The sequence below is a fragment of the Pseudophryne corroboree genome, chromosome 8 (genome assembly GCF_028390025.1).
Source record: "Pseudophryne corroboree isolate aPseCor3 chromosome 8, aPseCor3.hap2, whole genome shotgun sequence".
NCBI lineage: Eukaryota > Metazoa > Chordata > Amphibia > Anura > Myobatrachidae > Pseudophryne > Pseudophryne corroboree.
This window is the reverse complement of record NC_086451.1, coordinates 54398178-54542356: the sequence shown is the minus strand read 5'-3', so window position 1 is coordinate 54542356 and position 144179 is coordinate 54398178. Positions and strand designations below refer to the sequence as shown.

The 144179-nt window shown below is 47.2% G+C and overlaps 1 protein-coding gene and 1 pseudogene across 6 annotated transcripts; both read right to left on the bottom strand.

Moving 5' to 3' along the window:
• Positions 1-26674: 26674 nt before the first annotated feature.
• HCFC1 (host cell factor C1) lies at positions 26675-121182 on the bottom strand. 6 transcript variants are annotated; one of them, XM_063936394.1, is made up of 26 exons: positions 121119-121182; positions 111577-111725; positions 111119-111279; positions 110492-110700; positions 107176-107260; positions 106988-107094; positions 106698-106877; positions 105438-105791; positions 105191-105348; positions 103952-104149; positions 103348-103590; positions 103111-103215; positions 102708-102927; positions 102214-102347; positions 101988-102126; positions 77233-77450; positions 75102-77016; positions 60721-60941; positions 60114-60549; positions 59591-59977; positions 59366-59475; positions 59138-59272; positions 58511-58696; positions 37148-37445; positions 36958-37021; positions 26675-29607 (listed from the first exon to the last, which is right to left on the bottom strand). In XM_063936394.1, exons 1-26 carry the CDS (start codon positions 121165-121167, stop codon positions 29568-29570), a joined length of 6501 nt encoding a protein of 2166 aa, XP_063792464.1. In that variant the 5' UTR covers positions 121168-121182; the 3' UTR covers positions 26675-29567. The 6 variants fall into 6 exon arrangements, with proteins under 6 accessions (XP_063792464.1, XP_063792463.1, XP_063792462.1 ...); XM_063936393.1 differs by lacking the exon at positions 121119-121182 and adding an exon at positions 118491-119644 and having other exon boundaries at positions 77323-77450; XM_063936392.1 differs by lacking the exon at positions 121119-121182 and adding an exon at positions 118491-119644 and having other exon boundaries at positions 103348-103572.
• LOC134953817 (U5 spliceosomal RNA) lies at positions 33993-34095 on the bottom strand (annotated as a pseudogene).
• Positions 121183-144179: the final 22997 nt, after the last annotated feature.

The following is a 144179-nucleotide window of genomic DNA, read 5'->3' as shown; positions in this document are numbered from 1 at the left end:
AGTCTGCATTGGTGTATGGGCTGCGGGCCCATCCACAACCGGGAGGGAATTCGTAGTTAGGATTACTCCATCCGCACAGAATGTGCGAAAACGGTACGGAGACCCCTCCCTAGCCTACAGTAGAAGTGGGACGTGGAGGTGGCTCTTATAGAAAGAAAGTGAACCGTTGGAAGCATTAATTGAAACAGTAAAGTCTTCCAAATTCCCAAGTACAGTTTGCCTAGCTGTGCATATACCGAGAAGAGCATCCCGACCTCAGCCATATCACTCAAATGGTTTTCTGTGGCTAACAGATGGGGAAAAGATCTCACACCATTGGGAACTCACCCCTGCTTAGTCTGGCAACAGGCAAGGTGTCGTAGGTATGTTGGTTTAACATTGAAATCCATCTTTATGAGTGTAAGACCACCACAACAGAGAAGTACTTATCACAGAAGACGGTTCGTGCTTCGGTAAAACGGTTATAGTTACAGCGATTTCCCTGTGAGGCTACGTTTTCCTTGGTCCACGAATCAAACAAGTGGATTTCACAGCAGAAGAATCAATCATTCTGCCTACCGGGTATCATGGCGATATTCCAATGGGCAGTAGTCTGAGTCAACTGGATTATTTCCCAGGGCTACAAGATTGACTTTCATCAACGCCCTCAGTCGTTTCTTTACAACTGAATTACCTCAGTATCCGCTGAAGCAGGAACACTACAAACTGCTATTCAAAAGCTACGGCACACACATTTAATTTTTCCAATTCCGGATTCTCAATAAGAGACAGGATGTTATTCATATCTTCTTGAGGTGCCACGAATCAGTCAGGCCAATACTCATATAAAACTTGTAAACCTAATTTCTAACGGTTCACAGATTTAGGAAGTGGTGTCCGTGGACATGGAGGCTGCATACCTTCATGTACAAAGTTGGACTTCTCACCAAGCGTATTTATGATTCGCGTTGGAAAAAAGAGTCATTTCCAGTTCAGAGCTTCGCCTTTTGGCCTATCATCAGCCCGAGAATTGGCACAGGGATTATTACGAGCCATGGCTCCGTGGACCAATGCTAGGGTGTACTTGGCATAAGTCCTAGGTTCGAGTCCAACTACAGACCGTATATATATATATAATTTTTTATATATATATATATATATATATATATATATATATATATATATTAGTAGTCGCAAGATTAAAAGCATGAAGAATTACGATCATACCTTCCTTGGCCGATCGGCTAATCCAGTCCCATTTTCAGGAACACCTGATCAGGGATACTCAGACAACACATCAATTTTTCATTCAACACGGCTGGATTGTGAACTAAATGAAAGCCAACCTGATACCAGTGCAGAGGTTTCAATTCCTAGGTCTAAGACTAGACACAAGGCTCTTGAGGGGGTTTTATCCCAGAGAACGTGATCCAAGATAAAAAGGGATCAGGCAATTAAGAAAAAAAAATAAAAATGTTTCCTTCCACTGTAGCTTCACGAAGGATTCGTTTGTTGACACAGGTCAGGACCTCGTTACTTTGGTGGTCGTTATACAAGTATCTCGCTGCAGGCAAGAGATTCGAGGTTTGGAATTAGAGGATCCTCACAACGGAGGCCAGTCTCTGAGTTTTGGGGTGCCATCCTGGAAGGTATCGTTTTTAGGCCAGTTGCACATCACAGGAAGGCAGTCTACCCGTAAGCATTCTAGAACTGAGAGCACTTTACAATGATCTTCTCTTTGCAGAGGACCTGGTGAAGGAGTAACATTTGATGACAATGTCACAACAGCGGCACCATAAGCAGTCAGGGAGAAACCCAAAAAAATAAAATAATGCGTGATAACATGGAAGGAAGCTGCAAGGATCCTGCTGTGGTCAGAAAGGCGCAACATCATCCTCTTGGTGGTGTTCATTCCAGGAGTGGGAAACTGGAAAGCAGGTTCTCTCAGTCGCCAGGACATGCATCTGGGAGAGTGCTGCCTACATCCACAGATTTGCGACATGGTGGTGAGGAGATGGGGGTCTACCTCAAGTCGACCTAATGGCGTCTCGGCAAAACCATCAGCTGCCCAGATAGGTGTCCAGGACAAGAGATCTAGCAGCAGAAGAGGTGGACGCATTAACACTTCCTTGGTGTTACAGGAGGGTTTACATTTTTCCACCTTTTCCCACTCATACCCAGGGTTCTGAAAAGGTTGAAACGAGAACGAGTGTGGGCGATTTTAATCGCACCAGATTGGCCCGCAGGAGTTGGTACTCAGTCCTGCAAGGGTTACTAGCGGAAGATCCTTGGTGGTCACCTCAGAGAGAGGACCTGCTATCTCTGGACCGTTCCTACACCCAGACCTGAACAGGCTGCGTTTAACAGCGTGGTTATTGAAACCCAGATCTTAAAAAGCAGAGGGATACCAAGAACGGCGATTCCTACGATGATTACCGCTAGGAAGCCGGTCACTGCCATGCACTACTACAGGATTTGGAAGAGGTACATGGACGGAATTCAACGAACTTCCACTTATCCAGACTTCACCTTTTCCTTCAGGCCGGTCTAGATGTAGGACTGAGGCTGGGCTTTCTGACCGCTCAACTTTCGGCTCTCTCCATCCTATTTCACAGTGGTTAGCATCCTTGCCAGAGGTTCAAACCTTTTTACAAGGAGTTTCTGAGGATACTTACCCCCTTTTCATCCTCCCACTGCGCCATGGGACTTGCATTTGGTGTTGAAATTTTTGAGATCACCAACTTTTGAGCCATTAGCAAGACCAATATCTCTCTTGGAAGGTCACATTTTTGCTTGCCTTGACTTCGACCAGGCGGGTTTCTGTTTTGGGAGCCTTATCGTGTAAAAGTCCCTTTTTAATTTTTCATGAGGATAGGGCAGAACTCCGTACAAAAGCAGATTTCCTTCCTAGGGTGGTTTTTGGGTTTCACGTTAACCAGCCAGTTGTGGTCCCATCTTTCCAGGGTTTCGCAGATGGGGACGTGTCCTTGGATGTTGTCCGAGCTTTACGAGTATGCATACAAGTTATGTCGTCCTTCAGAAAGTCGGACCATTTGTTTGTTCTATCTGATGAGCCAAAGAAGGGTTGGCCAACATATAAGCAGTCTTTGTCTAGATGGATTAGCCTTGCCATTCGGCAGGCTTATCTTTCCTGTGGTAAACAGGTTCTGGTTCAGACGGGTGCTCATACCACCCGATCAGTGGGTGCCTCATGGGCGGCTGCCAGAGGTGCTTCCACTACTCAACTTTGCAGAGCGACGGCGTGGTCCTCAGCCCACACGTTCGCGAAATTTTACAAGTTTGATACCTTTTGCGTCCGGAGACTCTAAGTTCGGACGTTTAGTTTTGCAAGCCACCGACAGCGCTCCCTCCCTGGGGGATAACTTTGGGACGTCCCCTACTGTATAAGACTGTTCCAGTGTCCCCTAGTGGATGAAAGAGAAAAGAGGATTTTGGTACTTACCGATAAATCCATTTTTCTGAATCCTCTAGGGCAGGGGTTCTCAAACGCGGTCCTCAGGACCCCACACAGTGCATGTTTTGCAGATAACCCAGCAAGCGCACAGGTGTATTAATTACTCACTGACACATTTTAAAAGGTCCACAGGTGGAGCTAATTATTTCACTTCTGATTCTGTGAGGAGACCTGCAAAACATGCACTGTGTGGGGTCCTGAGGACCGAGTTTGAGAACCTGTGCTCTAGGGGACACTGGACGCCCGCCTCGGTGCTGTCAACCTGCTGTGTTTAAAGTTCTTGTTAAGACAGTTCGTGCAAACAGCGTTAGTTTTTGGTTAAGAGTTCTTGGACGCTGTTCGATATGTTGTACGGTTCGGTTCCTCGCCAGGTGCTATAGTATCATGTCCTATTCTCTCAGTCAAATTTTTCAAACGGAGGGAGGAGGGATGTGAAGGGGGAGGAGCCGACTGTGCAGACAATGCTAATTTTAGATTGTGCCACACCTCCGGTTTCAAGCTTCACACCCCTACTGTATAAGACTGTTCCAGTGTCCCCTAGAGGATTCAGAGAAATGGATTTAATCGGTAAGTACCAAAAATAGGATTTTGGTACTTACCAGGTAAATCCTTTTCTTTGAATCCATAGGGGGCACTGGAGTACTCTTGGGATATGGACGGGCTTCCGTAGGAACAGCACTGAATATTTAAATTTCTCTAACGTCCTAAGTGGATGCTGGGGACTCCGTCAGGACCATGGGGAATAGCGGCTCCGCAGGAGACAGGGCACAAAAATAAAGCTTTAGGATCAGGTGGTGTGTACTGGCTCCTCCCCCTATGACCCTCCTCCAAGCCTCAGTTAGGTTTTTGTGCCCGTCCGAGCAGGGTGCAATCTAGGTGGCTCTACTAAAGAGCTGCTTAGAAAAAGTTTTTTAGGTTTTTTATTTTCAGTGAGTCCTGCTGGCAACAGGCTCACTGCATCGAGGGACTTAGGGGAGAGAATTTCAACTCACCTGCGTGCAGGATGGATTGGATTCTTAGGCTACTGGACACCATTAGCTCCAGAGGGAGTCGGAACACAGGTCTCACCCTGGGGTTCGTCCCGGAGCCGCGCCGCCGACCCCCCTTACAGATGCTGAAGATTGAAGGTCCGGAAACAGGCGGCAGAAGGCTCTTCAGTCTTCATGAAGGTAGCGCACAGCACTGCAGCTGTGCGCCATTGTTGTCACACACTTCACACCAGACGGTCACGGAGGGTGCAGGGCGCTGCTGGGGGCGCCCTGGGCAGCAATATATAATACCTTTTATGGCAAAAGAATACATCACATATAGCCATTGAGGCTATATGTATGTATTTAACCCATGCCAAATGTCTAAAACTCCGGGAGGAAAGCCCGCCGGAATAGGGGGCGGGGCTTATTCTCCTCAGCACACAGCGCCATTTTCCTGCTCAGCTCCGCTGTGAGGAAGGCTCCCAGGACTCTCCCCTGCACTGCACTACAGAAACAGGGTAAAACAGAGAGGGGGGGCATATTTTGGCGATATTTTTATATATTTAAGCGGCTATAAGGAACAACACTTATATAGGGTTGTTCCCATATATATTATAGCGCTTGGGTGTGTGCTGGCAAACTCTCCCTCTGTCTCCCCAAAGGGCTAGTGGGGTTCTGTCTTCGATAAGAGCATTCCCTGTGTGTCTGCTGTGTGTCGGTACGTGTGTGTCGACATGTATGAGGACGATGTTGGCGTGGAGGCAGAGCAATTGCCGATAATGGTGATGTCACCCCCCAGGGAGTCGACACCGGAATGGATGGCTTTGTTTATGGAATTACGTGATAATGTCAGCACATTACAAAAATCAGTTGACGACATGAGACGGCCGGCAAACCAGTTAGTACCTGCCCAGGCGTCTCAGACACCGTCAGGGGCTGTAAAGCGCCCTTTACCTCAGTCGGTCGACACAGACCCAGACACAGACACTGAATCTAGTGTCGACGGTGATGAAACAAACGTATTTTCAAGTAGGGCCACACGTTATATGATCACGGCAATGAAGGAGGCTTTGCATATCTCTGATACTACAAGTACCACAAAAAGGGGTATTATGTGGGGGGTGAAAAAACTACCTGTAGTTTTTCCTGAATCAGAGGAATTAAATGATGTATGTGATGAAGCGTGGGTTAACCCAGATAGAAAAATGCTAATTTCAAAAAAGTTATTAGCATTATACCCTTTCCCGCCAGAGGTTAGGGCGCGCTGGGAAACACCCCCTAGGGTGGATAAGGCGCTCACACGCTTATCAAAACAAGTGGCGTTACCGTCTCCTGATACGGCCGCCCTCAAGGATCCAGCAGATAGGAGGCTTGAAACTACCTTAAAAAGTATATACACACATACTTGTGTTATACTGCGACCAGCCATCGCCTCAGCCTGGATGTGCAGTGCTGGGGTCGTCTGGTTGGATTCCCTGACTGAAAATATTGATACCCTGGATAGGGACAGTATTTTATTGACTATAGAGCAATTAAAGGATGCTTTCCTTTATATGCGAGATGCGCAGAGAGATATTTGCACTCTGGCATCGAGAGTAAATGCGATGTCCATATCTGCCAGAAGGAGTTTATGGACGCGACAGTGGTCAGGTGATGCGGATTCCAAACAACATATGGAAGTATTGCCGTATAAAGGGGAGGAATTATTTGGCGTCGGTCTATCGGATCTGGTGGCTACGGCAACTGCCGGAAAATCCACTTTTTTACCTCAGACCCCCTCCCAACAGAAAAAGACACCGTCTTTTCAGCCGCAGTCCTTTCGTTCCTATAAGAACAAGCGGACAAAAGGACAGTCATATCTGCCTCGGGGCAGAGGAAGGGGTAAGAGAGGGCAGCAAGCAGCCCCTGCCCAGGAACAGAAGCCCTCCCAGGGTTCTGCAAAGCCCTCAGCATGACGCTGGGGCCTTACAAGCGGACTCAGGAACGGTGGGGGGTCGACTCAAGAATTTCAGCGCACAGTGGGCTTGCTCACAGGTGGACCCCTGGATTCTGCAGGTAGTATCTCAGGGTTACAGGTTGGAATTCGAGAAGTCTCCCCCTCGCCGGTTCCTAAAGTCTGCTTTGCCAACGTCTCCCTCAGACAGGGCGACGGTATTGGAAGCCATTCACAAGCTGTTTGCTCAGCAGGTGATAGTCAAGGTACCCCTCCTACAACAGGGAAAGGGGTATTACTCCACGCTATTTGTGGTACCGAAGCCGGACGGCTCGGTAAGACCTATTCTAAATCTCAAATCTTTGAACCTGTACATACAAAAATTCAAGTTCAAGATGGAGTCACTCAGAGCAGTGATAGCGAATCTGGAAGAAGGGGACTTTATGGTGTCCCTGGACATAAAGGACGCTTACCTGCATGTCCCAATTTGCCCTTCACATCAAGGGTACCTCAGGTTCGTGGTGCAAAACTGTCATTATCAGTTTCAGACGCTGCCGTTTGGATTGTCCACGGCACCTCGGGTCTTTACCAAGGTAATGGCCGAAATGATGATCCTTCTACGAAGAAGAGGCGTATTAATTATCCCTTACTTGGACGATCTCCTGATAAGGGCAAGATCCAGAGAACAGCTGGAAGACGGAGTAGCACTAACCCAACTAGTGCTGCAACAACACGGGTGGATTCTGAATTTTCCAAAATCTCAGTTGACCCCGACGACACGTCTGCTGTTCCTGGGAATGATTCTGGACACGGTTCAGAAAAAGGTGTTTCTTCCGGAGGAGAAAGCCAGGGAGTTATCCGAACTTGTCAGGAACCTCCTAAAACCAGGGACAGCGTCTGTGCATCAATGCACAAGAGTCCTGGGAAAGATGGTGGCTTCTTACGAAGCGATTCCATTCGGCAGATTCCACGCACGAACTTTTCAGTGGGATCTGCTGGACAAATGGTCCGGATCGCATCTGCAGATGCATCAGCGGATAACCTTATCGCCACGGACAAGGGTGTCTCTTCTGTGGTGGTTGCAGAGTGCTCATCTGTTAGAGGGCCGCAGATTCGGCATACAGGACTGGGTCCTGGTGACCACGGATGCCAGTCTGAGAGGCTGGGGAGCGGTCACACAAGGAAGAAACTTCCAGGGAGTATGGTCAAGCCTGGAGATGTCTCTTCACATAAATATACTGGAGCTAAGAGCGATTTACAATGCTCTAAGTCTGGCAAAACCCCTGCTTCAGGGTCAGCCGGTGTTGATCCAGTCGGACAACATCACGGCAGTCGCCCACGTAAACAGACAGGGCGGCACAAGAAGCAGGACAGCAATGGCAGAAGCTGCAAGGATTCTTCGCTGGGCGGAAGATCATGTGATAGCACTGTCAGCAGTATTCATTCCGGGAGTGGACAACTGGGAAGCAGACTTCCTCAGCAGACACGATTTACACCCGGGAGAGTGGGGACTTCATCCAGAAGTCTTCCACATGATTGTGAACCGTTGGGAAAAACCAATGGTGGATATGATGGCGTCCCGCCTCAACAAAAAACTGGACAGGTATTGCGCCAGGTCAAGAGATCCTCAGGCAATAGCTGTGGACGCTCTGGTAACACCGTGGGTGTTCCAGTCAGTGTATGTGTTCCCTCCTCTGCCTCTCATACCAAAAGTACTGAGAATTATACGGCAAAAGGGAGTAAGAACGATACTAGTGGCTCCGGATTGGCCAAGAAGAACTTGGTACCCGGAACTTCAAGAGATGCTCACGGAGGATCCGTGGCCTCTACCTCTGAGACGGGACCTGCTTCAGCAGGGACCGTGTCTATTCCAAGACTTACCGCGGCTGCGTTTGACGGCATGGCGGTTGAACGCCGAATTCTAAAGGAAAAAGGCATTCCGGAAGAGGTCATTCCTACACTGGTAAAGGCCAGGAAGGAGGTGACTGCACAACATTATCACCGCATTTGGAGGAAATATGTTGCGTGGTGTGAGGCCAGGAAGGCCCCCACGGAGGAATTTCAACTGGGTCGATTCCTACATTTCCTGCAAACAGGATTGTATATGGGCCTCAAATTGGGGTCCATTAAGGTTCAAATTTCGGCCCTGTCGATTTTCTTCCAAAAAGAATTGGCTTCAGTTCCTGAAGTCCAGACTTTTGTAAAAGGAGTACTACATATACAGCCCCCGGTTGTGCCACCAGTGGCACCGTGGGATCTTAATGTAGTCTTGGATTTTCTCAAATTCCATTGGTTTGAGCCGCTAAAATCGGTGGAGCTGAAGTATCTTACATGGAAAGTAACCATGCTACTGGCCCTAGCTTCAGCCAGGAGAGTATCAGAATTGGCGGCTTTATCATATAAGAGCCCATATCTGATTTTCCATACGGACAGGGCAGAACTGCGGACGCGTCCTCATTTTCTGCCTAAGGTGGTGTCAGCGTTTCACCTGAACCAGCCTATTGTGGTGCCTGCGGCTACTAACGAGTTGGAGGATTCCAAGTTGTTGGACGTGGTCCGGGCATTGAAAATATATATATTTCAAGAACGGCGGGAGTCAGAAAGTCTGACTCATTGCTTATATTGTATGCACCCAACAAGATGGGTGCTCCTGCTTCTAAGCAGACGATTGCTCGTTGGATTTGTAGCACAATTCAACTTGCACATTCTGTGGCAGGCTTGCCACAACCTAAATCTGTCAAGGCCCATTCCACAAGGAAAGTGGGCTCATCCTGGGCGGCTGCCCGGGGAGTCTCGGCATTACAACTCTGCCGAGCTGCTACTTGGTCAGGGGCAAACACGTTTGCAAAATTCTACAAATTTGATACCCTGGCTGAGGAGGACCTTGAGTTCTCTCATTCGGTGCTGCAGAGTCATCCGCACTCTCCCGCCCGTTTGGGAGCTTTGGTATAATCCCCATGGTCCTGACGGAGTCCCCAGCATCCACTTAGGACGTTAGAGAAAATAGGGATTTTTGTTTACTTACCGTAAAATCTCTTTCTCTGATTCCATCTGGGGGACGCTGCGCCGTTACTTGTGGGTTAGAGGTGTGTGGTTGTGGAGTTTGGCACAGAACTATTAAGAACTGACCCCTCCCCCCTCTAACCCCTCCCATCTCCTTCCTGCCCAGCCAGCACCTCAGTTAACGTTTAGCCAAGCCAAAGGAGATAGACCGCAAAAATTTACTGGTTAAACCAGACAACCATATGGGAGGGATCGCAGCGTCCCCCAGATGGAATCAGAGAAAGAGATTTTACGGTAAGTAAACAAAAATCCCTATTTCTCTTTCATCCATCTGGGGACGCTGCGCCGTTACTTGTGGGATTTCCCAAAGCAAGCTAATGAGAGGAGGGAGAAGTAGACGGCATAGCCGTCCGTAAAATTTTGACGCCCAACAGAGGCAGTTTCCAAATTGAAAATATGAAAAAAACGGTAAACCCTTTTTGAACCGTATGCACAGACGACCAAGTCGCCGCCCTACATAGCTGCTCAATAGATGCATTCCCGCGAGCAGCCCAAGAAGCTCCAACTCGAATGAGCTGGAATCGATTCAGAAACTGAAATATCAGAAAACTGTTTTTATGGCGAAATCACCCAACGAGCCACTGTGTTCTTGGAAGCCGGCCAATCTCGTTTTGGGCGCATCAATTAAAAACTAACAATGCAGCCGTACGACAGACAGGATTTGGACAAGATAAATAAATCCGTAAGGCCCTAAGCATATCTAAGAGAGCCAAATGGGAATCCTCCCCGGAAGGAGAAGGAGTAAACGCTGGAAGGACAATGTCCTAATTTAGATGAAACGCTGACACAACTTTCGTAAGGAAGGAAGGTTTTTGTTCGCAGAATCACCCGGCTATCATGAAACCTCAACAAGGGTGGTCTGCAAGAAAGAGCTGTCCATGCAGACACTCGTCCTGCGGAGGCAATTGTCAATAGGAAGACAACTTTTGAACGTTAGATACCGCAATTTTACAGATTCCAAATAGTTCAAATGGAGAATACTGAAGAGCCGTAAAGACTAAGTTACAGTCCCAAGCAGGAACCAGAGGAACAAAAGGTGGCTGAATCCGAAGAACTCCCTGAAGGAACGTCTGAACTTCTGGAAAGATAGCCAGTCTCTTTAGAAAGAAAGAACCGATAAGTCAGAAACTTGACCTTCAGTGAAGAAGTCTTAGCCCCTTATTGAGACCCTCCTGAAGGAAGTATAACCGACGAGGAATACGAAACAAATCCGGTGTTAAACCACGCTTTTCACACCAATCAAAGTAAATACGCTACACTCGGTGGTATACTCTAGAAGTCACCGGTTTTTTAGCCTGAGTCATCGTTTACACAACAAGACGAGAAAAAAACCCTTTTCCCTTAAAAGGTTGGGTTCAAGAACCAAATCGTCAAAGCCAGCCGACCCAACCTGGGTGGTGACCTGGTCCTTGAATCAGAAGATCCGGACACAGAGGGAGTCGGAAAGGTTCCTCGACGACCATATTGTGACGAAGAATGTACCACTGTCATCGTGGCCAAGCTGAGGCTACCCAAATGATTGGGAGACCTTCTTACTGAATGTGTTTAAGCAGACGTGGAATCAGTGGAAATGGTGGAAACACATATCCCAGTTGAAAGTGCCACGGTGCTGTCAGTGCATCGATTAGAATTGCTTGAGGGTCCTGAGTACGCGACCCGTAGAGAGGAAGATTATTATTGAGACGAGACGCCATCAGATCTACATCGGGCAACCCCCACCGGGCTACTAGAGTCAGAAACACCTCCTGGTGAAACTCCCACTCTCCCGGATGCATCGTGTGACGGCTTAAGAAATCCGCTTCCCAGTTCTCGATTTCTGGAATATGAATCGCGAATATGGCCAGGAACCAATGTTCCGCCCATGTGAGAGTCTGAGCGACTTCGTTCATTGCGGATCAGCTTCGAGTACCTCCTTCCTTGTTTATGTAAGCAACTGCTGATGCGCTGTGGGACTGAATCCGCACTGGATGACCTTGAACCATGGTTTGAATCCGAAGTAGTGCATACCGGATTGTCCTTAACTCCAAGATGCTGATCTGCAACTTTAACTCTTGACTGGTCCAGAGTCCCTGAAAGTGATGAGTCTGAAACACCGCCCCCCAACCTCTGAGGCCGGTGTTTGTGGTGACCATCACCCAAGACCAAATTGTGAACGGAACTACTTTGGTCAAATTGTATCTGTGAAACCCCCAGCGAAGCGACTGACGAGTCTGTACAGACACGCGGACCAACAGTAATTCGAGATGAGGCCCTGTCCGAGTCCAACAGTTGAGAATCTGAGTCTGAAAAGGGTCGAGTCTGAAACGTGGCATATGGAACTGCCTTGAAGGTTGCCACCATCTTGTCTCACTTGCATGCAACGGAGAACCGAAACCACCGGTAAATGTAGCCGTGTTCGAATTCTGGACTGTATGTCCAGAATCTTGTCCTGAGGAAGAACCACTGTTCTGGTTGTTGGTGTCGAATAAAAGTCCCAGAAACATCATCTTCCGGGAAGGAAGCAAAGATGACTTCAGACAATAAATTATTCATCCGAATGACCGCAGAGACTCCATAGCGAGACGCAAGTTCTGATGAAGAATCCACCCTGCCTTGATCAACAGATTACCCAAATACAGAATAATGTTGATTCCCTGCCTGAAACTGAAAATGTCAAGGCCGACCGCGAATCTCAGAAGAGATTGATGACCCGTCCAAATAGAAACAAGCAGATAGGCGTCTTACGTCCAATTAGGCCAAATATCCCCGTTTCCTTGGCGACAATAACCGAGAGGATGGATTCCATTTTGAACTTCTGGGTTGCAATGAACCCTCCAGTTTGTCCACGAGTAAAATCCCGACCTCTCTGCCGAGCGGGACCTAGAAGAATAACTTCATTTCGTAAGCAAAATGGCTGTTGCATGATGAAGAGCTCGACGTCCGAAGGAACCATATGAAAGAGGTGTGATGAACACCCGATATGGGACTGGTTCCTCGTGATCTAACAAATATTCTCTGGATATGACCTCCGTCACCCACCGATCTGGTCTCGATAGGAACCACCCTTCTTTGAACTGTAGTAACCGAGTCTCAACCGTCACTGACTCCTCCGAGGATCGTGAACCGTCGTGCAGTAGGTTTGTTGGCAGGTTTACGTCTACCTCTGAATGCCTCCCTTCGTGGGTATCCCCTGTATATGAAAGTACCGAAACCTTGTAGAATTCGGTTTCGGAGGAGCAACTGGAAGAAAGGGGTTCCTTCTGTAGAATGTGAGATAATCTTCTTTGATTCCGACCTAAAGAGTACTCACCTTCAAAGGGTACCGCCGACAAGGTCTGTTTGGAGTCAAAATCGTCATTCCAAACCCGAGACCAAAGAGACCGTCTTGTTGTCACGGTCAAGGCAGAAATACGGGATTGTAGTGCAGCAGGATCAACCAAGGCCTCACCCACATAAGTAAGAACCTTCTGAAATCTGTTCTGTTAACTGAATGGCTTCCGATGGATCGTTAGACTACCTTCCAGAGATGACCTGTGCTAGTCAGTCATCCGCGGCCTTGAGGACCCAAGCGCCAGCTAAAAGTGGGTGAAGAGAAACACCTGATAAAGAAAACAGATTTAGGCATTGCTTCAATCTTCCTATCTGTAGGATCTTTCAACGTCACAGACTGTACAGAAGGAATAACCGTAGTTCCTGCTAAATTTGAAATGGGAACGTCTACCTTTTGGCCTGTTTCCCAAAATCTGATATCCTCCCTCTGTAAAAGGATATAGAAATTTTTATGCCGTAGGGGCTTGGAAACGAGAATCCGGCTTAAGTCAGGCTCCTTTAAAATATCCCTGTTATTAAGGTGACGGATGGAGTCTATCAGCAATCTAACAGCTGAGCTAGTAGAAAAGTCATCTTCCCAGACCGAAATCTCGCCCCACTCTGGGTCTACTTCCCCTTTTTATAAAAACTACACCTGAACATTGTTCTAGGTGCATGCAGACAGCACATGCGCTGTGTCAATCAGAACCTCCAATGGGAATTACTCCAACTCCTCCCCCAGAAAGTTATAGCGGTAACGGCTATGGCCGTTTTGTAGCAGAAGAACTGCCGGCAGAGTTTACAAACTTGTTTTGGGATTGAATTAAATCAGCAAGACATCTGCCCACATTTTAAGCCCACACCAGATGTGTCTGGCCCAAGCAGACATAGACTGATCCGCGGAACCTCCCTGTTGGATCACCACAGATGCACCAGAGCATGAAGCACAGAGGGTATCAGCATCCGCTTTACCCTTAGCTAGTCTTGACTCACATTGTAAGCAGAAAAATAACCACCGAAGATGTCTTTCCTCTTTGTAGATCCTTCTGACGTATTGACATAATTAAACTTTATTTATTCTTTATTTTATTTTATTTATTTATTTTTTTATTTATTTTTTAAAACAAGTGCACTACAAACGAACTATAAGCTCAGTAGAGTAATTTGTGCAAAAATTAAATCTGTTAACTCTCATTACAAGTGTAGAGTAACACTATGCCCCCAAAGTATACTTGCTGTTAGGTGTGTGCTGCACAGCGCCCCTCGTACTGTCTCCGTAGAAGATGGCGCCCGGTGCTTTGCAGACGCTGGCCGGGAGGGCGCGCAAGGCAGTGCAGGGCGGGAATCCGTCCTTTTGAAGTAAGCGCCGCGTCCCCCTGCTATAGCCGGAAGCCTGCGTCTCCTGCTCACTGCTACATCCAGCGGCTCCCCAGCGGCTCTGATCGGGCAGTGGCTCCCGCACACCGCTATATACAGCGGCTCTGTGCGGGCAGCCTCTAGCGATCCCCCGGAGAGTGACTCACCACTCTCTTCCCCTTTCCTTCAGTCAAAACACAGTGGAATATGTTACTGCACTCCAACGCTCACCTCCAGAGAGAGAGCGGAGGGGGGGGGAGAGGCACACAAGTATAAATATAAATATGAAGGACATAGTAATAAATATATATTCTATATTATATATTCTATATTATATAGGAAGGATAGACCAATACTGTCAGAGACAGATTGTGTCTATCCTGTACCTCCTCACTGCCGACTTCTTAGGAACAGGAATCCAGCCCCAGTGACCGAAGTGTGGTGGCTTCCAGCGGCAGAACAGAGTGGGAATCTCTAGCTAACCCCACTCTAGTAGCACCTGTCACCTGTATACAGGGACTAGGCACTCCAAGTGATAAAATAATAAAATACCTAACTAAAATCTTCAGAGAGAAAAATCTGTGTCTGTACTCCACAGGCACAAAACTAAAACTGAGGTGCTGGCTGGGCAGGAAGGAGATGGGAGGGGTTAGAGGGGGGAGGGGTCAGTTCTTAATAGTTCTGTGCCAAACTCCACAACCACACACCTCTAACCCACAAGTAACGGCGCAGCGTCCCCCAGATGGATGAAAGAGAAATAAGAATTTACTTACCGATAATTCTATTTCTCGTAGTCCGTAGTGGATGCTGGGCGCCCATCCCAAGTGCGGATTGTCTGCAATACTTGTACATAGTTATTGTTACAAACAAATTCGGGTTGTTATTGTTGTGAGCCGTCTGTTCAGAGGCTCCTACGTTTGTCATACTGTTAACTGGGTTCAGATCACAAGTTATACGGTGTGATTGGTGTGGCTGGTATGAGTCTTACCCGGGATTCAATATCCTTCCTTATTGTGTACGCTCGTCCGGGCACAGTATCCTAACTGAGGCTTGGAGGAGGGTCATAGGGGGAGGAGCCAGTACACACCACCTGATCCTAAAGCTTTATTTTTGTGCCCTGTCTCCTGCGGAGCCGCTATTCCCCATGGTCCTGACGGAGTCCCCAGCATCCACTACGGACTACGAGAAATAGAATTATCGGTAAGTAAATTCTTATTTTAGAACACTCCACCCCTCCATATCCCCGAGTACCTCAGTGTTTTTTACTGAGCCGAACAGGAACTATAGAGAGGTTTGGAGTATTACATATAACATAACGGACAATAACGAAGTTGACACATAACATTACTGACAACTAAACAGTTGACACCCTAACCAGCACTTGTAATTTGAACCAGTCGGTGAAAGTGTGTTACCATAAGATCCTCAGAACTCACCACAACTAGGTAAAACTGCTCTGGGTGGGCGTCCAGTGCCCCCTATGGATTCAAAGAAAAGGATTTACCTGGTAAGTACCAAAATCCTATTTTCTTTATCATCCACTAGGGGTCACTGGAGTACTCTTGGGATGTACCAAAGCTTCCCCCGTGGGCGGGAGAGCTGTTTGGCACTTGTAACACTAGGCGGCCAAAGCTAGATGCTGATGCCGCAAACGTATCAAATTTGTAAAAGCGCACAAACGTGTGCACTGAAGACCATGTAGCCGCACGGCAAAGCTGCGTCGTAGAAGCTCCTCGACCAGCTGCCCATGAAGTTCCCACAGAACGTGTGGAATGAGCGGTTACTGATGTAGGCGGTTGTAACCTAGCATGAAGGTAAGCCTGACGTATGGTCAGTTTTATCCATCTGGATAAGGTTTGTTTAGACGCTGGCCAACCCATCTTGGCAGCATCATAGAGAACAAACAACGTATCCGTCTTACGAACTGAAGACGTTCGGGATACATAAATGCGTAATGCGCGTACCACATCCAAAGTTCCAGAATGTGCCGTCAACACAGGAACTACTATTGGTTGATTGATGTGAAAAGATGACACTACCGTTGGTAAGAAAGCGGGATTCGTCCGAAGTTCCGCTCTGTCATCATGAAACACCAAATACGGTGACTTGCATGACAAGGCACCCAAATCCGAAACACGCCTTGCCGAAGCTAAGCTAGAAGAAAAATAGTTTTCCAAGTGAGAAACTTTATATCCACTTGCTGTAAGGGTTCAAAATATGAAGACTGTAAGAACTCTAAAACCAGATTCAAGTCCCATGGCGCTGTAGGTGGAATGAATGGAGGCTGTACTCTGAGGACACCTTGGAGAAAAGTGCGTATAGACGGCAATAGAGCCAATCGTCTTTGAAAGTAAATTGACAAAGCAGATACCTGCACCTTTAGTGTAGATAAACGCAGTCCTCCATCTAACCCTGTTTGTAGAAACAACAAAAGGCGGGATAACTTGAAAGATGATGTCGGAAACTTCCGAGCTTCACACCAACCTATATAGGCACGCCATATTCTGTAATAATGAGCTGCCGTAACCGGCTTCCTAGCTCGTAACATGGTTGGTATAACCGAATCTGGAATGCCCTCTCTTCTTAAGAGGGCGGTCTCAACAGCCACCCCGTCAAACGCAGCCGCGCTAAATCGGGGTAAAGGAACGGACCCTGTTGTAACAGGTCTGGACGTAGTGGGAGCGGCCAAGGATCGTCTGCGAGTAGTCCTCGGAGATCCGAGAACCAAGCTCTCCGAGGCCAATGAGGCGCCACTAGTATGACTGTGACAGACTCTCTTTTGATCTGTTTTAGCACCAGAGGGAGCAACGGAAACGGTGGAAACAGATACACAAGACTGTACGGCCGCGCGACAGTGAGAGCATCCACCGCCACTGCCTTTGGATCTCTTGTTCTGGACACATACTGGAACGTTTGGTGATTGTGTCGAGATGCCATCAGGTCCACCTGATGATAACCCCATCTCTGAACCAACATGTGAAACACTTCTGGATTTAATGCCCATTCGCCTGGATGAAAATCCCGACGATTGAGATAATCCGCTTCCCAGTTGTCCACTCCCGGAATGAACACGGCCGACAACATCACCTGGTGGCATTCCGCCCAATTGAGGATACGAGCTACTTCCCGCATTGCCATGCGGCTTCTCGTTCCTCCTTGTTTGTTGATGTATGCGACCGCCGTCGCATTGTCTGACTGCACTTGGACAGGCTGAGAGCGAAGCATGTGCACTGCTTGTCGTAGCGCATTGTAAATTGCGCGGAGTTCCAGGACATTTATAGACAGCAATTTTTCGTGATCCGCCCAGAGACCCTGGAGCTGACAATTTTGAATTACCGCTCCCCAACCTCTGAGACTGGCGTCCGTAGTTAGAATTATCCAATTCCAGCCTCCGAACCGTCTTCCTGCGGTTAAATTGTGTTCCTTGAGCCACCAGAGCAGAGATACTCTTGCCCTTGGCGACAACCTCACCCTGTGGTGAATCTGCAGATGCGAGCCCGACCACTGGGCGAGCACATTCAGTTGAAATGGACGCGAGTGAAATCTTCCGAACTGAAGCGCTTCGAAAGCTGCCACCATTGTGCCTAAGAGGCGAATGCACAAGTGTACCGACACTGTGCGTGGCTTGAGCACTAATTGTACTAGATGGCGTAGAATTTGTACTTTCTGCTGTGGTAGGTAAATTCTTTGATTGACCGTATCGAGAATCATACCTAGGAATTGAAGGCGTTGAGACGGAATTAGATGTGATTTCTTGAAGTTGACAATCCAACCGTGGTGAACCAGTACATCGTATGTTAGCAGCGCATGTTGGAGAAGTATCTGTTGAGACGGAGCTTTGATGAGCAAATCGTCTAAATACGGAACTATTGTCACTCCCAGGGATCTGAGATGAGCTATCATCACAGACATCACTTTGGTGAATACCCGAGGCGCTGATGACAGGCCAAACGGTAGAGCCTGAAACTGGTAATGGTTCTGGCGTATTGCAAACCGTAAGAATCTCTGATGAGGCTGCCAAATTGGAATGTGTAAGTACGCATCCTTGAGATCTAGCGCAATCATAAATTCCTTTGGCTCTAAACCCGCAATCACCGAACGCAGAGACTCCATTTTGAATCTGTAGTAAGTTACGTACTGATTGAGACCCTTTAAGTTCAATATTGGTCTGACTGAGCCATCCGGCTTCGGTACTACAAACAGACTTGAATAGTAACCCTGACCCTGTTGGTGTACAGGGACCGGAATCAAAACTGCTGAATCCAGTAGGGACTGAATGGCAATTTGCAGAACCGTCCTCTTGTCGTCCGACAGAGGCAATCCTGTCTTGAAAAACCGCAGAGGCGGAAGACAGTCGAACTCTATTTTGTAACCTTTTAACACTAAATTGCGGATCCACCCATCCGCGGATGTGTGGAACCACGCCAAATGGAACGTCTGAAGGCGTGCTCCCACAATCGGAGAACCGAGATGGGCTGGTAGCCCGTCATGCCACTGGCTTGTCGGTAACCTTAGCGTCCTGGCGAGTTGTGTTGGTTTGTTGGAAACCACGTCCGCGACCACGTCTAGCAGGCGTGGCTGTTCCTCTGCCACGTCCTCGAAAAGACTGAGGTCTAAAGGATTTGAACGAAGGTCCAGCGTACCTCCTTCTTGATACCGGTGGAGGAAATGGTAAGAAAACAGACTTACCTCCCGTAGCCTCAGCAATCCATGCGTCCAATTCAGGACCAAACAGCTTCTTGCCATCGTAAGGCAACGCCTCTATACCTCGTTTGACCTCTGCCTCCGCATGATAAGCACGCAGCCAGATGGCTCTTCGTGCCGTAACTAGCGACGATGAAATACGAGAAGTGAGCTGACAGACGTCAGTAGACGCTGTACAGAGATACTCTACAGCTTCACTCATTTGATTTACAAGAAGTATCAGGTTTTCGTCATGTAAAGCAGATTTGAGTTCTGTAAGCCATATTATGAGCGCCTTAGTGACCCAAATGCCAACCAATCCAGCTCTCAGCATCACACCTGCTGCTACATACATGGATTTTAGCATAGTTTCTATCTTGCGATCTGAAGGATCTTTAAGCGTAGTAGCTGCTGGCACTGGTATGGTTAATTTCTTGGTAAGCTTGGACACTGAAGAATCAACTATTGGTGGATTCTCCCATGTACACGTTACCGAGTCTGGAAACGGGTAACTAGACTTAAATCTGCGAGGTATAGAAAACCGTTTATCTGGATTCTGTCGACTAACATCTGATTAAGAGATTCCGACACAGGAAAACTTATTGGAGTTTTTTGTCGTTTAGTAAATACGACCTGATCATTTGTGAGAGGCTCCTCAGTTTCAGTAAACTTCAGAGACTGACGTACCGCTCTGATGAGATCATCAATGCCGGAACTGTTAAAATCCTCGCCATCTGACTCCACTTCGCCCTCCTCACCCTCATCTTGTTCCGTGAGGTCTGGCATGGAATCGTCAGAATGCAACATAGCAGAAACTGGAAAATCATAAGACATATGAAATTTATCCCGTTTACCCAAAATGGATTTGGACCTTACGCAAGGCTGAGACGCCTCCGGTAGTTCTGGCGGTCTCACCCTAGACTCAGATCTTGCCGTTTCCCGCTCCTGACGAGCGGCGGTCAATTCTGATTGTAACCTATCCAGTACATTTACTAACATACCCCACGGAGGGTCCGGTGAGGACATTGGTTGTAAAACTGGAGCAGAAATGGTATTCTGAACCGAATCCACAAAACATACTGTACATGTGGTAGATCCATCCGGTAACACACTGCTAAAGACTTTGCAATTACGCTTTTTAGTTTTTGCTGGTGCCTTACTCATTATGGCGACAGACAATACAATACACAAAAAACAGACACTTGCACGACTCAGTAAAATAGTAGTAAGGTGTCTCTGTATATATATATATATCTGGCCAAGTGCAGTACACGTGGCCAGTACTATGAAATGTGATCCCAAATTCCCACTAACACCCCTGCGCCTCCGGTGGAGTAGAGATGTAGTACTGGAACGTTCTGGAATCACAGCAGGAAGACACAGGAAGCATGTTAAAATGGCTGCCATGCTTATACATATAATCACAGTGAAGTTTCATACTGATCTTATAAACAGCCTCCCTGCCAGTATAAACATCATTATATATCTATATAAAATGTGTGCCATACTATCAACAGCCTGAAGTTGCTGCTGTCCCTTCTCCCCCCCCCCCCCCCCCTCGCATCTGCTCCATTGCGTGCAGTGCGGGCACCCCTGCGCCGGGACCTGGAAGACTGGGAGCACGTGTTAGCGCTATGATTACCGGCAGCAGCGGAGTTTGTACAAGCGGCGGCCGGAGCAGCGGGAGAAGCGGCGGGCGGACCAGCGGCGATCCGAGACACGGGGCCGGAGCAGGTGGGGCTGTAAGAAGCGGCGGCCGGAGCAGCGCGTTATGAGACCCGGCGGCCGGATCAGCGGGCAGCTATGATACCCGGCGGCCGGAGTAGCTGCGGCGGCGTCAGTCAGCCGAAAGAACCCAGCGCTTTCCCCACACCTCGGGCGGCAGCGGAAGCTGACCGCCCTGTTCTCCCCTCACATACCTGCACTTTGCTGTACTGTGATGAGGCTCCGACGGGGCTTCTCAGTAAGCGCCGGCCAGCCTGCAGGATGTGTGTGTGTGGCTGTGAGGGAGCTCTTTCAGAGAGGCCCGACACGCCCCTGCTGCTATCAGCATCTGCACTATCCCTGACCCTGCCTTTTGGAAGGGGAAAAGGGATGTATAGAATAGAAAAATATAAAAATAAAAAATCAAAGTAATTGTGACTCAGCCACAGAGCTGTTACTACTTCGAGCACAGAAAAAACACTGAGGTACTCGGGGATATGGAGGGGTGGAGTGTTCTAAATTTAAATATTCAGTGCTGTTCCTACGGAAGCCCGTCCATATCCCAAGAGTACTCCAGTGACCCCTAGTGGATGATAAAGAAGTCCTCTTCTCTCTCCCTCACTCCCTGTCAGCGTTTGGGCGCCATTACACAGAGCTGCACCGATTCTGGGACCGCTAGGCACAGTCTACTCTGTTATGCCACCTGCCTCATCAGCGCTGTGCTTTTACAGGACACTTAAGTATTCTACATGTCGTTCAGACAGTATTTGTCAAGAACAAGGGCATAACTATATGAATATTTAGTACAAGTATTCTGTGATATAACATCCAGTGTTTACTGTGCATTGTTATATCTGTACACATACACTGCTCTATGTAGTATTACGAGTGCAGTTTTATTGTTGTATGTAATAATTTCTGCATTGTACATGTGAATGTATGCGGCAATAGCTGCTCTGTGGTTCCTATTCCGTGTATCTCACATACATTGTTATCCCTATATTCTGTACCCCGAGGGAGGTGGTGGAGGTGGGTGATTGAGTCAGGGTCATATATATATACAGTTTCACAGGATATACCATTTGGTATTTTTCTCTGTGTATTTTCAGTCACCCTATACCACTTAAATCCTCTGTTTGTGTTCTGCATTTGCAGTCACCTTACACAGCGTTTTTTTTGTCCGGTACTGTGTCTGTCTGGCTATACTGTACTACTAGACCCTAAGACTGCGTTTCCAAGTAATGTCTGCTACACAGGGCGGGAATTCCGTGGATGCTCTTGACTCATGCAGTGCTGACGCCACGGTTTTACCTGAGGAAAATATATCAGCTGAGGGTCGAGGTACTGGGTGTTCTGCACCCCCTAGTCAGCCTGCAGCACCGGTGGCACACCAAAACCCACCTTGGGCTGCTTTCTCTAATATGCTGACTACGCTGGTAACAAGACTTACGCCCCCCTGTGGGACCTCCTGTGCCATTACAGCCGCATATTGTCCCTGTATTTAATCCGCCATGGGCGGATACTCTCAACTCTGTTACAGCAATTAAATCAGTCCTTGGTTAAACAAACACCCAACCCTCACCCTCTTAGGACCAAAGGGTCATCTAAACGGGCAATTTCTTCCTCACAATCCACTCATGGTTCGGATACTTCGTCCGATGAAGATGGGGAATATACTGATCCATCAGACACTGATGCAGCTGCTTCTGATGAGGAGGAATCTATAACACAGGTTTATGTACCTGACCTAGTGGAGGCTATCGCACCGATTCTTCAGATTGATGACCCTCCAGATACGTCTAAGAAACCTGATAAATTCAAATGTCAGAAGATTACTAAATTGGTATTACCACTTTCTGAATATTTAGTTGACATACATCAGGAATCCTGGGAATCTCCAGGAAAGAAATTCTCCCTGTATAAATAGATGCTATCTCGGTATTCCCTCGCTGCAGAGTTAAATAAAAATTGGGAAACACCACCTCCGGTGGACTCACATGTCGCACGTCTTGTGGTGTCTTCTACTCAATCGGTCACCTCTCTGAACCGACGGATAAGCATGTGGAGGGTTGTTTGAAGTCTATTTACACTCTTGCAGGTGTTGGAAATAGACCTACTATAGCAGCTTCTTGGGCTGCAAAAGCTATTGAAGCCTGGGTTCAAGAAGTTGAGGCGGAGTTACATTTGTATTTTTCTGATAATGCCAGGCCGTGTCTTTCATATATTACCACAGCCTCTCATTACATTCAGGAGGCGGCTTCTGAGGCTAGCGTGCTGGCAGCCAAAGCGTCTACTACGTCCATTCTGGCTCGCCGGATTCTGTGGTTGCAGTTCTGGCCTGTGGATCTGGACTCCAAAAATACCTTGGAGGTGATCCCTTTTAAAGGGAAACATCCTTTTTGGGGAAGAAGATCTGAACAAAATTGTTGCTAACTTAGCATCTGCGAAAACTGCATGTCTGCAGAGTACTAATCCTTCAGCTCCGAATGTTAAGAGTACCACCTTTTGTTCCTTTAACCCTCCAAGTAAAGCAAAGGGTCAGGCGTAGCCAAAACAGGCTTGAACTTCCAAAACCGCTATGCCCAAAACTAAACGTTCCTGGGCTGCCAGTCAGCCTTCTCCCAAACCAGACAATCCTGTCCCCAGGGTGGAAGGCAGACTTCTGCCGTTTGCCCAGGTATGGTTACAGACCACTTCGGACGCCTGGGTGAGGGAAGTCGTTGCTCACGGATACGCCATCTCTTTCAAGAAACACCCCCTCGCCAGTTTTGCTCAACAAATATCCCTTCGAATCCGTTGAAAGCAAAAACTCTACATTTGGTGGTACAACCCCTCCTGGACACAGGAGTGATAGTGCCGGTGGCTCTAGCTCAGAGAGGCAGGGGGTACTATTCAACGCAGTTCCTAGTTCCGAAACCGAATGGATCCTCCCCGCCCATTCTCAACCTCAAGTCTTAAAACAAATTTGTGAAGGTATCCAAATTCTGTATGGAAACTCTGCGCTCTATTGTTCTGGCCTTGGAACCCAAGGACTATATGGTATCCCTGGACATACAGGATGCTTACCTACATATACCTATTGCCATGTTGCATCGGCAATATGTGCGGTTTGCTATTGGCAACCTCCACTATCAATTCCAGGCCTCGCTTTTGGACTGACCACGGCTCCGCGAATCTACACCAAGGTCATGGCGGTCATAACGGCCCTTCTCCGCCGTCAGGGTATCAGGATCCTGACGTATCTGGATGACTTGTTGATCCTGGTGAACTCCCCAGAGGTTCTCCTCAGTCATCTGGAACGGACGGTCCAATTCCTGCAAGCCCACGGGTGGCTCATCAACTGGAAGAAATCCTCACTGGTCCCTGCTCAGAGCATGGTCACCTGGGGGGCATTACTGGTCACACACAACCAACGGTTGTTCTGGTCTCCGGTGAAGGTCCTGAAAATTCCAGACAAGATAAGATGCTTCCTATCTCGCCCACGTGCGTCGATATACTCAGCTATGCAAGCACTAGGCCTCATGGTGTCGGCTTTTGACATAGTGGAGTACGCTCAATTTCATTCTCGCCCTCTGCAGCAGTTAATAGTTTCCAAGTGGGACGGCCTGCCTCAACAGATCAGGTCTCACATGATTTCCTTGACTCCGGAAGTTCATCTGGCTCTGAGCTGGTGGCTTCAGGACCAACGATTGAGCAGGGGTCGTCCCTTCTAGATCTCCAACTGGGTCCTCCTAACGACGGTTGCCAGTCTGCGGGGTTGGGGCGCGGTGTTGGAGCAACACTCTTCAGGGTCGGTGGACCAGGGAGGAATATCACCTTCCTTCTAGAACTGGCCCTGCCTTTAATACAGAACAGGACTGTTCCAAGTACAGTCTGACAACGCCACCACAGTGGCGTACATAAATCATCAAGGCAGCACTCGAAGCCGCATGGCAATGATGGAAGTGTCAAAGATTCTTCTATGGGAGGAACGCCATCTGCCAGTCATATCAGCAGCGTTCATTCCGGGGGTCCTCAACTGGGAAGCGGACTTCCTCAGTGGTCAGGATGTACACGCCGGAGAGTGGAGCATTCATCTGGAGGTCTTTCAACTCCTAGTAGACAAGTGGGGCCTACCAGATGTAGACCTGATGGCATCTCGACACAATCACAAGGTTCCGGTCTTCGGAGCAAGGACAAGGGATCCTCATGCAGCATTCGCGGACGCGCTGGCAATTCCATGGAACTTTCGGCTGCCGTATGAGTTTCCTTTCAGTGTCACTCCTGCCCAGGGTAATAAGGAAATTCAAGCAAGGTGGAGGATTACTACTTCTAATCGCTCCAGCGTGGCCCAGACGGCATTGGTTCTGACCTGCAGGGTATCTCAATAGAGCGTCCTCTTCTACTTCAGAAACGCCCAGACCTCCTCATTCAGGGCCCTTGTGTCTACCAGGATCTGGTCCAACTAGCTTTGACGCTGTGGCTCTTGAAGCTTCAGTTCTGAGGGCCAAAGGATTTTCTTAGGCGGTCTTTCAAACTATGTTGAAAGCCCATAAACCGGCTTCAGCTCGGATTTATTATAGGGTCTGGAATTCTTACTTCACCTGGTGTGTGGCTAAGAATTATGATGCATACAAGTTCAGTACTGCCAAACTTTTGGCTTTTCTGCAACAGGGCATGGACTTAAGTCTTCGTTTGGCCTCCCTCAAGGTTCATATTTCAGCCTTGTCGGTATGGTTTCAGAGAAAAATTGCAACTCTGCCGGACGTTCATACTTTCACTCGGGTAATTTTTTTCCCCACAGATTCAACCTCTGTGTTCCTCCTGTGGCTACTTGGGATTTGTCGGTTCTGCATGCCCTACAAGAGTCTCCGTTTGAACTTCGAGTCTGTGGACCTTAAATAGCTTACACTTAGGGTCTTGTGTTTGCTGGCTATTGCCTCTGCTAGAAGGGTTTCAGACTTGGGTGCCTTATCCTGTCGGTCACCCTTTCTGATTTTTCACCATGACCGTGCGGTTCTTAGAACTCAACCTGGTTATCTGCCTAAGGTGGCGTCGTCTTTCCACCTTCACCAAGAGATTGTGTTTCCGGCCTTTATCTCTCCTGGACTGTCCGCCAAAGAACGGTCTTTGGATGTGGAACGGGCTCTCCCTATATATGTGAAGAGAACCGCCTCTCTTAGGAGATCTGATTCTCTCTTTGTCCTTTTTGGTTTTCACAAACGTGGCTGGCCTGCGAATAAGCAGACCTTGGCCGGATGGATTAGAATGGTGATTGCACAAGCTTATGTTGGACTTTCAGCTCCTGCTACTATCAAGGCCCATTCTACGCGGCCTGTTGAACCTTCTTTTTGGGCAGACTGCTGTGGCGCATCCCTAGACCAATTGTGCAAGGCGGCTACATGGTCCTCAGTGAGCACGTTCATCAGGTTCTATGCCTTTGATACTTCCACCTCCAGGATGCTTCCTTTGGATGCCGGGTTCTTGCGTCCGCTACAGTACGCCCCCCTCCCATGAGAAACTGCTTTAGGACATCACCGATGTTATTCCCTGTGGAATACCATTGTACCCCACTGCAGAAAAGGAGATTTATGGTAAGACTTACCATTGTTAAATCTCTTTCTGCGAGGTACACTGGTTTCCGCAGGGCGCCCACCCTGACGCACTTAGCTGCTTTGTGTTTGTATGGCATTAGACGCTGGTACCTTCTCCTGTCGTGAGAACGTGGTGTACGTGGCTACTAACTACTGTCGTCTTTTACCTATTACTGCATTGGACTGGTTAACAAAACTGAGCTCCAGTGCCTGGAGGCGGAGATATAGAGGCAGCGGTGCTGTGCATCTTGGGAACAGTCAAAGCTTTAGCCTGTTGGTGCCTCGGAGCAAGATCCAACTCTACACCTAGATGTTATTCCCTGTGGAAACCAGTGTACCTCGCAGAAAGATAACAATGGTAAGTCTTACCATAAATGACCTGCAATTTTTTGAGAAAAGGAGAAACACCAACCCCCCCCAGACTGAATTTTTTAAAAAGTAACTGCATACTCAGCCCCCACCCCAAGTAGCAGAACCATTAGATCAGCACTCATCACAATGTCTGCGTGGGAGACCCCAAAATATCATGGGAGCAGTGCTCAATGAACCCATAGGAGGTTGTTAGACAAAGTCCCACCCTACTGTTGTAAAACAGAATGTAAAATGTGCACAATGAACAATGGTAAAACGTAAAAGAACAAGACAACACTTCAAAAAAGGTTTTTAATTGTTCAAAATAGCACAAAAACGACAGATAGCACTATAGTAATATTGGATCACTTCGAGAACTCCTCTACAATGGAAGTAATAGCTTTTCTTCTCAAAGAAAAAAAGGCAGGTGAGGTTTTAGCAGGAGATTCTAGGCGGTAACACATAGTAACACTATAATACAAAAACGAGAAGTGGCCACGGCCATTTTCTGTGGGATCTGCATATTTCATCTCCACTTTTGCCGTACTCTCTTCCATCAAGCTGGCAGAAAGTATTTTAAACAAAGCTGCAATTGCTTCATGAGGCTGAAAAACTAGGTTAAGATAATCTCACGTTTAAAAGGGAGGGGGGGGGGGGGGGGGGGGGGCTGGGGCATTAGTAAGAAAAGGCTACATTATCCTCAAGATATTTCTCCCATCATAAAAATACTTCCATCTGTCACCGCTGCTTGTGTCCTCATTTTAGGATGCAGATTGCTTTTATTGACAAAACATTCAAGTCTGGGAACAATTAAACTGACAATTCATAGAATTGTCAGAAACTTCTCAACAGCATACATCTCCTTTATAGCCCAACCAACCATGCAGCTCTCCTGATCTGTCATATCAGTCCATACTCTTAAAGATGTAAGGATATTAACCTAGATACTCATTAAATCATAAAAGTCACAATAGACAAAGGTATGTTCCTGGTTACAAATCAAGGGGGTAAAAAAAACAAAAAAAAACACACCTAAATGAAAATATGAGTAGACCTCATTCCTTCGCACATCTCTTTACAAGAAGCCAATGTTGTGCCATGAGTGAGAACCAAAAATTTTTGCACATTTGGAACCAGCTAGATTAAAAATACAAAGCAAAAAAGAATGTGTGTGTAAAATATAAATATATATATTATATATATATATATATATTTATTTTCTACACACATTAACACAAAGATGGTAGTAGTATTAAAATGAAACCCTACTGAGATAACGTAAATTCTAGGTGATCTATACAATTTTTTTTTTAATGGTTTTACTTTTGTACAAAAAAAATTAATTCCCCATGCTTTAAGCTACGTCAGATTTTTTTTAATGTTTTTTTTTCCTTTCTTGTTTCTTATAAATTTGTTTTTACAAAAAGAAAAAACAAATCCTAAACAGTTTGCGAAACCTGTTTTGAAACGGTTCCAACTGTTTGTATATATTTATATATGTATATTTATACTTTATGTATATGAAATAGAAATTGCTAACGCTTGGCCTTTCCTGCACCATGGGCCAACAACGATCGGTGCTGGTTATTTCTGTCAGGAAAATGAAAGTGTGGTGAACACAGTTACAGGATTCGCTGGCGGGCATGCCTGTTTGGATAGGAAGCAGTTTCTGTAGGTCGAGCGTCTTAAGAACACTGAAGTCAGCTGCTACATGAGATCAAAGACAGCACAGAAAAGGGAAGGACTACTGTATTATATAGCCGAGCCTTGGAAGAAAGTATTGAGTCAGAGTTCTGTCGGGGAAAATGCAAACTTTATGCAGAAAGTTAAAAGAAAGGGAAGGGATGTCAATAAGATGAGAAAAGAAAAAGAAAACCCGCTAACAGATTTCGGTTATAAAAGCAAACAATTGCAACCTGTTCACTGCTAGGTGCCAGGAAGGTCTGTCATGCAATTTTATGCCACCTTTCCTAGTCCTGAAGGGGTTAACCTAAGTAGTGATTACCTAGTGAAGTACACTCTAGATCACCCCGCTCAGCCACCCAGCGTGCGAAGGGGTTAGACATTATGTTGTACAGATAGGTTGGTATGCAGTTAGTTCCTCTTGACCTTGAAAAGTTCATCTCAAAACCAGTGGGACAAAAGAAATATAAAATGGACTGCACAAAATGAAAATGGTAACAGAAATTGAAAACAGTCAAAATAATAATAATAATAATAATAAAAAAAAACCTGTTGCAATATATATATATATAAAAATGTGAAATTTTGATGGTGCTTTTAAACTTTGAGTAACTTCCTTTAAATACATTTCAAGATGTGTTGTTCACAAGCTGAAATGGAATTCACCTAGCAGAGCTCTGACTGAACCAAGCAGAAAATGCGCACTCCAATGCCAAGCTTTGTTACAGACTGAGAAGTCTTGCTTTCATCCCAACAGTACGGACATGTCTGCACCATTTTACAAAAGAAAAGTCACAATAAAGTTCCGGGAATCATGCCCACTCCTTATTTTGTGCAGCTTTGCCGTCCAAGAGAGAGTGGCTTAAAACTAGCATCAGTGTGGGCCTGTGGCAACCCTATTGCTCATGTCTTTAAAACCATTACACCACGGATGTTGCTGAAATAAAGTCCCAAGTGCTTCTGTTGTCAAAACGAGAGGGGAGCGCCCCCCCAAACTCCCTTGTTGTAGTCTTGTAAGAGAAAAAAATGCCAAACAAGCAAAAAGACCTGGACGAATCATCTCCATAAGAAGCTTGTGTGGTTTTTTTGGGCCTGTCTGCTTGTGCACAGTTAACAACCTCAGTAAGTTCACAAAGTTCCAATGCAATCCTCCTGCTCCTCCTCGCTCCATAGAAAAATACAGAGGCAAAAAAATAAAAAAATAAAAATAAAAATAAATGGTAATCTGATGGAGTTTCTCCCCCCTGTCCACAAAGGAGACAAACAAAAAGAAAGAAAAAGATGTGCTTTTTCCAAAGTTATTGATAACCGGGGGGAGAACAAAAAAGAAAAGAAAAAAAAAAAGTTAGAAATAGCTTGTTGTCGGTACTTCCTACCAGCCCCATGTGACCGGTATGGTGGTAGGGACAAAAAAAACCCAAAGAGGGGTAGTAGACGTCTAGGAACAGCAAAGGAGGTCGCTGCTGTATGAGCATCATTTAGGAGACTGGGAGGTACTTCAACCTTGATCACGGATGATCAGGCTTTGCTTTCTTTGGAGCAGATTTCCTGGGTAAGAAAATACAAAGAACATTTTGTATTACTGAAACAGCACTATAAATATACATATATGTGCAAACATTACAAGCCCTACTTCACAATGGGTGAAAAAAAAAAAAAAAAAAAAAAAACACACAAAAAACCCAACACGACTCCAAAAAGGTCCATCAAAGTTTAGCAATCATACCACAACATTCTCAGCCAAGTTCTTAATGCATTAACTTTGTAATCTACTACAGTATACTCCAAATTGTCTCAACCATAATTCTAACACATGCCCTAGATGCATTCACAGTCTTCAACCCACAAAAGGTACTCTACCTTAACCGGGTGGGATAGCTAACAAAAAAACTAATCGTGTACAATATGAACCTGAAGTCCAACCAAAGTTATGAGGACTGGACGGAGAAGTATCTACATCCATCACTACAGTGAATTTAATATACAACAGCTCACCAAAGTCTGTGCCTATCAAAAACATTTTCAATGTTCTATCAAAAATAGGATTTTGGTACTTACCAGGTAAATCCTTTTCTTTGAATCCATAGGGGGCACTGGAGTACTCTTGGGATATGGACGGGCGTAGCCGAACAAAGGCACTGAATATTCAAATTTAGGACTCTCCCCCCCTCCATATCCCCGAGTACCTCAGTGTACTTTGTCAGTGTTTTTTTTACTGAGCGAACAGGATATAGAGAGGTTGACAATGGAGAATACCTATAACATAACGGACAACAACAAAGTTGACCCTTAACCTTATTGTCAACTAAACAGTTGACACCTTAACCGATAGAACTTTATAATTTGAACCAATCGGTGAAAATGTGTTACCACAAGCTCCTCTGAGCTTAATCCAAACCAAGTAAAACTTGTGACCCTAAGCTCCCTTGAGCTTAAAACAACCCAGGTAAAACTGCTCTGGGTGGGCGTCCAGTGCCCCCTATGGATTCAAAGAAAAGGATTTACCTGGTAAGTACCAAAATCCTATTTTCTTTATCATCCACTAGGGGTCACTGGAGTACTCTTGGGACGTACCAAAGCTTCCCTCGTGGGCGGGAGAGCTGTTTGATACTTGTAACAGTAGGCAGCCCAAAGCTAGATGCTGATGGCGCCACCATTATATGCAAACGTGCACAAACGTGGTGCACTGAAGGCTATGTAGCCGCGTCGTAGACGCTCCCCGACCCGCTGGGTCTGACATTCCCACAGAACCTGTGGGATGAGCTATTACTGACGTAGGCGATTGTAACTTAGCCTTAAAGGAACCCTGACTTGTAGTCATTATTATTATTCAACTGGATAATGTCTGCTGAGAAACTGGTTAACCCCAGTTGGCAGTATCATAGAGAACAAACTACTTATTCATATCACGTACTGTAGACGTTCGGGACATATATAAACGCGTAATGCGTGTACCACATTCAGAATTCTAGAATGTGCTGTCCACACAGGAACCACTATTGGTATATAGATGTGAAGGATACGAAAGCGGAATTCGTCGGAATATCTGCTTTGTAATGAGAAAACTCAAATACGGTGGCTTGGAATACAAGGCAACCAAATATGAAAACAAACCCCTTGCCGAAGCCAAGGCTAGAAGAAAAATGTTTTCCAAAGTGAGAAACTTAATCCCCATTTGTTGTAAGAGTTCAAAAATATGAAACTGTAAGAAATCTGAACCCAACCTCCAGTCGCCTGGCGCTGTAGGTGAGATAAATAGAGTCTGAACTTTGGTGACACCTTGTATAACGGTGTGTACAGACGCAATAAAGACAAACGTCTTTGAAGATAAGTTTACTACACAGATACCTGCACCCTCCGTGCAAGTAAACGCAGTTTTCCATACCACCCCGTTTAACAGAATACGGGTAACTTGAAGGATGATGTTGGAAACTTCCGAGGTTTACGACTTCTGTAAGCACACGAAATTTTGTAATAATGAGCTGCCTTAAGCGGTCTACTAGCTCGTAACATGGTTGGTATAACCGACACTGTAATGCTCTATTTCTTAAGAGGGCGTTTGAACCCTCACCCCATCCACCGCAACTGCGGTACATAGGTAATAGGTACATAGGTAACTATGGGTAAAAGAACGTTCCCTGATGTAACAGGTTGGACGTATTATGAGCGCCCCAAGATCGTGTGCAAGTATTCCTTGGAAATTCGAGAAGCAACTTCTCCGACACACATGAGATACCATCAGTATGACTGTGACGAACTGTCTTATGATCCGTTTTGACAACGGAGAGAGCAGCGGAAAATGGTGGAGCCAGATACACGATGCTGAATGACCACATGAATGTGAGAGACTCCACCGCCACTGCCCTTGTGATCTGTTGTTTTGTACACATACTGAGCTTTTGTAATTGTGGCGAGATGCCATCATGTATACCTGAGGGTAACCCCAAGAAACACCTCTGGATTTAATGTCCAGTTTTCAGGATCCAAATTCTGACGGGTGAGATCATCTGTCTAACAGATGTCCACTCACGGAATAATCTCTTGACATTTTCACATAATAGTATTCTGAGCCATTGAGAATTGGAGTTACCTGCCGCATTGCCATGCGGCTTTTTTTGTCTCTGTATGCAACTGCCGTTGCGTTGTCTGACTGCCCGTGGTCAGACTGAAAGCGAAGCATATAGTGCATTGTAAAATTCACGTAGTTCCAGAACATTTATCGACAGCAATCTATCGTGTTTTAGAACCTCTGTCGCTGATCTTTTGTAAACTACAACTCCTGAACCTCTGCGACTCTCGTCCAGAGTATTATACACCCTCGCCCCTCTGTGGGAAGGGCGAGTGAAGGGCGGCGAAATAAATCGCTTTAAAACGCATTATTATCTTAACTAGGTGAATACACCAATGTACCGTTAGTGTGCGTGATTTGCACTAATTACTAGATGTACATTTGTTCTTGCTGGTGTAGTAGGTAAATGCTTTGATTTACCGTATTTATAATATTACCTAGGAATTGACATCGTTTAGACGGAATTGTATTATGAACGTGATCTGCTACCGCAGTATACATTAGTAGCGCAAGTTAGAGGAACTTTGTTGAGACAGAGTTCTTATGAGCAGATCATCTAAGATAGAGAAACTCTGTTGCGACAGAGTTCTTATGTGAGATGAACTATCATCTTCCAACATCACTTTGGTAAATACCAGAGTATAATAAACGGTAGACCTGAAATGGTTAATGGTTGTGGCGATTTGCAAACGCTAAAACCTGTGATGAGCAGTATATGCATTGTGAAAATCAAGTGCAAGTATGCAATTTTGTGGCTCCAATATGCCAATACCAACCGCAGCAAATCCATTTTCAAACTGCAGTAAGTGACTTGCTGATTGAAACTGCGACAGCGCTGTATGGTTTTGTTACCCCAAACAGAGGGGAATAAACAACCCTGACTCTGTTGTTGTACTACAGCCTGTATTATAAAGACAGCTGAAACCCAGCAGAGGCCAAATGGCCACCTGCCAAACCGTTCGACTGAGGCAGTCATGTCCTTTAACTGTAACTAGCTGAAACCTCCATGAGTTGAAGTTTGGAAACCCCTCAAAAGTAACATTTAAAGACACGCTTCCACAATTGGAAAAGAGGTCATCAAACTACTGGCTTGCTGACCGTAGCGTCCTGTCGTTACAAGGCGTGAGTGTTTTGTACCAACGCCTTGAAAACTGAAGTCTAAAGGGATTAAATGCCGGGCCAAGTATTCCGTTTTGATACTGGATGCGGTAATGGCTGAATATCCAATTTAGGACCAACAAGCTGTGGCCTTGTCGTGCTGAACTAGCGACAATGAAAAGTGAGATTCGAAGTACCGTCGTTAGAAGAAGCTTTACAGATATACTCTGCAGCTTCTTTTAACAGTAATCTCATTGTTTCCATACATAGTCTAGTGACCCAAATGTTTCTTGGGTCTTTATAATGTTTGACACAGACGCATTTAGCAATGGCGGATGGCGTCATCTTGGAAACGATTAAATAGTGGTCAAAGTGTAAAAATGGAGACCTTGACTCACTGTAATTTAGCAATGTATGTTGGCAACAACCCTGCACTATCTGAGTGCTGGTCTAATGTAGCCTTCTCACTCGTAGTTATCGGTGTGAGATTTGACATAGAATCGTGCATTAAATTATAAAACCAGTTAAATAAACACTGTGATACCCAAAGGGAAAATTGGCCCTTTGGAAAGACTGTCTTTTGTTAGAGCTGGCGGAATAACTTCCGAGACTCCTATGTTTATTTGTATTGCCAATGCTTAAAATAGGACTTTAAAATTATTTTTGGTCTGCGCTAGAGCCTTACTCGCTATGCAGACAGACACCACAATAGGCAACGGACAGACATTGCACGCCTATGACGTTATTATGTCATATATATATTTTATTGCTGAACAGCATATTTATATTAAACTCATGGTTGTTTCTCTCTACGGAAATCGTAAGTAAAAAACGAAAGATTTATTCGCTGTGAAGAGAAAACAGAGTAATCTTTATGAAAAGCAGTTGACATGGCATATGAAACCCGAACCAAATTCCTACTAAGACCCCTGCGCCTCTGGTGGCTTAGAGATGTAGGGCAGGAATGTTCTAGAATTATGTAGAAATACAGTTTACATGGCTAACTTATGCTGACCAAAAATTCCCACCAACACCCCTGCGCCTCCTTGTGGAGTAGAGGTGTATGGCCGGAATGTTCTGGAATTATAAACTGGAAAAACAGCAACGATTAAAATGGCCGTCATGCCATGCTTTCACAGACAATCACAGTACAGGTTACCTGCTGCAGTGTTAATATAGGCTTAATAGCCTAGTATACATAATTATCCTATTATACAGTGATAACAGGTGTAGGATACAGTAAAATACATGCATTTAGTTAGCCTCCATTACTATGAACACTGGCTGCCGTGAATGTTATTATCTTGCAGCCTTAACAGAAAATAACAGAAAACATGGTTAAACCTGCAATAGGTTATGCCACTGATAGCCTATTGGCAGCCAAAGCCTCATATATATATTATATATATATAAAATGTGCTTAAACATATAATCACAGTTCATACTGATATTATACACAGTGTCCCTGGCAGCAAAAAGCTTCATTATATATTATATATATATAAAATGTGCTGAAACCTATAATCACAGTTCCCACTGATATTATACACAGTCTACAGTTTTATACTGATGTTATAGCCCATGACACTGTTTAAAACGCTGCGCTGCTTGTGAGGTAGTTTGAGCAGCCTATTTTTAACCCATGCAGCCTTTGCTGCTGCTATGGGCATTACTCCCCCTCCCCCCCCCTGCATCCCCATGTTACCTGCAGCGTACGGGGATCGGGTGCAGGGAGAGCAGGAGAGCGCTGTATATAGGGCCGGGGAGCCGTCCGGAAGAGCGGCCGGCACCTTCCTACAGCAGTACACAGTCTCCCTGTGTCCGGCATCAGCGGCGTGCGGTGTCTCACTGGAAGAGCGGCCGGCGTCCGTGAGTGACGTGCGGCCGCTCTTTAGCACACGGAGAGTCTCGGCGGCGCCTCTGTAGTGTTGCCGGGCAATCAGCACAGTGAGAGCGGCCGGCGTCTGAGTGACGTGCGGCCGCTCTGCGCGTAGTTCAGCGGGACCCCTTCAGCGGCGTGCTCAGCGGCGGTTACAGTATTACACTTTCACACAGCAGGGCGGCAGCGTGAGCTGACCGCCCTGACACCCATACCTTGTGCCGCTTTCATCCTGGCTGTGACGAGCTTCTCTCTGTAAGCTCCGTTTCAGCCTCCAGCTTCTCATCTTGTGACGGGGCTTCCTGTAAGCTCCTTGCAGCTGTAGCTCCTTCCAGCTCTTTGTCTCATCCTGGCTGTGACGGAGCTTCTTTCTGTAAGCTCCGTTCAGCTTGCAGGAGACAGTGGCTGCCTGTGGCTGTGAGGGTGCTCTTTGTGAGGACCGACACGCCATGCGCTGCCTTATAGCGCCTGTGGCTGTGAGGGTGCTCTTTGTGAGGACCGACACGCCATACGCTGCCTTGCAGCGGCACCATCCCGGACCCATGTTTTTCCAGAAACTGGGACGGGAAGTGTAAAAATTAAAAATAAAAAGTAAAATGAAAAAATTAATAAAATCTTCTGAAATGTGGGCATTCCCACAAGCCGATGTTCATGCTGTGAGCACCGAAAAAACACTGACAAAGTACACTGAGGTACTCGGGGATATGGAGGGGGGGAGAGTCCTAAATTTGAATATTCAGTGCCTTTGTTCGGCTACGCCCGTCCATATCCCAAGAGTACTCCAGTGACCCCTAGTGGATGATAAAGAAATTACTAATACAATGTGTCATTAATAACCAATACTAAAACACTGCCTGCAACACAAAAAGCACTCTTCGCACATTTTTCCTCGACACCTCGGAAGGATGCAAGCAGAACTGTCGGCGCCTGCTGCATTCACGCCTGAACTGCAGAACTGAATTGCTGCCAGCAGGCGCCCTCTAGTGGCTAAATAACCCAAACCGTTAAATCACTCTCATGTTGTCCATAGGAAAAAAAAAAAAAGAAAAGGAAAAAAAAAAAAAAAAGATGTCAAGTTATCCCTGAACTCCAGGAGATGAAGGCCCTACACATTCACCCCTCTAAAATGATTCTTCCACTACTTTGCTTTTGAACAGGACAAACCTTTTGATATGCCCAACAAGCCAAGAGTTCTTCACAACCTAAAATACTGCATTGGTGGGACTTCTAGATCTTAACTAATTTTGACTGAAAGTCACACTTATTGCCTGTGATGGTATCAATGCCTACCTGCAGTGCTAATGGTTTTGTAACCACTGTACAGAGATTGAGAATGGCAGACAAGACCACAGCCATACTAGTAGATCCCTTTGAGGTGGAACAGAGAATGCTTTGGATATTGGATTTAAGTGTTAAACTGGGCCTTCTCTTCACACAACAATGAGGGCATGGAGAAGGTAGCCTAAATTATAGCTGCTGCATGATCGTCTCGTTGTGCAGTGCTGCGTAACAGGTCAGCCACTTATAAATAAAACCTTTCACGCACAAGTAGGCCAAAGTTGTAGCCTACATAGAAGTTTAAGGACAAAACCAACAACTCCTCAGAAACTGCACTGACAACACAACTACAGAAGAATTGTAGATTTAAGAGGTTTCTAGACTTAAAGAGTCAATACCTGTGACTAAGTACACATTAAGTTTTCATAAAAGGTGTAGAAGATACCAAGGTTTCCATGTGCTCCCTAGTGGAGGAAGAAATATAGATGGTTCCTCTAACCATGATTACTTATCCCCAATGGGCCACACTTTTACAATATCAATACAATCACAGCACAATGCAATCAGTACTTACATTTCTGGGGAGGATACAGGGCGTTTATTTCCAGGTTTACCAGCTGAACCATCTTTGCTGGATTCTAGAAGCGAATTGATAAATTAATAAAACACACAAATAAGGAAACAAAAAACACTAAAACATAATAGATGGACAAGAGTGACTTGTAGAACAATGTGCAATAATTGCACACAAATGCATAATTTACCTTGCAGCCACCTAACTTGTGTGGCGGGTCCATAGCCCTTTTCATTGCGCGCAGCAATGCGGAAGATGATTGCAGGTTTTGTGGTGTAGTCTATATGAGCATTGGAAAGGCTGGAGGACTGCACAAGACACGAAGGATTAGGGCCACAGTATACCCGCATGAAGGCCAGCTGAGCTGGCGTTGTAGACTTCTGTTCACTACTCTGATTGCTTTGGATGGCCAGATATACAGAGTACTCGATGATCTTCCCAGATGTAACAGAAGGAGGTTCCCACGTGAGGTGGGCACCATCAGGGCTCTGCAAAAATAAAACATGCATGGCACGTTAGCTACAACGGAAGTAATGACAAACCCTACATCTAGAAAAAGTAAAGCTCTTCAGCAGCACAAATTACTGGGCTCCCTCACAAGATAATTTGTGTCATAAAAGCAGGGTTTTATTTTTCATCCATGTCTATTTATCTCGAGATTTTAAGTGGGTGGGGAAAGCCAGGAGCAGCAGAAAGCAGACTGCAAAGCAGAGGACTTCCAAAGCTCCTTTAACCCCCTACTGCAGAGGTTTTCAAACCGTTCTCAAGCCACCCCAACGTTCCAGGTTTTAGGTATATTGATGGCTCAGCACACATGGTTAAATCAAATATTGACTGAGATGCTAATTAAGTCACCTGTGGACAAGCATGGATATACTTAAAACCTGGACCATTGGGGTGCCTTGAGGACCACGTTTGAAAACCTCTGCCTACAGGATCCAGTTTAACCTTCAAAGATCTCCTGCATCAGCACCCTCCCTTCCCTTCATCCAACCCCCCCCTTTCCAGGCAGTCATCCCACTTCCCCGCTGCCTACCACCTCAAAGACATCTCACATGCTGCTCCATGTTTGTGAAATGCATTCCTTTAATCTATTAATCTCCCCTAACCTCCACTGCTTCAAGCGCTTCCTCAAATCCTACTTAATCACCGTAGCCTATAGGATCTCTGCCTGATCTTGTCTTCCCTCCACCTTCCCTAACCGGCTTGTTTATTCCCTACTACTTTGCCTTACTCCTTCCATCAACCTGCTATTGCTTCCTCTTCCAACATCATGACATTACTCGTGTCATATGTAGCACTATCATTCATTCATAGCCCTGCCCATCCAATATTATATCAAAATGCTACCAATTTAATAAAGCTGACCTGTCCTTCCAACATGACACTAACCCTGTCCTATGCAGCACTGTATATCCAATATCAGGATGCTACCAATGTACTATTTAGCTCTGATGATCCCCGTCAACCCCACACAAACCTCCTGTAATGTATGTATACGTATTATCTGTAAGACGCAATACATTTCTGGAACTCCGTAAGTAAATAAACAAACAAAAAAGTAAACAAGGCAATAAGCTCATTTATTTTTCATCCACTAGGGGTCACTGGAGTACTCTTGGGATATGGACGATGTGATAGCAGGGATAGGCACATTTAAATGTGTAGCCCTCCATACTCCCAAGATGCCCCAGTGTTTTTGTGCATTCATGGGATATCACGTTCTGGATTGAACTCCAGACCTTTTTTTTTTTTCTTTAACTGTCATTTTTAACCACAGCCCTTCCCAGCTTATTAAGAAGCTTGAGTCCGGGTCTTAGCCCTGCCAGACAATCAGCATGAGCTGATTCCAGCCTTGGCTGCAGGGAGCAGGACAGAGCTTGGAGAAAAGCTCTGTCAGTGCCTCCAGACTCATTCAGTGCGGTGCAGAAGGAAAGTATTAATCCAATCCCCAGCACTCCTTGGGTTACTGCTATCCTTTGACCGATGCCTTCCACGTCACTCCGTTCACAGAAACATGCTATGTATTATCCCCAATGGCGGCACTCACTCAGGACTCGTCACTTGTCAGCTTGATAAAAGCGCTGAAACGTTGCCAGTGACAGCAGAGTCCTGTTATTTCTACACGAGTCCTGAGTGCCGCCATTCGGGATAAAATTATCCCTATCATGTAGATTTCGGCCGCACACAGGTAATGAAGAGTCATTACCTGTGTGCGGCCGAAATCTACATGCTATTATTGGATCCCCTGCCAGGGAGACCTACGGTGAGCACCGGGGAGGTATACTGCTATATTTGGAGTGCTAACCGAATTGCTTATGTGAATGAGTGTGTATATATGTGTTCACAATCATACATACACACCTAATTATTAAGAAAAGAAAAAGAAAAAAAAACACCACATGCTGAGACGCCATTTTCACACTTCCTGCTTCTTCGTTTGTCTTATAATTTACCGGTATCTCCGTGTTACATTCTAAACAATTCAATGCCACTGCTCATGTCTCTGGAAGACAGGCCAGAGTCAGAGAGTGAGGTCACTCAGGGCTCGGGCATTATTGATCTAATCAGGGCGGTACGCCAGGTGCTAGAATTCACTACCACATTGTTTGCTAAGAGACAAAGGGTGACTGGATGTTTCCTTATTCAGATTCTCTTAATAAGCAGTTGGCGTAAGCATGACAAAATCCAGATAAAGTTTTTCTATGCCACAGCGATTTCTAGGTTATGACAACTAAATGGGAAAATGCGCCGCCAGTGGATTATTCAGTTTCAAAACTGTCAAACAAGTAAACTATTCCAGCCTCCGCTGCAACAACGCTAAAGACACCTGTAAACGTAAGCTGGAGACCATATTAAAATTCATGTATACATTGCTTAGATCTGCTTTAGTTGGAATTTGGGTTAACAAGGCAGTGGTTGCATAGGCAAAACAACTCTGGTTAGGCCTATAACAGGGTCTTTCCTCAGACCAGCTTATACGTTTCGCCAATCACATTTTTCAAATCAGCCGAGTATTTAGATATGGCTTCTATGGATGTCGGACAGGCGAGTTCTCGGCTTTCAGCTTCACTAATTATGGCCCGACGGGCGCTTTGGTTACGTTCTTGGCAGTCCGAGGCAGAGTCAAAACAAAGAACAGAAGTGTTGCCTTATACTGGCGATATGTTATTTGGTCCTGCATTAGACAAAATGTATTTCTCAGGCTACTGGGGGAAAGTCTGTTTTCCTACCGTTGCCCACACCAGTGCCTAAGAGACAAATATGCTAGACCAGTGTTCAAATATTTTAGACCTTAGTCCTTTCGAGGCCAGGCTCAAGGAGCAACCGTACAGAGTAGACGTGGTAGAGGACGTGGTTTTCATCAAACCACTAACTGTCGTCAAACCACAAAGCCAACTGAGAAACTGGTGGCATGATGGGCTTGCAGCCCATCTCGTATCTTCAGTTGTGGGAGAACGCCTTTAAACATTTCACTTAGCGTGGTTTCAGACGTCCACCTAGGGGTGGATCCGCAATTTAGTGCTCAAAGTTAACAAAATAGAGTTAGACTGTCAACCACCAATGCGTTTTTTCAAGACAGGTCTGCCTGTGTCAGCAGTTCGGTAGACCGCTATTCAGTCTCTCGTACATTCAGCAGTTTTAATTCAGGTACCCATACACCAACAAGGTCAGGGGTTTTATTCCAATCCTTTTTAGTACCAAGGCTGGACGGCTCGGTCACACAGATATTGGACCTAAAGGGGGCTCAATCAGTACGTCACATACTACAAAATTCAAGATGGAATCCCTGCGGTCAGGGATTGCAGGTTTAAAAACACAGGAATTCATGATTTTGCTGGATCTCAAGAATGCGTACTTACACATTCCAATTTGGTCACCGCATCAGGCGTACTTAATGTTTGCAGCACAATTTCAGGCACTACCGTTTGGCCTCTCATCAGCGCCTCAGGTATTCACAAAAGTAATGGCTGAGGATAGCTCATCTTAGATCCCTGGTAGTGATAATAGTGCCATACTTAGACTACCTTCTCATCAAGGCTTTGTCTTAACAAATACTCCTTCAAAATGCCTTAATGACGTTCAATATACCAGTTCAGCACGGTTCGCTTGTCAACTTAAAATAAAAAAAAATCAAGCCTGGTCCAGTCTCAACAAATTAATGTTCTATGAATGATTCTGGATACGGTAGATCAATGCATTTACCTGCCAGACGAGAACGCACAAAGAATTCGTCATCTAGTACAGTTAGTGCTCAACCACGGACGGGTGTGGTATGGAAGGTAGATTGTACCTAGGTCGACCGGGTCTTTAGGTCGACATGAGGTTTTTCTAATGTTTTTTTGGTGTCGTTTTCTTGACCGGTAACCCCAATTAGTGCACAGTGTCCGCTCGCCGTGCTTCGGGCAAGGTGCCTCGCTTCGCTCGGCAGATTACCGTTCCAATCGTAGTCCACGTGGATCGTTAAGTATGAAAAGGTTCAAAAAATGAAAAATCGTGAAAAACTCATGTCAACACTTTGACCTGTCGACCTAGAGACCCTGTCGACCTAGTTACGGTCGACCAAGATAGTGTCTACCTAGTTACTGTTGTCAGTCGAAAAATATTGCAGTACACACATCACGTACAAACCACACACAGATGGCCTCTGCGCGTGTACTTGTTCTGCCGTGCGTGCACATATCCGCAATTTGCGTATGGTCGCTCCCGCGGTCCTGCGCATTAGCGCGTGGTATGGGTATTTACGGTAGAGTTTGTGAACGCATGGAGAGCTATCAAAACACATTACATACTTAATCCAAATAGTGCACAATGTACACATAGCCTCCCTGCACCACATATGAAATAAACAACAGTTTAAATGGTTTCAGAACAAAGAGATTCGCCTTTACAGAATAGGAGGGGACAGAACAAGGTCATAAGGTGGTGTTTGGTATCCAGCTGTAGGGTATTTTAAGGGTAACATTCCGGTGTTGGTTTGAGGAAGATCGCATGTTCCTGCGGATAGTTATGTGCAGAAGCAGAATATAGATATAAACTGTATTTACTGTACATTATGTATGCGGCGGGAATCCAGACCACCCACAAGAGAAGTTGGGAAAGACATCGCCTACCTATACAAACAGACCTATGACCTGTCCTGTACTGTAGAAGTGCATTCCTGTGTCCAATGGACAAAGGGATTACAGTATCTATTGAATTGCTTTTGGAATAAGTGTATAAAGAGAGCCTGCTTCTTGCCTGGTACATCACAAGACTCACAAAGTTATCTATTTGATGACAGAGGACCGGGCCGGGAAGCGCAAGCGAATCTACTCAAGTATGTATCATTGAATGTAGCCATTTACTCTGTTATATTGTATTGTATTATTTATATTGTAACCCCCTTTCAACAATAATCCACTGTGGTGTCGGAACACAGCGGTTAAATCACAATTGGTGTCGTGTCTTCATTGCCCTGCTAAGGTTTAAAGTGTTTTATCACTGCATTGCATTACTGTGAAGGTTTAAAGTGTATCTCTGGGTGCGTGCGCGCTGTGTGTACTTTGTGCCCCCAGCGCGGCGTTTGTACACTAAGTCCATACAGTGATACGGGACTCCGTACGCAAACAGTGTAAAAAGTACGTAGCGTGTGTACTAAGTTTAGCAGCCGCAGCGGCTCCATGGTAAAGTGTATTCTAAGTGTGTATAAGGTATAGCTTTCTTTCCTGTAAGATAATCGACATTATCACTGTCGACCTAGAGACCGGATCCCGCACGGACAGTCTCTGTGCACTTGACTGTTAGGAAAGATGGTGGAGCCTTTCGAACCACTCCAGTTCGGAAGATTTCACTCACGTCCTTTTCAACTGGATTTTCTCGCACAGTGGTCAGGCTTTCATCTACAAATTCATCAGATGGTGCGGTTGTCACCAAGGGCCAGAGTATCACTACTCGAGTGGCTGCACATATAAAAACTCACCGCAGGAAAAAGATTCGGAGTCTGGAATTGGATAATTCTGGTGACGGATACAAGTCTCAGAGGTTGGGGAGCAGTAGTCTTACATTGTCAGCTTCAGGGTCTATGGTCAGACAGAGAAAGATTACTGCCAATAAATGTCATGGAACTCAGAGCAATTTTCTATGCTCTGCGACAGGCAGTTCATACACTCCAGACTCAGACTGTTCAAGTTCAGTCCGACAACGCAACGGCAGTCGTATACATCAACAAACAAGGGACGCAAAGTCGCATGGCCATGCAAGATGTTGCTTGAATCCTAAATTGGGCCAAGCATCACCAAGTGATATTGTCGGCAGTCTTCATTCCAGGAGTGGACAACTGGAAAGCAGATTATCTCAGTCATCAGGATTTTCATCCAGGAGAATGGGCTTTACATCCAGAGGTGTTCCTGATGTTAGTCCAGTGGTGGATTACCCACACATGGATCTAATGGCATCTCGCCAAAATCAGACAACCAAGTATGTGTCCAGAACAAGAGATCCAAAGGCAGCGGATGCTCTCACAATAGCGTGGCCGTACAGCCTCGTGTATCTATTTCCACAGTGTCTGCTGCTTCCTCGGGTGCTAAAGCGAATCAAACGAGAGACCACGACAGTCATACTAGTGACGCCTTATTGGCCTCGGAGAGCTTGGTACTCGGATCTCCGTGGTCTACTCTCAGACCATCCGAGGCTGCTTCCGCTACGTCCAGACTTTCTACAAGAGGGTCCGTTTCTTTACCCCGACTTAGCGCAGATGGGTTTGACGGGGTGGCTGTTGAAACCGCTCTTAAGACGAGAGGGCATTCCAGTCGGTTATAACAACCATGATAGGTGCTAGAAAGCCAGTTACAACAGCTCATCATCATAGGATTTGGCGAGCTTATAGTGGTTAGTGTGAAGCTCGAAAGTTTCCGACATCTTCTTTCAAGTCATCCCGTCTTTTGCTATTTTTACAGATGGGGTTAGATGGAGGACTACATTTAGCGACACTAAAAAGGTGCAGGTTCTGCTTTGTCAATTTTCTTTCAGCGCCGTTTGGCTCTTTTGCCAACAGTGCACATGTTGCAGCAAGGCGTCCTTAGAGTTCAACCACCGTTTATACCACCTACAGCTCCATGGGACTTTTTGCAGTCCTCAACTTTGAAACCCTTACAAGTGGATAATAAGATTTTAAACCTACCGGTAAATCTTTTTCTCGTAGTCCGTAGAGGATGCTGGGACTCCGTAAGGACCATGGGGATAGACGGGCTCCGCAGGAGACATGGGCACTTTATGAAAGACTTTGACTCTGGGTGTGCACTGGCTCCTCCCTCTATGCCCCTCCTCCAGACCTCAGTTAGAGAAACTGTGCCCAGAGGAGACGGACAGTACAAGGAAAGGATTTTTGTAATCCAAGGGCAAGATTCATACCAGCCACACCAATCACACCGTATAACTTGTGATATACTATCTAGTTAACAGTATGAAGAACATCATATCATCGGCCCAAACCCGATTAAACTATAACATATCCCTTATGTAAGCAATAACTATATACAAGTCTTGGAAAATATGGAAGAAATTGGAAAACTGCGCTAGTCGTATCCACAGCCCCCTTCTAGCTGGTTGCTGCTGATGACACTATGTGGGATTACCACCGGATCCCACTTGTGGCGTAATCAGAATGATAAATGGGTGTCTTAGCGCACACCTAGCATAAATATAAATTATAACCTTATAGTTGTTCAGTAATGTCCACAATGAGACAAGGTTGCAAATATGTATAAATTTTATTTATAGTAATAAAAATTCATATAATATATATCAAACAAAGGAAGTGTGTTTAAAAAAGTGTATATTAAATTTATAAAAACGGATTATAGTTAATAGCTCATATATTTGGAATTAATAAAAGAATATATTTCCTAGTACCGGTACACTAGACTGACAAATGACATACACAAACACATATACACATAAATGAAAGAAAATATATATATATATATATATATATATCCAGGTGAGAACACTGTGTTGGCGTTTTACCTCACTGGACTTTAGAAGTGACAGTTTAAATCCCAGGTATACGAAAATGGGATGTGTCAGTCTTTCCTTGGATATTTAAAACTGTCAGTGCTGGCTGTAACTGCAAATGTCTCTCAGTATTCTTTATAATCAGTGCAAGCTCAGTTTAGGCTGTCAAAAGTTCTAATGTTAATGCTGGATATAGTTGTTTAGTACATTTCATTGGCAGTACTCCATTCATAGGTCAAAAAATGCTGGTGTGGGGTGTAATTCCCACCTACCTTATCCTGCATATGTTGCGGTATATCACCCGTTGGTAGTGCAGTGGAATATGCCCAATAGTTTTGTTTTCCTCCTGCTGGGTGTGACGTTGGTGGAGTGGTGAGGTATTCTGTGGTCTGCCGGCAGACTTCCGTCTCTCCGTGTGTTCCTCTGTGCGGTCACGAAGACGGATCGATTTTTCTGCAATCAACGCGTTTCGCCTGTCACAGGCTTCTTCAGGATGGCTGCATAATCGATCTCCAGTATTCCTCTCCTTTTATCCACTGCGGCTTGGATCGTTTCACTTCCGCCCTCATTAGACATGGTTCTTTGATATCTTTGCCCTTATCCTGCACATTACTTATGCTTGAAAAAGAAAAACTAACAGACATATAACATATAACACTGGGACAACATTGTTCAAACTATATTGATATATTTCTAAAATTACCTATATATATGAGCTGATTCATTTTTCTATTGGAGTGAATGTCCTTTTTTCTCGGGTCATTAGCTGATATATATATTACACTGCCCATATTATATCCTGGATTCTACACTTAAATTGATATAGCATTTTTTTGGGAGACTGTATTCATATTTACACTTCATTGATTTATATATTATTTATTTATAAATTACAAAGTGTATTGTTTAACATTTGCATGGGGGGGTAACTACTATATGTTCCGATTTTCCATATTTATTTCAAAAAAGGGAGGATCTCCAGATCTATATTTAGACCTCTCGGGGTGAGTGTACCCAACTCGTAGATCATTTTCGTTTCTTCTCTTGCAAGAGAATTCTCCAAATTCCCTCCTCTCCATGGTTGCGTAACTTGTTTTAGTCCAATAAATTGAAGGAGACTAGGGTCCGATTTATGCATTTCTTTGAAATGTAAGGGTATACTGTGGTCTTCCCGTCCGTTCTTAATATTGCAGAGATGTTCTTGAATTCGAATATGTAGCTTTCTCTTGGTTTTACCCACATATTGCAGGCCACACGGGCAAGTGAGTATATATATTACTCCTGTTGTGTAACAACTGATTCTTCCTTTCACTTTAATTGTTCTTTTATTTGAAAAGGAGGTCACTTCCTTTGTTGACTTCACCGTATTCTGTCTAGTTTTTTTACAGGCTGTACACCCCCCACATCTGTAGAAACCTTCATTCTTCTGGTGTTGAGGTTCTACTGGTTTTGTACATAAATGGCTTTTGACAAGGGTTGTTTTTATAGTTGGTGCCCTTCTGTAGACTATACGAGGGTATGGTGGTAATGTGTCCTGAAGTTCTTCATCTGCTTTGAGTATGTGCCAATGTGCTTTTATGCTTTTCTCCAAAAGCTTACTTTGTGAGGAGTATTCTGATATAAACAAGACATTGGTAGGTTGTTTTTCTACATTCCTGATCTTATATGTGAGAAGGTCTTCCCTCTTTATTTTGTTAATTCTTTCATTCTCCCTTCCAAGGTGTTGTGTGTCATAGTTTTTCTTGGTAAAGTTCTCTATCATTCTTTCTGCTTGTACCTGGTAGTCCACACTTCTTGAACAGTTCCTCTTTACTCTCCTTAGCTGTCCCCCTGGTATGTTCCTGATCCAATTTTTGTGATGGTTGCTTTGTGCATTTAAATACCCATTGCAGTCAGTTGGTTTGATGTATGTCTTTGTCTCCCATTTGTTGTTCTCTGAAAATATTGTCAGATCCAAGAAATTGATTGATGTCCTGCTCATATTAAACGTGAATTCCAGATTCACTTTATTGATATTCAATTGCTCCAGGAAGGTTTTGAGTTCTTTCTCTTCTCCTTTCCATATTATAAGGATATCATCTATGAATCTAGCCCATAGTTTTATATTCTTTTCAACCGATGTATTCCTCCATATATTCTGGTCCTCCCATTCAGCAAGAAATAGGTTTGCATATGACGGCGCGAATTTACTTCCCATGGCGGTCCCTTTCACTTGGACATATGAATTTTCGCCAAATTGAAAGTAGTTGTGTTGTAATATGAATAGCATTGATTCAACCAAGAATTGTATCTGTTCATTTTGAAGTCTGCTGTCCTTTTCTAGCCTTCTTTTTACAAAGATCTTCTTCCCATAAAACAAAAAGGATATATTAAGGATACTACCCATGTAATCAATTTAGTAAACAGCATAGAATGGGAAGAAGATCTCATACTGGCAACATGTGACGTCAGATCACTATATACCTGCATACATCACGAAACAGGATGTGAATTTGTAAAAAGAAGGCTAGAAAAGGACAGCAGACTTCAAAATGAACAGATACAATTCTTGGTTGAATCAATGCTATTCATATTACAACACAACTACTTTCAATTTGGCGAAAATTCATATGTCCAAGTGAAAGGGACCGCCATGGGAAGTAAATTCGCGCCGTCATATGCAAACCTATTTCTTGCTGAATGGGAGGACCAGAATATATGGAGGAATACATCGGTTGAAAAGAATATAAAACTATGGGCTAGATTCATAGATGATATCCTTATAATATGGAAAGGAGAAGAGAAAGAACTCAAAACCTTCCTGGAGCAATTGAATATCAATAAAGTGAATCTGGAATTCACGTTTAATATGAGCAGGACATCAATCAATTTCTTGGATCTGACAATATTTTCAGAGAACAACAAATGGGAGACAAAGACATACATCAAACCAACTGACTGCAATGGGTATTTAAATGCACAAAGCAACCATCACAAAAATTGGATCAGGAACATACCAGGGGGACAGCTAAGGAGAGTAAAGAGGAACTGTTCAAGAAGTGTGGACTACCAGGTACAAGCAGAAAGAATGATAGAGAACTTTACCAAGAAAAACTATGACACACAACACCTTGGAAGGGAGAATGAAAGAATTAACAAAATAAAGAGGGAAGACCTTCTCACATATAAGATCAGGAATGTAGAAAAACAACCTACCAATGTCTTGTTTATATCAGAATACTCCTCACAAAGTAAGCTTTTGGAGAAAAGCATAAAAGCACATTGGCATATACTCAAAGCAGATGAAGAACTTCAGGACACATTACCACCATACCCTCGTATAGTCTACAGAAGGGCACCAACTATAAAAACAACCCTTGTCAAAAGCCATTTATGTACAAAACCAGTAGAACCTCAACACCAGAAGAATGAAGGTTTCTACAGATGTGGGGGGTGTACAGCCTGTAAAAAAACTAGACAGAATACGGTGAAGTCAACAAAGGAAGTGACCTCCTTTTCAAATAAAAGAACAATTAAAGTGAAAGGAAGAATCAGTTGTTACACAACAGGAGTAATATATATACTCACTTGCCCGTGTGGCCTGTAATATGTGGGTAAAACCAAGAGAAAGCTACATATTCGAATTCAAGAACATCTCTGCAATATTAAGAACGGACGGGAAGACCACAGTATACCCTTACATTTCAAAGAAATGCATAAATCGGACCCTAGTCTCCTTCAATTTATTGGACTAAAACAAGTTACGCAACCATGGAGAGGAGGGAATTTGGAGAATTCTCTTGCAAGAGAAGAAACGAAAATGATCTACGAGTTGGGTACACTCACCCCGAGAGGTCTAAATATAGATCTGGAGATCCTCCCTTTTTTGAAATAAATATGGAAAATCGGAACATATAGTAGTTACCCCCCCATGCAAATGTTAAACAATACACTTTGTAATTTATAAATAAATAATATATAAATCAATGAAGTGTAAATATGAATACAGTCTCCCAAAAAAATGCTATATCAATTTAAGTGTAGAATCCAGGATATAATATGGGCAGTGTAATATATATATCAGCTAATGACCCGAGAAAAAAGGACATTCACTCCAATAGAAAAATGAATCAGCTCATATATATAGGTAATTTTAGAAATATATCAATATAGTTTGAACAATGTTGTCCCAGTGTTATATGTTATATGTCTGTTAGTTTTTCTTTTTCAAGCATAAGTAATGTGCAGGATAAGGGCAAAGATATCAAAGAACCATGTCTAATGAGGGCGGAAGTGAAACGATCCAAGCCGCAGTGGATAAAAGGAGAGGAATACTGGAGATCGATTATGCAGCCATCCTGAAGAAGCCTGTGACAGGCGAAACGCGTTGATTGCAGAAAAATCGATCCGTCTTCGTGACCGCACAGAGGAACACACGGAGAGACGGAAGTCTGCCGGCAGACCACAGAATACCTCACCACTCCACCAACGTCACACCCAGCAGGAGGAAAACAAAACTATTGGGCATATTCCACTGCACTACCAACGGGTGATATACCGCAACATATGCAGGATAAGGTAGGTGGGAATTACACCCCACACCAGCATTTTTTGACCTATGAATGGAGTACTGCCAATGAAATGTACTAAACAACTATATCCAGCATTAACATTAGAACTTTTGACAGCCTAAACTGAGCTTGCACTGATTATAAAGAATACTGAGAGACATTTGCAGTTACAGCCAGCACTGACAGTTTTAAATATCCAAGGAAAGACTGACACATCCCATTTTCGTATACCTGGGATTTAAACTGTCACTTCTAAAGTCCAGTGAGGTAAAACGCCAACACAGTGTTCTCACCTGGATATATATATATATATATATATATTTTCTTTCATTTATGTGTATATGTGTTTGTGTATGTCATTTGTCAGTCTAGTGTACCGGTACTAGGAAATATATTCTTTTATTAATTCCAAATATATGAGCTATTAACTATAATCCGTTTTTATAAATTTAATATACACTTTTTTAAACACACTTCCTTTGTTTGATATATATTATATGAATTTTTATTACTATAAATAAAATTTATACATATTTGCAACCTTGTCTCATTGTGGACATTACTGAACAACTATAAGGTTATAATTTATATTTATGCTAGGTGTGCGCTAAGACACCCATTTATCATTCTATATACAAGTCTTGCAGAAGTAGTCCGCACTTGGGACGGGCGCCCAGCATCCTCTACGGACTACGAGAAAAAGATTTACCGGTAGGTTTAAAATCTTATTTTCTCTAACGTCCTAGAGGATGCTGGGACTCCGTAAGGACCATGGGGATTATACCAAAGCTCCCAAACGGGCGGAAGAGTGCGGATGACTCTGCAGCACCGATTGAGCAAACAGGAGGTCCTCCTCAGCCAGGGTATCAAACTTAAAGAACTTTGCAAAGGTGTTTGACCCCGAACAAGTAGCAGCTCGGCACAGCTGTAGTGCCGAAACCTCTCGGGCAGCCGCCCAAGACGAGCCCACCTTCCTAGTGGAATCGATTTTGGTAACGGCAAACCTGCCGTAGAATGCGCCTGCTGAATCGTGTTACAGATCCAGCGAGCAATGGTCTGCTTTGAAGCAGGGCTGCCAACCTTGTTGGCTGCATACATGACAAACAGTGCTTCTGTTTTTCTGATCCTAGCTGTTCTGGCCACGTAAATTTTCAAAGCCCTGACCACATCAAAGGACTCAGAATCCTCCAAGTCTCGTGTAGCCACAGGCACGACAATGGGTTGGTTCATATGAAAGGATAAGACCACCTTAGGTGGGAATTGAGGACGGGTCCACAACTCCGCTCTATCCATATGGAAAACCAGATAGGGGCTTTTATGTGATAAAGCCGCCAATTCCGAAACCCGCCTAGCCGAAGCCAAGGCTAACAACATGACCACCTTCCAAGTGAGATATTTCAACTCCACAGTTTTAAGTGGTTCAAACCAATGTGACTTAAGGAAACTTAACACCACGTTAAGGTCCCAAGGCGCCACCGGAGGTACAAAAGGAGGCTGAATATGCAGTACTCCATTCACAAAAGTCTGTACTTCAGGTAAAGAGGCCAATTCCTTTTGAAAGAAAATGGATAAGGCCGAAATCTGAACTTCAATGGAGCCTAATTTTAGGCCCAAATTCACTCCAGTTTGTAGGAAGTGAAGAAAATGGCCTAGATGGAATTCTTCCGTAGGAGCATTCCTGGCCTCACACCAAGAAACATATTTTCGCCATATTCGGTGATAATGTTTAGACGTCACGTCCTTCCTAGCCTTCATTAGCGTAGGAATGACCTCATCCGGAATACCTTTTTCCGCTAGGATCCGGCGTTCAACCGCCATGCCGTCAAACGCAGCCGCGGTAAGTCTTGGAACAGACAGGGACCTTGTTGTAACAGGTCCTGTCTTAGAGGAAGAGGCCACGGATCTTCTGTGAGCATTTCTTGCAGATCCGGATACCAGGTCCTTCGTGGCCAATCTGGAACAATGAGAATTGTTCTCACTCCTCTTTTTCTTATTATCCTCAACACCTTGGGTATGAGAGGAAGAGGAGGAAACACATATACCGACTGGAACACCCATGGTGTCACTAGGGCGTCCACAGCTACCGCCTGAGGGTCTCCTGACCTGGCGCAATACCTTTGTAGCTTTTTGTTGAGACGGGATGCCATCATGTCTATTTGAGGTAGTCCCCACCGACTTGCAATCTGCGCGAAGACTTCCTGATGAAGTCCCCACTCTCCCGGATGCAGATCGTGTCTGCTGAGGAAGTCTGCTTCCCAGTTGTCCACTCCCGGAATTAACACTGCTGACAGAGCGCTTACATGATTCTCCGCCCAGCGAAGAATTCTGGTGGCTTCCGCCATTGCCACTCTGCTCCTTGTGCCGCCTTGGTGGTTTACATGAGCTACTGCGGTGATGTTGTCTGACTGGATCAGAACTGGTCGATTGCGAAGTAAGATCTCTGCTTGACGTAGAGCGTTGTATATGGCCCTTAGTTCCAGGATGTTGATGTGAAGACAAGTCTCTTGACTTGACCAAAGTCCTTGGAAATTTCTTCCCTGTGTGACTGCTCCCCAACCTCGGAGGCTCACGTCCATGGTCACCAGGATCCAGTCCTGAATGCTGAACCTGCGGCCCTCTAGAAGGTGAGCACTGTTAAGCCACCACAGGAGAGATACTCTGGCCTTGGGGGACAGGGTGATCCGCTGATGCAATTGCAGATGCGACCCGGACCATTTGTCCAATAGGTCCCATTGGAAAGTCCTTGCATGGAATCTGCCGTATGGAATGGCTTCGTATGTTGCCACCATCTTTCCCAGAACTTGAGTGCAATGATGTACTGACACTTGTTTTGCTTTCAACAGGTTCATGACTAGAGTCATGAGTTCCTGCGCTTTTTCCGTCGGAAGAAAAACCCTTTTCTGGTCTGTGTCCAGAATCATGCCCAAGAAGGGCAGACGAGTTGTAGGATTCAGCTGCGACTTTGGAATATTGAGAATCCAGCCGTGTCGCTGTAACACATTCAGTGAAAGTGATACGCTGTTCAGCAACTTCTCCAGTGATCGCGCTTTTATGAGGAGATCGTCCAAGTACGGGATAATTGTGACACCTTGCTTCCGCAGGAGCGCCATCATTTCCGCCATTACCTTGGTGAAAATTCTCGGGGCCGTGGAAAGCCCAAACGGCAACGTCTGAAATTGGTAATGACAATCCTGTACCGCAAATCTCAGGTACGCCTGATGAGGAGGATATATGGGGACATGCAGGTATGCATCCTTTATGTCCAGAGATACCAAAAAATCTCCCCCTTCTAGGCTGGCTATGACCGCCCTGAGCGATTCCATTTTGAACTTGAACCGTTTTAAGTAAAGGTTCAGGGATTTTAAATTTAAAATGGGTCTGACCGAACCGTCCGATTTCGGAACCACAAACAGAGTTGAGTAGTACCCCTGCCCTCTTTGAAGCAGGGGAATCTCTACCACCACTTGTTGAAGACACAATTTGTGAATCGCATGTAACACTATCTCCCTTTCCAGGGGTTGTTTCGGTAGAGCCAATTTGAAAAACCGGCGAGGAGGCACTTCTTCGAATTTCAGCTTGTAACCCTGGGAAACTATTTCTATTGCCCATGGATCCACCTGTGAGTGGACCCAGACGTGGCTGAACAGTCGAAGACGTGCCCCCACAGGCGCCGACTCCCTCAGGGGAGCCCCAGCGTAATGCGGTGGATTTTGCAGAGGCCGGGGAGGACTTCTGTTCCTGGGAACTAGCTGTGTTATGCAGCTTTTTCCCTCTGCCCTTACCTCTGGCAAGAAAGGACGATCCACGTGCTCTCTTGCTTTTATTGGAACGAAAGGACTGCATTTGATAATGAGGCGCTTTCTTAGATTGTGAGGGAATATATGGCAAAAAATTTGATTAACCTGCCGTAGCCGTGGACACGAGGTCCGAGAGTCCCTCTCCAAACAATTCCTCACCCTTGTAAGGCAACAACTCCATATGTCTCTTGGAGTCGGCATCACCAGTCCACTGTCGGGTCCATAAGACACGCCTAGCAGAAATAGACATAGTGTTTATCCTGGAACCCAGTAAACTAATGTCTCTTTGAGCATCCCTCATATACAAGACAGCATCTTTTATATGCCCTAGGGTCAATAAAATAATATCCTTATCAAGAGTCTCAATATCCGTTGATAAGGAATCTGTCCATGCTGCTACAGCACTACAAACCCAGGCCGACGCAATAGCCGGTCTGAGTAACGTACCAGAATGTGTGTAAATGGACTTCAGGGTAACCTCCTGCTTGCGGTCTGCAGGATCCTTGAGGGTAGCCGTATCTTGGGATGGAAGCGCTATCTTTTTTGATAAGCGCGTCAAGGCCTTGTCCACCCTAGAGGAGGATTCCCACCGTATCCTGTCCTGCGACGGGAAAGGATACGCTGTTAGGATCCTTTTGGGAATCTGCAGTTTTTTGTCTGGAGTTTCCCACGCTTTTTCACATACTTCGTTCAGCTCATGTGAGGAGGGAAAGGAGACCTCAGGTTTCTTTCCTTTATACATGTGTACCCTCGTGTCAGGGACAGGGGGATCCTCAGTGATATGCAACACATCTTTTATTGCGATAATCATATATCGAATACCTTTAGCCACCTTTGGCTGTAATTTTGTATCATCGTAATCTACACTGGAGTCTGAATCTGTCTCGGTATCTGTGTCAACTATTTGGGATAGTGGGCGCTTCTGAGACCCCGAAGGTCCCAGCGACATAGGGACAGGCATGGGTTGACTCCCTGACTGTGCCCCAGCTTCGGCTTTGTCTAGCCTTTTGTGCAATAAATTAACATTTGCACTTAAAACATTCCACATATCCATCCAGTCCGGCACCGCTGACAGAGACCTAACATTCATAAACTCCCCCTCCTCCTTAGGTGAGCCCTCAGCCTCCGACATGTCGACACACACGTACCGACACCACACATACACAGGGAAGCTCTTTTCTGAAGACAGGTTCCCCACCAGGCCCTTTGGAGAGACAGAGAGAGAGTATGCCAGCACACACCCCAGCGCTATATGACCCAGGAATAACACAGTAAATTAATGTTTACCCAGCAGCGCTGTTTTATGTATCTGCGTCAATTATGTGCCCCCCCCCCCCCCCCCACACACACCTCTACTTTAAAACCCTCTGTCACCGTGTGTCAAGTAGGGGAGAGTCCGGGGAGCTTCCTCTCAGCGGTGCTGTGGAGAAAAAATGGCACTGGTGAGTGCTGAGGGAGAAGCCCCACCCCCTCGGCGGCGGGCTTCTGTCCCGCTCAATTTTTTCAATACATGGCGGGGGCTCTTTTTATACATGTACAGTGCCCAGCTGTACATGTATATATACATCTGTGCCATAAGAGAGGTTTATATTGCAGCCCAGGGCGCCCCCCCCCCCCCCCCTTACAGTGACCGGAGTGTGTGAGGTGAAGGGGAGCAATGGCGCACAGCTGCAGTGCTGTGCGTTACCTCAGTGAAAAACCAAGTGTCTTCTGCCGCCTCAGATGGGTCTTTTCCTCACATACTCACCCGGCTTCTTTCTTCCGGCTCTGCGAGGAGAACGGCGGCGCGGCTCTGGGACGGACGGCGAGGGTGAGACCTGCGTACCGATCCCTCTGGAGCTAATGGTGTCCAGTAGCCTAAGAAACAGAGCCCTGAACTCAGAGAAGTGGGTCCTGTTTCTCTCTCCTCAGTCCCTCGATGCAGGGAGTCTGTTGCCAGCAGGCTCCCTGAAAATAAAAAACCTAACAAAAATGCTTTCTTACAGGAAACTCAGGAGAGCTCCTGAAATGCACCCAGTCTCCACTGGGCACAGTATCAAACTGAGGTCTGGAGGAGGGGCATAGAGGGAGGAGCCAGTGCACACCCAGAGTCAAAGTCTTTCTTAAAGTGCCCATGTCTCCTGCGGAGCCCGTCTATCCCCATGGTCCTCACGGAGTCCCAGCATCCTCTAGGACAGGGGTGGCCAACCAGCCAGTGACAAAGAGCCCAAAAACCTTGTTAGGTACGTCAAAGAGCCGACATCGAGCCAATGGCGCGCATGCAAAAATGGAATGTGTCCTTGTGCCTGCTAGACCACACCCCTGGTATAAAATACATCGAAAAAGCAAGAACGACATAAAATACATTTTTTTAAAGCCAGATCCATTGAAAAAGCCACTTTCAAAAAAAAATTGATAAAGCCAGATTCACATAATAAACTTCAGCTCCCCCATGTGTCACTCTAGCCAACACCCTCCTGTCACTCCAGCCAGCTCCCCCATGTGTCACTCCTGCTAGCACCCTCCTATGTCACTCCAGCCAGCTCCCTCATGTCACTCCTGCTAGCTCTCCCATGTGTCTCTCCAGCCAACACCCTCCTGTCACTTCAGCCAGCTCTTTCATGTGTCACTACTGCCAAGACCCTGCTGTGTCACTCCAGCCAGCTCCCCCATGTGTCACTCCAGCCAACACTCTCCTGTCACTCCAGCCAGCTCTTCCATGTGTCACTCCTGCTAGCACCCTCCTATGTCACTCCAGCCAGCTCCCCCATGTGTTACTACTGCCAAGTCCCTGCTGTGTCACTCCAGCCAGCTCCCCCATGTGTCACTCCTGCTACCACCCTCCTATATCACTCCAGCCAGCTCTCCCATGTGTCACTGCTTCCAGCACCCTCCCGCGTCACTCCTGCCAGGACCCTCCTATGTCACTCCAGCCAGCTCTCCTATGTGTCACTACTTCCAGCACCCTCCTATATCACTCCAGCCAGCTCCCCCATGTGTCACTCCTGCTACCACCCTCCTACAGTATGTCACTCTAGCCAGCTCCCCCATGTGTCACTCCTGCTACCACCCTCCTACCGTATGTCACTCTAGCCAGCTCCCCCATGTGTCACTCCTGCTACCACCCTCCTACAGTATGTCACTCTAGCCAGCTCCCCCATGTGTCACTCCTGCTACCACCCTCCTACAGTATGTCACTCTAGCCAGCTCTCCCATGTGTCACTCCTGCTACCACCCTCCTACAGTATGTCACTCTAGCCAGCTCCCCCATGTGTCACTCCTGCTACCACCCTCCTACAGTATCACTCTAGCCAGCTCCCCCATGTGTCACTCCTGCTACCACCCTCCTACAGTATGTCACTCTAGCCAGCTCTCCCATGTGTCACTCCTGCTACCACCCTCCTACAGTATGTCACTCTAGCCAGCTCCCCCATGTGTCACTCCTGCTACCACCCTCCTACAGTATGTCACTCTAGCCAGCTCCCCCATGTGTCACTCCTGCTACCACCCTCCTACTGTATGTCACTCTAGCCAGCTCCCCCATGTGTCACTCCTGCTACCACCCTCCTACAGTATGTCACTCTAGCCAACTCTCCCATGTGTCACTCCTGCTACCACCCTCCTATGTCACTCCAGCCATATCTCCCATGTGTCACTACTTCCAGCACCCTCCCACGTCACTCCTGCCAGGACCCTCCTTTGTCTCTCCAGCCAGCTCTGCCATGTGTCACTCTAGTCCACCCTCATGTATCACTACAGCCCCCCCCCCACCCCCACATCAACTCATGCCATTGCAGCAGTCCCTAATGTGTCCTCTGTTTGCTTGTGGGTGTCTCACCTCTAGTATCTGACTCCTTCAGTTTTCAGTCCCTATAGTGCTGTTGCGTGTCTGGCTGGAGTGCAGCGGTTTCTGTATCTGTTGTGGTCACATTATTTAGAGTGTTGGGAGCCACATTTGAATAAAGAAAGAGCCACATGTGGCTCAAGAGCCACAGGTTGGCCACCGCTGCTCTAGGACGTTAGAGAAATTAAGTTTAACTTGGAAAACAGTTTTTCTCCTAGCCTTAGCTTCGGCAAGGCGTGTTTCAGAATTGGGTGCGTTGTCATGCAAGCCACCGTAATCTGGTGTTTCATGAGAACGGAGCGGAACTTCGGACGAATCCCGCTTTTCTACCAAAGGTAGTATCCTCTTTTCCTATAAATCAACCAATCGTAGTTCCTGATTCTCAGAAGGTTCAGTAACTCCAGCTTCTTTGGATGTAGTTTGTGCATTTCGAATTTATGTAGCTCGAACATCTACAGTACGTAAAACAAATACATTGTTTGTTCTCTATTATGCAGTCAAGGTAGGTTGGCCAGCTTCCAAACAGACCTTGGCTAGATGGATTAAGATGACCGTTTGTCAAGCTTATTTTCATGCTAGCCTACAACCGCCTGCATCTATTTCAGCACATTCCACGCGTTCTGTGGAACCATCATGGGCAGCAGGTCGTGGAGTTTCCACGACGCAACTTTGCCGTGCAGCTACATGGTCATCGGTGCACACGTTTGTGCTTTTACAAATTTCATAATTCTATGGCATCAGCATCTAACTTTGGCTCCTGTTTGGCCCAGCAAAAAACACAGACATCTTTGTAGTATGGAGGGGAAGAAGGGTTACACATTTCAGTATTTAATTGCGCCTATCCCTGCTATCGCACCGTCCATATACCAAGAGTACTCCAGTGACCCCTATGGATTCAAAGAAAAGGATTGACCTGGTAAGTACCAAAATCCTCTATTTTACTATGTGTTACTTTATGTAAAATTAGTGTAGGCATTGCTATAGCTTATGCATATTGGCTGAGATAGTGGGCTAAGGAATGAAAGAAGAAATGAGGAGTCTGCTTATAAAAGCTTATATTCTAAAACGAAGGGAGGAGAAGGGCGGTATCCAATTAGCCACGGTAAATTACTACAGCTAACTGACTCGCCTTTTGCTATCCAATTACCCCTAATGCAGACGCTGATTGGGGATTTTGTGCGAATCCCTGATAAGTAACTATCTTTTCCTCAGCAAGTGCTTCAAAACCTGCAGCTTTTTTTGTGAATAGGGGTAATTTACCTCACAGAAAACGGGCTATAATTGGATACCCCAATAATGACCATCAACGCTTTTATGGCGATAAAAGTCAGGTTTTTTTTCTTCTTCACAAAAAGGGGATTTCTTATATTGGCCAACAATACTGGTACCTTGCTGATCTTTATGGCACATGGTGCACCTGGGAAACCAGGTAGACAAGTCTTAAAGGCAGAGATCTCACTGAAAGGTCCACGTCCACAAGCATTTATTCCAGCAACTCGAAACTTATAGGCAGTCCCAGGCTGCAGTTCTTGTTTTTTCAACTGGCTATAATCTGGGAGGACACCAGAGTCATCCTGAAAATACAAAAAAAAAAAAAAAACAAAAAAAAAAAAAAGTATCAATATCAAACTAAAAAATAAAAAATTAGCAAATCTCCAAATTCTAATAATGACATCAAATTTGTGGCTTTCATTAGCAACTTTCAGAGTTTAGCTCCTGTTTTACACCATTTTCTGAAAGATATTCGGTATAACATCACTTTTCAAAGGCCTTCGCAGATATCGCTCGTGTCTTATAAATAGATATGGTCTATACACACGAATACGTTTTATGATTAGCATGCATAACCTATTGTACTTTACATTTGAGCCTACCAATAACTTCACTTAGTCCGACAAGAATTCACGCAAAATGTGTTCAAGGGTTTAACGCCCCCAGTACCAGCTTGTGTAATGAGTACAATCTACCCAATGTACTTCTATTACACCACTGACCACCACAATAACTTTACTTACATCAGTGCTGGAGTCATCAGCAGGCAAGTAGTAATGTGTCACCATCATATTCGTGGTCTTTATTACACCAACATCAAACCACTGATTCTCTTTTTTTAACTGCGCTTTAGGCTGCTGTGGGGGTAAATCCTGTTTCTGTAAAAGAGAGTATAGTATGAAAACCATGATCATGATGCAGACGCGTATAAATCTTCATACGGACGTTCACAACTTCACAATAGAACTTACAGCCTCAATGCCATTTGCTACTTCAGTAAGAGCTGCTGCCGCCTGCAGTTTTGCAGGGCTGGCAATCACTACAGGTTGTGGTGCTGTGAAGGCATTCGTTGGAGCCAAACCTGGCAAAAGAAAAACAAGGAATTACTTCTTGTCAAGTCCAAACCGCAAAAACAGACCTACACAAATAGAACAGGCTTTCTGCATTAACTAAATGAATATCTTGTTGACACTCACTCTCTGTGGGAGTAGAAGGTATAAGTGCAACTGCACTGGTCACTGCATTAGTTAGCTCATTGAGCCCATTACTTTCGCTGGCAGGATCGTTGAGGCTGTCCGCTGGTGCCAAGGCCTCCGTAGGCAATTGGTGCAACTGTTGCAGCTGCTGTAGTTGCTGTAACTGCTGTTGATGCAATTGCTGCTGCTGTTGTAATTGCTGCTGCTGAAGCTGTTGTAACTGTTGCTGATGCTGGGCTTCTTGCAACTGTTGCTGCTGATGAACCAGAGCTGCCAGCTCCTGCTGAGTTAGGACAATTGGAATGGTGGTGGTGGGCCCTTCAGACGTCAGATGACGCAGCTCGGCGTGAGCCACGTCAGAGGTGTCCATTGGCTCTCCAGCTGCTGCTTGGAAACCCATAGGGACAAAACACAAAAACGAGTTGCAGAAGATGGACTTACGAACGCATGTCCTCTTAAATATACAATAAAAGAATGGTCTTTTTCAAACCCATCCATTATACAAATACCCTTTGGGACTTACCCATCACCGCCTGCTGCGCAGCCTGCAGAACTGCTTGAATGGCCAATGCCTGGGCCTCTTCAGTAGCAGCAGCCTGGGCGGCAGCTTCGGCTGCAGCAGTTACTGCTAGCTCCTCCGGCGTTAACCCTGTGACCATGAGTGTGGTTGTCTGTCCCTCTGCCATTAGCTCCTGAGGAAGAGAAAGCTGTTCAACCCCCTGTTGCTCCGCAGCTGCAGCCTCCTGGGCATGCTCTGCTTCCATTGCAGCTTGCAGCTCTGCTTCATTATGTTCCGGAACACCAGTGTCCATAGCCTGTGCTTCTGGTTCTCCCTGGGCCTCCTCGGGAGGCTGGAGAATGTCAGAGGAGAGCTGAGCTTCAGTTTGTTCAGTGCAAGGGACCGCATTTGCAGGTTGCACAGTATCTTCAGAGGAGGGGTCAGTCATGGATGAAATATTCTGGAATGGGAAAAAAGAAAAAAAATATGAACTATAAGCTGCTGCAAATTCTAGACTGAATGAAAGCCATTCCATAAAGGAAAAAAAAGAAAAAAAAAAAAAAAAAAAAAAAAAAAAAAAAAGAGGTCGTTGTTCATACATTACAGTAGATAGGCAATACTGTAAACTCACCGGAACAGATGGGCCAGGGGCTTGTGTGGACTGTGTCACAGTTGTCACTGCTCTGGAAACGATGGGCTGGACAGTTGATTGCACTGGAGAAGAGGCGGCTGTTACTGCCACAATGGTAACTGGGGATGTTGCAGCTACGGTGTTGGAGTTGGTACTTGAGGCAGATTCCTCAGTGGGAACAGTTTCCTGCTCTCCTTGGCCATTAGCGGCTGGTGGTTGATCTACAAATGGATCATAAAATCAATCAAGTATTGCTAATGCTCTATTTCATAGACTGGAATACAAGAGAGGTCTCAGGAATTAGTTCCAATACTACAAGATTTCATCAGGAAGAGCTCCAGGAGGAGGAGAAATCTGGTTACTGCTAATGGAGGATTAATGATAGGGTGACCACGGCTATGAAGCCTAAACAAACAAACTACATGAACCCTTTCAGGTTCTTCGTGGTAACAGCAGTAGTACTCGCTACTAGAGATAAAACGGCCTAGGGAAAATCAGTCCAAAGATGGTAAGATACCTCCTTGACCAACTTTACCTCACATGAGCAAGCCTGCCAAATCTGACAGACACACTGAACTTACAGGAAGTGCATTTCTGAGGGACAACGGTGTTTCAAGATGGAGTCTTAATGAACAGTAATAAATGGCATGGAATAAGACATTTCTGGCTTCCAGAGATAAAAGCTAGGCAAGTCAAATATCTTCACTATCAAACTACAGGTCTCTCCTTTTAGTCTTTCTACAGCGCATATAGTTTTAACAATGATTGCTGTCCTGAGAGGGAATCACAGTCTGTCTGGATGACCAATTAATCAGAGTAGGATCCTCTACTCTACCTCAGACCCAACTGGTTTTTCTGGTGGATACCACTGTCCTTCCCTTAGTTTTTACTCCGACTGGCATGTTTCCTAAGGTTCTAAGGAAGTCGGTGCTTGAGTCTCTCAGACATTGCAATTTGGACCACTGAAGAACCCACCATCAGTTTAGAAAACATTTGAGGAAAATATTTGTCCCTTGTAGCTCAATCATACCATAAATTGGTTCTTTCACCCTTTAAAACATCCTGAGCCGGAAATAGGGATTTTTTGTTACTTAACCGTGCAATCTCTCGGATTCCATCTGACGAACGCTGCGCACTTACTGATTGGTTAGAGCATAGGTTCTCAAACTCGGTCCTCAGGACCCCACACAGTGCATGTTTTGTAAGTAACCCAGCAGGTTCACAGGTATGTTAATTACTCACTGATACATTGTAAAAGGTCCACAGGTGGAGCTAATTATTTCACTTGAGATTCTGTGAGGAGACCTGCAAAAACATGCACTGTGCGGGGTCCTGAGGAGAGTTTGAGAACCTATGGGTTAGAGTATGTGGGGAGTTTAGCACAGAACCTATAGAAACTCCTCCCCCCTCCAACCCCTCCCATCTCTAGCCTGACCAAGAATTACCTCAGTTAGCGTTTAGCAAAGCCGGAAGAGGCAGAACAGAACACAACCAATAAACCAGACAAAAATACGGAAGGGATCGCAGCTTCCCCCAGATGGAATCAGAGAAAGATTTTATGGTAATTAACAAATATACCTATTTCTCTTTCATCCATCTGGGGGACACTACGCACTTACTGACTGTGTTTCCCAAAGCAAGCTAAATAGAGAAGGGAGAAACAGACGGCATAGCTGTCTGTAAAATTTGACACCCAACAGAGGCAGTTTCCAAACCAAAAGTATGAAAACTGTAAAACTTGGTGAAAGTATGCATGGACGACCAAGTCGCTGCTCTACACAGCTGCTCAACCGAATCACCTCCGCGAACAGCAGAGGAGGCCTCAACAGCCCTAGTCGAATGAGCCCTCAGAGTCAGGAACAAGCAATGCAGAAAATACATAGGCCTGCCGAATAGCAGAGGTCACCCAATGCGCTACTGTGTTTTTAGAGGCCGGCCAGCCACGTTTGGGTGCAATCAATCGAAACAAACAAGTTATCTGTACGGCGAATAGACACTATACGTGACAAATAAGTGTGTAAGGCCCTAACAACAACATCTAACAACGCCAAATGACCATCCTTTCCACAAGACTCTGAAACAAACGCTGGAAGCACTATGTCTTGAGTCATATGGAACGTAGACAACCTTTGGCAAGAAGGAAGGCTTCGTACGCAAGACCACTCAATCCTCATGAAAAACCAACACAGGTGGTCTGCAAGAAAAGCACCGCTAACTCAAACATGTCTGGCTGAAGCAATGGTCAAAAGTAAAAACACACCTTCAGAGTAAGAAGCCGCAATTCAACAGTTCCCAGTGGCTCAAACGGAGGCTTCTAGAGAGCCAGAACAACCAAATTGCCTTAAGGGAATGTCTGGACCTCCGGAATGAGAGACAATCTTTTCTGAAAAAATACAGACAAGGCAGAGCCTTACCCTTTAAGGGTAAAAAGAGGAAGTCCTTTAGTCAGACCTTCCTGAAGGAAATACAACAGGTGAGGTAAGCAAAAGAGGTCCGGCGACAACCCACACCTTTCACACCAAGCAATGTATACACGCCACTCTGTGATAAATTTGATAAGTGACTTGTTTCCTAGCCTGAAGCATAGTTCTTCTCACCACTGGTCGAGATAAACCTTTAGCTCTTAGAATGCTGGATTCAAGAACCATGACGTCAAAGCCAGATGATTTAAAATCATGGTGGCGACAAATTCCCTGTAGAAGATTGGGTCGCAGAGGTAGACGGAACAGTTCCTTGGTCACCATGGTGCCGAGGAGAGTACCACCGACGAGGCCAGTCCAGAGACACTAGAATGACCAGGAGACGCTCTCTCCGGATGCGTTGAAGTAGGCGTGGTATTAAGGTGATTGGCGGAAACAAATCCCAGTTGAAAATGCATTGAGCCGTCAAGGCATCGATCAACTCTGCCTGAGGTTCTTAAGTCCGGGAGCCATACCAAGGTAGCTTTCGGTTGAGACGAGATGCCATGAGATCGATGTCTGACTTCTTGATGAAGCTCCCATTCTCCCGGATGGACCGTGTGACGGCTTAACATATCTGTTTCCCAGTTTTACACCCCTGGAATGTGAACTGCGGAGATGGTCGGAATCCAACGTTCCACCCACTGGAGAATATGGGAGACTTCCTTCATGGCTCCCCAGCTGCGCGTACTGCTTTGTTTGTTTATGGAAGCCACCGCTGTGGCGTTGTCTGATTAAATGCGTACCGGATGACCCCAGACGCTGGTTTGAATCTGAAGCAGAGCATACCGAATTGCTCTCAACTCGGAGATGTTAATTGGTAACTTCGATTCTTGACTGTACCAGGGTCCCTGGAATTGCTGAGACTGAAACACCGCCCCCCAACCAGTATGGCTGGCGTCTGTGGTGACTATCCTCCAAGACCGAACAGTGAACGGCATTCCTATGGTCAGATTGGGACGGTGAAGCCACCAAAGGAGAGACTGTCAAGTCTGAACCAATAGCAGACACAATTGCAAGTCCAGATGTGGTCCCGTTTGATTCCAGCAGCCAAGAATTTCAGCTTCAAGGGGCCCGAGCATGGAATCTGGCATATGGCACCGCCTCGAACGTCGCTACCAACTTGCCCAACACTTGCATATAGCTGAGAACGGAGACCCTCGGCAACTGTAACAGGGAGTTGACTCTGGATTGTAGATCTGAGGTAGAAAAAGCTTCTGACTTCTCGTGTCGAACAGGAGCCCTAGAAACACTATCTTCTGAGGGGGAAGCATTGAAGAAGATTTTTGGAAATTCACTATCCACCCGAATAACTGTAGGGTGGCTGTTGTGAGCTGCAATTGTAGGTGAAGTGTCCGTGATTGAGCCTTCAGCAACAAATCATCCAGGTAAGGAGTAATGTTGACTCCCTGACACCTGAGAACTGCCACTACATGGGCCATGATTTTTGTAAATACCAGAGTAGCTGTGGATAGGACGAATGGAAGAGCTTGAAAATGAAAATGCCAAGGGCCGATTGCGAATCTCAAGAGATGTTGATGACCTGTCCAAATGGGAACATGGAGGTATGCGTCTTTTATGTGTATAGATGCCAAATATTTCTCCGGTTCCATGGCGGCGATGACTTAATGAATCGATTCCATTTTGAATTTCTGTACAAAGATATGAATTCAGGCACTTTAGATTTAAGATGGGTCAAAATGAACCGCCTGTTTTTTTTTGCGAGAAAGAGACTAGAGTAAAAGCCCTGACCCTGTTGTAGTTTGGGAACTGTAAGAATTACTCCATTGCGTAAAAGCACAGAAGTTGCCTGAATCAGTGCTTGTCGTCTGAGGGGATCGCAATGGAGAGGAGTGATGAAAAAGCAGTTTAGGACAGGATCCTCAAGATCCAAAATATAGCCTCGGGTTATGACCCTCATCACCCACCGATCTGGTTTCGACAAAAGACCACACTTCCTCGAACTGTAGTAACCGAGCCCAACCACCAATGATCCCTCCGGAGACTTCTCAGCATCACGCGGTAGGCTTGTCAGCAGGCTTGACTGCCGGTCTACGTGGTGCCTCGGATCCTCTACCTCGGAACGCAACTCTATGTGGAAATCTTGAAAAGGCTCGAAAGGACCGGAAACTTCCCCTGCCTTGAGTACGAAAGGACTGAAAAACTTAGTTGGTTTTGGCTTTTGAGGAGCAACTGGAAGAAACGGGCTTGCCATCTATGGTATTAGAGATAATCTTTGTAAGTTCCGGACCAAAGAGAAATTCTTCCTCAAAGGGGAACGGCTGTTAACGTCTGTTTGGAATCGGAGTCAGCACTCCAAACACGAAGCCAGAGTGAACGTCTTGCTGTAACCGCTACAGCAGATACACGTGACTGTAGCGATGCCAAGTCCAACAAAGCTTCACCAACATAAGCGAGAGCCTCAGAAATTTGTTCTGCTAGTTGAACAGCCTCTGATGGATCATCAGATTGCATACCAGATACAACCCGTGCTAACCAGTCGTCCACAGCCTTAAGGACCCAAGCTCCAGCGAGGATTGGACGAAGAGAAATACCCAATAAGGCGAACACGGATTTAAGAATCGCCTCTATCTTCCTATCCGTGGAATACTTCAGTGTCTCCGATTGTACTGAAGGGATAACCGTAGCCTTCGCCAAATGAGTAATAGGAGCATCCACCTTCGGGGCTGAATCCCAGAACTGTGTGTCTTCCTCTGCAAATGGATACAGAAATCTTAATTTTTTTTAGGAGCGTGAATCCAGTTTAAGCCAAGGCTCTTTTAAAATATCCGCAAAATGAGTATAGGAAGGGAAAACAGCTACTTGTCTTTTCTGCTGTTTGAAAAAGGCTGTTGAAGTCTCCGCTGCTGCCGTATCTTGAAGATTGAGAGTCTGACGTATGGCTTCTATCAATCTGACACCTGAGCTAGTAGACAACTCCTCTTCTTCCCAAACGGAGGTATCCTTCCACTCAGGATCTAATTCTCCTTCCTCCAAAGGGGGGACTACAGAATCTAACTCCTCTCCTGGGAAAGTGATAGCGGGTAGTGACTGCTGTCATTTAGAAACCGTTGAGCCTGAAGCAGTAATTATCTTGTTCAAAGACTATCCTATGTCAGAAAGACATTTGCCCATATTTCTTGCCCCACGGTGGCTCCTCAGCAGACTGTCCTGAATCAGTACCCGATTGGGACTGACGCAAGTCGGCAATAGCGTCAGCCATATTCCTGGCCCCCTGAGGAATTGACTGATACGCAGAACCCCCCCTGCTACTCCGCAACAGGTGTTCCAGAACACGCCTTGCAGAGGGGACCTGGGTCCGTGCTACCTTTAGAAAAGTTTGGAGCTGCACTGTGAACAAGCAAAATAAACAGAGCCTGCTTCCCCTTTAGCAGATTTGTCTGGCTTATTAGCCATATTGTCTGTTAAAATCTCACAACTGTCCTAATATGGAACACTGAACAGTAAAAAGGGGTTAAATAAAATCTAAAGTCGGTACAATCCCCTTACACAATGTCTAAAAACAGATACAAACCCCATCTGTAATAACAGGATGAGCATAATACCAGAGAACCCACTAGCTTCACAAATGATTGTAACAGTACTTGCTGCCAGCTGATCCCCGTCTGTACCGAACAGGGTGAGAAGCGGATGTCCCCTTAACGTACGTGTACGCGCGCGTGCGTGAGTCTATCAGTACTAGTGCAGCATCCCCCGCAGTGCTTCTGCTGCGTGGAGAAAATGGTGCTCGTAGTTCAAGCCTACCCCCACAGACTGAGGTGGGCGGCACAGTAACCATCACCTGAGCGGGAAGCACAAGGCGGGCAGAGCTTCTTTCCCCTTCTGTGTAACTGCCGCAGCTGGCCGTTCTCCTTCAGTAAGGGGACCTAAGCTTCTACAGTGAAGGCGCGGTGCCAGACCGAATCGGAAGCAGCGTCCAGGGCCAATATCCCCTTCAGCATCTGGACGGTCATTGAAATGTCTCGCTGCCCAACCAACCTATACGGCAGCGGACAGCGGCACCAGCGCATGCCCACACCAGTGGTCACTGACAGACCGCAGCACACAACACCTCACAGCACGCGCCCCAACTCACGGTCCTCCGCTTACATTACAGCACACAAAATAGTGAATAAGAGGGGAATAACAGCCCAACACTGCCTAGGCAGGTTGTGGCTGTAGGAAATTACCAGTTTACGGAGCCTTGTCCTACCAGACGGCTGCCTCCTCGGATCACCTTTCCGGATAGAAGAAAGCCCCAGTGACCTCAGTATGGTGGCTTCCCCAGAGGCTGTATCGAGTGGGAAATCTGCTCTATCTAGCCCCACTCTAAATATACTTGTCAAAAAAAGTAAATCAAATTAATAAAAACGTAACTAAAAACTATAGCAAAGGAAACACTGCCTGCACTCTCCAGGTACAAAACTAAAACGGAGGTAATAGTTGGTCAGGCTTGAGATGGGAGGGGTTAGTGGGGGGAGGAGTTAGTTTCTATAGGTTTTGTGCAAACTCCCTTCCCACACACTAACACTCCCGTCCCACAGATGGATGAAAGACATGAATGAATGAACTGCAGAAATTAATCTGCTTTACTTGGAAGAGGTCTTCCTAATGGCTATAGTTTCTGTTATGAGTGTTTATCAGCTGGGGGCACTTGTGTGTAAGCTTGAGTTAAATCCAACTGTGTTCCCTTCCCTTTACAGTGAAGTTGTTATGTACAATACATTCTGCCCAAACAACCTTCAAGATGCAAAAAATAAGAATTTACTTACCGATAATTCTATTTCTCGGAGTCCGTAGTGGATGCTGGGGTTCCTGAAAGGACCATGGGGAATAGCGGCTCCGCAGGAGACAGGGCACAAAAGTAAAGCTTTCCGATCAGGTGGTGTGCACTGGCTCCTCCCCCTATGACCCTCCTCCAAGCCAGTTAGGTACTGTGCCCGGACGAGCGTACACAATAAGGGAGGAATTTTGAATCCCGGGTAAGACTCATACCAGCCACACCAATCACACCGTACAACTTGTGATCTAAACCCAGTTAACAGTATGATAACAGCGGAGCCTCTGAAAAGATGGCTCACAACAATAATAACCCGATTTTTGTAACTATGTACAAGTATTGCAGATAATCCGCACTTGGGATGGGCGCCCAGCATCCACTACGGACTCCGAGAAATAGAATTATCGGTAAGTAAATTCTTATTTTCTCTATCGTCCTAGTGGATGCTGGGGTTCCTGAAAGGACCATGGGGATTATACCAAAGCTCCCAAACGGGCGGGAGAGTGCGGATGACTCTGCAGCACCGAATGAGAGAACTCCAGGTCCTCCTTAGCCAGGGTATCAAATTTGTAGAATTTAGCAAACGTGTTTGCCCCTGACCAAGTAGCTGCTCGGCAAAGTTGTAAAGCCGAGACCCCTCGGGCAGCCGCCCAAGATGAGCCCACCTTCCTTGTGGAATGGGCATTTACATATTTTGGCTGTGGCAGGCCTGCCACAGAATGTGCAAGCTGAATTGTATTACACATCCAACTAGCAATAGTCTGCTTAGAAGCAAGAGCACCCAGTTTGTTGGGTGCATACAGGATAACAGCAAGTCAGTTTTCCTGACTCCAGCCGTCCTGGAACATATTTTCAGGGCCCTGACAACATCTAGCAACTTGGAGTCCTCCAAGTCCCTAGTAGGTGCAAGGCACCACAATAAGCTGGTTCAGGTGAAACACTGACACCACCTTAGGGAGAGAACTGGGGACGAGTCCGCAGCTCTGCCCTGTCCGAATGGACAAACAGATATGGGCTTTTTTGAGAAAAAACCACCAATTTGACACTCGCCTGGTCCAGGCCAGGTCCAAGAGCATGGTCACTTTTCATGTGAGATGATTCAAATCCACAGATTTGACTGGTTTTAAACCAATGTGATTTGAGGAATCCCAGAACTACGTTGAGATCCCACAGTGCCACTGGAGGCACAAAAGGGGGTTGTATATGCAATACTCCCTTGACAAACTTCTGGACTTCAGGAACTGAAGCCAATTCTTTCTGGAAGAAAATCGACAGGGCCGAAATTTGAACCTTAATGGACCCCAATTTGAGGCCCATAGACACTCTTGTTTGCAGGAAATGCAGGAAACGACCGAGTTGAAATTTCTTTGTGGGGCCTTCCTGGCCTCACACCACGCAACATATTTTCGCCACATGTGGTGATAATGTTGTGCGGTCACCTCCTTTCTGGCTTTGACCAGGGTAGGAATGACCTCTTCCGGAATGCCTTTTTCCCTTAGGATCCGGCTTTCCACCGCCATGCCGACAACGCAGCTGCGGTAAATCTTGGAACAGACATGGTACTTGCTGAAGCAAGTCCCTTCTTAGCGGCAGAGGCCATAAGACCTCTGTAAGCATCTCTTGAAGTTCCGGGTACCAAGTCCTTCTTGGCCAATCCGGAGCCATGAGTATAGTTCTTACTCCTCTACGTCTTATAATTCTCAGCACCTTAGGTATGAGAAGCAGAGGAGGGAACACATACACCGACTGGTACACCCACGGTGTTACCAGAACGTCCACAGCTATTGCCTGAGGGCCTCTTGACCTGGCGCAATACCTGTCCCGTTTTTTTTTTTTTGTTTTTTTTTCCAGACGGGACGCCATCATGTCCACCTTTGGTATTTCCCAACGGTTTACAATCATGTGGAAAAAACTTCCCGATGAAGTTTCCACTCTCCCGGGTGGAGGCCGTGCCTGCTGAGGAAGTCTGCTTCCCAGTTTCCATTCCCGGGATGAAACACTGCTGACAGTGCTATCACATGATTTTCCGCCCAGCGAAAAGTCCTTGCAGTTTTTGCCATTGCCCTCCTGCTTCTTGTGTCGCCCTGTCTGTTTACGTGGGCGACTGCCGTGATGTTTTTCCCACTGGATCAATACCGGCTGACCTTGAAGCAGAGGTCTTGCTAAGCTTAGAGCATTATAAATTTACCCTTAGCTCCAGTATATTTATGTGGAGAAAAGTCTCCAGACTTGATCACACTCCCTGGAAATTTTTTCCTTGTGTGACTGCTCCCCAGCCTCTCGGGCTGGGCTCCGTGGTCACCAGCATCCAATCCTGAATGCCGAATCTGCGGCCCTCTAGAAGATGAGCACTCTATAATCACCACAGGAGAGACACCCTTGTCCTTGGATATAGGGTTATCCGCTGATGCATCTGAAGATGCGATCCGGCCCATTTGTCCAGCAGATCCCACTGAAAAGTTCTTGCGTGAAATCTGCCGAATGGAATTGCTTCGTAGGAAGCCACCATTTTTACCAGGACCCTTGTGCAATGATGCACTGTTTTTAGGAGGTTCCTGACTAGCTCGGATAACTCCCTGGCTTTCTCTTCCGGGAGAAACACCTTTTTCTGGACTGTGTCCAGAATCATCCCTAGGCACAGCAGACGTGTCGTCGGGATCAGCTGCGATTTTGGAATATTTAGAATCCACCCGTGCTGTTGTAGCAGTATCCTAGATAGTGCTACTCCGACCTCCAACTGTTCCCTGGACTATGCCCCTATCAGGAGATCGTCCAAGTAAGGGATAATTAAGACGCCTTTTCTTCGAAGAAGAATCATCATTTCGGCCATTACCTTGGTAAAGACCCGGGGTGCCGTGGACAATCCAAACGGCAGCGTCTGAAACTGATAGTGACAGTTCTGCACCACGAACCTGAGGTACCCTTAGTGAGAAGGGCAAATTTGGGACATAGAGGTAATCATCCCTGATGTCCCGGGACACTATATAGTCCCCTTCTTCCTGGTTCGTTATCACTGCTCTGAGTGACTCCATCTTGATTTGAACCTTTGTAAGTGTTCAAAATTTTTTTTAGAATAAGTCTCACCTAGCCTTCTGGCTTCAGTACCACAATATAGTGTGGAATAATACCCCTTTTCTTGTAGTAGGAGGGGTAATTTAATTTTCACCTGCTGGGAATACAGCTTGTGAATTTTTTCCCATACTGCCTCCTTGTCGGAGGGAGACCTTGGTAAAGCAGACTTCAGGAGCCTGCGAAGGGGAAACGTCTCGACATTCCAATCTGTACCCCTGGGATACTACTTGTAGGATCCAGGGGTCCTGTACGGTCTCAGCGCCATGCTGAGAACTTGTCAGAAGCGGTGGAACGCTTCTGTTCCTGGGAATGGGCTGCCTGCTGCAGTCTTCTTCCCTTTCCTCTATCCCTGGGCAGATATGATCTTATAGGGACGAAAGGACTGAGGCTGAAAAGACGGTGTCTTTTTCTGCAGAGATGTGACTTAGGGTAAAACCGGTGGATTTTCCAGCAGTTGCCGTGGCCACCAGGTCCGATGGACCGACCCCAAATAACTCCTCTTCCTTTATACGGCAATACACCTTTGTGCCGTTTGGAATCTGCATCACCTGACCACTGTCGTGTCCATAACATCTTCAGGCAGTTATGGACATCGCATTTACTCTTGATGCCAGAGTGCACATATCCCTCTGTGCATCTCGCATATATAGAAATGCATCCTTTAAATGCTCTATAGTCAATAAAATACTGTCCCTGTCAAGGGTATCAATATATTTAGTCAGGGAATCCGACCAAGCCACCCCAGCTCTGCACATCCAGGCTGAGGCGATCGCTGGTCGCAGTATAACACCAGTATGTGTGTATATACTTTTTATGATATTTTCCAGCCTCCTGTCAGCTGGTCCTTGAGGACGGCCCTATCTATAGACGGTACCGCCACTTTTTGATAAGCGTGTGAGCGCCTTATCCACCCTAAGGGGTGTTTCCCAACGCGCCCTAACTTCTGGCGGGAAAGGGTATACCTCCCATAATTTTCTATCGGGGGGAACCCACGCATCATCACACACTTTATTTAATTTATCTGATTCAGGAAAAACTATGGTAGTTTTTTCACATCCCACATAATACCCTCTTTTGTGGTACTTGTAGTATCAGAAATATGTAACACCTCCTTCATTGCCTTTAACGTGTGGCCCTAATAAGGAATACGTTTGTTTATTCACCGTCGACACTGGATTCAGTGTCCCTGTCTGTGTCTGTGTCGACCGACTAAAGTCAACGGGCGTTTTAAAACCCCTGACGGTGTTTTTGAGACGTCTGGACCGGTACTAATTGTTTGTCGGCCGTCTCATGTCGTCAACCGACCTTGCAGCGTGTTGACATTATCACGTAATTCCCTAAATAAGCCATCCATTCCGGTGTCGACTCCCTAGAGAGTGACATCACCATTACAGGCAATTGCTCCGCCTCCTCACCAACATCGTCCTCCTACATGTCGACACACACGTACCGACACAGCACACACACAGGGAATGCTCTGATAGAGGACAGGACCCACTAGCCCTTTGGAGAGACAGAGGGAGAGTTTGCCAGCACACACCAAAAACGCTATAATTATATAGGGACAACCTTATATAAGTGTTTTCCCTTATAGCATCTTAATATATATAAGCATATCGCCAAATTAGTGCCCCCCCTCTCTGTTTTAACCCTGTTTCTGTAGTGCAGTGCAGGGGAGAGCCTGGGAGCCTTCCCTCCAGCCTTTCTGTGAGGGAAAATGGCGCTGTGTGCTGAGGAGATAGGCCCCGCCCCTTTTTCGGCGGCCTCGTCTCCCGCTCTTAACGGATTCTGGCAGGGGTTAAATATCTCCATATAGCCTCCGGAGGCTATATGTGAGGTATTTTTAGCCAAAATAGGTATTCATTTGCCTCCCAGGGCGCCCCCCTCCCAGCGCCCTGCACCCTCAGTGACTGCCGTGTGAAGTGTGCTGAGAGGAAAATGGCGCACAGCTGCAGTGCTGTGCGCTACCTTTAGAAGACTGTGGAGTCTTCTGCCGCCGATTCTGGACCTCTTCTTACTTCAGCATCTGCAAGGGGGCCGGCGGCAAGGCTCCGGTGACCATCCAGGCTGTACCTGTGATCGTCCCTCTGGAGCTGATGTCCAGTAGCCAAGAAGCCAATCCATCCTGCACGCAGGTGAGTTCACTTCTTCTCCCCTAAGTCCCTCGTTGCAGTGATCCTGTTGCCAGCAGGACTCACTGTAAAATAAAAAACCTAAGCTAAACTTTTCTAAGCAGCTCTTTAGGAGAGCCACCTAGATTGCACCCTTCTCGGCCGGGCACAAAAATCTAACTGGCTTGGAGGAGGGTCATAGGGGGAGGAGCCAGTGCACACCACCTGATCGGAAAGCTTTACTTTTGTGCCCTGTCTCCTGCGGAGCCGCTATTCCCCATGGTCCTTTCAGGAACCCCAGCATCCACTAGGACGATAGAGAAAAATCTGAACTTGTAAGAATGTTGTTAAAGTATTAACAGATCTCCTAAAGCCCCACAGTGTGCTGACCAATAGGCACACACCATCCTGGTAAAATGTGCTCACACTTTCGGAACAGGTTTCCCTACTGCAATATAGGCCTGTGCCACCTAGCAACAGTGTGCTTAGCCACATGCTAATGTCTCTTCCAATAATTCACCTTCCAAAGGTCCAATGTCCCACCCATGCAAGACAACGGAGCCGTGGCAATTCAACAAGAAGGGATCCCACCTATTCAGGAGACTGACCATGATCTAAAGTTGGAATGACTATTCTTTAAAGTAGAACCTGAACGGTATATCCTGAAAGTTTAGCATTTGCTTCACAGCCCGAAAATAAGTAAACCTCATCACCTTGTGGAATTCTCATGTCTCAATCCTTCTACACTTCTCGTCCCTCATGAGATGAGCACCAAGTCCATTTCTCCCCCTTTCCCCCAACAATTAAGAGGCAGATTCAAAATGACTCAGGCTAAAGCAGGATACATCCATGCACAGACTGCACATGGTTTTGTACCTACAGAGCCATCACTGATGCCACCCCATCCACATTGGTCTTGCCTTAATCTGACAAGACAGACAGCTACAGTACACTGATGAGCGAAAGTGATAACCTGTAATAGCAATAGCCTGGGTCACTACCCCATTCCGAAGAACTAGCCCACACACCAACACTTCCCTGCAGCTGACAATATAGAAGAGGATAGAAGTAGGAGTTCGAAGAGGAATGTCTGCCAAGGACAAGATGGTTCTAGCGGTCTCAGGTGTTACACCTCCCACCAATGACCCCCCCACTGTCAGACTGTGCCAAGTGAGTGACTTCACAGCATGCACCTGACCAACCCCAAGTACCCACGAGATCTGCACTTCTGTTCAGGCCCCCCATACAGGGACACGTCACAACTACACACTCTTCAGGGGTATGGGTCGTTGAGTTGACACAATTTAGGTTAACAGTCATTAGGTCGACCACTATTGGTCAACAGGTCTAGTGACCCCGTCGACTTAATGCATATCGACCAATAGTAGTCGACCTAATGACTGCCGACCTAATGACCGTATCCTCTCCTCTGATTCCAGTGCCGTGACATCAGATGGCACGGCAGTAGCATTGGGTCCCTTGTTACCATATGGGACCAGCTCCCACCTGCTTCCTTAAAGTTTCTCATAGCTAGTGGCAATAAAAAGCAACAGAAAGATGCGAGGGTACATTTCGTGTACCATGTTCTGGCCTTGCTCCTCCCCCTGCTGAGGTCACAGGTCCTTTACCCAACTTGGTTTTAGTCATAACCATAGCTGAATTCCATGCAAGGGAAGAGAGAGAGGCAGGACATCCAATATACCATGCAAATATTTTGAAGCACCAAATTGCACGAGGCTCTAGATTCTCAGGGTTGTTCAACACCAGATAGAGAGACATCATGGAATGCAATGAATACACTTTCGCCGAAAATGTAACAACTTTATGCATATTTAAAAGCCAACCAATCAACATATGGGTTGAGCATTGTATTAAAGAGTTTAAATTTAGCAAATTTCAAATGTTTAATAATTAAATAATGACGGGAAAGGGGGAAATTACACAAGACAGGAACCTCACCTTGATTAGTCCCCATGGTGGCTGTAACTATTGTGGCTGTATGGGTAGTTCCTGTTTCATGTGTTTCACAAGGTGGGTTGGAGCAAACCTGCTGAGCAGGAGGTGCGTTGGGTCCAATGTTAGATGTTGATGTGGTCGCAGTATTGGTGGTGTTCGTTTCATGGGTTTCACAAGGTGGGTTGGAGCAAACCTGCTGTGCAGGAACAGGTGGTGCATTGGGTCCAATGTTAGATGTTGATGTGGTTGCAGTATTGGTGGTGTTCGTTTCATGGGTTTCACAAGGCGGGTTGGAGCAGATCTGCTGTGCGGGAGGTACACTGGGTCCTATGTTGGATGTAGATGTGCTTGCAGTATTGGTGGTGTTCGTATCGTGGGTTTCACAAGGTGGGTTGGAGCACACACGTTGCTCTAAAGTGTTTGGTTCAGTTTCTGTAGGCGTTGTGGTGGTTCCCGTACAGGTTGCCTGATCAGTTTCACCAGAAGACTGCTGTGTATTTTCACCTTGTTCTGCGACAACACTGGACCTTGCTGTAGTTGGGGTGTTGGTTGTACTGGTCTCATGAGTCTCACATGGTGGGTTAGAACAAACTGCATCTGAATCTGCAGATACAGTCATTGTGGTACGTGTGGAGCTTGCCTGATGAGTCTCACATGAGTCACCAGTGGTCCGTTGGTTGTTTTCAGATGTTCCAGAGTTGATGTTGGACTTTGCTGTGGTTGCAGTTTGAGTAGTGCCAGTCATCATCGTTTCAGACGAATGGTTAGAGGATACTGACTGGCCTAGCTCTGTGATGGATTTGTCAGCTTCTTTGCTAGCAACTTTGCCATGTTCCACCTCCAGAAGGCCAGATGTGCCTGAATTAAAATCTGTATATACAGACATGGTAGTTTTCGTAGAACTGGTTTGATGAGTCTCACACGGTGGGTTGTTTGGTGTTCTCTGTATGTTCTCTGAAAGCCCTGTGCCGATATTGGATCTTGCGGTGGTTGGTGTGTGAGTTGTGCCAGTTTCATGAGTTTCATTTGGTGGATTAGAGCACATCTGGAGAACATTACCAGGCTGCTCTGTTGTCAGATTAGATGTGGCCACAGTAGCTGTGTTTGTTGTATGCGTCTCGTGTGTTTCACATGGTGGGTTGGAGCAAACTTGCTGTAAATCTTCTGCCTGTCCGCTAGTAATGTTAGCAGCCACAGTCATGACCGTATGGGTGGACGTGGTCTGTAAAGTCTCACATGGTGGATTATTTGGCGGCGTCTGCAAGTTTTCATTGCCAAAATTTGATCTGGCGGTTGTTGCAGTTGGTGTTGTGCCAGTATCATGCGTCTCACACGGTGGATTAGAACACACTCTAAGCACCGTTTCAGTCTGCCCGTTGCCAATATTTGCCATTGCCGTAGTTGATGTCTGTGTAGTTCCTGTATCGTGGGTCTCGCAGGGAGGATTTGAACATACTCTTACAACAGTCCCCGGCTGACCGCTGCCGATACTGGCCATTGCGGTGGTTGAAGTTTGTGTTGTTCCAGTTTCGTGAGTTTCACATGGGGGATTGGAACAGACTCTAACAATGCTTCCGTTAGCCTGGCCCATTGTTACATAGGTTCCAGGCTCCTGACCTTCACATACAAACTGCAGTGTGCCACCAGGTTGCTGAACTATACTGCTGAGATTCACAAGGGTGGTAGTCGCAGTATTTGTGGTTCCTGTTTCATGGGTCTCACAAGGAGGATTGGAACATACGAGGGTGACTGTGCCAGGCTGCTGATCTCCTTGACCAGAGTCCGCTATAGTTACAGTTGCTGTGGGCTGATCCGTAGTTGGCGAAGCCAAAATAGAAACAGGAAGGTCATGGACAGGCTGGGCTTCAACTCCACTAGGAGTGGTGATTAACGTCACTTGGGTTGGCTGAGATATTGGCTGAAAAAGGGGGCGGAAAAAAAAAATGGGTCAAACCAATTACACTACAACACCAATAGGAAAACAAAAAGTTACACAGAAGTATAATGCAAACAAATTTTAACGTAAAGCTGCTCCTACTGAATAAGACTACAATTTTACTAGTGCTGTGTAAAGCATCATTTAAATAAAAGACCAAAAAACAAAACAAAAAAAAAAAAAAGGTGTGCTTGTCACCTGCATAGTAATTGTAGGTGTACTCAGTCCAGAGGCTGCAGTAAGTGAGGTCTGAGCTGCAGACATAGTGATGGCTCCAGGATTAATCACCTGGCTTGATAATGTGGCGATGGTTCCCAAGGTATTTATTGGAGTTGCAAGTGAAGCAGTGTTGTGTACCCCACCACCTGCCAGACTCGTAGACATTGTTCCAGTTACTGTACCAAGAGTTGTCATCCCTAAACACAAGGCAAACACAGGTATGTCACAAAACATCAATATATTAAATGCCACAATACATTAACCCTGGTTAAAGTACACCCCTCTCTGAATCTACAACCACACATGCCTAGCCATTTTATAAATACTTTTAGAAAAGAAAAAAAAAAAAACTTGCCAAAATCATTTTTGTTAGTAAAAAAAAATAAAAAAATAATTTTAATAAATAAAAGTCCAGACTCAGATCAAACTTAAGACCACTTGAAGCTGAAATAAGGTTTGGTTGTAACAGCACTAACGTTATGGAAGAGGAGCAAAAAAATAAAAAAAAATAAGATTTTACTCACCGGTAAATCTATTTCTCGTAGTCCATAGTGGATGCTGGGACTCCGTAAGGACCATGGGGAATAGCGGCTCCGCAGGAGACTGGGCACAACTAAGAAAGCTTTAGGACTACCTGGTGTGCACTGGCTCCTCCCACTATGACCCTCCTCCAGACCTCAGTTAGGATACTGTGCCCGGAAGAGCTGACACAATAAGGAAGGATTTTGAATCCCGGGTAAGACTCATACCAGCCACACCAATCACACCGTATAACTCGTGATATTATACCCAGTTAACAGTATGAACATAACAGAGCCTCTCAACAGATGGCTCAACAATAACCCTTTAGTTAACAATAACTATATACAAGTATTGCAGACAGTCCGCACTTGGTACGGGCGCCCAGCATCCACTACGGACTACGAGAAATAGATTTACCGGTGAGTAAAATCTTATTTTCTCTGACGTCCTAAGTGGATGCTGGGACTCCGTAAGGACCATGGGGATTATACCAAAGCTCCCAAACGGGCGGGAGAGTGCGGATGACTCTGCAGCACCGAATGAGAGAACTCAAGGTCCTCCTCAGCCAGGGTATCAAATTTGTAGAATTTTGCAAACGTGTTTGCCCCTGACCAAGTAGCAGCTCGGCAACGTTGTAAAGCCGAGACCCCTCGGGCAGCCGCCCAAGAAGAGCCCACTTTCCTCGTGGAATGGGCTTTTACAGATTTAGGCTGCGGCAGGCCAGCCGCAGAATGCGCAAGCTGAATTGTACTACAAATCCAGCGAGCAATTGTCTGCTTCGAAGCAGGAGCACCCAGCTTGTTGGGTGCATACAGGATAAATAGCGAGTCAGTCTTCCTGACTCCAGCCGTCCTGGAAACATCAATTTTCAAGGCCCTGACTACGTCCAGTAACTTGGAGTCCTCCAAGTCCCTAGTAGCCGCAGGCACAACAATAGGTTGGTTCAAGTGAAAAGCCGATACCACCTTAGGGAGAAACTGGGGACGAGTCCTCAATTCTGCCCTATCCATATGGAAAATCAAATAGGGGCTTTTACATGACAAAGCCGCCAATTATGACACTCGCCAAGGCCAAAAGCATGACCACTTTCCACGTGAGATATTTTAAATCCACGGTTTTAAGTGGCTCAAACCAATGTGACTTTAGGAAACCTAACACCACGTTGAGGTCCCACGGTGCCACTGGAGGCACAAAAGGAGGCTGAATATGCAGCACTCCCTTAACAAATGTCTGAACTTCAAGCAGTGAAGCCAGTTCTTTTTGGAAGAAAATCGACAGGGCCGAAATCTGGACCTTAATGGAACCCAGTTTTAGGCCCATAGTCACCCCTGACTGTAGGAAGTGCAGAAATCGACCCAGCTGAAATTCCTCCGTTGGGGCCTTCCTGGCCTCACACCACGCAACATATTTTCACCATATGCGGTGATAATGTTGTACGGTTACATCTTTTCTAGCTTTAATGAGCGTAGGAATGACTTCCTCCGGAATACCCTTTTCTTTTAGGATCCGGTGTTCAACCGCCATGCCGTCAAACGCAGCCGCGGTAAGTCTTGGAACAGACAGGGCCCCTGCAGCAGCAGGTCCTGTCTGAGCGGCAGAGGCCATGGGTCCTCCGAGATCAATTCTTGAAGTTCCGGGTACCAAGCTCTTCTTGGCCAATCCGGAACAATGAGTATAGTTCTTACTCCTCTTTTCCTTATTATCCTCAGTACCTTGGGTATGAGAGGAAGAGGGGGGAACACATAAACCGACCGGTGCACCCACGGTGTCACTAGAGCGTCCACAGCTATCGCCTGAGGGTCCCTTGACCTGGAGCAATATTTTTCTAGCTTTTTGTTTAGGCGGGACGCCATCATGTCCACCTGTGGCCTTTCCCAACGGTTTACAATCAGTTGGAAGACTTCTGGATGAAGTCCCCACTCTCCCGGGTGGAGGTCGTGCCTGCTGAGGAAGTCTGCTTTCCAGTTGTCCACTCCCGGAATGAACACTGCTGACAGTGCTAACACGTGACTTTCCGCCCATCGGAGAATCCTTGTGGCTTCTGCCATCGCCGTCCTGCTTCTTGCGCCGCCCTGTCGGTTTACATGGGCGACTGCCGTGATGTTGTCTGACTGGATCAGAACCGGCTGGTTTTGAAGCAGGGGTTTTGCCTGACTTAGGGCATTGTAAATGGCCCTCAGTTCCAGAACATTTATGTGTAGGGAAGTCTCCTGACTTGACCAAAGTCCTTGGAAGTTTCTTCCATGTGTGACTGCCCCCCAGCCTCGAAGGCTGGCATCCGTGGTCACCAGGACCTAGTCCTGTATGCCGAATCCGCGGCCCTCTTGAAGATGAGCACTTTGCAGCCACCACAGCAGAGATACCCTGGTCCTTGGAGACAGGGTGATCAACCGATGCATCTGAAGATGCGATCCGGACCACTTGTCCAACAGGTCCCACTGAAAAGTTCTGGCATGGAACCTGCCGAATGGAATTGCTTCGTAGGAAGCTACCATCTTTCCCAGGACTCTCGTGCAGTGATGCACCGACATCTGTTTATGGTTTCAGGAGGCCACTGACTAGAGATGACAGCTCCTTGGCTTTCTCCTCTGGGAGAAACACTTTTTTTCTGGACTGTGTCCAGAATCATCCCCAGGAACAGTAGACGTGTCGCAGGAACCAGCTGTGACTTTGGAATATTTAGAATCCAACCGTGCTGGTGTAGCACCTCCTGAGATAGTGCTACGCCGACCAACAACTGCTCCCTGGACCTCGCCTTTATCAGGAGATCGTCCTAGTATGGGATAATTAAAACTCCCTTTTTTCGAAGGAGTATCATCATTTCGGCCATTACCTTGGTAAATACCCTCGGTGCCGTGGACAGGCCGAACGGCAACGTCTAGAATTGGTAATGACAATCCTGTACCACAAATCTGAGGTACTCCTGGTGAGGATGGTAAATGGGGACATGCAGGTAAGCATCCTTGATGTCCAGTGATACCATGTAATCCCCCTCTTCCAGGCTTGCAATAACAGCCCTGAGCGATTCCATCTTGAACTTGAATTTTTTTATATATGTGTTCAAGGATTTCAAATTTAAAATGGGTCTCACCGAACCGTCCGGTTTCGGTACCACAAACATTGTGGAATAGTAACCCTATCCTTGTTGAAGTAGGGGCACCTTGACTATCACCTGCTGGGAATACAGCTTGTGAATTGCCTCTATCACAGCCTCCCTGCCTGAGGGAGTTGTTGGCAAGGCAGATTTGAGGAAACGGCGGGGGGAAAATGTCTCGAATTCCAGCCTGTACCCCTGAGATACCACTTGAAGGATCCAGGGATCTACTTGTGAGCGAGCCCACTGATTGCTGAAGTTTTTGAGACGGGCCCCCACCGTACCTGGCTCCGCCTGTTGAGCCCCAGCGTCATGCGGCGGACTTAGAAGAAGAAGCGGGGGAGGACTTTTGTTCCTGGGAACTGGCTGTATGCTGCAGCTTTTTTCCCCTACCTCTGCCTCTGGGCAGAAAGGACGCGTCTCTACCCCGCCTGCTCTTTTGGGGACGAAAGGACTGTACCTGATAATACGGTGCTTTCTTTGGTTGTGAGGGGACATGTGGTAAAAAATGCTGACTTCCCAGCCGTTGCTGTGGACACTAGGTCTGAAAGACCATCCCCGAACAACTCCTCACCCTTATAAGGCAAAACTTCCATATGCCTTTTAGAATCTGCATCACCTGTCCACTGCCGAGTCCATAACCCTCTCCTGGCAGAAATGGACAGTGCACTTATTTTAGATGCCAGCCGGCAAATATCCCTCTGTGCATCTCTCATGTATAAGACAGCGTCTTTAATATGCTCTATGTTTAGCAATATAGTGTCCCTGTCTAGGGTGTCAATGTTTTCTGACAGGGAATCTGACCACGCAGGTGCAGCACTGCACATCCATGCTGAAGCAATAGCTGGTCTCAGTATAATACCAGTGTGTGTATATATAGCCTTCAGGAGAGCCTCCTGCTTTCTATCAGCAGGTTCCTTTAGGGCGGCCGTATCCAGAGACGGTAGTGCCACCTTCTTTGACAGGCGTGTGAGCGCTTATCCACCCTAGGGGGTGTTTCCCAACGTGACCTATCCTCTGGCGGGAAAGGGTACGCCATTAGTAACTTTTTAGAAATTACCAATTTTTTATCGGGGCAAGCCCACGCTACTTCACACACTTCATTTAATTCTTCAGAAGGGGGAAAAACTACTGGTAGTTTTCTCTCCAAACATAATACCCTTTTTTGTGGTACCTGGGGTCACATCAGAAATGTGTAAAACCTCTTTCATTGCCTCAATCATGTAACGAGTGGCCCTATTGGACATTACATTAGTCTCTTCGTGTCTGCCATCTGAGGTAGCGGGCGTTTTAGAGCCCCTGATGGCCTTTGAGACGTCTGGGCAGGCACGAGCTGAGAAGCCGGCTGTCCCGCATTTGGCATGTCGTCAAATTTTTTATGTAAGGAGTCGACACTTTCACGTAATTCCTTCCACAAGTCCATCCACTCAGGTGTCTGCCCAGCAGGGGGTGACAACACATTTATAGGCATCTGCTCCGCCTCCACATAAGCCTCCTCATCAAACATGTCGACACAGCCGTACCGACACACCGCACACACACAGGGAATGCTCTGACAGAGGACAGGACCCCACAAAGCCCTTTGGGGAGACAGAGAGAGTATGCCAGCACACACCAGAGCGCTATATAATACAGGGATTAACTAAATTATATCCCTTTATAGCTGCTATATATGTATATTGCGCCTAAATTTAGTGCCCCCCTCTCTTTTTTACCCTTCTGTAGTGTAGACTGCAGGGGAGAGCCAGGGAGCTTCCTTCCAGTGGAGCTGTGAGGGAGAAATGGCGCCAGTGTGCTGAGGGAGATAGCCCCGCCCCTTTTTTGCGGACTTCTCCCGCTTTTTTCAGGAATTCTGGCAGGGGTAATATATCACATATATAGCCTCTGGGGCTATATATTGTGATTATTTTGCCAGGCAAGGTGTTTATATTGCTGCTCAGGGTGCCCCCCCCCAGCGCCCTGCACCCATCAGTGACCGCAGTGTGAGGTGTGCATGAGGAGCAATGGCGCACAGCTGCAGTGCTGTGCGCTACCTTGTTGAAGACAGGAGTCTTCTGCCGCCGATTTTCCGGATCACTTCTTGCTTCTGGCTCTGTAAGGGGGCCGGCGGCGCGGCTCCGGGACCGAACATCAAGGCCGGTTCCATGCGGTCGATCCCTCTGGAGCTAATGGTGTCCAGTAGCCTAAGAAGCCCAAGCTACCACCAGTTAGGTAGGTTCGCTTCTTCTCCCCTTAGTCCCTCGCTGCAGTGAGTCTGTTGCCAGCAGATCTCACTGTAAAATAAAAAACCTAAAATATACTCTCTCTCTAGGAGCTCAGGAGAGCCCCTAGTGTGCATCCAGCTCAGTCGGGCACAAGATTCTAACTGAGGTCTGGAGGAGGGTCATAGTGGGAGGAGCCAGTGCACACCAGGTAGTCCTAAAGCTTTCTTAGTTGTGCCCAGTCTCCTGCGGAGCCGCTATTCCCCATGGTCCTTACGGAGTCCCAGCATCCACTTAGGACGTCAGAGAAAAAGGACTGAAAACAGACAGGACCCCAGCTCTGAGATCGATGTGGAGATAGTCTTCTAGGTAAATGAAGTGCAAATTCACCCATCCATTCGAAAGGAAGGTGCTATATAAGCGGTTTGAAACAGGTTGAACTTCCTCCTCAATGGGGAAGAAGGTCTGCACTTCAGGTAAAAGAGGACCAGCATAGTCTTTCTGCTTTATCACCACAGAAAGGAAAACAAAATACTCTTCTCTCAAGAGAGTGGCTTTAACAGCTACACAGTTAAAACCAGCCATTGAAACGTCAGGACCCCTTTCATGATCAGGGTTTAGAGATTGGTACTTGAGGCATTCACCACCCAGTGTCCACTGCCATGTTTAACCGAGCCCAATACACCTCACTAACATTTCCCTGCAGCTGTGAGGGAGGATGAATGAGCTGCTGGCTGCAGTTTAAGTTCTGGTGAGCCTGCTAAGTGTGAAACTTCACCAGGATGAAAGGGATTGGAACATCCCCAAAGGGCACAGCACAGAAGTATCGCAGCCATGCAAAAGAACAGCTTTATTAACACTTTTAGGCTAGCTGTAGGCAGCATACACCTGGCACCCTGCATCAACCTTTCCTTGTTGTGAAAATCTTGGTGTAAGGGCTGAACAGTGATCCCAGGTCTTTGCTCTAGGTCTAGGAAGAGTGGGGAGCTACTTAGCTTGCTGCAACATCTGGTCTAATGCCAGCTCAAAGGCTGCAGAAAGCACAGGGATCAAAAGATGACGGCCAGTGACTAAGCAGACATAGGGGTATATGCAATTGCGGTCGAATTCCTGAAAATGTCGAAAAACTGGACATTTTCACCAAAAAAAAAAAAAAAAATTTCGACAATGTAATTATGTACTTTTCGCCAAAAAAACGGACTTTCCAAATTCGACATTTGTCAAATTCGACATTTCTGCAATGGTACAAATGCGGCAATTCGACAAAAGTATATTCAATTGAAGATTGTAAATTCGACAACAGTGCTTTTAGACAGTAAATTCGTCATTATCAATCCTCCACACTTTGCTGGCGGAATCTAATAAAAATTTTTACAAACATGTTTTTTTTAATTGGTAATAGCATATCTATTTATATTAGAAGGGATTAGGTACTTGGTCTGTCTATTTTGGAGGCACAAGTATTATTTATATATTTTTAAAAATATATTTATTTTTTTATTTTTTATGGAATGGTAAAAATCAGAAAAAAAAATGGCGTGGGGTCCCCCATAACCAGCCTCGGGCTCTTCGAGACGGTCCTGGTTCTAAAAATCCGGGGGGAAAAACAGACATGGGATCCCCCGTATTTTTAAAACCAGCACCGGGCTCTGCGCCTGGTGCAAAAAAATACGGGGGACAAAAAGCGTAGGGGTCCCCCGTATTTTTTACACCAGCATCGGGCTCCACTAGCTGGGTAGATAATGCCAGAGCCGGGTGTCACTTTTATACAGCGCCCTGCGGCCGTGGCATTAAATACGCAACTAGTCAACCCTGGCCAGGGTACCCTGGAGGAGTGGGGACCCCTTCAATCAAGGGGTCCCCCCCCCCTCCAGCCACCCAAGGGCCAGGGGTGAAGCCCGAGGCTGTCCCCCCCCATCCAAGGGCTGCGGATGGGGGGCTGATGGCCTTTTGAAAAATGAAAGAATATTGTTTTTTCCAGTAGTACTACAAGTCCCAGCAAGCCTCCCCGCAAGCTGGTACTTGGAGAACCACAAGTACCAGCATGCGGGAGAAAAAAAGGCCCGCTGGTACCTGTAGTTCTACTGGGGGAAAAAAATACCCAAATAAAAACAGGACACGCACACCGTGAGAGTAAAACTTTATTTCACACGTCGACACAGCCTCGGGCTTCACCCCTGGCCCTTGGGTGGCTGGAGGAGGGTGACCCCTTGATTGAAGGGGTCCCCACTCCTCCAGGGTACCCCGGCCAGGGGTGACTAGTTGCGTATTTAATGCCACGGCCGCAGGGCGCTGTATAAAAGTGACCCCCGGCTGTGGCATTATCTACCCAGCTAGTGGAGCCCGATGCTGGTGTAATAAATACGGGGGACCCCTATTCTTTGTCCCCCGTATTTTTTGCACCAGCACCAGGCGCAGAGCCCGGTGCTGGTTTTAAAAATACGGGGGATCCAGTCAGTTTTCCCCCCGGATTTTTAGAACCAGGACCGTCTCGAAGAGCCAGAGGCTGGTTATGCTTAGGAGGAGGGACCCCACGCAGTTTTTTTTGGGGTTTTTTACCGTTTTTTAAACAAAAATTAAAATCTAATCAAAATCCGTCAAATCGTCCGTTTTTCGACAGCGGTACTGTCGAATCCGTTTTTTATTGAATATGTTGAATTCCGGCACCCACCTGCCGGAATTCGACGGTCGAATTGTGTCGAATTAAAAAACGGGCGAAAAATTGCAGCGATTCGCCGGCAATTGCATATACCCCATTGAGTTGGATGGCTGGCTCCCGCTTGGATTTAGACTCATTCCATTAGATCTGATGGTACGTTCTAGGCAGCACGGTACTGAGCCTCCACAGAGCAGTTGTGTAGGGCAGCCACTGTCCATACATTAAGAGGTCATCAAAGTCCTAATTTTGAACCACAAGGACGCTAGCTGCGAGCATAGGGTTTTTTGTTTTGCTACGTCTGAGCCAGGGTTGGTTGGTTTAAACCAAATTTACATTTAAAAAAAATAAAAAAAACAACAACACACACAACCCTCTTATTCATCTGTTGGGGACAAAGGGATCACTATGGGTATGGATGGTGAGGCTAGCCTGGGCACCAGTTAAATTTCTTTACCCAACAGCACAGGCTCCCTCTACCCCAATACCTCGCCCCCAGCTCAGACTTCCAGTTTAGTGAACAAGCCCAAAGCAAGTAGCAGGAGGAAGAAAGCCTGGAATACACAGATCAAACATACAGAGGCATGGAGAAAAGGGAGAACGAAAAAAAGAAACAAACAAAAAAAAAAAAAAAACAACCCCACAAGTCAGGTTCATCAGGGTGGGCTATGGGATGTCCCAAAGCAGTCTCCCTATGTGAGGGGACGCTCCTGTGCTGCGCTGAGAACTCTATGGCCAAAACCCGTATCTATGGGAGGTGAAGGTGTCAAAGGAATAAAATTTAATGAACCTTTGAGCAGAGGACCATGCTGCAGCCTTACAAAGTTGATACGCAGAGACGCCTCACTGAGCTGCCAAAAAAGTGCCGACAGACCAAGTGGAATATTGGCCAGCCCCATTTGTTGAAATCATACAGAACAAAAAAGGGAATCAGATTTGTGAAAATCCAGAGTTCTGTGCACCTAAAAACAGAGGGCCCACATAATGACCAAGGAGACCTGATCCTTGGAAGAATCAGGTGTCTGCAAGGATGGAACCACAAGCTCCTGATTGATGTGGAACCAGGATACGACCTTCAGAAGATAACCCGGGCATGTGCGAAGGACTGCTTTACATGGAAAACGAGAAAGAGCAGCAAGACAAGGCACTCAAGAGACTCGTCATACCGAAGCAATCTCACGGAGAAAGTCTTCCACGTAAGCCAACGATGGTCAACAGTATGAAGGAGTTCAAAACGTGCTGAATGCTGAATGTAAAGCACGTATGACAAGAGACAAGTTACACTGAGCCACCGCCAGAACAAAATGGAGGCTGCACATAGATAACCCCCTAGAGAAAGGTCTGCACATTGGACAGAAGCGCCACCTTATGCTGGAAAAAGGCCGAAAGCACAGAAATCTGTACTCCGAGTGCAAAAAACAGTAATCCTAAAGCCAGATCTGACCGTGTGCGTGTTGGAGGGGGTGGGGGGGAGGAGATGGGTGTTTGGGAGCAGACAGGAGACTGGCTAGACTAAAAGATCTGGGGTTGAAACAATCAAACCACGCACCATTCTAAATAGTTTTTGTAACACTGCGGTCGATCCGGATGGAAGAATGCTTTCTTGCATTAAGCATGGTGCGGTTTAGAGACTAAGAGAACCCCATAGCTCTTAAGACAAGTGTCTCAAGTAACAACCCGTCAAAGCAAGACTGGCCAGATCTGGACACAAGCACAGGCCTGAGACAGAAGGTGTGGACAGGGAGGGAGAGGCCATGACACATTGATGGAAAGATTTAGAAGAAGATCATTGTAGCAAGCTAGGCATACTAAATTTGGAGCAATGAGAATCACTGTGGCGTCACTACTCAGACCTCAAGTACCCCCAACAGTTAATGTTTTCCAGGTCACCTAGCAGTTGAACAGGTGTACTCATTACTCACTGACATTTAAAAAGACCCACAGGTGGAGGAACTTATTTCACTTGCAATCATGTGAGGAGACCTGGAAAACATGAACTGTTGGGGGTACTTGAGGACCAAGGTTGGGAACCACTGCTCTAGAGCATTCTTGGAATCTGCATTACAGGTGCGAAGGCAGAGGGGGGTCTGCTGGCAACGACCGTAGATCCTAACACCTTAGAAGTGAGGATGCCAGAGTCAATGGCAGCCTCACACATATAAGTACTCGCCACCCAGATATGCTCAACTAGAGACAATAAGTCAGACCTGTGAGCCCCGGAGTGAAGACCAGCCTCTATAGGCAGGGGTGGGGAACCTCCGGCCCGCGGGCCGTACAAGGCCCGCGAAGCCGTTTGGTCCGGACCCCCTGCTTGTGTCAGTGAGACACGCAGACGCTCAGTCCGGCGGCAGCGTCTCAGCTGTCAGGGAGGAGAGTGCGGCTATGTCGGGCGGCGGCGTGTAGGGCTTCAAACCAGCTGCCGGTTCGTGAGCCAGAGCTCACGGAATAGCAGCCAATCAGGAGCCGCCGCTGCCGGTCCGCGAGCTCTGATTGGCTCACGAACCAGTGGCTGGTTTGAAGTCCTTCACCCCACCGCCCGACAAAGCCACGCTCTCCTCCCTGTCATGACCCCCTGCCAGCCGAGACACGGCGCCGGATGGAGCAGCGGTAAGCAGCACAGTTGGGGGGGCACTGTGGGGGCAATTGTGGACCTGGCGCCGCGGGGGGGCAATTGTGGACCTGGCGCCGCGGGGGGGGGCAATTGTGGACCTGGCGCCGCGGGGGGGGGCAATTGTGGACCTGGCGCCGCGGGGGGGGGGGCAATTGTGGACCTGGCACTGCACTATTGGGGGCATGTATATCACGTCCCATTTTAAATTGACCACACCCAACTGGGCAGACCTACTGGGGGGCAGTGTAATTTTTTTAAGTTGAGAATTTTTGTATGGCCCCCGAAGGATTTTATAAATATCCAAATGGCCCTTGGTAGTAAAAAGGTTCCCCACCCCTGCTCTAGGGAGTCTGCCCAACGTATTATAGCCATCAAGACATAAGCGGGTGCGAGGGCCAGGCACACGACCGCCCCTGCATTGGAAAAGATTGTATTAAAAAAAAAAAAAATTCTAATAATTCCAGTTTCCTATTCCCATGGTTCTTGAGAGGCCATGTTCGGTATAGGAAGGGTAGTAGATAATTAAATGGGCAATGTGTGCATCCACTGGAAGAGGAAACTCCTATTTTGTCCTATCTGCCGATGGAAGCAGATAAAACGTAGAGAGAATGTAGAGAATGTTTGGATACAAAAAAACAACCCCGACTGCGCGTATGAGCCCATGCCTCCACTAGGAGGGCTTCTAGCTTAGCAGAGGAAAGGAATTCAGCTGTAGCCTTCTGATGCTTAAAGACAGGGGCATCAGACTTCAAAGACTATTCAGAATCCTTATACAAAAGCACGGATCTAACTGCCCTGAGTAGTGCTTCAACATCTACCTGTGCCTAGGAATCTTCAGGAACAGAGGAATTTTCCACATCTAAAAGAGACAGACGTCCTCCTCACGGTCTGAAGACACATCAGAGTTGGAGTCACACACAGAATGAGGCATGGAGCAGTCTTGTCTGGCAGGTTTGAGTTTGGAATGCCGGTCCTTGTCAAACATCTGTTGGAGATGAGCTGACACCTGCGCTAGACCTTGAACTGACTGAGAAAGAATGGACCCATGGCAGTTCTACAGCAGCGAGTTGTGCATCCCCTTGAACAGGCAAAACATTGACCACAACAGCGGTCAATTGTAAGAGGAAATCACCAAATGTAAAAAGGAGGATTTTGGTAGTTCGATAAATCCGTTTTTCGGAAGCCATAGGGGACACTGGCACAACTTCAAGACTGTGGGTGATGATGGTGGCTTACTGGGAGCTGGCACTTTAAATAATCTAAGAAGTGAACCAGGCTCCACCCCCCCCCCCCACACCCGCCATCATCCCTCAGTTATGAATTAGCAGAGAGGAGACGGGAACAAGAGAACAGAAACTATACGAAGGAAAAGAGCGTATAGCAATTAAAAACAACAGAACAGCAAGGAAGGCAAGAGAACAGCGACGGGCGGGCAGCCAGTGTCCCCTATGGCTTCCGAAAAAAGTGATTTATCGGTAAGTACCAAAATCCTCCTCTTTCTGTCAGCCACTAGGGGACACTGGCACAACTTCAAGACTGTGGGGACATCGCAAAGTTTCCCCCCTGTGCGAGAGATCGCCGAGGACCTTGCAAAACAAGACGGCCAAACTGAAGATGAAGCCGCAAAAAAGAATCAAACTTGTAGAATTTAGCAAATGTATGAATACTGGACCAAGTGGCTGCACGACAGAGTTGAGACATGGTAGCCCCCCTACTAGCGGCCCACGAAGACCCAACTGAACGCGTAGAGTGGGCAGCAATGGACACTGGCAGTCACCTAAACTGGTGGAGATAGGCCTGACCAACAGTCAACTTAATCCAGTGGGTCAGGGTCTGCTTAGTAGCAGGCCACCCGCAACGAGGGACATCATAAAAGGACGAATAAAGCATCAGACTTCCTGAAACGCGCAGTCCGCTCTACGTAAATCTTCAAGGTTCTCACTACATCCAGAGAAGATGTCCAAGACTCGTCCTGCAAAGATGGAACAATAGGCCAATTGAGGTGAAAAAGCAGACACGACCTTGGGAAGGAAAGAAGCACATGTTCTCAACTCCAACCGATCAGGATGAAAAATCAAAAAGGGGGGTCTGCAAGACAAGGAACTTAATTCAGAAACCCTCCGGGCTGAAGCTATGGCTAATAGAAAAGCAGTCTTCAAAGTAAGCTATCGAAGATCAGCTTCTTCCAAAGGTTCAAAACAGGTTCACTGTAGAAATTCCAGCCCCAGATTTAAATCGCAAGGAGCTGTAGGTGGAACAAACGGAGGTTGTACCCGTAGAACCCCTTGTAGAAAGGTTTGCACATCTGCTAGGCGTTTCTGGGGGGGGGGGGGGGGGGATAATCGATAAAGCAGATACCTGAACCTTCAGGGATCCTAGACGAAGTCCATAATCCCAATCCTGTTTCAAGAAACACTAAGAACCACGAGACGAAAGAAAGAGAATCAGATGAAAATCCTCTTCGATCACACAAAACTATATAGGATCGCCAGATGCAATGGTATTGGGCTGCCGTAACCGGTTTTCATGCCCGCAACATCGTGGGGATCACAGATTCCGGAGTTCCTTTTCTTTTCAGGATGTCTGCCTCAATAACCATCCCGTTAAACGTAGCCGTGGTAAATCTGGATGCACAAAAGGCCCTTGTAGATCCGGATGCAGAGGAAGAGGTCAAGGATCGTCTGCTAGAAGGAAGCGCAGGTCTGCATACCAAGCCCTCTGAGGCCAATCTGGTGCCACCCACCGTGATGGACTCCCATTTGATTCTCTTGAAAATGCAAGGGAACAGAGGAAACGCGTAAATTAAGTCGCACGGCCAGAGCGTCCACAGCTTCCGCTTGAGGTTCCGGGGATCTGGAGATGTATCTTGGAAGCTGATGATTGAGATGGGATGCCATGAAATCCACGTCTGGACACCCCAGCGTTGTATCAGATCGTGAACACCTCTGGGTAAAGAGCCCACTCTCCCGGATGTAGATCCAGACAGCTGAGGTAGTTGGTTCCCAGTTGTCCACTCCTGGAATGAATACCGCCGAGAGAATTACTGTGTTGAATTCTGCCCATTGGAGAATATGTGACACCTCTCGCATTGCCTGTAGACTGAGTTCTGCCTTGTTTGTTTACGTACGTTACAGCAGTCGCGTTGTCTGATTGAACTTTTACCGCCTTGGATCGAAGAATGTGGGCGGCTTGAACCAGCGCATTGTAGATCGCTCAGTTCTAACATTTATTGGCAACAGCGATTCTTGTGGAGACCAGTGGCCCTGAAGATTGGAGTCCAACACAACCGCGCCCCATCCCCTGAGGCTGGCATCCGTCGTGAGGAGTGTCCAGTCCCACACACTGAACCGCCTGCCGCAGTGAGGCTTGTGCAGCTGGAGCCACCAAAGAAGCGAAAGTCGTGTCTCTGGAGATAGATGAACTAACTGTTGAAGGTGTAGATGCAACCCTGACCATGGATGTAACCGGTCCAGCGGGAAAGGACGTGAATGAAAATGTCCGAACTCCAGAGTTTCTAAAGCAACTACCATCTTCCCAAGCAGACGAATGCATATATGGACTGATACCCGTCGTGGCTCGAGAACAGCCCGGACCACTTTCTGTATGCTCAGCTTTGTCTTGTGGCAGAAAAACTCTGTACACTGGTGTCCAGGGTCACATTGAGAAACTGGAGACGCTGTGACAGCTAAAGGTTGGATTTCCAAAAATTGATTATCCATCCATGTTCTACCAACACATTGTATGTTAATAGAACATGCACCTGGAGAATGAGATCAGATGAAGCCTTGAGGAGGTCATCTAGGTATGGTATTATTGCGATTCCCAATGATCTGATGTGAGCAATCACCGACATGACCTTGGTAAAACACTCTGGGTGCTGTGGACAGTCAGAATGGTAAGGCTCTGAACTGAAAATGATCTTGTTGAATCGCGAGAACCTGAGAAATGCTTGGTCAGGTTCCAAATCAGAATCCTTGGTGTAGAGAGATCATGAACTCCTTGGGTTCCAGGCTCGAAATCACAGAGTTGAGCGACTCCATCTTGAACCGGTAATAAGACTGAAACTGATTTAATGATTTCAAGTTCAGGATTGGTTTTACCGTACAGTCTGGTTTTGGAACTACGAAAAGATTGGAATAGTAACCCTTTTTCTGTTGACTCAGTGGTACCGGCATTAGCACAGCCGATTCTACTAAGGTCCGTATTGCACCTTGAAGGTGCTAAACGTTTGTCCAGAAGGATGGGAAGACTTGTCGTAAAATATTTCTTTGGCGGTAAAACTTCGAAATCTAACTCGTACCCTTGGGAGATGATGTTGCGAATACATGCATTGTCAGATATTTTGAACCAAGCATCCTGAAAATTTTGAAGCCGCACTCCCATCGTACCTGGGCCCCGGTGGGAAGGGAGATCATCATGCCAGAGTCTTTTCTGTAGGCTTTGGGACTTGACGATGAGCAGCGACTGGTTGCTTTCTGCGACCTCTGCCTCAAAAGGGTGTAAGCTCTTTGGCGTCCTCTAAAAGGTTGAGTGGAACGAACGGAGGTTCCAGTACAAGAGCGCTTAGACGGTGATGGAAGGGTCGTAAGAAGGTAGATTTACCACCCGTAGAATTAGAGTGTCTAGTTCTTTTCCAAAAACAATGTCACCAGTAAACGAAAGTGCCTCCGCCGCTCTTTTTGACTCAGTGTCTACTTGTCATGACCTCAGCCAAAAGGCTCTTCTGGCTGCAATAGTTGCTGCTGAGATACTAGAGTTAACTTGTCCGATATCTCTAGCCACTTCTCCTAGTTATATAGCCGATTCTTTAATGTGTTCCGCTAGGATAACTACATTTTCTAACGGAACCCTCTCTTGAAAATCTTTAATCAACTTAGTGGCCCAATGCACCACTGCCTTGTTCACCCAGGAGCTCACAAAGGTTGGTGTAAGTGCAACCCCAGCGGCCGAATAGATGGACTTCAACATGGTGTCCAACTTCCTGTCAGAAGGGTCTTTCAAAAAAGTTGCTCCTAGAACAGGTAATGTCATTTTCTTTGACAACCTGGAAAGAAGAGTCCACTCGAGGGGACTTCTCCCATTTATCCGTCATAGCCGATGGAAACAGATAAATACTAAGGAATCTTTTGGGCATCTGAAATCACTTGTCCGGGTTTTTTCAAGCCTCCGTCACCTGATAATCCAGCTTCTTTGAAAAAGGATAAGTGACCGAAGAACGGTGTTTTCTGCCAAATAACGCAGTATCTGGCGACTCCGGTGTTGAAGTCTCGGAATTGTTCAAAACTTGTCATATAGCTAAAATAAGAGGATCAACCCCATGAGAAAGTTCTGCATCTGTAATTTCGCCCAACTCACGATCGTCCTCCTCAGCTTCGTCCTGAGAAAAGTTCTTCTCCGGATTTATCGGACTGAAGAATTAAGGGCACTGGACATTTCTTAACCTTGGACTCCGTCTCCGGCTGGTTACTGGATGAGTCCAAGCGTTTTGTGAGACCCTCTACCGACCTGGCTAATCCTGACACTCAAGGTGGTACTGTAGCAATAGAAGGTAAATCACTTTGAGGAATCTTCCTAACCGTCTCACGAGTCTTCCGTAAAGCAGCCACCTCAGTATGTAATTGTGAGATGATTCCTGTTAGCGCTACTGCCCAGGGGGAAAAATTAGCGTCTTGGGATGGGTTAACTAAGTAACCTCCAAAGCACATGCCTCACACAGGGAGGATTCATCCATGTGAGCTTTTCTGTTATACTTCGCATAGACGAACAATTTTTGGGACGTCTTATTCGCTGGTCCCTTGCCTGCCATTTTAGAGACACATACAATTTTCCACCAGCACCCTCAATAATAGAGAGAAAGAGAGGAAAGTCAGAAGGATAGAGGGAGGTATTTGACAGACTTCCCTATTCTAATTCCCCTCAGCCACCAGGCTGTAGTTTGTGCAGGCTATTAAGTTTCTGGCAGTCTGCAGCAATGTGCACCTGTCTTTGCTCTACAGTGCAGATTCCTGAGGAGAAAGAAACAATTGTTGCCATTAATGAGCTACCTAGCTGAGGAAGGAGTTTGAGTGACAGGTTGAAAACCCGCCAACTCTGCCCCATCCCCTATGCAGAGGCACCCATATCACCAGGTCCCCGCCAGTTTAATTGGGTGCCTCAATTAAAACAATAAGCTCATATCATCCTTCCCCTCTATAAATTAGACTCTAGCCTTACTGCACTGGAGTGCTGGACTCTCTCTCCAGTTCCAGATTAAGTTTGTGTTTAATGCCGATTAATACTGCCGCACTGTGTAATGTGAGCACGGCAGTGCAGGGAGATGGCTACTACATACATGATACCGGCGCTGCGTGGAATGCAGCCGCTCCACAATGTACAGAGGAACCGCTCATTCCCCCACGCCGCTGCACCGTGTCACGGACCAGACACAGCGGGGAGCGGCGAGGAGGACAAACTGGAAGCGGCCACACTCTTCCTCCACACTGGCGCGCTGTGTACTGTCAGCGCGGCAGTGCAGGAAGACCTCAACGCTGTCGCTGGAGAGATAGCTGGGAGCAGGCAAGCACTATTTTCCCCATGCTGCAGCGCTATGTCTGTCAGCGCGGCAGTGCAGTGCGAGTCCCGTCGCTATCGTGGCCAGTGTGACCGGGCAGAGGAGAGGATGGAGGTCAGCTGCTGTGCATACGGATGCGGCTGTGTTGGGAGGAACAGTGCTTCTGTGGTTAAGCGCTGTTCTCCTGTGCGGCTTGCTGCTGGTGTGTGACCCCGACCTCACTTCTCTGGGTAAGTGGCGAAGGGTTCCTGAGGCTAAAGGGAACCAAGTCCCAAGAAAAAAGAAAAAATAATAATTTTTAAATAAAAAGTAATATAACTGAGCAGGAGCTCGGTCAGCAGTGACCGGCTCCCTCGGCACAAATTCAAAACTGGGGGATGATGGGGGATAGAAGGGGAGGAGCCCATTTCACTGCTTAGATTATTTAAAGTGCCAGCTCCCTGTAAGCCACCATCATCACCCCACAGTCTTGAAGTTGTGCCAGTGTCCCCTAGCGGCTGACAGAAAAAGCACCACAGATATAAAAATAAGTGGGGCTACAACACTGTATAGGTCAGTGACTGTATGTGAACACTAATAGAGAAAAGAATTTACTCACCGGTAATTCTATTTCTCGTAGTCCGTAGTGGATGCTGGGAACTCCGTAAGGACCATGGGGAATAGACGGGCTCCGCAGGAGACAGGGCACTCTAAAAGAAAGATTAGGTACTATCTGGTGTGCACTGGCTCCACCCTCTATGCCCCTCCTCCAGACCTCAGTTAGGGAAACTGTGCCCGGAAGAGCTGACACAACAAGGAAAGGATTTGGAATCCAGGGTAAGACTCATACCAGCCACACCAATCACACCGTACAACTCGTGATAACTATACCCAGTTAACAGTATGAACAAAAAACTGAGCCTCATTCAAAAGATGGCTCATAACAATAACCCTTAAGTTAAGCAATAACTTTATACATGTATTGCAGAGAGTCTGCACTTGGGATGGGCGCCCAGCATCCACTACGGACTACGAGAAATAGAATTACCGGTGAGTAAATTCTTATTTTCTCTGACGTCCTAGTGGATGCTGGGAACTCCGTAAGGACCATGGGGATTATACCAAAGCTCCCAAACGGGCGGGAGAGTGCGGATGACTCTGCAGCACCGAATGAGCAAACTCAAGGTCCTCCTCAGCCAGGGTATCAAACTTGTAGAATTTAGCAAATGTGTTTGAACCCGACCAAGTAGCAGCTCGGCAAAGCTGTAAAGCCGAGACCCCTCGGGCAGCCGCCCAAGAAGAGCCCACCTTCCTTGAGGAATGGGCTTTTACTGATTTAGGATGCGGCAGTCCAGCCGCAGAATGTGCCAGCTGAATCGTGCTACAGATCCAGCGAGCAATAGTCTGCTTTGAAGCAGGAGCACCCAGCTTGTTGGGTGCATGCAGGACAAATAGCGAGTCAGTTTTTCTGACTCTAGCCGTCCTGGAAACATAAATTTTCAGGGCCCGGACTACATCCAGCAACTTGGAATCCTCCAAGTCCCGAGTAGCCGCAGGCACCACAATAGGTTGGTTCAAATGAAACGCTGATACCACCTTTGGGAGAAATTGGGGACCAGTCCTCAATTCTGCCCTGTCCATATGGAAAATCAGATATGGGCTTTTACATGACAAAGCCGCCAATTCTGACACGCGCCTAGCTGAAGCCAAGGCCAACAGCATGACCACCTTCCACGTGAGATACTTTAACTCCACGGTCTTAAGTGGCTCAAACCAGTGGGATTTCAGGAAATCCAACACAACGTTAAGATCCCAAGGTGCCACTGAAGGAACAAAAAGGGGGCTGAATATGCAGCACTCCCTTAACAAACGTCTGAACTTCAGGCAGTGAAGCCAATTCTTTTTGAAAGAAAATAGATAGGGCCGAAATCTGGACCTTTATGGACCCCAATTTTAGGCCCATAGTCACCCCTGACTGTAGGAAGTGCAGAAATCGACCCAGCTGGAATTCCTCTGTTGGGGCCTTCCTGGCCTCACACCAAGCAACATATTTCCGCCATATGCGGTGATAATGTTTTGCTGTCACATCCTTCCTAGCTTTTATCAGTGTAGGAATCACTTCATCTGGAATGCCCTTTTCCGTTAGGATCCGGCGTTCAACCGCCATGCCGTCAAACGCAGCCGCGGTAAGTCTTGGAACAGACATGGCCCCTGCTGTAGCAGGTCCTGTCGGAGAGGCAGAGGCCATGGGTCCTCTGAGATCATTTCTTGTAGTTCTGGGTACCAAGTTCTTCTTGGCCAATCCGGAACGATGAGTATGGTTCTTACTCCTCTCTTTCTTATTATCCTCAGTACCTTGGGTATGAGAGGAAGAGGAGGGAACATATAAACAGACTGGTACACCGACGGTGTCACTAGGGCGTCCACAGCTATCGCCTGAGGGTCCCTTGACCTGGCGCAATATCTTATTAGCTTTTTGTTGAGGCGGGACGCCATCATGTCCACCTGTGGCCGTTCCCAACGATTTACTATCAGTGTGAAGACTTCTGGATGAAGTCCCCACTCTCCCGGGTGGAGGTCGTGCCTGCTGAGGAAGTCTGCTTCCCAGTTGTCCACTCCCGGAATGAACACTGCTGACAGTGCTAGGACGTGATTCTCCGCCCATCGAAGAATCCTTGTGGCTTCTGCCATCGCCATCCTGCTTCTTGTGCCGCCCTGGCGGTTTACATGGGCGACCGCCGTGATGTTGTCTGACTGAATCAGCACCGGTTGGTTTTGAAGCAGGGGCTCTGCTTGACTCAGGGCGTTGTAAATGGCCCTTAGTTCCAGTATATTTATGTGTAGTGAAGTCTCCTGACTTGACCACTGTCCTTGGAAGTTCCTTCCCTGAGTGAATGCCCCCCATCCTCGGAGGATTGCATCCGTGGTCACCAGGACCCAGTCCTGTATGCCGAATCTGCGGCCCTCGAGAAGATGAGCACTCTGCAGCCACCACAGCAGAGACACCCTGGCCCTCGGGGACAGGGTGATCAACCGATGCATCTGAAGATGCGATTCGGACCATTTGTCTAACAGATCCCACTGAAAGATTCTTGCATGGAATCTGCCGAAGGGAATTGCTTCGTAAGAAGCCAGCATCTTTCCCAGGACTCGCGTGCAATGATGCACCGACACCTGTTTTGGTTTCAGGAGGTCCCTGACCAGAGATGACAATTCCTGGGCCTTCTCCCCCGGGAGAAACACCTTCTTCTGTTCTGTGTCCAGAATCATGCCCAAGAACAGCAGACGCGTCGCAGGAATCAGCTGCGACTTTGGGATATTCAGAATCCAGCCGTGCTGTTGCAACACTTCCCGAGATAGTGCTACGCTGACTAACAACTGCTCCTTGGACCTCGCCTTTATAAGGAGATCGTCCAAGTACGGGATAATTTAACTCCCTTCTTCCGATGGAGTATCATCATTTCGGCCATTACCTTGGTAAATACTCTCGGTGCCGTGGACAGACCAAACGGCAACGTCTGGAATTGGTAATGACAGTCCTGTACCACAAACCTTAGGTACTCCTGGTGAGGTGGGTAAATGGGGACATGCAAGTAAGCATCCTTGATGTCCAGTGACACCATAAAATCCCCCTCTTCCAGGCTTGCAATCACCGCCCTGAGCGATTCCATTTTGAACTTGAACTTCCTTATATAAGTGTTCAAGGATTTTAAATTCAGAATGGGTCTCACCGAACCGTCTGGTTTCGGTACCACAAACATTGTGGATTAGTAACCCCGTCCCTGTTGAAGGAGGGGAACCTTGATTATCACCTGCTGGAGGTACAGCTTGTGAATAGCCGCCAGTACTACCTCCCTTTCCCTGGGAGCAGCTGGCAAGGCTGATTTGAGGTAACGGCGAGGGGGAGTCGCCTCGAACTCCAGCTTGTATCCCTGAGATACAACTTGTACCGCCCAAAGATCCACCTGTGAGCGAACCCACTGGTTGCTGAAGTTCCGGAGACGCGCCCCCACCGCACCTGGCTCCGCCTGTGGAGCCCCAGCGTCATGCGGTGGACTTAGTGGAAGCAGGGGAGGATTTTTGTTCCTGGGAACTGGCTGCCTGGTGCAGCTTCTTTCCTCTACCCTTGCCTCTGGGCAGAAAGGATGCACCTCTGACCCGCTTGCCTTTCTGAGGCCGAAAGGACTATACTTGATAATACGGTGCTTTCTTAGGCTGTGAGGGAACCGGAGGTAAAAAAAGTCGACTTCCCAGCTGTTGCTGTGGATACGAGGTCCGAGAGACCGCCCCCAAACAATTCCTCACCTTTATAAGGCAAAACCTCCATGTGCCTTTTAGAATCAGCATCGCCTGTCCACTGCCGAGTCCATAATACTCTCCTGGCAGAAATGGACATTGCGTTAATTCTAGATGCCAGCCGGCAAATGTCCCTCTGTGCATCCCTCATATATAAGACGACGTCCTTTATATGATCTATGGTTAGCAAAATAGTATCCCTGTCGAGGGAATCAATGTTGTCTGACAGGGTATCAGACCATGCTGCTGCAGCACTACACATCCATGCTGAAGCAATAGCAGGTCTCAGTATAGTACCTGAGTGTGTATATATAGACTTCAGGATAGCCTCCTGCTTTCTATCCGCAGGCTCCTTTAGGGCGGCCGTATCCTGAGACGGCAGTGCCACCTTTTTTGATAAGTGTGTGAGCGCCTTGTCCACCCTAGGGGATGTTTCCCAACGTGACCTGTCCGTTGCCGGGAAAGGGTACGCCATCAGTAACCTCTTAGAAATCACTAGTTTCTTATCAGGGGAACAGCACGCTTCTTTACACAATTCATTTAACTCATCAGATGGGGGAAAAGTCACTGGCAGCTTTTTCTCCCCAAACATAATACCCTTTTTGGTGGTAACCGGGTTAATGTCAGAAATGTGCAATACATTTTTCATTGCAGTAATCATGCATCGGATGGCCCTTGTGGACTGTACATTTGTCTCATCCTCATCTACACTGGAGTCAGACTCCGTGTCGACATCTGTGTCTGCCATCTGAGCTAGCGGGCGTTTATGAGCCCCCGATGGCCTCTGAGACGCCTGGGCAGGCGCAGGCTGAGATGCCGGCTGTCCCAAGGCTGCTGCGTCATCAAACCTTTTATGTAAGGAGTTGACACTGTCGGTTAATACCTTCCACATATCCATCCACTCCGGTGTCGGCCCCGTCGGGGGCGACACCACACTTATCTGCTCCTGCTCCGCCTCCACGTAACCCTCCTCATCAAACATGTCGACACAGCCGTACCGACACACCGCACACACACAGGGAATGCTCTGACTGAGGACAGGACCCCACAAAAGTCCTTTGGGGAGACAGAGAGAGAGTATGCCAGCACACACCACAGTGCTATATAACACAGGGATTTACACTAAAAAGAGTGATTTTTCCCAATAGCTGCTTATAATCACATTTGCGCCTAAATTTATGTGGGCCCCCCCCTCTTTTTTACCCTTGTTGTAGTGGATACTGCAGGGGAGAGCCTGGGGAGCGTCCTTCCAGCGGAGCTGTGAAGAGAAAATGGCGCTGGTGTACTGAGGAAGAAGGCCCCGCCCCCTCAGCGGCGGCTTCTCCCGCTTTTTGTATAATGTTAATGGCGGGAGTTTTAGCACATATACAGTTTTATAAACTGTATTATGTGCAGTTTGTGCCAAAAGGTATACTAATTGCTGCACAGGGCGCCCCCCCCAGCGCCCTGCACCCACCAGTGACCGGAGTGTGTGGTGTGCTGTGGGAGCAATGGCGTACAGCTGCAGTGCTGTGCGCTACCTTAATGAAGACAGGAGTCTTCAGCCGCCGTTTTCATCGATTCTTCTGTCTTCTGGCTCTGCAAGAGGGACGGCGGCGCGGCTCCGGGAAAGGACGATCGAGGTCGGGCCCTGTGTTCGAACCCTCTGGAGCTAATGGTGTCCAGTAGCCTTAGAAGCACAAGCTAGCTGCAAGCTGGTAGGTTTGCTTCTCTCCCCTCAGTCCCTCGTAGCAGTGAGTCTGTTGCCAGCAGATCTCACTGAAAATAAAAAACCTAACAAATACTTTCTTTTCTAGCAAGCTCAGGAGAGCCCACTAGGAGCACCCAGCTCTGGCCGGGCACAGATTCTAACTGAGGTCTGGAGGAGGGGCATAGAGGGAGGAGCCAGTGCACACCAGATAGTACCTAATCTTTCTTTTAGAGTGCCCAGTCTCCTGCGGAGCCCGTCTATTCCCCATGGTCCTTACGGAGTCCCCAGCATCCACTAGGACGTCAGAGAAATCAATGTTCACACAAATAGTTTTATGGGGGTTTTTGGTTAGAGACAAAAGCATAGCACTGAAATATAAGTATAGGGCTAACAAAGTACTCCTATACACTTACAAACCAACAGGCACACAGAACATCCAATGCATAAACGGGCAATATATATTGATCAACAAACCAGCCCCAACAGGGGAGGAAGGAGCCAAAATGTATATCTTGACCATGGGGGTGAAGAATACAGGGAGGCTTTTCAACACCTGTTTTGAATTTAATCGGAATTTGAAGACACCTAGATTTATTCCAGGAGGTAAATACACCAAACAACGGCTTACAGAGCCTGGCCCCTTGATGGACTCTTTATACCCCAGTGTCCATATCCAGTATAGAAAGAGAGAAATATAGGTCTACATAAGCTAAGCCACATAATAGGGCTAGTGAGACTCTGCTTTATGCATACTGTAAACCCAGGAATACAAGACACAACCCAAGCTTTGTATTTCATGCTCTCTCAAACAGAAAATATAGCTGTAGCAATTTTGGGTTTTCAGACCTCAGAATATTGTACTTTTTTTTTTTACATTCGTGCGCCAACTTTCACAGCTTGGCCATGGAAACAGAAGTTGTGTGTCACACAGGGATGAAAATGCAACAGGTGAGTAGATTCACACCGAAGTAAACTAGCTCTAAATACCACCAGTATTTACTTAGTAAAATCTTGAGAGCAAACCTGTACTGCTCTATTTCATTCATCCACCTACCTCTATAAGCTCCATAATAAAAATAAATAAGTTCCAATATTCACAAATGTTTACAGCTACATGCAAGAACAGAACACCTACCTGTGGTCCCCTTAACCACGAGAGTAGTTACAGTCGGCTTGACTGCAGATACAGTCACAGGAGTGACCAGTCTCATGCCACTCATGGGGACTGTTCGAAGGATAGTGCCCGGTTGGCCAGGTGCCCCCTTCAAAACCACCTGTCAAATGCATTACAGTTATTTAGACCAGACACAAATAAGGCAAAGTTAGATATTAGATACAGTTGTCTGCTTTTGTGTACACACCTGGGTTAAACCCTGTTGTCCATGACTTGTCAGCTTAGGAACAGCTGTTATTATTTTGCCTGGTGTGCCGGATGTTACCATTTTGGTGGTGAGGATGGTAATTGGGGACTTCATCCCAGCGGTGCTTGTGACACCTATAGTAAAAATATCAAACAAATAATGTAAATTAGGTACTAAACACACTTCTGATGCCAGCATTGTAAATGGAGGGGGACTTTGCAGAGGATCAGTAACATCGTCAAAAACAAACTTTGTACACAAATGGCATTTTATAATTCATAGGGATTACGGTTTGGCTCGCTCGCAGAGACAAGTGAAGACATGAAGTGAACTCCATTCTACCAAATCACCATTTATGGTAAACGGTAAGTCTGCCGGTAAAACCGAATACTTTCCACAGAGCAAATATTTAATTGACAACGGTTCGGCTTGGCAAAGCAGACAGAGGTGAATTCTTGGCTCAGTACCATAGGAGAGGTATAAGGCTGACATACCTGTTGCTCCTGCCTGTGTAATGATGGCAGACATTGGGATAGTTTTAATAATGGTGGTGGTTCCTGGCTTCGTTGTGTTTGGTGACACACTGCTGATACCGAGAATGGTAGGCTTGGTGCCCGTGCCTCCAGCCTGCGTCGTGGTGATTATAGTTGTGGGTTTGCCATCTGCTGAGGTCACCAACTTCAATATTGTTCCAGCAGGAAGAGGTCCCTTGGTCTGGACGTAGATAAGAAAAACAAAAGGAAAATTAGAGCACGTCTGCAGAGCAGTATCAGACACTGCGGTTAAATATGCACATTTAAAAATTAAGACAAAACTGTGCAAAATGAGTTACTATAGGGCTGCACCCAAGAAAACTAGACAACCTCCATTTATAAACCTCATCACCAATATGCATACCTGAATAATCTGGGTCAATGGCCCAGAAGATGCCTGTCCTGTTATAGCAGATGTCTGGACTGGTTTGGTTTGGACTACAGACATCATTTTGCCAAGATTTGAAATCTAAGAAAGAAACACTGTACTTAGGTGTTGGCACAAAACAACAACAACCAGGTAAAACGTATTATATGTTAATGTGTCCTCCAAGTAACACCCCGAACAGTTGTTTTATATTGACACGTGGGAAGTGCTCACCAAAGTGCTGCCGCCAGGAACGGAAATCGGACTTTTCACAAGAGTGATTGTCTTTGTGACTCCTCCAACCACTGTGGTTACAACTTGGGCTTGCTGGGCGACCGTGACCGTTCCCGATTTATGCACAGTGATGATAGGACGATTCTGTGCGTTTGCAGCGGAAGAAACCGAAGTGCCCACTTGCGCTGCCGCAGTTTTCAACATGCGTGTGGCCTGGTTGCTGACCTGTGAAGAGAAGGGGAACTATAAAACTATTATTCTTCACATCCATCAAGTTAACAGTTTCAAAAATACCATTTCTATTAAAAAAAACAAACACCAAGTAGTAGTCACACGTACGGAGGTTTATCATAATTTCCCTTTAATCCTAACACCTATGTTTTACACAGGTTCTGTGGCTGATTAAAACCAGGTGAAACGCAGGCTTAAATTTGGACAGCCACAGAACAGGGGTAAACCATAGGTGTCCCAGATTAAAGGGATATTATGGCAAGCCTACGTATACATATCCTTAAAAAATGGCAAACAAGCCAGGAGACTGTAACCCCCCCTCTCCTGAAAAACACATCTACAACAGCTAAACTCATTTCGGTCACTTTCTTACCATGATTGGGGAGGATGCCATTTTCATAGTAGTAGGGAGCGTGGTGGTTCCAGGGGACATTGCAACAGATTTCACCATGGTTGTTCCAGCAGGCATGCTTAGCATTGTGGGTGCAGAGGAGGGAGGTATCTTCTGGGTAGCAGCTGCTGCCGCAGCAAGAGCCGCCATACCACTCATAGGCTGACTGCTGCCAATAGCCTGTGAGGCAAATACCAAGATAGTAAATACACAATCCTTCCGTTGTTAGGGCAGCAACTCTTGACACGCACAATTCAACAGTTTTGAAAAGGAAGAAAAAGGGAAAAAAGAAAGAAACCTGTACAACAAGCCACATACAACGCATAACATTCCCCAGGGTTGTGTCTTAAGTCCTTTTTTATATGCTATGTAAACTTTAGATTGCACGTCTCATTCAGACTTAAACTTTATGGTAAAATTTGCGGATGACACTACACCTGTGGGGTTGATTACTAAAGGAGAGGAGGATCGTTACAGGGAGGAAATAAAGCAATTAGTTGAGTGGGGAGAGCATAATAACCTGTTGTTGAACAATAAGAAAACAAAAAGGAAGTTGTGATCGACTTTAGAAAGTCTAGGAAAACCCCTGTACATCCGCTTTTCATCAATGGTGAGGAAATGGAAAGGGTTCAGGAATAAAGTTTCTAGGAATTAATTTCTCTGAAGATCTGTTGTGGTCTTCGCGTATCACTGCTGTGGCGGGAAAGGCTCAGCAACGCCTTTTCTTTTTGCGTAGACTTCGAGCAGCGGGTTCGCAAAACATTTTAGTTAATTTCTACGGTTGCATGATTGAGAGAGTGTTGACATATGCAATCACGGTGTGGTATGGTAATACTAAATGTGCTGATCGTAGAACATTGGGTAGGGTACATAAATCTGCTGGGAGGATTACTGGTCTATCCCAGCCTAAATTGGAGGAGATATTTAATAAAAGGAGTGTGGCTAAGGCTAACAAGATAATTAGCGACAGTAGTCACCCTTGTTACCCAGTTTTTTCTCTTGCCCTCTGGGAAGCGTTACAGGTGTCTTGGTTGCCATACTAGCGGGATGAGAAACAGTTTTTTCCCTTCCATAGTTGTTGGTTTGAATTCTCATTTGTCTATCAAAGAATAAGTGTACTGTACTGTCATTTCACTTCTGCATTTTCTAATATTTTTAGTGACAATAAACTATCTTATCTTCAATTCAGATCACTTTCAGGCAAGAAACGACAATACTTACAGTCCCTTGGGTGCTTTGGGCAGGTACCACCATTCGTACACCAGGTGGAAGGGAGGTGACAGTCATTGGTGCTTTCCCAACTTGTGTGGCTGGCCGAACAGTAACGAGTGGCGTACTGACTGTTTGTGGTGTCCCCATCTTCAGGACTGCTGGAACAGCTACAGAAATTGGTACATCGATTAAGATGCTATATGCAATAGGGCACGGGAGAAATCATAGGAGACCAAGTATTTAGCAAAGAACTTGCCTTGAGGACGAGCAGCAGCAGACACTGCAATTGGGCTACCGGGGATCGTAGGCAAGACCTGAATAGTGGCTGTTGTGGGAGGCACAGAGGCAGCCTGTGGAACCAGGGTGATGCCGGTGTGGGCGACAGGTTGCACTGTTGGAGCAGCTGCTGCAGGCGCAGGACTCTTGGGCGGATTTACTGGCACAGACGGAACTGGATTGGCCGGTGACATTGCTGCGGCAGCAGCTGGTATGTCATACTTCTGAAGTTGCAGCAAGTAACTGTCTGCAGTGGATACAGCTCCCCAACTCACTTCCAGAGAGTTTGTATTTGCTCTAACTAACTGAACACGAGCAGGTGAAGGTGGCTTTTCTGTGAAAGATAAAGCAGCAATTCATTTTAAAGATACCAGAAAATTTGCAACCTAAAAAAAACCATGTGAAATACAAATTTTCATTATGAAAGCATTAGTACAGAACAATGGGGCAGATGTAAGAAGGTGCGCTATGTGCTTTTTGCACATAACTCCCGCTGCTACCGAATCGCCACTATGATGCGGCTCACAGCGGGAGGTTAAGGCAATCGCTATGTGCATGGGCTCGCTACGTCGGGTGCGCTGTGCCCATTTGAAGGTGAAGGCTCCCAGATGTATTATGGCTGGGGCAGTGGCTTACCGTTCCCTCTGTCCTTTTCGGCTGGTCGGGGCTGGCGGTGCCTTTCTGCTGCTGGTTCGCTACAGGGTTTTTTTGGGTTTTTTGGTCCATCAAACTAACTTTATTGGTCGCCGCCACACACCTCTCCACAGCGGCGTCTGACATCACCCCCACACGTCTCCTCGCATCTCCTCAATGCCCGGCGTCCTCACAGCCTATCCGTGCATGCGCCGGCTCACTCCGCAGGGCTCACTGGGAGCTGAGGTGACAGTGCATGCGCGTTAGTACAGCTAGCGGCGATATCAGGCTGGCTTATGTGGGAGGACGCATATCACAGGAAGGTGACAGAGCCCTCCCACATCAGCGGGGGCCTGTATAGTACATTGGGGCGGAAGGACAGGGCGTATCACCACGATAATGTGGCGATACAGCAGCAGGTATATAACATTCGTTAGAACGTTTTTCTTATATCTGCCTCAATGTGAGAATGTTGCGTTTGCTTTAAAGGGATGACATTCAGAAAAACAAAATCTACGGGTAAATGACTGAGCAGTTCAAGCCACACCAATTCCAAGACATTTATAACAGTCACCATTTCTAAAGCACGCAGGAATCTTCTACTCACCTGTTTCAAGGTACCACAGGTCCTTACAACACACTTGGTTATTCCAGGCTTTACGGTAGCCATCCCGACCACTCCATATATACAATCGTGTATTGATCGCTACAGCGCAGTGGCCAGCACGAGCCCGTGGAATGTTATCCTCCATTGTATCCATGACAATATGTTCCCATGCCATGGAGTCTGCAATTGAAAATAGGAAATAGTTTTCAAAATCCATTTAGAACGAATGGGGCCAATCTTCTGATCAAACCAGCTACTTACTTAGGAGAATACAAACAAAAAGGACTTACCAAGATTGAGACAAGCAAGTGTGTTTGTACATTTCCATTCCTTTTCATGGGTGGCTACCTTGACATCATCCATGACCAATGGCACCCAGCCTCCAAAAACATACATCCTGGTGGGAGAAACAGATACATTTTCATTACATCGGAGTGAGCCATCACATGGAAAGAGAAGAGAAGCAGCTTTGGCTTACTTGTTGCTTATAGTTGTGGCAGAATGAAGGCTTCGAGGCAGAGGGGCAACACCATTCAGATTGGGTTTACTCCATGTCAGCGTGTCTAAAGAGAACATAGTGACATAGCTCAGACCAAACATGCATCATCATTATTTGTAAGTGGCATTGAGCAGGTGGTGTAACAAAAAAAAAAATAAAAAAAACACAAAAATACATAAAAACAGGCATTTCAGAGCTTACAGTCTACAGAGTAATTACAGTCCTAATAACTAGTGTCCTTAGGGCGATATTCAATTGTTATTTAGAGTCTGAACTCCAGTCTAAAGTGACATGAGATCACAGGGCGATATTCAATTGACTCCACTCATCACACCCCTAGCAGTTGGGTTTAGCCTTCCGTTTATAATTACGGTGTACAGTCTAGCCTATGTAGAGGGTAGGGGGCCTAAACAGTAACGCATCCAACTGGAACTCAAGGAACATGACGAATGTTGTGTGCACTACTCTTGTCAGGCAAGATAGAGGGGGCAGGCAGACTTAACAAAAGTTCACAATTTATTAAAACAGTGATCACAAAATAAGATAATGTAAAAATGATTATGATTAAGAACTAATTCCGTACTACAACTCCATATATTCCACACATTAAAGTGCACTGATATGCTAGTATATTGACAATATGAAGTATTCTAGAAATTTTAAGCAGCTGGTGTTTTAGATGCTGAAGATCTGGATGTTATACGTATAACAGTCTCATACTTGTATTGATTTGTTCAAAGTGAAAATCACGTATATACAAAGTCAGTGCACTGTTGATTACAGATTAAATATCTGTGAGTTACCTCCAATGGACGAAGCACCCGTTCCGTTTGGTTAAGTATATCCTCATACAGGGATTTAACGCTTATTGCTTCCTTACTGTGAATATAGCACTCCCGAGTGCTCAGGTGTCCGCTTGTTCCAGCGACTATGTCCACTGTTCTCTCCTTACTTAGATCGTGTCCAGCTCGTGACTGCTCACTGCTCCAACGGATCACCTGGCAGTGCCGCGGCAGGTCGAAGTGCCGTTGATCCAAAAAGACAAGCTGTCAGCCACGGTCCCCTTGTTTGCAGGAGGGACCAATGCGGGTGGCTTTATTCGGGCAGATCCCGACCCGACAGTTGAGGTGAGCTAGCCGCCACGGTCCCCGTGATTCAAAATGGACCAGTGCAGGAGGCTGAAATCGGGCAGATTTTTACACGACAGTGGAGTATAGCTGGAACCGGTGAAGTCCGTAAAAGGTGGAAGTTGTTGGATAGAAGGTAGTCGGATCCTATAGCAGCCCTGACGCGTTTCTCGACCGGCACAATCTGGTCGTTTCCTCAGAGGGTTATAATTATAACAGTTATATACATTATAACCCTCTGAGGAAACGACCAGATTGTGCCGGTCGAGAAACGCGTCAGGGCTGCTATAGGATCCGACTACCTTCTATCCAACAACTTCCACCTTTTACGGACTTCACCGGTTCCAGCTATACTCCACTGTCGTGTAAAAATCTGCCCGATTTCAGCCTCCTGCACTGGTCCATTTTGAATCACGGGGACCGTGGCGGCTAGCTCACCTCAACTGTCGGGTCGGGATCTGCCCGAATAAAGCCACCCGCATTGGTCCCTCCTGCAAACAAGGGGACCGTGGCTGACAGCTTGTCTTTTTGGATCAACGGCACTTCGACCTGCCGCGGCACTGCCAGGTGATCCGTTGGAGCAGTGAGCAGTCACGAGCTGGACACGATCTAAGTAAGGAGAGAACAGTGGACATAGTCGCTGGAACAAGCGGACACCTGAGCACTCGGGAGTGCTATATTCACAGTAAGGAAGCAATAAGCGTTAAATCCCTGTATGAGGATATACTTAACCAAACGGAACGGGTGCTTCGTCCATTGGAGGTAACTCACAGATATTTAATCTGTAATCAACAGTGCACTGACTTTGTATATACGTGATTTTCACTTTGAACAAATCAATACAAGTATGAGACTGTTATACGTATAACATCCAGATCTTCAGCATCTAAAACACCAGCTGCTTAAAATTTCTAGAATACTTCATATTGTCAATATACTAGCATATCAGTGCACTTTAATGTGTGGAATATATGGAGTTGTAGTACGGAATTAGTTCTTAATCATAATCATTTTTATATTATCTTATTTTGTGATCACTGTTTTAATAAATTGTGAACTTTTGTTAAGTCTGCCTGCGCTCTCTTGTTTAGTTTTTTTGGTTCCAATTGTCTAGGGATTGCTAATACCCTATTCCTTTGGGAGCAGCGGGCAGCGTTTCAACATAGGCTCAGGGAGGCGCCTTTTTCCCGTTTTAGTTTGTTTCAAAGATAGAGGGGAGCAGCACGAAAGAAGTCTTCGGAGGCAGAAGTTGCGGTTACGAGAGAGAGAGAGAGAGAGAGAGAGAGAGAGAGAGAGAGAGAGAGAGAGAGAGAGAGAGAGAGAGAGAGAGAGAGAGAGAGAGAGAGAGAGAGAGAGAGAGAGAGAGAGAGAGAGAGAGAGAGAGAGAGAGTGTGTGTGTGTGTGTGTGTGTGTGTGTGAGAGAGTGTGTTTGGGGGAGAAGAGCTGCAGATCTCAGATGCAGATCTAAGATAAGGAATGTATCTTGTGATGAAGTCTTTATGTAGGAGGGAGGTAGGTACCGGTTACGACAAGCAGCTTCAATGGAATTCTATGTTAGGAGGACTTTTGGACTTGTGCAGATGTGAGGGCAAGAGAATTACCAGAGCATTTAGGGTGGATTTGAGTGAAGGGATGGCCGGATAACAGGATGTTGCAGTAGTCAAGATCGGAGATAATGAGAGTGTGGATGTTAATGTCCAGAATGACGAGAGGCATTCTGGTAATGTTTAGGCGGTAGTGATGAGACTGTATGTGTGGAGTACAGCTGTGAGTGGAGTCATGGGTGGCACCAAGACAGAAAGCATGGGGAGCTCATGATAATGTTACCTATGAGGGAAGCTTGATTTGGGCAGCCACATTGGGAGGAGGGAGGGGGAGAGAGTCAGTTTGGACATATCGAGCTTTATGTAGCCCTAGGATGAAAAAGGAGAAGAGAAGACTGGGGAAGTGGGGTGCATAGAGGTAGCGCCGAAGGCCAAATAGAAGAATACAGGCATTAGCAGTATCTGCTCTTCAGAGGGAAAAAGTCTAATCTCACATACGCTAAATGCACTCCAATTTACTAATATAAGAAGGACCAAGATACTACATAAAAACACTGACAATAAGTACAGCAGGTTTAGCACATTTGTTTTAATGTTCAAATATTAAAGGACATGTAAACTTACCTATATCTAATATCCACAGGTCACCAAGCCGGCATCCACTCATACCACCGTATATCACCAAGCGAGACTTCTTGCTGTCCTTATCTGTGTACACCACAGCAGTGTGAGATTCCCGGGGTGGAGGCAGGATGCCATAAGTTATAGGGATGTCCCACGCTACGACACCAGAGCCAGGACGCAACTCCAATATGTACAAATCATTCAGATACCTTTATTAATAAAACAAAATAAATATTATTATTAATTCATGCTAGGCTGTTTTAGAACCTGCCCTTTTAGTGGCACCCTGCTAAAACAGCCTGCTGCGGCGTGAATAGGTGCCATGCACAGCATCTATTCACATTAAAGTGAGAGATTGGGGGGAATCCTATCACCCTGTAAATGCAGAGCACAGCCCAATTAATGACGTTGCATGGCTGAGACCCCCCCCCCCCACTAGTGACGTAGAAAGGGCCACCCCACCTCATCAATGGTGATGCCACAGGTCCGATCCGCATTTTCGGGTGCATGCACTAAATACTGCCCCTGCCCAGTTCCCAGCAGGAATACTAAATATGAATAGAAATTTACAAGACAAATTACAATAACGGCATAAAAGCAATATAAAAACCCTGGAGATTTGCTTACCTAGGAATGTTGTTCTTTGGGTCCTCGCTATCATTTGCCAAGCCACCGAACAAGTAGCATTTACTTCCCACCAACGAAAAACTGTGTCCAAGACGTGGACAAGGAGGAGGACCATTTTTGGGGGCTTTGGCTTTCAACCTCTTCCACTCCCATCTGCTTGCCTGGACACCGGTGATAATGGAGATTAAAGACCATAAACATAAATCCTAAAAAAAACTTTACTTCTTTTCAAGACGCAGCTGAACTTACTGTTACGACGTTATTCAACAGCCTCTGTTCCACAATAATTACAAGGGCATGACAACGTATCAAAGTGGAAGCATAACCCAACATGTATCATTACAATTTCCAACCATGATAGATTTGCTTTAAACTACAGAACAAAGCGTATGACTGGGGTGATAGAGAAAGAGACAGCGGTATTTTTGGTGAAAAAGCACTGAAGTAATATCCTGTACCTGCAGCTCATACAAGTCGTTGCTGTATTTGCCATACTCCACCATTCCGCCAAAGACTAGTAAGCGAGTACCGTCACAGACAAATCCATACGCAGCACAGCCAGGAGGGATGTCTCCTCTCACGGCAGGGATGAACCACTGGTTTGTAGCTAGAAGACAGGAAACGCATTTCATTTTGTATCCCATAATGGCTTAAAGTTTCCTTTTAAACTGAACCAGCGCAAGAATAGCCAGACAAGCCTTAACATTAGCCCCATGGGAAGTGTCTAGTAAACACGCTTGCCTATCCTTAGCTCCCAGTGAAATGCACATGACAGCATAGAGATTAGTTGCATGTCAACGTGGTCATAACCCCGACATTGACCTTGTCAATACTGACGTGAAGTGTCAACATAATAGAATGTTGACACATGTGGAATACGTCTCCAGCGGGCACGTGAACATCAGTTCCGGCAGAGACCTCAGACGCATATGCATTCTGGCAAGTATAGTCCACCTATCCCTCATCATTCCGAGAACGTCAACACGGTGCCTGTCAACATTTTAATAACAATGTGGTGTTGGCATTTTTATTGTTATGGCTACGTCCCCAGCATGGAGAGGAGAGATGTATCAGCACTGAGGACCACATTAAGCTAGTATGTGGCAACTGAACACTTTGGCAATTGCATTCACTACGCATCTCCCATTCCAGCATTTGGTACCTCCTGCCCAGGGACACTGGCAGCTCTCAGAAGTGCACCAACAGTTCAGGCAGCAGACCAGAGTACAAAAGTGGACAAGCTATTTTAATACACGTATAACTTACATCACCCACTAATGTATTCTAATCGGAGATTGCTTGCCGCACTATAAACGGTCTTGTATTCTGGAACTCCTACAGAGAACAACGAGTGAAACACAGGGGACTCACATGGAGCCCTGCTGGAAACAGCATTACTGAAAACCCATAGTCAGAATTGTAGCGGAACACTTCAGATTTTAGGAGCAGATTTTCATAAAGCCTCAGACAATTCCCATCAAGGGAAAATCCATGCAAGAGTGACAAAGTATTAGAAAGCAAAGAGTTACTAGTGAAAGTATGTATTTTCTGTAAGTGACAAATAATGTAAATTATCAAATTGCATGCAACTATTACACCTCTCTCCTTCAATTCTTTTCATAAAATGATCCCAACTAATAACATAGGGGTCGATTCAATTCGGCAACTTATGAAAAGCGCCGGGAATTAGCTCCCGACGCTATTCAATTCAGCTCCAGTTAAGTCGGCGATGGCCCGTTCTCGCCGACTAAACAGGTTGAATTGTCGGGAGAACGGGCATTCTCCGACTTAGAATCAGCCTCGCGCCGTACGCGAGGCAGCACTTTTGTCGGGTTTCTTCTCTCATCCCCGGGGGATGAGAGAAGAATTCCCGACAATTGCGGGTCGGGAGCCAATTCCCGGCGCTATTCATAAGTTGCCGAATTGAATCGACCCCATAATGCAAAACATACATAAAGGGAAAACACTACTGCCATTTGTGTGACCATCTCTGATCACCAGTTTAAAAAAAAAAAAAGAAAAAAAAAAAAAAACTTTACAAATGCCTCTTGGGAAATACAGAAAGACTCGGGGTCCCCATTTATCAAACATTTGCAGCTACAGTATGTCCCCGAAAAAACAGTTTTCAGGGGTTAGCCGCAAATATTAAGTATCCCTGGAATGTAGAAAAGGAGGGATTGCAGCAGATATCTCCGTTACCTGCTGAGATGCCTCCATTTCCGCCTTCACCTGCAACCCCTCAGTTTTCTATGGCGGGATGTGATGCTGACCGATTTATCAATATTGGAAATGCAAAGCATTCCCTATATTGTTCCCCGCAGCTACCAATGAGGTAGCCCATTGTAGCCTATGGGCTACGGATCGCGGAAAGAGTTCAGCCTGGGTTCCCAGTCCCCTTCCGCTGGAAAAGGCCTCAGTGCATGGTGGTCACATGGGACCGTGCACGTGCAGTACCCTGGCAGCCTGCAGCGTACTTCGCAGGGATGGGCTCCTTTCGGAGCCCCTGTCCCTGCGGGTGCCAGGTGGTACAGACACCCGATAGGAGCGCCCAGATCGCATCCAATATGCAATCCATGATAAATGTGCCCCACAACCTCCCAAAACAAATCCATGTTGGTTTTGCCTTGTGAATGATTGCAGCTTTAAAAACACATACAATATCAGCTGAAATCACAGATCTCTGCAAACTCAGACCCTATTACATTTCCCCCATACACTCCACCCACTTATTCCTCAAATTAATTTATATTGACCAAGCAGGGAGCTTAAGATAAGTGAATCACTAGAATGATAGGTGGGCATCTTTTAAGCTGTACTTCTCATTACCCCACTTAGCAGTGAATCTGCAGTCTGGCAGAGGGGGGAATGGAGTCCTCCCTGGGGCTCTGTGTCATTCCAGACCCCCATGTTTAGAATGTAAGCTCTCACGAGCAGGGCCCTCTTCCCTCATGTGCTTATCCTTTTTCTTACATTAATAATCTTCAAAAATCACCAAATCCAGCAGTCTTCTGCCACCTGATACTTATTCCAGTGTCATCTGCTGATGTAACTATGTTTATTTACCCTGTACTTGTCCTATACTGTCATCAACTGTAAGTCGCTGTTTTCCTATTTTGATTATTTATGTACTCTCTAATTGGGCGCTGCGGAACCCTTGTGGTGCCATATAAATAAAGGATAATAATAATAATCATCTCCTCCCATTTTGAAAATTCACCCCATCCCCTGCTCCACCTCTCCCTCTGCTCTCCCTTCAGCAGCATAGGTGAAAAGGTGATCCAGACAGACAGGTGGGCATCTGTATAGTTAACAGCCATAGTTGAGGTAGATAAGGCTTCGCTTCTGCTTGCTAGTTTTAGGGGGTGATTCAGATCTGATCGCGGCTGTGCGTTTTCACTCAGTGGACGATCAGGTACTAACCGTGCATGCACTGGAATGCGCACGTGCGTCGGACAGCAACAAAGGGCATCGCTGGTCAGCGAAGGGATGGTGCGAAAAATCCAATCGCGCGGGCGTTCGCAAAGTGATTGAAAGGAGGAAGCCGTTTTTCTGGACACACCCGATAAATGGTCAAAGGCGTGGCCAAGCGTTTACAGGGAGGGTGTCGGACATTAGCTCCAGACCTGATCAGCCTGTTGTGATCGCACTGTAGGATAAAGTCCTGGGCTGCGCACAGACTGAAGTGATTTTTGCAGCTCGGCGAACACATAGGAACGCACATTTGCACGGCGAATTTGCGCCCCACCCCCCTATCTGAATGCAGGACAGTAAAGTTAGCAGCCCAGCGATCAGGTCTGAATCACCCCCATAGAATCACTGCAATATAACAGACTATGGGGATAATTCAGACCCGATCGCTGCTGTACGTTTTCACACAGCGGGCGATCAGGTCTGAATTGCGCCGGCACATGCCAGAGATGTGATCGGCATCTCAGCCCAGCGATCGCCTCTACCTGATTGACAGGCAGAGGCGTTTGCTGGGCAGGAGGGGGCAGGCCGGTGGCATTGGCCGCCGTTTTGGGGGCGCGGTCCGGTCAACGCAGGCGCTGCGACCCGGAGAGAGACGGGTAGCTCCCTGCCAGCGCGCAGCTGCGCTGGTAGGGAGCTATGTCTCATGTACAAAAGCATCGCCGCCGTGCAATGCTTTTGTACCTGTGCAGGGAGGGGAGGGGTTACTTTCAGAAAGCGGCCGTGGATGTGCTGAATTAAGCACAACTCCAATCAACTCTGAATTACCCCCTATAACCATTACAGAGAGCAAGTATAAAAGTGTTCACACCATTGAAATGTAAGCCCTTTGTACCAGTCATTAACAGATGACAGAAGAGCTTTAATGCTTAGGTCCCTTTGGACCATACTGTTCAGTATGATGTAGGAAGCAAATAGATTGTTCCAAATGACTGAACGTTCCACTGCTTAAGCTATTACCCTTATTGTATACTTTTATATTATATAGGACATAGTGGGGGCGATTCAATTGTGGTGCGTGCCCACTGCTGGCCCTCTAAATGAATGGGTGTGTATCAGAGCTTTTCAATTGTTGCTCCGATCAGACACCCATTAGCTGTGGCATAAACATTTTTTTCTTGCAGGCTCCAGAGGTGTGAGGAAAAAAAACCCTCACTTTTAAATGTGCATAATAGACCAAACCGCTTATCTTGCAAAGAAAACCTTTGCAGTGTCCAATGGCTGCTAGATATATACTCTAGCAGGGTATTCAACATTAACCTGTCTCCATCTCTGCGAGACCTTGGTCAATACCCAGCACCCCACAGCTGTATCATCTGTCCAGTGTCCGCAGTCTGAACTGAGCATTATTAATATTTATTTACATAATGCCAGCATATACAGGAACATGTTCCTTATTTTACTGCTCCTAATAACTAAGCCTCAGGGAGAGAGAGAAAAACAAAACACATACCACCTACTCAAAGGAATAGGACCAAAAGATGCTGAGAGCAAAAACAAAGCTAAAATTGTGTCCCAGCTGTCAGATTGCTCTTGTAGTGCCTGCTCTTATCCCATTTACCATGCCTTCATGCAATATCCAACTGTGTACTCTATAGCTTTTTTAGATCTAAATAACAAAAACAAAAAAAAAACTTCAGCCTGGCTACAAAACAGAACTGTGGGGGCTCCTTGCCAGGGAACATCCTGATTTGGGAGGACTAACTCCCCTCCCCCTCCAGATCAGCAACTGACACTCGGGAGAAGGGCGGTGTTTACTTCCAACCCAAACACTGACCTGAGATCAGGGGATCCAGCATCAGCACTTGGGTTACTGCGCAGTCAACTCTGAGAAGTGTGTTCCAGCACTGATCCGAGTGTGTGTATATATTACAAAATATTACACACATACATACTGTACAGTACATCCTCCGCACTCAACTAATTACACTCCAAGCTGCAATTCATTTACACTGAGGAACATGTTACTACCATAAAGGGGAGACCGTGACGTGGTTGGACAACTGCACAAGGTATTGCAATATTTTGGAACCAACATTCTCTGACATTAAATCAATTACATTTTGGAGCGTAAAGCTGGGAAACCTCTAAAGGAGGAAATCTACGAACACCTGGGTATTTAACCATTATACGTCTACACACTTTCCGTAAGCATATTTGGGGTAGGCCAGTTTCATCTTCCAGCTGTTTAAAGTTTTAAAAATAAATCAGCAAGACTGTATGGTGGTTGAGTTTACTGCATAATAACTACAAGTTACAACTTCACATCTGTAGACATAACGTTTTGCAAATTAAGAGGTTTAAATGACCATCATACTTTACAAGGCGTATTTCCTAATTCAAATCTGGCACATGACCGTCATCACCAGGACTGTCTAGCTATCTGCCTGCTAAGGACAGAACCTGTAAAATCAGCCAATTCTAGAATAGACCATTAACAGACAAGTGAATACTCCTACATAAGTGTGTCCTTTGTGCTGCGTATCACTGCCCTCACACACTGACAAGTGAAAATGTAAGACACACTGAAATGTCACCTCCTACATCAGTGCAATACAGAAGACAGGGGACAGTAGATCCTGCTACAGGGAGGGGGGAGAGAAAGGAGCTTCTGATGCTGCTTTTTGAAACTTGAAAATTGGCGCCAGGATTCTCAGCTGGTTAGGTGCGACCAACAGCATGAAGGGGACGGCTTATGCTGATTCATCACCCAGTGCTGGGACTATGTGACACCTTATACAGGCAAAATCAACTGACAGCTTGCTGTGTGCAGACACACTCTCGCCACCACCTACTGCTCTACCGATTAGATGGATTTACCATGGTGACAAGCAATCAGCAGCATTGAGGAAACGGGCTCAGTGATCATTTTCACTATTCAAAGCTTATACACTGCATTATAACCAGGACATAATACACAAACGCACAATAAGATGATACAACACAGCTACTACACAGAGGTGAGCTGAATACATGAAAACAAGGGCAGGAGTCACTATATATTACCAAGTAGCTCACTATTGCTATGTAGAGCACTATATATTAAGTACAGATGGTAAGATTAAATTGTTTATCGCACCCAACCTCCTGTCAAAAGTGACGGGAGATTGGGGGATAATATTCACATTTTTTTCCCCTTTGCGCTAACAGCGTGCAGACAGCCCGGGTTTAGTCGCATAAAATGGCCAAAGTGCGTGGCGCAACCGGAAAAGTGCAATTTCAGCGCTTAAACAGGTGACTTTTCGTCCATTTCAGCTCGCCTCCTCTAGAGGGGTGCGAGCTGAAATGCCAGCGCCGGCAGCTGTTCGCCAAGCTACAATAGAATAGCTCCGTTGGGCGCCCGACAGTGACAGCCGCCGGCGATAACTGTATGTCGCCCAGAGCGCTGACTTGCAAGCGGGGACCCTCTTTGTAATGACCCAGTCTTGTTTTATTACCGTTACAATTGTACAATGCAGCGGAATATGCTGGCACAGTACAGGTAGCTGTCAATAAACAAATGCATTTGGAAATGGGAAAGAATAAAGTACATAAAAGCAAAAAGGTGCTCTATGAAACATGTACACTTACACAAAACTTGCAAATAGTAACATTTTCTTCACTTTGCAACAACAGGACATGGAGGAAACGCCTATGTCACTAATAATAATAATAATACTGCATGCAGGAGCGAGACAGCCGCCCCCTCCTCCCGGGGAACCCGCCATTTTCCTGGCGCACAGTGCTCCAGTCCCATCAGTGCTCTCCCGCAATCCCTGTGCCCAATAAAAGCGACGGCAGCAGCAAAATAGAACACCCCCCCCCCCCCCCCCGCCCCACTATCAGCACCACGTATAGGGGGCAGTAGCGGCTCCCGGTCGGGCACTGCAGCTGCGCAGGCGCCGGCCCCCACCACGGTACTCACCGGTGTTGTAGACGTGCAGCTCGTCCACGATGCCCTCGTTTCCGCCCCCGAACACCACGATCAGCTCTTTGATGGCTACGGCCCGGTGTCCGTGACGAGGCCTAGGCACTGGGCCCGACCAGCCCACCACTCGCTTCCAGCGGGGCTGCAGGACAGTGGTTCCCGTCACCGCGGGAGGGGCGGCCATGGCGGGGGTGACAGCTCCTTCACGCTCACCGGCTTAGATGCGGGAAGAAAGGAGGGGGTTGGGGGTGAGAAATCGCCGTCCGGGCGGCCGGGACCGGCTCGGGGCCAGGGGTGAGAGTGCTGTGGCCGGCCTCAGGCACGACGTGTGAAATGGGGTGGGTAATACGGGAGCCCCGGGGCCGCGGCCTAGTCGGTTGCCGGCTCTCACTGTGGCGCTGAGGAGTCCATGGGAGCCGCCATTTTAAGACGGCGGCCGGGGAGAAGACAAGCTGGTTCCCGCGCCTGCTGCTGCCCCCTCGGCTCCTCCGGGTCTCCGGCTGTGAGAGGCGGCTGCTGTCTCCCTCCTCCTCCGCTGGCAGCCCGCTCCCGACTCGGCCGAGCCGCTTCTCCTCTCTAAAGCCACCCGGGAGCGGCGAAGCTGAGGGAGTCCATGGGAGCCGCCATCTTGTGCCGTCCAAACAAACCAATAAAGAGCTGGTAGGAAAACCAAAGATGGCGACGGGCGGAGCGACAACACGGCGAGAGGGCGCCTCCTCCGGGCCGCTGGCGGCGGCGTCAGCACGGTCAGGGATCAGACCCGGCACCGGCAGAGCACTGCTCCGCTGTGTACGAAGGCTGAGGGCCGAGACTCCGCCCCCACCGCCACCTCGGGGACCCTGGAACGCGGGGGAATCTGAGGGAAAACCGGGGAAAGGAGCGCAAACAAATGGCTGCCCGTGCCAAAGCAGCTCACAAAATGACGGCCACCGCGATGATCGGTGTGCGAGCGTGGGACGGGGCACCGGAGCCTCTTTTCACGCCTCCCTGGGAGCCGCCATCTTGTCAGCGACCGCCTCTCGTCTTCCTCCTCCTCCGGAGACAATAAGATGGAGGCGGGGACTCGGCTGCCCAGCGGCCGCGGGAGGGAGGGGGATAGAGGCCGCCGGCAGCAGCACCAGTGTCCCTCACTAGGCTCACTGAGCAGCCCTTCTGCTGCCTGGAGTGGGGCGGGCACAGCGGCGGTAGCCATGGCAAAATGGCGGCTAGAGTGGATATGGTGTCACTCTCATGCCTGGGAGTGCCGCCTGCTGCAGTGCAAGTGATGTGTGCAAAATCACCAGACTCACAGACATACTTACACATGGATAGATACAGTATTGTTATTTTTATTTAGGGCTGGGTAATGTGAGTGCAGAACATAGAGCCTCATAGCCATATGCACTGCTGGTGTGCAGGAGAATACAATCAATCCGTAAGAAGAGACGTGTTACCCCCCCACCAGAGCACATACAGCCCCTTCCAGAGATGTTGTGGAACTACAACTACCAGCAGAGACTAACAGGGTGTGCTGGGACCCGTAGTTCCCCAACAGCTGCCAATGACACAATCCGTGATATAACAGTGAATGTAGCCACAGTAATAGCAAATGAAATGAAGAATATTACAGGCACTGTATAGCATATGGTGATGGGACAGGATAGAGCTGGGTGTGAGGCGGCGACGGGTAATGTGAGAGACAGCAGGTTCTTTATTATCATTATCAGTGGGTGTGAGGGAGTGCGTGCCTCATACCTCACATGTATGTACTGGCCACATGTATGAAGTACTGGTCACATCACATATTTACTGTCCACATGTATCGATCATTATCATGTATGTAGTGGTCACATCACACGTATGCACTGGCCACATCATGTATGTCCAGGTCACATCACGTGTATGTACTGGCCACATGTATCAAGTACTGGTCACATCATGTATGTACTGGTCACATCACATATATGTACTGGCCACATGTATCGATCATTATCATGGATGCACTGGCCACATCACATGTATGTCCATGTCACATCACATATATGTACAGGTCACATCACATGTATGTACTGGCCGCAGCAAAGACAGGCAGAGCATGGGGGGCAGAGCTTATGGTCAGGGCAGGATGAGGCTGGTTGGCGTGTGTGGTTGGCAGGGAGACGCGGCTGAGGAAGCGCTCCTGTCTCTGGAAGCCGCCATGTTTTCACGCAGCCTCCACGTCTGGAACACAAACACAAGATGTGGGAGGAGGAGACCGGGCTGCCGGATACAGGGGGGCTGGTGGCGGCTCCCGGGCTCAGTGAGTGGCACAGCCGGGCATTATTATGTCTCCCCGCAGCGCTCATACACACGCCTGCGGTTATTGTACACTATCACAGACACACTGCCAGAACTTTGCACTTTACTGCACGTCAGTGTCTGCACAAGGCGCCATCTTGTTGACCACTCCCCCCTCCGCTGAGAGCGAGGAAGAGGCACTGGCAGGCAGCAGACACAGTAATGGCGGCGGACGGCTTCTTCCTGCGTGCCCGGATGTGGGTGGGGAGGAGTACAAAAGGAAAACAAACGTGAACCGCGGCGTTCGCGTGCGTTTCTCTTTTGTACACAATGCGGACAAAGCTCTGCGGGCCTCAGTGACACGCTCACCGCACACACAGACTGGCGGCAGCGTTTTTCTCTTCCCAGGGACTGTCATGGCGATGGCGGCGCCTCCTCCTCCTCCTATGCGGGCGCGGCGGCCATCTTGCGCTCCGTACCTAGCAACGGTTGCCAGGGCCTGGTGGCACGAGGTAGAGGACGTCGCCATTTTGGAATGTGGCCGCCCCACCCCCGTCTCTCTGTCCACTTCGGGCGGTAAACATGGCGGCGGCTCATTAGCATACAGACAACATGGAATTTGTAGCAGGCTGTAATAGGGCGTTGTTGTTGTTCTTTATAGCGGGTGTTGTGCACAGGTAGACGCTTGGCGTACTGCATGTGTGCCCATCTTATGTAGTGTCAGTGTAATGTTACCTGAGCGGGTTATTACACCATGTGCTAAATGCATTGTCAAGAAAACACTCTGAAAGGGGGGGAATAAACTTAATAGTTCTTTCGCTTGCGATGAAAATTTGTTGTGGTAAATACTCTGCATTTAATAGAAATAATCCCTCCTTGCTGTGATGCTGGAGTGCCTGTGACTTATAGGCCCTACACACTGGCCGATTTTCTGAAAGATATGAACGATCTCGTTCATAAATGAACGAGAACTCGTTCATATCTTTCAGTGTGGAGACTCCAGCGATGAACGATGCGCGTCCCCGCGCTCGTTCATCGCTGGTCTCCCGTCGGCTGTGCATGCAGGCCAATATGGACGATCTCGTCCATATTTGCCTGCACTTCAATGCAGCCGCGTGACGGGGGGAGTGAAGAAACTTCACTCCCCCCGTCACTGCCCCCCCGCCGTCGGGCACCTCGGCGGCGCATCGGGAAATGTGTAGGGCCACTTACATTTCAGTACTTCAGCATAAATGAAAATATTTATACAGCACTGTTTCTCCAGTAGAACACAAGTCACTAATAAGTGTGTGACTCATGAGGGATACAAAATGTCAGAGACTTAAGGGCCCCATACACTAGAATGATAATGTCCGATTTCGACCTTTTCGGGACGATAAATTGGATGAAAAGTGGCAAATTGGATGTGTTTTACATCCGATGCGCGTTCCCGTGAGCATCAGATCGGAGTCCCTAGGTCGTTAGTGCTGCACTCGTGATATGTCGGATCCCGCAAGGATGGCTGGGATCGCATAAGATACATTGTATGCAAAAGGACCGCATACGGTGCATCGTATGTGATCCGGCCGCCCGGGAAGCTGCCGGGCGGTTCAAGGGAAATCGCCTCCGACTTCAGCCTCAGACATATCGTTGTAGTGTATGGGGCCCTTTAGGCTGAGTACACACTGTCCGATGTGCACCCAATATATTATTGTACGAGCCGGCGGCTCATACAATATATCATTCACATCGGACAGTGTGTACGGGAGATATTGTATACCATGGGTCTTCAACCTGCGGCCCTCCAGCTGCTTTGAAACTAAACATCCCAGCATGCCATGCCACGCCACAGTTTTGCTATTAAGGCATGCTAAAACTGAGGCAGGCCTTGCTGGGATGTATAGTTCCACAGCAGCTGGAGGACCGCAGGTTGAAGACCCATGTTGTACACGATGCGCGCTCCCGCGGGTCGTATGCAACGTCACATATCTTTTGTTCTGTACTTGAGAGCAGAAGATATGTGACGGGCCTGCATACCCTGGGATGTGGATGGATGCGGTCACAGACGATACATCGTACAGTGTCGATATATCGTTTGCGATGTTGCACGGTCACTCTAACAATGGGGGTAATTCCAAGTTGATCGCAGCAGGATTTTTTTTAGCAATTGGGCAAAACCATGTGCACTGCAGGGGAGGTAGATATAACATGTGCAGAAAGAGTTAGATTTGGGTGGGTTATTTTGTTTCTGTGCAGGGTAAATATTGGCTGCTTTATTTTTACACTGCAAATTAGATTGCGGATTGAACACACCCCACCCAAATCTAACTCTCTCTGCACATGTTATATCTGCCTCCCCTGCAGTGCACATGGTTTTGCCCAATTGCTAACAAAAATCCTGCTGCGATCAACTTGGAATTACCCCCAATGTCGTATTTAGCGATGGGAGCGAACAATCTTCTGTACACATTAGACGATCTTGACTATTTGTCATTCTAGTATGACAAATCGTCAAGATATTGTTCTAATGTTTACCCATACTTACCTACTCTCCCGGAAGCTGCGGGAGGCTCCCGTTTTTTTGGGTAGCCCCCCGCACCCCCGGAAGAGTGGGCAGGTCTCCCGCATCCTGCTCGCACCCTAGTGATGCGAGCAGGATGGAGAGATAACCTCCCGCGATTCGCGGGTCCGTCGGGTGGAGAAGGGGTTAAAATGACGCTAATCGCGTCATTTTAGCCCCGCCCCCTGACCGCGAATCGCGGCATTTCCCGATGCGGGGCTTAGTGATGTCCCAGCCCCGCCCCCCGAAGACACCTGCAGCGTCTCCTCTCCTGGCTTCTCCTGGAGAGGAGAAAAACAATGTAGATAAGTATGTGTTTACCTGGCCTTAGATATGCCACCAAGTATGTATCTCATTCAGAGGCACATTTGTCATTAAATATTTGCAGCTTATTCCTCGAAAACACACATTTTCGGGAGGGGGGTAATTGCAAATTTTTGGTATCATTTGCATGTCACGCTTGGCGTAAGTTGGGGTTCCGACAACCGAGTTTTGGCCGAAGGGACAGCTACCTGTGAGGAGAGTAAACGAGGTGGCTGAATGTAATTCCTCCTCATGGGGTGGAAGCCAAACTAAGTGTTAACGTTGGCCGGAGGGTGTAAAGAATAGGAGGACTTCGTAGGAAGATAACTGTAGTTTCTCTAACGTCCTATAGGATGCTGAGACTCCGTAAGGACCATGGGGATAGACGGGCTCCGCAGGAGACATGGGCACTTTAATAAAGACTTTGGATCTGGGTGTGCACTGGCTCCTCCCTCTATGCCCCTCCTCCAGACCTCAGTTTGATTTGATACTGTGCCCAGAGGAGATGGGTGCACTTCAGGGAGCTCTCCTGAGCTTCCTGACAGAAAGTATATTTGTTAGGTTTTTCATTTTCAGGGAGCCTGCTGGCAACAGACTCCCTGCATCGAGGGACTGAGGGGAGAGAAGCAGACCTACTTCTGTGAGTTTCAAGGCTCTGCTTCTTAGGCTACTGGACACCATTAGCTCCAGAGGTAGTCAGAACACAGGTCTCACCCTGGAGTTCGTCCCGGAGCCGCGCCGCCGTCCTCCTCATAGAGCCGGAAGATAGAAGCCGGGTGAGTATGAGAAGAAAAAGAAGACTTCATAGGTGGCAGAAGACTTCATGATCTTCACTGAGGTAACGCACAGCAGTGCAGCTGTGCGCCATTGCTCCCACACACCTCACACACGGCAGTCACTGTAAGGGTGCAGGGCGCAGGGGGGGCGCCCTGGGCAGCAATATAAACCTCATTTCTGGCAAAAGAGATATATATACAGCTAGGCACTGTATATATAAAGAGCCCCTGCCAGTTTTTATTATATTTAAGCAGGACAGAAGCCCGACGCCGAGGGGGCGGGGCTTCTCCCTCAGCACTCACCAGCGCCATTTTCTCCACAGCACAGCTGAGAGGAAGCTCCCCGGACTCTCCCCTGCTTATCCACGGTGAAAGGGGGTTTCAGAGAAGAGGGGGGGGGGGCACATAATTGGCAGCAAATAATAGTTTTACAGCGCTACTGGGTAAACACATTGTGTGTTTTTCCTGGGGTATTAGCACTGGGTGTGTGCTGGCATACTCTCTCTCTGTCTATCCAAAGGGCCTTGTGGGGGAACTGTCTTCAGATAAGAGGATTCCCTGAGTGTGTGGTGTGTCGGTACGTGAGTGTCGACATGTCTGAGGTAAAAAGGCTCTTCTAAGGAGGAGATGGAGCAAATGTGTGTGTGGTGTCTCCGTCGACAACGCCGACACCTGACTGGATATGTGGAATTAAGTGCTGAGGTAAATTTATTGCACAAAAGATTAGAGAACAGATAGGGAATCTACCCATGTCTGTCCCTATGTCGCAGGGACCTTCAGAGTTTCAAAACGCCCACTATCCAAAATAATAGACACTGATACCGACACGGAGTCTGACTCCAGTGTCGACTACGATGATGCAAAGTTACAGCCAAAACTGGCAGAAAAGTATTCAATATATGATTATTGTAATAAAAGATGTTTTGCATATCACTGATGACCCATCTGTCCCTGACACGAGGGTACACATGTTTAAGGGGAAGAAAGCTGAGATAACATTTCTCCCCTCTCATGAACCAAATTAATTGTGTGAAAAAGAGCGGGAATCTCCAGACAAGAAACTGCAGTTTCCCAAAAGAATTCTCATGGCGTATCCTTTCCCTGCTAGGGCCAGGATACGATGGGAATCCTCCCCTAAGGTGGACAAGGCGTTGACACGTTTACCCAAAAGGTAGCGCTGACATACCAAGATACAGCTACCCTCAGGGATCCTGCAGATAGCATGCAGAAAAGTACTTTGAAGTCCATTTACACACATTCTGGTACACTACTCAGACCGGCGATTGTGTCGGCAGGGGTTTATAGCGCCGTAGCAGCGTGGACAGATACCTTATCAGCGGAGATTGAAACCCTAGATAAGGATACCATGTTATTGACCCTAGGATATATAAAAGATGCTGTCTTATATATAAGACATGCTCAAAGAGACATTGGTCTACTGGGTTCTAGAGTCAACGCTATGTCGATTTCTGCTAGACGTGTCCTGTGGAACATGCAATGGACAGGTGATGCCGACTAAAAGAGGCATATGGAGGTTTTACCTTACAGGGGTGAGGAATTGGGTGGAGAAGGGCTCTCGGACCTGGTCTCCACAGCTATAGCTGGTAAATCTGATCTTTTGCCTTATATTCCCTCACAGCCTAAGAAAGCACGACATTATCAAATGCAGCCCTTTCGGTCGCAGAAAAACAAGAAAGTACGAGGAGCGTCCTTTCTTACCAGAGGTAAGGGCGCAGGGCACAGCTAGTTCCCAGGAACAGAAGTCCTCCCCGGCCTCTACTAAATCCACCGCATGACGCTGGGGCTCCGCTAAGGGAGTCCGCCCCAGTGGGAGCACGTCTTCGACTCTTCAGCCACATCTGAGTTCACTCCCAGGTGGATCCCTGGGCAATAGAAATTGTTTCTCTGGGTAACAAGCTGGAATTCGAAGAGGTGCCTCCTCGCCGGTTTTCCTTATCGGCCCTACCGGCTTCTCTCCCAGAAAGGGAGATAATATTAAATACAATTCACACATTGTATCTCCAACAGGTAGTGCTTCAGGTTCCCCTCCTTCAACAAGGAAGGGGATATTACTCAACCTTGGCTGTAGTCCCGAAACCGGACGGTTCGGTCAGACCTATTTTAAAATTAAAATCTCTGAACCTATACTTGAAAAGGTTCAAATTCAAGGTGGAATCGCTCAGAGCGATCATCGCCAGCCTGGAAGGGGGGGATTTTATGGTGTATCTAGACATAAAGGCTGCATGCCTTCATGTTCCCATTTATCCACCCCATCAGGCTTACCTGAGAATTACGGTACAGTATTGTCATTACCAATTTCAGGGAAATTTTGGTGCTTCTACGCAAGCAAGGAGTCACAATTATCCATTAGTTGGACGATCTCCTAATAAGGGCGAGATCAAAAGAGCAGTTGTTGAACAGCGTGTCACTTTCACTGAAGGTGTTACAGAAACACGGCTGGATTCTCAATATCCCGAAGTCACAGTTGGTTCCTACGACTCGTCTGACCTTCTTGGGCATGATTCTGGATACAGTCCAGAAAAGGGTTTTTCTTCCAATAGAAAAAGCTCAGGAACTCATGACTCTAGTCAAGAACCTGTTGAAGCCAAAACAATTGTCAGTGCATCATTGCACTCAAGTCCTGGGAAAAATGGTGGCGACGTACGAAGCCATTCCCTTCGGCAGGTTCCATGCAAGGACTTTCCAATGGGACCTATTGGAAAAATGGTCCGGGTCACATCTGCAAATGCATCAGCGGATCACCCTGTCCCCCAGGGCCAGGGTATCTCTCCTGTGGTGGCTGCAGAGTGCTCACCTTCTAGAGGGCCGCAGGTTCGGCATTCAGGATCGGATCCTGGTGAACACGGACGCGAGCCTCCGAGGTTGGGGAGCAGTCACACAGTGAAGAAATTTCCAAGGCCTTTGGTCAAGTCAAGAGACTTGTCTACACATCAAAACTAAGGGCCATATACAACGCCCTACGTCAAGCGGAGACCTTACTTCGTGACCGACCAGTTATGATCTAGTCAGACAACGTCACCGCAGTAGCTCATGTAAACCGCCAGGGCGGCACAAGGAGCTGAGTGGTGATGGCGGAAGCCACCAGAATTCTTCGCTGGGCGGAGAATCATGTAAGCGCACTGTCAGTAGTGTTCATTCCGGGAGTGGACAACTGGGAAGCAGACTTCCTCAGCAGACACGACCTGCATCCGGGAGAGTGGGGACTTCATCAAGAAGTCTTCGCACAGATTGCAAGTCGGTGGGGACTGCCCCAAATAGACATGATGGCGCCCCGTCTCAACAAAAAGCTACAAAGGTATTGCGCCAGGTCAAGAGATCCTCAGGCGGTAGCAGTGGACGCCCTAATGACACTGTGGGTGTTCCAGTCGGTCTATGTGTTCCCTCCTCTTCCTCTCATACCCAAGGTGTTGAGAATAATAAGAAAAAGAGGAGTGAGAACAATAATCATTGTTCCGGATTGGCCACGAAGGGCCTGGTATCCGGATCTGCAGGAAATGCTCACAGAAGATCCGTGGCCTCTTCCTCTAAGACAGGACCTGTTGCAACAGGGTCCCTGTCTGTTCCAAGACTTACCGCGGCTGCGTTTGACGGCATGGCAGTTGAACGCCGGATCCTAGCGGAAAAAGGTATTCCGGATGAGGTCATTCCTACGCTAATAATGGCTAGGAAGGACGTGACATCTAAACATTATCACCGAATATTGCGAAAATATGTTTCTTGGTGTGAGGCCAGGAATGCTCCTACAGAAGAATTCCATCTAGGCCGTTTTCTTCACTTCCTACAAACTGGAGTGAATTTGGGCCTAAAATTAGGCTCCATTAAAGTTCAGATTTCGGCCTTATCCATTTTCTTTCAAAAGGAATTGGCCTCTCTACCTGAAGTACAGACTTTTGGGAAGGGAGTACTGCATATTCAGCCTCCTTTTGTACCTCCGGTGGCGCCTTGGGACCTTAACATGGTGTTAAGTTTCCTTAAGTCACATTGGTTCGAACCACTTAGAACAGGGGAGTTGAAATATCTCACTTGGAAGGTGGTCATGTTGTTAGCCTTGGCTTCGGCTAGGCGAGTTTCGGAATTAGCGGCTTTATCACATAAAAGCCCCTATCTGGTTTTCCATATGGATAGAGCGGAATTGCGGACCCGTCCTCAATTCCTACCGAAGGTGGTCTCATCCTTTCATATGAACCAACCTATTGTCGTGCCTGTGGCTACTCGTGACTTGGAGGATTCCGAGTCCCTTGATATGTGGTCAGGGTTTTGAACATTTACGTGGCCAGAACGGCTAGGATCAGAAAAAATACGATTTTAAAGCTACCGGTAAATCTATTTCTCCTAGTACGTAGAGGATGCTGGGGACTCCGTAAGGACCATGGGGTATAGACGGGCTCCGCAGGAGATAGGGCACCTAAAAAGAAATTTGACTATGGGTGTGCACTGGCTCCTCCCTCTATGCCCCTCCTCCAGACCTCAGTTAGAGAACTGTGCCCAGAGGAGATGGACAATACAAGGCAGGATTTAGCAATCCAAGGGCAAGATTCATACCAGCCCACACCAATCATACCATGTAACCTGGAACATACATAACCAGTTAACAGTATGAACAAACGACAGTAATGGTCCAAGACCTATTCCAACTGTAACATAACCCTTATGTAAGCAACAACTATATACAAGTCTTGCAGAGTTTCCGCACTGGGACGGGCGCCCAGCATCCTCTACGGACTAGGAGAAATAGATTTGCCGGTAGGTTTAAAATCTTATTTTCTCTTACGTCCTAGAGGATGCTGACTCCGTAAGTACCATGGGGTTTATACCAAAGCAACCAATCGGGCGGGAGAGTGCGTATGACTCTGCAGCACCGACTGAGCAAACGCTAGGTCCTCATCAGCCAGGGTATCAAACTTGTAGAATTTAGCAAAAGTGTTTGACCCCGACCAAGTCGCAGCTCGGCAAAGCTGTAATGCCGAGACGCCTCGGGCAGCCGCCCAAGAAGAGCCCACCTTCCTAGTGGAATGGGCTTTAACCGAATTTGGTACCGGCAATCCAGCCGTAGAATGAGCCTGCTGAATCGTATTACAGATCCAGCGAGCAATAGTCTGCTTCGAAGCAGGTGCGCCAATCTTATTAGCAGCATACAGGACAAACAGAGCCTCTGTGTTCCTAATTTTAGCCGTTCTGGCTACATAAATCTTTAAGGCCCTGACTACATCCAGGGATCTGGAATCCTCCAGGTCACTTGTAGCCACAGGCACCACAATGGGTTGATTCATATGGAACGAAGAAACCACTTTAGGCAAAAATTGCGGACGTGTCCTCAATTCAGCTCGATCCACATGAAAAATCAAGTAGGGGCTCTTGTGTGACAAAGCCGCCAATTCAGACACTCACCTTGCTGATGCCAAGGCCAACAGCATGACCACCTTCCAGGTAAGAAATTTCAACTCAACCTTGTTAAGCGGTTCAAACCAGTGTGATTTTGCAACACCACGTTCAGGTCCCATGGTGCCACTGGAGGCACAAAAGGAGGCTGGATATGCAGCACTCCCTTTACAAACGTCTGGACTTCTGGAAGAGAAGCCAATTCCTTCTGAAAGAAAATCGAGAGGGCCGAAATCTGTACCTTAACAGAGCCTAATTTCAGGCCCATATCCACTCCTGTCTGTAGGAAGTGGAGAAGACGACCCAGATGAAAATCTTCCGTAGGTGCATTCTTGGTCTCACACCAAGATACATACTTTCGCCAGATACGGTGATAATGCTTAACCGTCACCTCCTTCCTAGCCTTTATTAAAGTAGGGATGACCTCTTCTGGAATCCCCTTTTTCGCTAGGATTTGGCGTTCAACCGCCATGCCGTCAAACGTAGCCGCGGTAAGTCTTGAAATACACAGGGCCCTGTTGCAACAGGTCTTCCCTCAGAGGAAGAGGCCAGGGATCTCCTGTGAGCATCTCTTGTAGATCTGAGTACCAGGCCCTTCAAGGCCAGTCTGGGACAACGAGTATTGTCTGTACGTTTCTTTGCCTTATGATCCTCAACACTTTTGTGATGAGAGGAAGAGGAGGAAACACGTAGACCGATTTGAACAGCCACGGTGTTATCAGAGCATCTACTGCCACTGACTGAGGGTCCCGAGACCTGGCACAGTACCTCCGAAGCTTTTTGTTGAGGCGTGACGCCATCATGTCTATTTGAGGAGTTCCCCAAAGACGTGTTATGTCTGCAAAGACTTCTTGATGAAGACCCCACGCTCCTGGATGGAGATCATGTCTGCTGAGGAAGTCTGCTTCCCAGTTGTCCACTCCCGAAATGAAGACAGCCGACAGAGCGCTTACATGATTTTCCGCCCAGCGAAGAATCCTTGTGGCTTCCGCCATCGCGACTCTGCTTCTTGTCCCGCCTTGGCGGTTCACATGAGCCACTGCTGTGACATTGTCTGATTGAATCAGAACCGGTAGGTTTTGAAGAAGACTCTCCGCTTGTCGAAGGCCGTTGTAAATGGCCCTGAGTTCCAACACATTGATGTGTAGACAGGACTCCTGGTCTGACCATAGACCCTGAAAAATTTTTCCCTGTGTGACCGCTCCCCATCCTCGGAGGCTTGCGTCAGTGGTAACCAGGATCCAATCCTGAATTCCGAACCTGTGACCCTCCAGCAGGTGAGCACTTTGCAACCACCACAGGAGAGACACTCTGGCCCCTGGGGACAGAGTTATTTTCCGATGTAAGTGCAGATGGGACCCAGACCCTTGTCCAGAAGGTCCCATTGAAAAGTCCTTGCATGGAACCTTCCGAAGGGAATGGCCTCGTAGGCTGCCACCATTTTTCCCAGAACTCGCGTGCATTGGTGAACTGACACCCTTTTCGGTTTTAGCAGGTCTCTGACCATATTCTGGATGTCCTGGGCTTTTTCTATTGGTAGGAAGACCTTCATTTGTTCCGTATCCAGTATCATACCTAGGAACGGTAGTCGAGTTGTCGGAATCAACTGTGACTTCGGTAGATTTAGAATCCAACCGTGTTGCTGGAGCACTCTCAGAGAGAGCGCCACACTGCTCAGCAATTTCTCCCTTGATCTCGCTTTTATCAGGAGATCGTCCAAGTATGGGATAATTGTGACTCCATGCTTGCGCAGGACCACCAACATTTCCGCCATTATCTTGGTGAAAATCCTCGGGGCCGTGGAAAGTCCAAACGGCAACGTCTGAAATTGGTAATGACAATCCTGTACAGCGAATCTCAGGTATTCCTGATGGGGGGCATAAACGGGGACATGAAGGTACGCATCCTTTATGTCCAGAGACACCATAAACTCCCCCTCCTCCATGTTGGCTATTATCGCTCTGAGTGATTCCATTTTGAATTTGAATCTTTTTATGTACAGGTTTAGGGATTTCAGATTCAAAATAGGTCTGACCGAACCGTCCGGTTTCGGAACCTCTTCCCTGCTGGTGCAGGGGAACCTCGATTATCACTTGCTGTATACCCAGCGTTTGAATTGCAGCTAACACTATATCCCTTTCCGATGTGGAAGCTGGTAGGGCCGATTTGAAAAATCGGCATGGGGGCACCTCCTCGAATTCCAATTTGTAACCCTGGGAAACTATTTCCAACACCCAGGGATTCAGGTCTGAACTGACCCAGGCCTGACTGAAAAGTCGAAGACGTGCCCCCACCGGTGCAGGGGAGCCCCAGCGTCATGCTGTGGGTTTTGGAGCAGCCGGGGAGGACTTTTGTTCCTGGGCACCTGCCGAAGCAGGTGCACTTTTGCCTCTGCCCTTACCTCTGGCGAGGAAAGAGGATCCCCGACCTCTTCTGGACTTGTGCGACCGAAAGGACTGCATCTGATAGGGTGTTACTTTCTTTTGCTGTTGGGGAATATATGGTAAAAAATTTGATTTACCTGCTGTAGCTGTGGAAACCAGGTCCGCCAGCCCATCCCCAAACAATACATCACCCTTATAGGGTAGTACCTCCATATGTTTTTTGGAATCTGCATAACCCATCCATTGGCGAGTCCATAAGGATCTTCTCGCTGAGATAGACATGGCATTGGCCCTAGAAGCTAGCAATCCAATGTCCCTTTGAGCATCCCTCATAAATAAGACTGCGTCTTTTATGTGGGCTAGAGTTAAGAATATAGTATCCTTATCCATATTATCAAAGTCAGCTCATCTGTCCAAGCTGCAATTGCGCTACACACCCATGCCGACGCAATTGTCGGTCTTAGCACAGCACCCGTATGAGAATAAATACACTTTAAGGTAGTTTCTTGCCTGCGATATGCAGGGTCCTTAAGGGCCGCTGTGTCAGGAGACGGTAGCGCCACTTTCTTGGACAAGCGCGTCAGGACCTTGTCCACAGTGGGGGATGATTCCCAAATCTCCCTGTCCTGCTTAGGGAAGGGCTATGCCATATAAATTCTTTTGGGGATCTGCGGTCTCTTTTCCGGAGTCTCCCAAGCTTTTCCAAAGAAATCATTTCATTCATGCGATGCAGGAAAATTACTAATCTGTTTCTTTCCCTTAAACATGTGTACCCTTGTGTCTGGGACCGAGGGTTCATCCTCAATATGTAACACATCCCTTATTGCCACAATCATACCCTGAATGGTTTTAGTCACCCTAGGGTGCAATTTTACTTCATCGTAGTCGACACTGGAGTTAGAATCCGTGTCGGTAGTAGTGTCTTGTGTTAAGGGACGCTTTTGAGACCCCGACGGGCCCTGTGAGTCAGTCCAATCCGAGGATTGACCCCCTGATGTCCCCCCTAATTCAGCCTTATCAAGCCTTTTATGTAAAGATGCCACACATGCATTCAACATATGCCACATGTCCATCCAATCCGGAGTAGGCACAACCGACGGGGACACACCACTCATTTGCTCCACCTCCTCCTTGGAGAAGCCTTCTGCCTCAGACATGTCGACACACACGTACCAACACCCCACACACAGGGATTAACCTATAAGGGGACAAAACCCCAACCAGGCCCTTAGGAGAGACAGAGAGAGAGTATGCCAGCACACACCAGCGCTTAAAAACACTGGAAAAAATATGACCAGATAGTGCGTTTTTATATATAATATACCAATTCCCACTCACTGCGTCGCTAATGTGCCCCCCTCCTCTTTTTTCCAGCCTGTGAAGTTCAGCAGGGGAGAGACCAGGGAGCCAGCGTTCATGCATGCAGCTTCTGTGGAGAAAATGGCGCTGGTTAGTGCTGAGGATCAAGCCCCGCCCACCCGACGGCGGGCTTCGGTCCCAGTGAGTTTTCTATTAAAATGGCGGGGTATCATAGATTTACTGCCTCCGCAGCCTAATCTATCTGAATTTGCCCAAAAGTGAGGAATATTGCTGCCCAGGGCGCCCCCCCCCCTGCGCCCTGCACCCTTCAGTGCTGCTCTGTGTGTGTGACTGGGAGCAATGGCGCGTAGCTTACCGCTGCATGCCTTACCTCATGAAGATCTGATGTCTTCTGCCGCCTAAGATGTCTTCTGCCTTCTCATCCGGCTTCTATCTTCGGCATCTGTGAGGAGGACGGCGGCGCGGCTCCGGGACGAACCCCAGGTGAGACCTGTGTTCCGACTCCCTCTGGAGCTAATGGTGTCCAGTAGCCTTAGAAGCAGTGCCCAACTTGACAAGCCAGCTCTGCTTCTCTCTCCTTGGTCCCACGATGCAGGGAGCCTGTTGCCAACAGGACTCCCTGAAAATAAAAAAACTAACAAAATTCTTCTTCAACAGAAAACTCTGGAGAGCTCTCTGCAGTGCACCCATTCTCCTCTGGGCACAAGATCTAACTGAGGTCTGGAGGAGGGGCATAGAGGGAGGAGCCAGTGCACATCCATAGTCAAAGTTCTTTTTAGGTGCACTATCTCCTGCGGAGCCCGTCTATACCCCATGGTCCTTACGGAGTCCCCAGCATCCTCTAGGACGTAAGAGAAACAGAAGCACTGTTTGTCCTGTATGCAGCCAACAAGGTCGGCGGCCCTGCTTCAAAGCAGACTATTGCTCGCTGGATCTGTAATACGATTCAGCAGGCGCATTCTACGGCAGGATTGCCGTTACCAAAATCGGTTAAGGCCCATTCCACTAGGAAGGTGGGCTCATCTTGGGGGGATGCCCGAGGGGTCTCGGCACTACAGCTGTGCCGAGCTGCTACTTGGTCGGGGTCAAACACCTTTGCAAAGTTCTATAAGTTTGATACCCTGGCTGAGGAGGACCTCCTGTTTGCTCAATCGGTGCTGCAGAGTCATCCGCACTCTTCCGCCCGTTTGGGAGCTTTGGTATAATCCCCATGGTCCTTACGGAGTCCCAGCATCCTCTAGGACGTTAGAGAAAATAAGATTTTAAACCTACCGGTAAATCTTTTTCTCGTAGTCCGTAGAGGATGCTGGGCGCCCGTCCCAAGTGCGGACTTCTTCTGCAAGACCAGTGTATAGTTTTGCTTACATAAGAGTTATGTTATAGTTTTCATCGGTCTTGGACTGATGCTATGTTGTTTTCATACTGTTAACTGGTTAGTATGTCACAAGTTATACGGTGTGATTGGTGTGGCTGGTATGAATCTTGCCCTTGGATTAACAAAAATCCTTTCCTCGTACTGTCCATCTCCTCTGGGCACAGTTTCTCTAACTGAGGTCTGGAGGAGGGGCATAGAGGGAGGAGCCAGTGCACATCCAGATACAAAGTCTTTCTTAAAGTGCCCATGTCTCCTGCGGAGCCCGTCTATCCCCATGGTCCTTACGGAGTCCCAGCATCCTCTACGGAGTACGATAAAAAGATTTACCGGTAGGTTTAAAATCTTATTTTTAATGAATACTCAGGCTGTACACAAATATTGGAGCAATTGAAGAAACTGGAAGAATTAGAGTCTATGGTTAAATGACTTGAAGAGTGAAGCTGAAGAACTCCGGTAAAGAAGAACTGAAGACTGTGTTTTATGATTAAAAGACGAGGCTGAAGAACTTGGACTTTGAAGAAATGAAGACTGTGGTTTGTAATTGAAAGACGAGGCTGAAGAACTTGGACTTTGAAGAAATGAAGACGTCTGCGGGAACCGCCGTTAGCGCCTGGAGCTCCTCTACAACCTGGGACCCCGTGAGAGCTTCCACGAGTGGCAACGGACTTAGACAGCAGGACTGCAGCAGCGTTTAGGTAACCGATGGATGAGAGCAACCAGGACCAGGGAACCAGAAGTAACCTGGGAGCACAGAGCTGGAGAACCTTTCACAAGGCGGTAACATGAAGCACTGGCACTCTCCCTCTAAGCCAGCCCCCTTTTGTAAGGGGAGAACACGCAGGATTGGCTGGACACATATTGGGAACTTCATTGGTAATACTCTGGTCTCCAACATGGCTGCCCCCAGCACAGGAGACATACTTAGCTGTTAGCACACAGCTTTAGCCAGCTTCTATCTCTGACACACTATACTGTGTCACCACTAGAGGACCTTACCACAGCGATCCCAGCCGCAGCGCCCGGCTCTCCAGACCCTCGGCCCTCGGCAGCTGCACATCCGTCCAGAAGGACCCGCCGCCAGCATCTCCCTGCCGCCGCAGCCGTGCCAACCAGCGGGATGGTAACCCGCGGGAGCACCCGCCGGAGGTAAGGCTCCGGATCCTGACATTGCATGTATGACAGAGGGACAGCAGCAGGTATCTTTGCTATCTGACACAATCACTCCATTTCCAGCAGCAACGGCAGCCTCCCTTAGGTTTCTGTGGGGGATGTGATGCTTCCAGATTTACCAAGCTCAGGAGTTTAGCCACTGCTGCTAACGCCGTCTGAAGATGGCACTTGCCTGTTGTAGCCTAACAGATACAGTTTGCAAATTTAACCAGCAGAGGGTTCCACCGGAACCCTCCCTGGCAATGGGAGGCATGCGTTGTCAGCTGGACTGCGCATGTGCAGGAGTCCCACTACACTCTGAGAACATGGCAGGGTCGGGACTATTCCTTCATACATTTGCCCAGTGAAATCACATACTGCAGTGCGATTCTGGGTGGTAATATCGTGCCCATATCACATTGAGTTTGTGAATATTGATAAACTAGGAGATTCATTACGTGCGCTCTTCACACTGTCGTAAGGGCCCTTAACCCTTGCACGCCCTTGGGGAGCTGTGTTGCGGAGTCAGGGGATCTGGGCACTTCTGTGACATCACACGCAGAAGAGGTTCTGGGGCTCAGAGAGTATGCGGCGCAGGGAGGGCTATGAAAGCCTTCTGCTGCGCCGCTTTCATACACATCTATGTCGGTGGCCACAGCAGCTTTTGTTGCACCTGCGCCGCGGTTAGGGAGTGGGGATTGTTGATGCCGGAGGGGGCAGGCGGACTAGCAGCAAGACATAGAACGCTGCAGTAAAAGGATTTTTTTTTACCCTATCTACAACACAGAGACTTGCTGCAGATCCAGTGGCATACCCTCCAACTGTACCTTTTTGGCAGGTACTGTACCTTTTTTTTATGGTCTGTACCGATTTTTGATTCTCCAAACTTCCATTGAAAGTATAGGAAAATCTTTTCGAATTTGTACCGTTTTTTTGTATGTTTAAATTGTTGGATGGTATGTTGTTGCAGATGCAGTGGGCCTATTTTGGGGTGTGGGCCTGGAGCTGCAGCTCCAGCAGCCCCATTGTTAATCCTGCTCTGGGAAAACACAGCAGCTAAAGGGCAGAGCCTTCCATTGGATGAAACCTGTGTGGGAGGACGTTTCTAGCCCAATCAGCTGTGGGCTGGGTATGATAGACCTGCCGCTAACACAATGAGAGCTCCTAGCTACGCCCAGCGTTATACACACAGTCACAGATCTGGGCTATTATATTGGAGATGGGTCTCTCAGACATTAAAGTTGTCCTATGTGCGATTAGTTAAAATGAATGAATACAAAAAAGCAAATGGGTTAAAACATTTTTTATAAAGGTTATTTATGAAAGTGACGGTCTGCAGACCTGCGGGCCAAATTATGTTGCGAGATGTCATGTGTGATGCTTTGCGAGGCCTTTCCAGCTGGATCTGTTGTACAAATAGTCCGGATCGCATATTCACATGCACCAGAGGAAACGTCTGTCGCCAAGAGCCAGGATCTCCCTTCTGCGGTGGCTACAGACTTCTCACCTCATCGAGGGTTGGAGGTTCGGGATTCAGAATTGGATTCTGCTAACCACAGACCCAAGCCTCAGAGGTTGGGGAGCAGTCACCCAGGGGGTGCAGTTTCAAGGAAGATGGTCAAGTCGGGAAGTCGTCCTTCCAATAAACATCTTGGAACTCAGGGCAATCTACAACGACCCTCTGCAGGCCTTATCTCTACTTCTTAATCAGGCCATTCAAGTCCCGTCGGACAATGTAATTGCGGTGACATACGTAAACCGACAGGGCGGAACGAAAAGCAGAGCAGCACAGTCAGAGGTGTCAAGAATTCTCCTCTGGGCGGAAAAACATGCCGCAGCGTTGTTGGCGGTCTTCGTTTTGGGGGTAAACAACTGGGAAGCAGACTTTCTCAGCAGACACGACCTGACCCCGGGGGAGTGGGGCCTCCACCCGGAGGTGTTCCGGTGGTTGACACGTCGGTGGGGATATCCACAGATCGACATGATGTTTTCTCGACTCAGCAAGAAGCTTAAGCGGTATTGTTCCAGGTCGAGAGACCCACAGGCAGTGGCTATAGATGCTCTGTCAACTTTGTCGGTCTACCAGCTGGTGTACGTGTTTCCTCCACTTCCTCTCATCCCAAGAATTCTAAAGAGAATAAAAAGGGAAAAGGTTCAAGCAATCCTCATTGCTCCGGACTGGCCTCGAAGGGCCTGGTAAGCGGATCTTCTTGAGATGCTGATAGAAGACCCGTGGCCTCTACCTCTACCTCTTCGTGAGGATCTTCTGCAACAGGGCCCATTCGTCTATCAATACTTACCGCGGCTACGTTTAACAGCATGGAAGTTGTTGGTGGGTTCTTCCTAGGCGGCTGCCCGGGGTGTCTCGGCTTTACATCTCTGCTGAGCAGCTACTTGGTCAGGTTCGAACACGTTTGCAAAGTCTTACAAGTTCGATACTTTCGCCCCTGAGGACCTTCAGTTTGGTCAATCAGTTCTGCAGGAACCTCAGCACTCTCCCACCCGGTTTTGGAGCTTTGGTACTTCCCCATGGTACTAAATTGATTCCCAGTATCCCCAAGGTTGTAAGAGAAAATAGGATTTTAATTACCTACCGGTAAATCCTTTTCTCGTAGTCCATGCTTCGTTCTACCTGCACTGTTACTTAGTTAAGTATTCTGGTTTGTTCAGCTGTTGCTGTTCCTGGTTTCAAGTTTGGTTAGCATGGCTTTCCTCTTGTTCTGTGTGTGCTGGTTCGTAATCTAACATTTTTCCTTATCTATACTTCTCTCAAAGTATGTCCGTCTCCTCGGGCAAAGTTTCCTAGACTGAGTCTGGTAGGAGGGGCATAGAGGGAGGAGCCAGCGCACACTATTAATTTCTTAAAGTGCCCAAGGCCCCTAGTGGACCCGTCTATACCCCATAGTACTAAATGGATTCCCAGTATCCCCTACGGACTACGAGAAAAGGATTTACCGGTAGGTAATTAAAATCCTATTTCTCTGACGTCCTAAGTGGATGCTGGGACTCCGTAAGGACCATGGGGAATAGCGGCTCCGCAGGAGACTGGGCACAACTAAAGAAAGCTTTAGGACTACCTGGTGTGCACTGGCTCCTCCCTCTATGACCCTCCTCCAGACCTCAGTTAGAATTTTGTGCCCGGCTGAGCTGGATGCACACTAGGGGCTCTCCTGAGCTCTTAGAAAAAGAAAGTTTATTTTAGGTTTTTTATTTTCAGTGAGATCTGCTGGCAACAGACTCACTGCTACGAGGGACTAAGGGGAGAGAAGCGAACCTACCTGCTTGCAGCTAGCTTGGGCTTCTAGGCTACTGGACACCATTAGCTTCAGAGGGATCGAACACAGGCCCAGCCTCGGTCGTCCGGTCCCGGAGCCGCGCCGCCGTCCCCCTTACAGAGCCAGAAGCAAGAAGAGGGTCCTGGAAATCGACTTCGGTCTTCATCAAGGTAGCGCACAGCACTGCAGCTGTGCGCCATTGCTTCCCATGCACACCTCACACTCCGGTCACTGATGGGTGCAGGGCGCTGGGGGGGGGGCGCCCTGGGCTGCAGTATTGAGTACCTTGGCTGGCAAATAACACATAATATAGTCATAGAGACTATATATGTGTAAAATACCCCTGCCAGATATACATAGAAAAAAGCGGGAGAAGTCCGTTGAAAAAGGGGCGGGGCTATCTCCCTCAGCACACTGGCGCCATTTTCCCTCACAGCTCCGCTGGAAGGATCGCTCCCAGGCTCTCCCCTGCAGTTTCCAGACTACATAGGGTAAAAAAGAGAGGGGGGGCACTAAATTTAGGCGCAATATTGTGTATACAAGCAGCTATTGGGAAAAATCACTGTTATAGTGTTAATCCCTGTGTTATATAGTGCTGTTGGTGTGTGCTGGCATACTCTCTCTCTGTCTCCCCAAAGGGCTTTGTGGGGTCCTGTCCTCAGTCAGAGCATTCCCTGTGTGTGTGCGGTGTGTCGGTACGGCTGTGTCGACATGTTTGATGAGGAGGCTTATGTGGAGGCGGAGCAGGTGCCGATAAATGTGATGTCACCCCCTTCGGGGCCGACACCTGAGTGGATGGACTTGTGGAAGGAATTACGTGAAAGTGTCAACTCCTTACATAAAAGGTTTGACGACATAGCAGATGTGGGACAGCCGGCTTCTCAGATTGTGCCTGCCCAGCTGTCTCAAAAGCCATCAGGGGCTCTAAAACGCCCGCTACCTCAGATGGCGGACACAGATGTCGACACGGATACTGAATCCAGTGTCGACGACGATGAGACTAATGTACATTCCAATAGGGCCACACGTTACATGATTGCGGCAATGAAAAATGTGTTGCACATTTCTGATATTACCCCAGGAACCACAAAAAAGGGTATTATGTTTGGGGAGAAAAAACTACCAGTGGTTTTTCCCCCATCTGAGGAATTAAATGAAGTGTGTGAAGAAGCGTGGGCTTCCCCCGATAAGAAACTAGTAATTTCTAAAAGGTTACTAATGGCGTACCCTTTCCCGCCAGAGGATAGGTCACGTTGGGAAACATCCCCTAGGGTGGATAAAGCGCTCACACGTCTGTCAAAGAAGGTGGCTCTACTGTCTCCGGACACGGCCGCCCTAAAGGAGCCTGCTGATAGAAAGCAGGAGGCTATCCTGAAGTCTGTATATACACACTCAGGTATTATATTGAGACCAGCTATTGCTTCAGCATGGATGTGCAGTGCTGCAGCTGCGTGGTCAGATTCCCTGTCAGAAAATATTGATACCCTAGACAGGGACACTATATTGCTAACCATAGAGCATATAAAAGACGCAGTCTTATACATGAGAGATGCACAGAGGGATATTTGCCGGCTGGCATCTAAAATAAACGCAATGTCCATTTCTGCCAGGAGAGGATTGTGGACTCGGCAGTGGACGGGTGATGCAGATTCTAAAAGGCACATGGAAGTTTTGCCTTATAAGGGTGAGGAGTTGTTTGGGGATGGTCTCTCGGAACTCGTTTCCACAGCGACAGCTGGAAAGTCAACATTTTTACCCCATGTTCCCTCACAGCCAAAGAAAGCACCGTATTATCAGGTACAGTCCTTTCGGCCCCAGAAAGGCAAGCGGGTTAAAGGCGCGTCCTTTCTGCCCAGAGGCAGAGGTAGAGGGAAAAAGCTGCAGCATACAGCCAGTTCCCAGGAACAAAAGTCCTCCCCTGCTTCCTCTAAGTCCACCGCATGACGCTGGGGCTCCACAGGCGGAGCCAGGTACGGTGGGGGCCCGTCTCAAGAACTTCAGCAATCAGTGGGCTCGCTCACGGGTGGATCCCTGGATTCTTCAAGTGGTATCTCAGGGGTACAAGCTGGAATTCGAGACGTCTCCCCCTCGCCGTTTCCTCAAATCTGCCTTGCCAACAACTCCCTCAGACAGGGAGGCAGTGCTAGAGGCAATTCACAAGCTGTATTCCCAGCAGGTGATAGTCAAGGTGCCCCTCCTTCAACAAGGACGGGGTTACGATTCCACAATGTTTGTGGTACCGAAACCGGACGGTTCGGTGAGACCCATTTTAAATTTGAAATCCTTGAACACTTATATAAAAAAATTCAAGTTCAAGATGGAATCGCTCAGGGCGGTTATTTCAAGCCTGGACGAGGGGGATTACATGGTATCACTGAACATCAAGGATGCTTACCTGCATGTCCCCATTTACCATCCTCACCAGGAGTACCTCAGATTTGTGGTACAGGATTGTCATTACCAATTCCAGACGTTGCCGTTTGGTCTGTCCACGGCACCGAGGGTATTTACCAAGGTAATGGCCGAAATGATGATACTCCTTCGAAAAAAGGGAATTTTAATTATCCCGTACTTGGACGATCTCCTGATAAAGGCGAGGTCCAGGGAGCAGTTGTTGGTCGGGGTAGCACTATCTCGGGAGGTGCTACAACAGCACGGTTGGATTCTAAATATTCCAAAGTCACAGCTGGTCCCTACAACACGTCTACTGTTCCTGGGGATGGTTCTGGACACAGAACAGAAAAAAGTGTTTCTCCCGGAGGAAAAAGTCAAGGAGCTGTCATCTCTAGTCAGAGGCCTCCTGAAACCAAAACAGGTGTCGGTGCATCACTGCACGCGAGTCCTGGGAAAAATGGTAGCTTCCTACGAAGCAATTCCATTCGGCAGGTTCCATGCAAGGACTTTTCAGTGGGACCTGTTGGACAAGTGGTCCGGATCGCATCTTCAGATGCATCGGCTGATAACCCTGTCTCCAAGGTCCAGGGTGTCTCTGCTGTGGTGGCTGCAGAGTGCTCATCTTCAAGAGGGCCGCAGATTCGGCATACAGGACTGGGTCCTGGTGACCACGGATGCCAGCCTTCGAGGCTGGGGGGCAGTCACACAGGGAAGAAACTTCCATGGACTATGGTCAAGTCAGGAGACTTCCCTACACATAAATATTCTGGAACTGAGGACCATTTACAATGCCCTAAGTCAGGCAAGACCCCTGCTTCAAAACCAGCCGGTACTGATCCAGTCAGACAACATCACGGCAGTCGCCCATGTAAACCGACAGGGCGGCACAAGAAGCAGGATGGCGATGGCAGAAGCCACAAGGATTCTCCGATGGGCGGAAAATCACGTGTTAGCACTGTCAGCAGTGTTCATTCCGGGAGTGGACAACTGGGAAGCAGACTTCCTCAGCAGGCACGACCTCCACCCGGGAGAGTGGGGACTTCATCCAGAAGTCTTCCAGCTGATTGTAAACCGTTGGGAACGGCCACAGGTGGACATGATGGCGTCCCGCCTAAACAAAAAGATAGAAAGATATTGCGCCAGGTCGAGAGACCCTCAGGCAATAGCTGTGGACGCTCTAGTGACACCGTGGGTGTTCCAGTCGGTTTATGTGTTCCCTCCTCTTCCTCTCATACCCAAGGTACTGAGGATAATAAGGAAAAGAGGAGTAAGAACTATACTCATTGTTCCGGATTGGCCAAGAAGAGCTTGGTACCCGGAACTTCAAGAAATGATCTCAGAGGACCCATGGCCTCTGCCGCTTAGACAGGACCTGCTGCAACAGGGGCCCTGTCTGTTCCAAGACTTACCGCGGCTGCGTTTGACGGCATGGCGGTTGAACGCCGGATCCTGAAGGAAAAGGGCATTCCGGAGGAAGTCATCCCTACGCTGATTAAAGCTAGGAAAGAAGTGACCGCAAACCATTATCACCGCATATGGCGAAAATATGTTGCGTGGTGTGAGGCCAGGAAGGCCCCAACGGAGGAATTTCAGCTGTGCCGTTTTCTGCAATTCCTACAGTCAGGGGTGACTATGGGCCTAAAATTGGGTTCCATTAAGGTCCAGATTTCGGCTCTATCGATTTTCTTCCAGAAAGAACTGTCTTCCCTACCTGAAGTTCAGACATTTGTTAAGGGAGTGCTACATATTCAGCCCCCTTTTGTGCCTCCAGTGGCACCTTGGGATCTCAACGTGGTGTTGGATTTCCTAAAGTCACATTGGTTTGAGCCACTTAAAAACGTGGAATTAAAATATCTCACGTGGAAAGTGGTCATGCTGTTGGCCTTGGCTTCGGCCAGGCGTGTGTCAGAATTGGCGGCTTTGTCATGTAAAAGCCCTTATCTGATTTTCCATATGGATAGGGCAGAATTGAGGACTCGTCCCCAGTTTCTCCCTAAGGTGGTATCAGCCTTTCATTTGAACCAACCTATTGTGGTGCCTGCGGCTACTAAAGACTTGGAGGATTCCAAGTTGTTGGACGTAGTCAGGGCCCTGAAAATTTATGTTTCCAGGACAGCTGGTGTCAGGAAAACTGACTCGCTATTTATCCTGTATGCACCCAACAAGCTGGGTGCTCCTGCTTCAAAGCAGACTATTGCTCGCTGGATCTGTAGTACGATTCAGCTTGCACATTCTGCGGCTGGACTGCCGCATCCTAGATCAGTGAAAGCCCATTCCACGAGGAAGGTGGGCTCTTCTTGGGCGGCTGCCCGAGGGGTCTCGGCTTTACAACTTTGCAGAGCAGCTACTTGGTCGGGGTCAAACACATTTGCTAAATTCTACAAGTTTGATACCCTAGCTGAGGAGGACCTAGAGTTTGCTCATTCGGTGCTGCAGAGTCATCCGCACTCTCCCGCCCGTTTGGGAGCTTTGGTATAATCCCCATGGTCCTTACGGAGTCCCAGCATCCACTTAG

Bases quoted from the DNA above. Each gene is read 5' to 3' on its own strand.
- HCFC1 (XM_063936390.1), bottom strand. From the start codon at position 118,677: ATGGCCGCCCCTCCCGCGGTGACGGGAACCACTGTCCTGCAGCCCCGC. The intron at 110,701-111,118 runs GTAAGCAAATCT...TTATTAATAAAG, and splicing joins CCAAAGAACAACATTCCTAG to GTATCTGAATGATTTGTACA. The intron at 29,608-36,957 runs GTAAGTACTGAT...TTTCTTACCCAG, and splicing joins CCTGTATCCTCCCCAGAAAT to GAAATCTGCTCCAAAGAAAG.